Consider the following 102,552-nt stretch of genomic DNA (forward strand, 5'->3'; position numbering starts at 1 on the left):
TTGTAATTTTTTACAGAATCAAACTCAAAGTAATGTGAGTACTTCCAAGCTTTAAACGCTGCACGGTCGTACTCTCTCCTGCACTCCATATTATCCATTGTTGATCTGCACACGTCTGTTGCTGCCACAGACGTCACACGCTCGTACGTCATTGTCATGAGACACTCACAAACAAAATCACGGTTTAGTAATGCAGCGTGCTTATGGGAAAGTAACAGTAATCTAATTACTTTTTTGCAATAGACATTACTCCTTACTTGAAAAAAGTAATGGGATCACAGCCCATCTCTGCTAATGAGTAATAACAAGTAGCTTTCAATAGTCTGTTGAGGAGGTGATTGTAAGATGCTTTGTGGGAATATTCAATTCAAGCACGACACTGCTCAAAACTTCCATTAGTAGCTCTTTATCTTCCATTTAGAGCTGAATTTGTTCATTTGCCATAGTAAAGTGTAAAATCATCTCAACACCCAAAAGCTGTGCTGTGCTAGAAAAGCTGGCATTGCAACAGCTGACCTTAAAAACAAGTTCATGTTTTTGAAGTTGTAGATTTTTCTGTGATTTTTTTTCCTGCACAGTTCACAGAAAACTTACCTAACATACCATACAGCCACACGCAAACAATGCAGTCTGCTAAGCCTTTAAGCAAATTTTCTAGTTATAGAAGTTAATAAATCCTCATATTTAACATTTTTCTCACTAGTTGACACCTCAAACCTCCAGTTAAAAGTTTATGCAGCACACAGTCATTCAGCATGGGCATCTAGATAAGAGAAATGATGAGAAATTGTCATTTTGACGTGGATATCACAGAATGTGTGGTGTTGGAAACTCTAAATGGTCCATATTCCCTGTGATTTGAAGATCAAACCTTTTATAGTTTGTCCGTTTTGGCTTGGTGCTATTTATAGTAGAGTGACAATAAAAGTGTACTTACTGGCTTCTTGCTAGTTGGTCAGGATACTACACGTTACCACAATAGTTAGCACAGTTCCTCAATTAAGACGTACCATGTCATGAGACAAAGTTCAAGTGGCATTAACAGAAGTGGAAACAAATATTTAAGGGATACACATAAAATCTGAAGGAAAGGGAGGAATAGTCAAACTCCTTTCACAGATGTAAACACAATAACTATACTTAGGTTTCAGTTCCTCAACTCCTCTTTTGTGCCTGCTGTATGTTCACAGAATTAGATGGAAGTCATATTATTATCAAAATTGGAATTTGAACAAGGCTGTGCTGTGTGAGACACTTGGACAGTGTTGTTGAGCTCTTAGTGACAGAGCCTCGGTGTTACTCTAACCAAGGCTGTTTGGCCAGCTGCCTTTTGAAAGCATCACACTATTGAGGCAATGTTTAGCTGAGGAATGTTTTGTGCCAATTATTCACGGAGTTAAGACCTTTTCTGTTGCTCGGATTGAAATCCTTCTTGACATCATCCTCTTGCCAATTGTAAAGCCCCCTCCCCACTTTCTTCCCCTTTTGCCATTTCCAGAAAATAAACAGCATGCAGATTTTATCTGGGATTTTCATGGTTACCATTTTGTTAATGGCAGCCTGGCCTCTCGATGAGAGGAGGAACATTTTTGTGGGGCACGGTTTGGTTGTTGTAGCAACATTGTTGAGGGCTGAATGAAGCAGATGTCAGAGTGATCTATCAGCCAGCAGCTCCACACTCCCACTGCTCACTGAGGAACAACGATGCTGTGACACCCTCTGCACGGCACCATGGCTGTCAGTAACACCCACTATCCTCACAGTAACCGCAAAGCTTGAAATATGTGCATTAAACATAAAATGACTTCCTGCTGTTAATTCTGAGACATTAGTTTACCCAAATAAACCATGACAAGAGTTGAGAAGCACGGTTTTACATGAAGTAAGTCACCCATGAACTCTGATACAGATCATTTTAATAACATGCGATTTTTGTACCTGAATCAAATCTTATGTGATGAAACTTGAACAAATCTAATTACACAATTTCCAGAAGCCAAATTTTATTTTAAATTGTTTTGCAAGTGAAATGTAGTTTCTCCTAAAAAGATGGGAGTATGACATATTGAGCTCAAGAGTGATTTTCCTCAAGTAAAAATTTATTATGGTTGCGTGTTGTAATTATGTTGTTACCATCCAAAGTAAACTTAATACAAGCTGTGACATTGTGAAAGAATCGTATATGCAGAAGCCTTGTTTTAACGAAGACTTGTTTTATTGGTGATGCTTTGGAAAAGAACCATTTTATCTATAATCGTATATTCTAAACTCAATGTCTCTGATTGGTGGAGTCACTATTACCATAGATGTTTAAACTTGTCGCAATCAGGTTAGTGCAAAACTTCAGAAACCGTGTACAGTCATGAATGTAGCACTGCACTATACCAGTACATAGGCTGCACTTCACTCTACACACATCACAAACTATAAATATTTAAAATTTATTAGTATAAAATATTGTTATGCAACACTATAGTAACTAAAAAAATTTAATTCAAGAAGGCTGATTTAGGAAGGCTGGAAGCTGTGGAATTTGGGACTGGCAGTAGTTGTAATTTCTTTACTTTGAAAAAGTTTTGTACCTTTGACCTTTTTGTTTTTGTTTTTCTTTTTGATGCAGATCAAAATTCTTTTTATGGTCATGATTCACCTGATAGTTGCCTGGGTACGTTCAAAACGGATTTTATACGGAGTTTCTGAAACAAAATGAATAGGAATTTATAATATAACTTATAATGAAGCTGAATGATAACACAAAACTAGAATCTGTGCCACAGGCATTTCATAGTTGATTGTTGTTGCATGCTAACAAAATCTGTGTTTGATTTATTTAGCTAACGGGTTAGCTAAACAAGCTACCTAGCTAGGTAACTAAGGCCTCAGTCACACAGGTCTTGGGGCCAGTAACCCCCTGACAACCTCTAGCTGCAAGCGGAAAAAGTCTATTACCCAACTGAGTGGTGAATGGTTGCCCGAGGTTGCTTGCTATCACCATGTGAAATCAGTTGCAAAGAAAGTGCTGCACCAAAAACTTCCTTGTGATTGCTTTGGTCACTAGTAGACTGCCATGGTCTCCCATAGTTTGCATGATTTGTCTGCAAGCACTTACAAAACTTTAAACAATTGAGAAAGTATAGCTAAAACTACAAGTGGAAAAGGTTATGCTAATACAAAAACTTCGAAAGCTTTTACTTTTAAGGTGAATAGTCTCCATTGGAGGTCTGTGTCACACTTTTTCTAGAGTAAATGATGAGTGTTTGAAGACAAGTCAGTCTTCCATGTGACTACTAGTGACCATAGCAACCTGCTAGCGACCAAAGCAATGGTGAGGAGGCTTTCAGTGCAACACTGTATACGTCTTTTTGATCACGTTCACCTTAGTGACTGCCAGCAACCTCTAGCACCCATTCACAACTGGTTGCAGTGTACGCATTTTTCCCTAACGACCAGCCAGGGAATCAGCGACCCTTATCTAGGCCTGCTTAATTAAGGAATAAAGAAGCTTGTAAAGTTCAGATAAGATGAAACTGTAATGGTATTTTTTTAATGATACATACAAAAGAAACATTCATGGAACACCTATCCTGAAGGTAATATTAGCATTTTCCTGAACACACATTTCAGTGTAAAAGAACTATATTGTGCTAACAAGGATAAAGGCACATTTTTAAAACAGTGTTTCAGTGAGTGATTTCATAGTTCAAAAAACCTCTGTACATTTGAATGGTTAACAGGTGCATCGAGGGAAAAATGCCACAACAATTTAAAGATAACTCATTCAACAACGATTAGCAATTGTACCATTTCCATCTGTGCGGATGTTTCTGTAGAGGAGAGTAGTTGTATATGTGTTATGATTAGCTTTAAAAAATGTCAGACTAATGGTTTTTTATCTGAATAATGGCATATACACATGGGAAGTGTCATCCATTAAGTTATTATTATATGCAGTGGGGTGAAAAAAGTATTTGCCTCTTTCTTGACTTCTTAGTTTTCTGCATATTTGTCACATTTAAATGTTTCATATATTAAACAATATTAGACAAAGATGACTCAAGGAAATAAATAAAAACAGTTTTTAAGTTATGTTTTAATTTATTGAGGGAAAGAAAAGGTTATCTAAACCTACCTTGCCTTGTGTGACAAGGTAATTGCCCCCTAAACCTAACAACTGGTTGTGCCACCCTTGGCTGTAAGAACTGCAATCAAGCGTTTGCAATAACCGCCAATGAGTCTTTCGCATTACTGGGGAGGAATTTTGGCCCACTCTTTGTCATTGTCCTGCTTCATAACTCAAATGTGCTGGCACTTCAGGGCATGAACTGATGGCTGGACATTATCCTTCAGGATTTTCTGGTAGAGAGCAGAATTCACAGTTCCAGACCATCACACTACCACCACCCTGTCTGTCTGCTGGGATGATGCTACATTTTTTTTTTTACACAAAATGTAACAGAGCTCAAACAGAGTAATATTCCACAGGATATTTTCCCTACCCTAACCCAAGTCTTGGAGATCATCAGGGCATTTTTGGCAAATCTGAGACGTGCCTTGCCCAGTCTCTTTCTTATTGTTAAATCATTAACACTGACTTTTCACACAGAGTCAGATTTTTTTTACCCATAATAAATCAAATCATAATTTTTCTTTGTCTAAGATTACAATTTGTTAGCTGACCCGAAACAAAATCTGAAAGTGGACAAATACTTTTTCACAGCAGTGTGTGTGTGTGTACCTGTTTAGATGTCTTTGTGGGGACCAAAAATTGGAAGTTTACTATACTTGTGGGGACCAACAGCCCTTATGGGGACCAAAATGCCCGTCCCCAGAGGTTTGAAGGCATTTTTGAGACTCAAAATGTGGTTTTAGTGTCAGGGTTACAGTGAGGTTATGGTTAGGTTTAGGGTAAAGGTTAGGGTTAGGCATTCATTTTTGATGGTTAGGGTAAGCGGCTAGGGAAAGCATAATGTCAATGAGGTGTCCCCACAAGGATATGAACACGAGTGTGTGTGTGTGTGTGTGTGTGTGTGTGTGTGTGTGTGTGTGTGTGTGTGTGTGTGTGTGTGAATATACAGACATATAATGTACCTCTTGAAGGTCAGTCGGACCAAAATGTTGTGACTTAATAAACGTGTTAGCAAGTGTGCAGGACTTATATTTAAATTGTAGTGGGTCATTTCCTGAAATCAGTAACACACACAATTACTAACGTAAAGGGAAAACACATCTTAAACAAAGATGGGAAATAAATAAAGAAATATTTATATAAAAATAAACTCTTACAAAATATTTTCTATTAACCAGCAACATGGGGGATTTAGATCTGGAAGCTTGCATTTGCTCCTGGGGTTAACTAAAAATGTGGCTGCTCGACCACACCTTTCCAGACAACTAGCAGCAAAGTGAAGAGGAAATGGGACAGAAAACAAGTAGAAAACAATACTATCATACTTGACCCATAATCAGTAGTTTAATGTTCTGCTGTAGTGTCCCAAATATTCACTATTGGTTAGTTCAGACTGTTTGAGTTTTTAAATCCAGTGTTTAAGTCTTCAAAAAAAAGTAACAAAGAAAAACCTTAAGTGCCCGTTTCTTTTTTCTTTTCTAAAACCGGAATCTACACCACCAAACCTTTACTAGATTTAGTTGCAGTGAATCTTCAAAATGATCAGTAGTTTTCTCATCAAATAAATTATTAGTCGATTAACAAAAGAAAAATAAAATAAAATAAAAACCTGTTAGGCCTACTGTTTAAGGTGAGTCATGCCAGTAGACCAGTACGGCCTGTGAAAACGTTAAGCATGCAGCACAAAATGTCAATCAATTTAAAACACAAAAAGAACACTTGTGAAGCTGATAGCTCAAGTCCAGTGTCGTGGCAGATGTCCATTGGCATCATTATAATCGACAAAGTTGAATGAAAAAGCTGTGATTGCTGTAACACAAGGGCAGCAAGGCAGTCTCTCCACAGATACTGAAACCCACGAACAACACACGCTAAAGGAATGTCCAGTAAATATATCTATTTACAGGTATACACTTCTGTCCTCTCACTGCACGTGTTGCACTTGACATAGCAGCACCACAGGAACTTGCAGTTGCACTGCCAAACACGCGAGTACTGATGTGTGTTGTATCCCCGACCACAGCACATCAGGTCACAGCTGTTGGGCTGCTGAGCTGTTTTGTTACACAGACGGCCCTGCGTCCCCATGCTTCCGGTCAGAGGGTCAGCCTCGCAGTAGTTGGGAGACCTCTCGATGTAGACTAGCTCCATGTCCTTGGGCTTGCGGTAGGAGTGTGGTTTCTTGATCTTCAGGAAGGCGGGACGCTTGTTCCGCCTGGCGCGCACAGGCTCCACGTGAACAGCGTGGTTGTACTTGTCTTTGAGCATGTATCCCAGCTGACGGAATTTGGGGAGTGTCGTCCAACATGTCTTCGTGGTGCAGGATCCAGAAACCCCATGACACTTGCACTCTAGGTGCATGCTCTTCTCCAGGACCTATAGAGGAAAAGCTCAGATGAAGCAATCTTTTCAAACTTAAGCCATTGAAAAATTGTTATTTTATAACTAATGCATGCCTCCTGATAAAAGAAGTGTGCATAATTACAATTTTTGTCATCTTATACAATTTCGGTAGACTGTTTGTTGCTGTATTTCCATAATGAGTCGGTGGGGGGGGGAGTCTAACGCTTCAACAGGTTGAGACAAACATTTTCTAGCATTCCAAATGAATACAAGCATTCCAGGGATCTCAGAGCTGCTACAGTATGTCAGTCTATAGCTACCAGCGATACATGTGCCATTTTTACGAGTCAGGATGAGCTTCAAAAGACAATCTTGAGTATCCATAGTCGTTGAAATGAATTGAATTACAGTTTAGGAGTGGAACCTTTCAGTGTACTACAACCAGGGGACTCTGTCTGTGCTTCTGGCTGAATGACATCAACTTACCCTTCTTCCTCCTCACTGAGTGGGAACCCTTGCTGGCATTAGAGAAGCCTCACCCTGCTTTTTAATTATTCTACTCTGATGTGGCCTCAGACTTTCTGGAGTCTCGTGGGGTAATTGTCAAAAGCCTTGGATGCATACAGCTTAGTGTGGTCATGCCCCCGAGACCCAGCAAACATTTAATTCATGGAGTTCAGTGAAGTGAAATCCCAGTGAAGATGCCATTGTTTGTCTAACAGAAGCCCCGTAAGCCTCCTGTGGCACCTTTTACACTCTTGTTTATTCTTCTCAAGAAATTGGAAGGTTGGCACTCAAGTCACACAGACTGACATTATCTCCAATTAAACATGAAAGCTTTCCTACAATAATTACAGAGGTATCAGTTTAGTAAGTGTATATTAAGAGATTCACGCACTGTATCACATTGTGACTGATGTCAGGCCTAAAATATGAAGCCTCATCCCGAGAGACTTCGCACAGCCTTCTGCAAACAACATTTTAGATGCATTCCTCTAAAGTAAAGCTGTGCACACAGAGAAATTTTGACAAAGATTTGCTTAGATTTTTCATTTGATGCATGTAAGGTAAGGGTCTGCAGGAACTGCTATTTCTGTCTTTAATACATAGAAATTAGGTTTTCATCAACTCTATACACATCCTAAAATAATCTCATCTCATGGTCAGTTACATGATCTGATGCATGTCATTGAACAGAAACTAATATTTGATTCAGTTGAACTGCATAAAAGACTGAGCAGGATTTCCTTTTTACTTTTGTTTGACTACAATTAACTTTCTTCACATCTCTTCATCTATTAGCTTTTAATACTATTCTAGTACCAAAATGCCATTAAACTGCAAGAAAAAAAAAGTTTGAAGCTAAATAGGTCCTGATACATTTTTAATTTGCCCGTGTGTCCAACCACAGGTCTAAAATCAACTACACTAGAGAAATCTCAAGAGCATCCTCCATAATGATGCATTTGCACAATGTTGTGGTCATTATAAAACTTTAGCTTGTTGAAAATGCAAATATTTCCTAAACATCTGGGAGTTCATATTACCAGTTTCAGAAAAGTTAGAGATTAAATAAAGGAGCATATATTTTATCTTGACAAAATTTCAATGACCATCCATGTGTGGACATAGTCAGGGCATAACAAAATTCAGTAGGATTTATTCTGGCTGAACCATCAGTATTTATATAAAAAACTAGAAAGTGCATTTTCTGAAGAAACTGCAGTGTGAATGCTTGAATCTGAATGTATGCACTGAAATGAATTAATTGCTGAATTTTAAGTTAAAAATTTTGAATGAGATGAAAAATACAGAAATTTTAACCTGAAAACAAAAGTGCTGAACTGCTAAAAGCTGACAATCACACAGAAGAAGATGGAAAATAGCTGAAAAGTTTTTAAATAAAAATTAGAAAAACCTAAGAAATGAGAAAAGAAAATTTAGAGAAATAATTTAGAATAATTACATCCCCCAAACCATCAACCTGCCTATTAGATCCCATTACTACTGTTCAAAGAAGCTCTACCATTTATTAATGCTTCAGTCTTTATCTGTCTTAATGGACTATGTAGTGCAGGCTTTAATTAAACCACTACGTAAAAAGCCATCTGTCTTAGCTAATAGTATACTAATATCCAGTCTTTTATTGAGTTCAAAAATTCTTGAAAGAGTAGCTAACAAATCATCTGCCGAGGAATGGCTTATTTGAAAAATTTCAGTCAGGTTTCAGAATTTGTCACAGTACAGAAACAGTGGACTCATTTCTATGTTTGACGTGTCAGCCTTCAATAACACTGACCACAATATTGTATTAGAGAGATTAGAGCATAAACATAGGTATCAAAGTACTGTGATGCAGTGGTTTGAATAATGTCTATCTAATAGACTACAATTTCTTCATATAAATGGGGAGTCTTCTTCATACATTAACTTAATTATGGAGTTCCACAGGGTTCTGTGCTAGGACTCATTCAGTTTACATTATGCATGCTTCCCTTAGGCAGTGTTATTAGAACAGCATAGCTACTTTTTCATTGTTATGCAGATGATGCCCAGCTTTATCTGCCCATCTAGTTAAACTACAGACATGTCTTAAAAACATAAAGACCTGGATGACCTCTAATTTCTTGCATCTAAATATAAATGGAAGTTATTGTGCTTGGCATAAAAAATCTCAGAAACATATTGTCTAAACAGATACATATTCTGATGGCATTACCCTGGGCTCCAGTGACACTGTGAGGAATCTCTGAGTCATTTTTGACCAGACTATGTCCTCCATTGTGCAACAAACAAATATTTAGGACTGCTTACAGCATGCTGCAGTGAGAATACTGACACTGATATTTCTCCAATATTAGGATCTGTTCACTAGCAAAACTGAATTTAAAATCCCCTTCCTCAAAAGAAAGGTCTTGAATAATCTGGCATCATTCCATCTTAAAGCCCTCATAGTACCTATTGTATCAATAGAGTTCCTTGCTTCAGATCGCTGGTTTAATTGTGGTTTCTAGAGTTTTCCTAAATAGAGTGGGAGGCAGAGCCTTCAGCTTTCAGGCCCCACTTCTGTGAAACCAGCTCCCAATTTGCATTTTGGAGACAGGCACCCCCTCTACTTTTAAGATTAGGCTAAAACTTTCCTTTTGAATAAAGCTTATAGTTAGGGCTAGACCCTGAACCACCCCTTAGTTGCTGTTGCTTAGCTGTATAAACACTCTCAATGTGCTTCTACGCAACTATTGTGTTTAATCATTAGTTATCTGGCTCTCTTCCACAGTGTGTCTTTTGTCCTATCTTTCTCCCCCAACACACCAGAAGGCTCCCCTCCCTTAGCCTAGTTCTACAGGAGGTTTCTTTGTGTTAAAAGGGGTTTTTCGTTCCTGCTGTCTCCAAGTGCAGTGTCATAGGGGGTCATTTGAATATGTAATCAATACAGTAAAATTGAATTAAATTGAAATAAGCATACTCACAGCCTTAAACAAAAACATTTATCTTACTCTATAACTATTATTTACTAATTTACTTCATAAGCACTGTACTGGAGACAATTTTAAGTATAAGTTTAATTTAAACAGGCACTCAGCAGGTGGGAACCTCATGAATGGGTGTAGTTGTTCTGTGAGTTTCAGAGGTGGGAAGTATGACGTACACATTACCAATTATAAGTAGAATTTTCAGCTGGCCTTTATTTATCTGACAATTTTTCGCTTTTATTCCCCACATTGTAACAAAAATATTTGTACCTTGTTACTTTCTCAAAACAGGCTTATTACTTTAGACTTAATACATTTGAGGGAAGTGTTTATTTCATACCAATTTGAGCCTAACTGGGGGAACAATAACACATAAAAGAACACATACCAACAGAGAAAAGAGCCAAAAACATTTAATTTATTCATCATTTATGGTGCTATAGAACAGTGCTTTTGATGCAGATGAACACAATTCATGGTATAGCATCTAGCAAGTGCTACTGAATAGGTGTGAGCATAAAGGGAGAAACATTAACATCAAATACAATGTTTCCATCACCTCAACGAACACACAAAATGTTGTGTCCAGGTTGTCCCACAGTGCATCTGCTAGCTAAAAGTATGGCTGCTTTATTTCCAAGGAAAAGAATACAGTGCAAGATAACTTCACTCAGAGACGGAGGAAGAAACTAAGGTTATGTTAAAAGGTAAGGATTGCTCAGTGGCATTTGATAAAAATTGAAATATTAAGCTTACAAGTAAAGTCCTCTTTTTTAAAATCAGATTTCAGGTCTGACATGATGTAATGGTTTTCTATATTTGTCTGGCCCAACAAGAAATAATCAAAGACCCTGATTTATAAAGTGCTCAACAAAGCCCAGCAGGATTCTCCCATTTCAGTGCAGCTAGCCAACAGTGAAGAAGCGCTTACTTACTTACTTGTTTTCCAATTAATAATTGTTTCTGTCACTAGTTACCTAACATAAACTGGTGTAGCAGTATTAGTAGTAACCAACCAACCTACTGACATCAATTTCTTGTTTTCTAGATACTTGTTATTAATCTCTGTCTCTCTTCCACAGCATTTCTTTATCCTGTCTTCCTTCTCTCTCCCCAACCGGTCACAGCAGATGGCCCCGCCCCTCCCTGAGCCTGATTCTGCTGGAGGTTTCTTCCTGTTAAAAGGGAGTTTTTCCTTCCCACTGTCGCCAAAGTGCTTGTTCATAGGGGGTCATATGATTGTTGGGTTTTCTCTGTATGTATTATTGTAGGGTCTGCCTTACAATATAAAGCACCTTGAAGTGACTGTTGTTGTTATTTGGCACTGTATAAATATTGAAAATTGAATTGAATTGTCCATATTTGACAAGATGGCACTACACATGCTCTAAACACCATAAAAATTTTTAAATCTAGCTTCATGGACAGTGTTAAATCTGTGACATTGTTTTTAGAGTTGGACTCGGTGGTGTAAATTAAGGTTAAAGCATGCAGACATTCATGTCCACTTTAATAGTAGGAGCAGGATGCGCCTTCGATGCCTTCCAGTGCTTTTTCAATGGACTGTTTTCTTGTGGTTCAGTTTTGAGGACAGTCTTTTCTATTGATCAGTCGGTCGTCTGGCTCCTTACTGCTGTCTGCTGCTAACGATATCAGCGTCAGGGTAATGCTCTTCCATATCAAAAGAGCAGTTCGAATCATCCACAATGCAGGTTATAGGGAACATACAAACTCACTATTTTTGCAGTCTGAAATATTGAAAATTGCCGAACTAGTAAAATTTCAAACAGCACAAACTCTATTCAAAGCAAAAAATAAAGAACTGCCAGGTAATATTCAGAGTATGGGTTTTTTTTTGAAAGAAGGAAGTTATAATTTAAGGGGTTTGTACATACTACAAGAAAAAGCTTTTGTGTTTCTGTGCATGGAGTGAAACTGTGGAACAGTTTGAATACGGAATTAAAGCAACGTCCAAACATAAAACAGTTCAAAAAGAGTTATAAAAATATGATCTTCTCGAACTATAAAGAAAGGGAAAATGTTGAAATTAAGTGAATGTCTCTATTAAAAAAATTTCATGATGTGATTTTATAGTATATAGTATATATTATATCAGAAATCTGTTCACTATTTTTATTACAGATTATATCAGTAATGAAGCTGATTAAATATTAACTGATAACTTATGGCAGAGGGGTGGGATTAAATAAGTGTGTACTTCTTCCCACTCCCTTTCAACATGTAAATGAATCAGAACAGTAGCAATATTGAAATGCATTGACTTTTGTATAGTATTTTTTTCTCTCTCTTATTTTCTTTACTAAATGTACCTGTATATTGTTTACATGTTTGAAATAAATTAACAATAATAATAATAATAATAATATGGTCGTCTTGGGTTTACCCTAATTTGTTTCTTTGAAAACACTATTACTTCATGAGTTAGTGTTCTCGAAATGATTTTTGCACTAGTTTTGCAATGACCACACGATGCCCTCAGGGGCTCCTGATAATGAAATTTCTATGTAAAAAAACAACTGTTTTTTACCTTCGTGTTGATGTGAGTCATTAAGATTTTAACAAAGACTAGAGTAGTGACTGAACAGTAGGAACCAGTACCAGATTTTACTACCCAATTTTTTCTGATACAACCTGTATAAACTACCTGCAGGTATTTTTTTTGTCAGTGTATCTATATACATTTATGTGGCTGTGGGGCAGGTTGTCCATTCATTGGAATGTTGTGTTATTATCCTCCACTTTGCATGTTAAAGTGTCCAAGATAGAAATTACCCTCGATGCAGATGTGTGTGACAGATAAATTTGTGTATGCATGGAAGGAAAGTACTGTATGAATATATGGGTAAATAAGGGGATGAGGTTCACCATTTTTAATGCCAAACCGTTAATTCTATTTCTAAGATGAATGTGTTTGTAGAGCTCACTGAAGCTTATGACAGAAAACCAATAAAGATTAAAGAAATAATAATTAAAACCCTTGTTTCCATGAGAACATTCTGGTGTTTTGGACACAGTGTTAAAAACACAATAGATAACAACAGATTTCAGTTTTAAGCAGATGTCAAACTGCTTTCACAGTTTTTGGGAGACCTCTGTGTGCCGCTTCCAGGTAACACAAATGAAGGTAATAGAAATCAAAATGTGGGCAAAACAGCATTTTCTCCATAGACATTATATTGGAAAAGACACATGAAGAATGTAGAACATGCAAAAAGAAGACAGGTATGTGCCTTGTTGAGCAATCATTATTAAACTGAGTGGGTGCTATCTTTGACTCAAGTATACTCAAACAACTAAAACTTGCTGCTCTCGCTGCTGTGGGTATAACAAATTCTAACATTTACCTCATCCACCACTCTGTGTGCTATTTTAACTGTTGTTTGAGTTTCATCACTTTCAGATAAGTGGACCACTCTGATTTTTTTCTCCAGTTTAATCAGAGAAAAAAGTCAAAAAAGTCTAATTTACGGTTTCCCTAACTAAAGCCCACATTGTTGTTTCTTCTTGCTATTCTTCTTGTTTAATTGGCAAAGTTACGTTTTCCCTGTACACACTACAACACCATGTTAGCATTTTCAGATTTTTATCTTTTTAACAAAGAACTACAAACTCTGAACTGCCTGTAGGTGCGGATATGGAAGTGTTTGCCTAATTACATGTGTTGGTTATAAAGAGTGCTGGATCTGATATCAGTTATAGTGTGAGCAATCCACATTACAACTGTTAGTAGTTACATTACAATCAAGGCATGCTGCTGAATCAGGTTTCAGTGCTGCAGTCAACACTGATCTCAGGTTGCTTCGCTTAAAAGCTGAACCCCAATGAGATCCATGCAGGGAGTGACACAAACTTTAAACTTAACATCAGTTGGCCTGAGGTATTAGGGGAGCAAATGTGGGCTGTTTGAAATCGGATTGCCTGCAGACTGCTGTCATGTCCAGGCTGTACCCCGTTAACAGCATGTGAGACAGTGTGTATGTAATTTCTGATTTGCCTACATTGTCTTGCATATTGTGATATACCGTTTGCATGGCTTTATTACAACCGTGCATGAAGCTCTGTCAGAATGCTTGCCGTCAGGTGATGACGATGTATAAACCTACCTTGCGTCCCACTTCATTGTTGTGTAAATTCATGAGTGTCCTGGCGCTCTGCTTGATCTCCCGCGCATCCACAAACACCTTGGAGAAACTCAGTCCATAGTGGATGTCCGCAGAACAGCCACCCCACTTCCAGCCCTCCTGCTGGTTGTAGAAACCCTGTTTCTCCTTGTCACAACCGCAGCCACTCAGGCTCCCCTGGGTGCAGGCCGCTGTGACTGCATGGGCGACCCCTGCGGCTATGATAGCGTAGGTGAAAGCAGCCTCCTTACTGCCTGCGATAAAGAGGAAAGACATTTCTAATCACTATCACAGACAACAGGATTCACTATTTCAGGCACTGTCAAGCCTCCTTACATACCTTTCATAGTTGCCTCAAACCAAATCATGAAATACACAAGCCGAGCCAAGTCCCCTTCATTAATCAAGCTCTCTTTAAGCAGATAAACTTCAGCAGGAAGAGTACCTCTAACAGCTCTAATATTGAACACCTTTAATAAAGGAAGGTATTTTTAAGCAACTTGTACTGAACGTGTAATGAAGTATGGTCAGGTGGGATACTACTGTAAGTGCAGGAGAGTAATTACACTATTTCACTGATCAGATGAACATAATGAAACAGTAGAGGCAGATCAGAGATTAAAAGCTCGGGCATCAGCTTTGGCCCTTGTCCCAGCCGCCATCTCTCCAGGATCCACCCTGCGGAGGGGAATCTGAGAGGCATGCACAACCTCCCTACGTGGATGGATTTCCACTCCATAAATCCAAGTTCTTCAGCTGTAGTTTTTTAATTAAAGGCGGAGATCATTTCTGAGGGGAAAGCATCCAGAAATGGCCAATAAAGTCATCATATTCAACTACTAACTTCTTAACCTCTGCCAGGTGACCCGTCCCAGGTTAGGGGTATTATTTAGAGACATTTTGACCTATATGGGACAAGCAGATGGGATACCTTTAAAAGAAAATCACTATATGCATCTGAATGTATGAGACTTTATTTGAAAGGTAACATTTTGTGGTTGAAGAACAACCCAACTCTCATCAGGAGCTGGGTTTTGCTTCTGTCATATTGTAACACTTATCTAACTGTAACCACTTTTCCTTCTGCTTTACCTTTCTGCAATTCTAATGCTTAATTCTAGCTCTAGCAAGTCAGTTTCAGTGCCTCACTCTAACATGTAGTTTAACTTAAAGCTGATCCTCGTCGCCCTAACCTTTGTCACTTGTGTTATGTAAATAAAAATGAGGCCGGAGTAGATCTTGTCTGCCTCGTTCTGATGTTCATTTGAGGGTTCCTGTTTTGTTTTCTTTCCACTGAAAGCCCTGAGTGACATTTGCCAGCACATTCATTGTCATTGACTCTACTCCAGGTTTAACTTGGTTGATTTTCCTAACCACATACTTGTCCCCCTGGACCTGTCCCAACTGAGCTAGTGGATGTTAAGAGATTGAACTTCCACAGAGACTTTTACGACATTGCACAGCTTGTCTTTATATGCACACACACACACTTCTGTGCAGCTGTTGAACCTTGCTGGAGCACATGCACACCGAGTCCTGATTCTCACTATCAGTCTAGGACCATCTCAAAGTAGATGGGACATCACACAAAGCAACATCCTGGCTTTACATTTGTGATCTAGAGATATTTTCTTCTGTCCAATCGCTTGCCCGTGCAGCCAAGAAAGGAGAAGCCCGTACTCACTCTCTACATCAAGCAGCCAACTTGGTGGGTGGGGAGGAGGCTTGAATCTAATGCCAAACTACTGTACCCTCCTGCATTGCTGCCAACAATGATCCCAAATTGGTGTATTCTGTCAGTTATCAGCATTCCAGCTCACTGAAACAAAACAATAGATTCACATAGACAAGGTGTTGGGCAGCCGGACCCAAGCAGCCTTTTGCAGTTGTGCTTTTCTAAAAAGATCTGCACTCATCTTTACTCGCTGTCTTTAATCTGATGATAAAGAGTGCTGCTCTGCCCTGAAGCACTGAACTAAAAATCATTCTACATACAGCGTCTTTTGCCAAAGCTGCAGAACCGGGAGGTAAATTTGTAAACCTAGAAGTAAGTACTTGTCTGAACTTGAAGCTTTGGGAGGTGTGGGTGGGGGAGAGGGGTGTATTTTATGAACATACATGAAGGCAGTCGCACTGACAGTGGATAAAAAAAGAAGGAGAGAGCATGTAGGTATGTGTATCTTGCAGCTGTCAAATGCATCACATTAAATAAGTGGTAAAAGAAAATGGGTTGGTGCACTCATTCAAACTAGTATGTCATGCACAACGCAGCAATCAAAGCTCAGCGTGAGCTATAATACACACAACATGAAAAACAACACCCTCAGCTCTCCGTCTGAGATGACAGGCTGAACTTAAATGACTGGACATCAGAATACCGGCCTGTTAAAAACTCATTTATCCACAGTGCTGTCTCTGGAGCGAGCATCGCCTCCAGCTTTGTTCCACACACAGGATCAAATCAGGGGCTTATTTTCCCACTGAGAGCAGATGCAGTGCGCCTGGGCTTCAAACTTACAGACATCTGTCCAAGTGTCAGAGTTCGAGTACCTCAGAGGAATGTCTCCTCCAAATGTTTTTGGAGAATTAAAAGCAATTTTGAACAATCAGTGTCCAGCTTATTTCCCCTGTATCTGCTAGAATGATACTGGAAATGTACTAAAGATAACACACAAGCTAAAGAAAATATTGTGTAATAATTATTTTATTAGTTGACATATATTCACATATCCGTTTTAAAGGGTTCTCACTATGTAAATGGACTGGTTCTTATATTTTGCCTTTCTACTTGAGCACTCTATATATGACATTCGCACTCAGATGGAGACATCAGGAGCAACTTGTGGATACTTTAACACATAGACAGGAGGAGCCAGGGATCGAACCACCAACCTTCTGAACAGCAGCCAACCTGCTCTACCTCCTGCGCTAAAGCTGACCACGAAAGTCTCCAGGCACTTTAAATTTTCAGGTAAGTCTCAACAATACTAGAGAGAGAACCCCAACATTCAAGCAATTCCCTGTGAGGAAGAACTCCAGTAGAACCAGGCTCACAGAGGGGGAGCCTGGTTCCTCCCAGTGCTGGAGCCATCTGCCACCAGCATTGGGGGGGTGAGGGGGAATGAATAGAAAGAGAGAAAACCCCAACTTGATCGCCCTGTGAGAAGCACTTGGTGACAGTAGGGAGGAAGAACTCCCTTTTGACAGAAAGACACTTCCAAGTGGCTGAGCGAGAGGCAGCCACCTGTCTTGATCGACAGAGGGGAAAGAGAAGACAAAAGTGGAGCTCAGAGACACAAACATTTATTTCAATATCTGCAGAAAATCTTAACATTAATGTGATGATTTTGTTTTTGTTGACAAACTATTTCTACTAAAAGTCCACCTGAACCAGGTGACAAGAGAGATGGAACCCTTTAAAGCAGGCAAAGATGAATTATTTTTACAGAAGTGCTTTAGGAAATTAGAATATGAGCATTATTCAGATATAGATACAACATTCAGTAGTGTTATAATGGCATTATAATTATATTTAGGAGTATTAGTCTACTTATATGCCACTGAAAGATAAAAGCCAACAGCCCCCCTGAATCAGCCTCTACTCCCAAACTAAGCGAGTCACTGAGGTACAGCGTGTACAACTACATACCCACTCTGAGTTCTTTCCCGAACACGGTCCTCTCTCCCAGGGCTGAGCAGTTCCAGCGGCCGTGCCTGAACTGAAACTGACACTCATTGATTCCCATCTGAACTCCTTCCCCGATCACTATGATCGCGTCGGGTCGGCTCTGACAGATAGTCCTCTGACGCGGGGCCAAGCCGGGGATCTTGTTACAGATGATGCTCGCTCCCAGCGCCACCACCGACGACAGCCCCCTGCGATGAAGGTGACAGGTTAGAAATGTGGCGTTTCCCTTCTGCGGCTCTTTCTGAGAACACCACGTGTGAGTGGATGCAGGGGGGCCAGGTACGTGGGATTCTGTAACAACACATGTACAAACTGAAACCATAAAAGACCCCAGCACCCAGCAGACCCCGATGTGCGTGTGTGTGTGCGTGCGTGTGTCTGGAGAATCTCCCATTTGATCTGAGACATCAACAACAGAACAAATACACCTGAGCACTCACCCGATTTTCAGATACACTATCCCGAGGCACAGGAAAAAATGGAAAATCCAGCGCCGCGTATTCCTGTTCATGGTACTCAGCCCTGCCGGTGGATGAACGCTCCGCTGTTGCAACAACACCCAGCTTTACTCCTCCTGCCGAGTCCCGCAGGCTCTCCAGGTGTTCCGAGCCCCGTGCGTAAATATACGATAAGTCCAGAGTGTGTGGAAGTAAACGCGCCCTGCTCTCATCTGGTGACAGTCCGCTGGAGGTGGCAGCCTGCAGGGGAGCATTGGGGCTGTTGTGTACAGGTAAGGCAGCTCGGCTCCTCGGTGATCAGGCTCAGTGTGAGTGTGTGTGTGTGTGTTTGTGTGTGTCTCTCTCTCGCCGTGAGTGTGTGTGTCTACCTTTTCTACTAGGGCGTGTTCTGTGGAAGATCTGCCTCCGAGCCGCTCACACACGCTCTCACACAGTCTGCAGGTACACGCTGCGGCTCCCGCGTGCGTCTGCAGACCCGTGTGGTAAACACGCGGAGCCGTCACGTCCTTACACTTACACGCGGCGGCTCATCCTAAACCACAGGTCACCCGCGACACCGCAGACTGGCAGCCGGCCGGGCACCGTTACTTTTTATTTAGCAGTAAAATAAAAGCCCCTCCCACCGACACACACACACACACACACACACACACACACACACACACACACACACACACACACACACACACAGCCCAAATGGACGGGTTACGGGGCTCACTCTGTCAGACTCTGCTTGTTATATATTGTATTTATATTCATTTGTCATCTTTAGCTGTGCGTGATATGTGTGCGTGTCTTTGCGGTCATTTTGTGTGTTTGTAGTTGATTGTGTGTCTTTGTAGTCATTTTTTCAGCACCTGCAGTTATTTAGTTTCACTGTGGACATTTTGAGTCTCTTTAAAGGTTTTTGTCTCCTGGCAGTTGTGTTTTATTATTATTATTATTATTATTATTATTATTATTATTATTATTAATCATCATCATCATCATCATCATTATTATTAATAATAATAATAATAATAATCATCATCATCATCATTATTATTATTATTATTATTATTATTATTATTATTAATCATCATCATCATCATCATCATTATTAATAATAATAATAATAATAATCATCATCATCATTATTATTATTATGGGATTTTTTGTTTGTTTGTTTGTCTTGTTTTGGAGCTATTTGTAGTCATGTTGTGTGTTTTTCAAGATGCTGTATCTAGTTGTAGTTGTTTTGTGTACAGTCATTTTGCACTTGTGATGTCATTTGTGTCTTTGTGCTCATTCTGTGTCATTTTGTAGTTTTTTTTGTTGCGTCTTTATGTTTGCATTTATCTGAAGTCAAACGGTATCATCTTACAAACATAATATGAATATGAATGCTTGAAAACGATATGAAATTATGTTGTATTTTGTAGCCGTTTTGCATGTTTGAATTTGTTTTCATCTGTTGTGTTTTCGTTGTGTCTTTTTTGCAGTTTCTCACTTTGTTCTTTGTCGTTGGTCACATTTTATTGAGCTAGTTTTGCGTTGTTTAGACCCCAATTCTCAGTCAGTCAGCTGTCAGTGTCTTTATTACATTCTGAACAATTTTAAGGCAAATGTATTTACATGAGTATTTCAGGTCCTTATGCAACTTTTAATTCATTAAAGCTGAAAGGTAAATATTTTGACTGAACATTATTTTAACATTGTTCATTATTAGAGATTGCTAAAGAGCAATTTCAGTTCCTTTCGGTTCCCCTTGAGTCAGTGCTACACAGCCAAGGACCCCCGAATGAATTTCACTACTTTAATTATTTACTTGAATTAAGTGCTTGGGCTCAACCAGTATAACAGTGGTTTTAGGATGTTATTTTTTCCCAGTTTTAAAATTTGATGTACTACAAGTGGATTACTTTGGGGAAAAAATTCCATACAAAGCTTTTCATTGCACAAGTGGATAAGTAGTGGATACAAGGTAAATATGAGTCTGAGGTGTTAAAGTGAGAGTGTTAAACTGTGAGCATGTAACGTTCTGCACATTAAGGTTCAAACATCAAGAACACTTTTCTGAGTACCGAGGAACTTTATATTTGAACGTTTGTCATTTTGGATGCTTGTAACAGCGCATTTATATTATGTGTTTTCGAGGCTGCTTTTACTTAGTAAATAAGCAGAGAATTTTACCCACCAGAGAATAATAGAGCATTTGAGTTGAAGTCTGATCGTCAAACTAAATATTTTTGAAACCGTTAAAAAGCAAATTCAGTTGGAAATTCAAACTTCATAACTGGAAAAAAAAAGATTTAAATAAGTCTTTGGCTTGTCGTGCACAGTTTCTGTGTCATGGGGGGAAAAACAAGCCTAGAAACGTAGCTTAAGCCATAAAATGCTTTATTTGTTTTAAAACTGTCATTACAAGCACATCTGGTCCAACAGTAATTGGTTTATTATGCAAAAGCTGCAGAAACATTAGTAAAGACCAGATCAGACTTTTTCCTCATGTCCAGTAAATGATCCACAGTGATCGTTGTGTGGAGATGTCAAAGCGCTCTATCGCCATCTGCTGGCACACCTGTGAACCGACCATTGAACAAAAAGCTGTTTTCGCACTTCTGCCTCCAAGTTAACATCAGCACACACAATGGTGGGAAATGCTGCCTTCATTATTAGTGTGTAGAGATTTCCTAAGTACAAACATGTAACAAAGGAAAAACCCAAAACACTACCCTACACCCTCAAGAAACTTGAAGAGATAACTTTGAGTAAAATTCAACTGAAATGTGCAAAATTATAAAATCAAATATTTATTTATTCAGATAATTAATCATTAAAGAAATGTGTTTGATATAAACTGAATGTTTCTTGACTGTACAGTAAACAGAACCAGTGGCTGTGTTATGCTGTATGTGTGTGTATATGTTTATAGGGCAGTAGAGCTCACTAAATGGTTTGAACAGTACAAAAATCATTCTAATCAGATTGTTTGGGCTTCCAAGTCACCAGATCTTAACCCAGCTGAAGAATTATGGACATTTTGCACAGAATTCTCCATCATCACAACTCCAAATAGCAGAAAAAGTTTGGAATAATGATGCCAAGATGCACCCTACCCCCAAATCTAAAAGGGATCCTTGGATTTCCATTAAAAGAAGCTGGAGTCAGCACATCACTGCAAAACTGGAGAAAAGATAGGACGGGGGAAACGCTTCAGCAGAAATTTGCACAAAGTGTAAAAGAAGGGTAGGTTAACTGGCGAATCTAAATTGCTCTTAGGTGTCAATGTGAGTGTGAATGGTTGTCTGTCTGTGTTAGCCCTGCGACAGACTGGCGACCTGTCCAAGGTGTAGGGCAGGGGTGGGCAATCTCAGTCCACGAGGGCCGGTGTCTCTGCAGGTTTTAGATCTCACCTTGGGTCAACACACCTGAATCACATGATTAGTTCGTTACCAGGCCTCTGGAGAACTTCAGAACTTGTTGAGGAGCTAATTTAGCCATTTAAATCAGCTGTGTTGGTTCGAGGACACATCTAAAACCTGCAGGGACACCGGCCCTCGTGGACTGAGATTGCCCACCCCTGGTGTAGGGCCTCTAACCCTGTGGTAGGTGGGATAGGCTCTAGGCCCTCTCTGTCACTGAAACTGCAGGTGAAGTGTTTTTTCCCCCCTTTGTCTTTTAAATATTACCTTAAGGACCTTTAGATTAGTTCCTTCATGTACATTCATAGCACAGCAGTCCACTTCTGTTTTAATTACTGGGTCAGATTTTATTGGGAAGCTCAAGAAACACAAGCAAAACACAAAGTTACTAATTTATACATCAATCCACAGTCCAGTGTCCAACATATCAGAGTGTATTAAAAAGAAGCAACAGAAAAAAAAACGTATTCAGTAAACAGATCCTTTTATAGGTGTGGAAATACAGTCCAAGTTCATCATTCTGCTGCTCAGGTCACAAACAATACAGATACACAACACTGTTCAACATTATAATTATTATTATTTTTTAAAGTCAGTTTTGTCAGCTCTGCAATACATTAAGGACATACACAGGACAGAACCCAAACTGCAGTCGGCAACAAGAAATGAATCAAGAATAAAAACAGAGTTATAAGAATATAAGGAATATGAGGTGTTAACATATAAATGAGTATATATGTTAACACCTCATGAATACGATAACACCAAAACTCTTACATTATGAAAATTATTCCACAGATGAAGGAGAGCTTGAGAGATTCCACTCTTCAGGGAAGGCAATAGATTGTATAGTTATCTCCTACAGAGGGCAAAATCACTACCCTAAAACTATACAATCTACTACCTCACACTGGACGAGCAGCAGAATACAGAGCAACATCTGAATCCACGAACACACCGCTGAGGGAGAAGACCTCCGGAATCCACTCAGGGACCATTGAGACGTCTGTTGGGCACTTTGGGAAAGACAGTAGGTTGAATAGTTATCTCCCAGTGTGGGTATGACCCTAAAACTATACAACCTACTACCTCATCCCACTGTGCACATGCTGTTGGCTTTAACAAGGACCCGACTGATCCCAGAGATGTGATGCAGCGAAGCCTGTGGAGACAGAGAGGATGGTGAGGAGACAAACACCTGAGGCTGCAGTGAAAGAAAGCCGAGTATACCAGCTTCCCACTGTTCAGTTTGTAGAGCAGCTGAACAGATGCCTTAAATCCCAAGTGTCCTGTGCAGCTGGACAGTGGATCTACATCTGCCTACCTGTTCATGGTGCCACATGTGACCACATCACAACGTTCAGATTGGATTCAAATGCACAGCTTAGTAACCTTTAACAGAAGGTAATGTTTCAGTACCTTCCCTCGAGCTGAGTGCTGAATTGGCATCAGTGCAGGACATACACCTGCAGGCCAAGTCCACTGAGCCAACAAACAGACTCCAAAATGCAGAGTTTTGTGAACAATGACAGTCACCAACAGACGGATAAAGATAACAAAACACACAGAGTGAACCATTCCATCATTATACTGGACCAAAAACTTTGGTCACACTGTAGCCTATCCAGAACACTTCATGTAGATCAGGGGTGGGCAACTGCAGGCCTCAAGGGCCGGTGTCCTGCAGGTTTTAGATCTCACCCTGGGTCAGCACACCTGAATCACGTGATTAGTTCATTAACAGGCCTCTGGAGAACTTCAAGAGATGTGGAGGAGGTCATTTAGCCATTTAAATCAGCTGTGTCGGATCAAGGACATCTAAAACCTGCAGGACACCGGCCCTTGAGGCCTGCAGTTGCCCACCCCTGATGTAGATGGAGACTGCAAACTAACATGGTGGAGGTCAAGCTGTGCCAACACACCATTTGGTTCATTTCAGACCCTGCTTGTTTATAATAACAATCAACTGTTCATTATGGGATGTTGCCACAACATTCCAGGGGGAGCCTGTACTCTGTGAGTAAACGGACAAGAGTTCTGAACTTGCTCTCACTGTACATTTCAACTGACCAGCCACCACACAGAGCTCACACTGAATGCAGGGCTGAGGATACACGAGTTAAAAATTTGAAAGAGACAAAAAGCTGATGAGGTATCTGCGCTGACAGGCTGATCTGCTTAATTCATTTCTGTTTTTCTTCAGCAGCAGCAGATCAGTTGTTAGTGGAAGAGCTAACACAGAAAGCTAACAGCAAACGTTCATGTTACAAACCTGTGACAATAACCTTTCTGTGGACCTCTGCAAATAAGATTCTGAGTATCTGCTGCAGAGCGAGGACTGCAGCTTCACCAACACTGGTACTGGGTTAGAACTGGGTAATCAGTAGATACAAATGCCAGTGTGTTATCCCTATGCAAGGCCTCAGTCAGCTTCTTTGATGACAATTCCAATAAAGTTAAACAGCGAGGTGAGTGTTGACAAAAAAGGAGACGAGCAGTTTTACTCTGAGGAAATTTTTAATGCTGAAAATGCACTGCTGTCTTTAACTGTTTTTCCTAGTTTATTAAACTAAAATCCCAGAAGTGTATACTGCCTCACAGTGAAACACTACTGGTATTATACATTATTGCAGGTTCAGATTAACTAACAACTGTAAGAAAAATTAGTCACAATCTAATTACATTTTTCAAAGAGAGATTACAAATGTTCTTTACCACGCTTTGTTTTCTCTGACATCCTAAAGACACCCTGAACCACATGTCCTGTGCCAGCCTATCAAACTGTGTGTGCACAGCTGATTAAAGTGAAGGTTGTGGATATTATGACAGTGTTTTGGGGCCATTGTATCTTAAACTGCAAAAACAACAAAACTTCAGCATTCTTTAGGGTCGAGTCTAACACGCGCATGATAAAATACTTAGAAACTGCTTGGGATTACAAACATCTTTACCAATGACTTGCATTGCTTTACTGTGCGTGTTGATCAACCTCATCACAAACAGGCAGCGCCTGTAAGGTGGAAGGTATTTTACAGCCCAAAGACACGTTGACAGTACACGAAAGTTGGATACCGGTACCATGACATCACCCAAGGAGAACGGGAGGGGACAGGATGAAGGATATGACTAAGAAACTGAGGGACACTGTATGTTCCTACAGTACAACGGCTCTAACAGCAGAGTTCCCCAGAGGTTACAGTTTCTGTGTTCACAACTATCTGAGGGACATGCATGACGCACTGCATTTCAACACACTGACTAATCATGTGTCCTTTAGGCCACTCCAAACAGACTTGAACAAAGAGAAATGGGAAGGACTAATTCCAGGTATGCACAACTGAATGCATGCGTCTTAGCAAGCCATTATAGCTCCAGCCTTATAGTTTCCACGTCGACAAGTAGGCGAGAGTTTGCTCACAATTCTTTAGCCAATGAATAAGCAGAGTCTGAGTTTCTCAATTTTCTCAACCTTACAGTAGGACAAGATCGACACCTATCAGCAAAGTCAATGTCCTCTTTATGCCGGAGGTTTCTTCCTGTTGAAAGGGAGTTTTTCCTTCCCACTGTCACCAAGTGCTTGCTCTTATAGGGGTCTTGTGATTGTCGGGATTTCTTTCTGATATTGTTACTTTCCAATATAAAGAATGTTGAGGTGACTGTTGTTATGAACTGATGCTATATAATTAAAACTGGACTGAAGTGAATGTTTGCAACCAAACAAGTCAGGACTCCTGTTGGTCATGTAAGACATTCCAGGTTTAAGGCACCTCCGTATAGGTTTTGCTTTTCAGAGCAGGAATTTGTGTCTGTTTTATGACAAATTCTGACAGTTCTGTTAATATTGCTGAATCCAACAGCAGAGTAGTTGTAATGTGACCAACTCATCCACTGTCATTCATGGTATGCTGAAGTCAATCCAATCATATAATGTAAAGTAATGCAAACCCAAAACAATAGATTTACCACTTTTTAAACTCCGGAAGCTAAATCAAGTTTGTCTTAGAATGATATCAGTTAATAATCAGTTTCAATTCAAACTATTTAAATCCTGACAGACAGTTAGCATTTTAATAGGTGATTAGCAGCTATAAAGAGAAATCTCATCTTTCCCCAAACCTCACAACCAGTCAGAGCAGAGGGCTTCCCCTCCCTGAGTCTGGTTCTGTCAGGTCTCTTCCTGTTCAAAGGGCGTTTTTCTTTCTTCTGTCATCAAGTTCTTGTTCATAGGGGATCTCCCGATCGATGGGGCTCTATCCCATATTGTAGGCTAGATCTTAAAATATAAAGCAATTTGAGATGGCTATTGTGAACGCGTGCTCCATAAATATGATAAATGAGGTTCTGGCCTTCAGAAATGAATACTTAGAATTGTTTCATCATCACAGACTCATTGCATTAACCACATTTAGGCCAACCCTGCTTACATCTGCCTCCCAAAGACTTGAGCCAGGGGAAAAAAAAATAAAAAAAATTAGAAGTCAGATAAACAGCACATATAATTTTCCAGACAGCTGTGTCTGTCCCACACACTGCTCAGGCCTTGGTGCAGCACCTCACCTCATCTGCAGCAGGTGGGTGGGGCAAACACGTGCCTGAGATGACCATATTAGAGATCTCCAAGCTCAACGACATCATAAAGATCCAACGAGAAAACTGTGAACCTGAGCAGTTAGATCAGTCCAAAGCCCTAGCTTTTGTTTAGAGGGCTTACTTGCACATATTACACTATGATGTAAACTGAAATACCCATATTAAATATGATTAAAGACAGCTAGGAAAACGCAATAAGGGTCTTTTTTAAACTCTTGTTTGCTTGAAGAATGAATAGCCTCATAAATGAGGGCATTGACTACTACAGTTAAATGATTTTACACGCAAAGACCCTTTAACCCTGAAGAGCTTAACGTGTCCATTAGAAAGGAAGTACCTCTTCCCAACATGAAACTGCTCCCTGCCCAGTGTTTGCTCTTAAAATACAGTCAAAGCTGCCCAGTGTAGAGGCTTAATGTTTAGCAGAAACAGAACCGGCCGTTCTGTCTGATGCTTAAGGTGGTACCTCAGCTTCTACTGACAGTGGAAGTCAGTAGACGACCCGGTCTTACAACCCAACGTGACTCGGCACTGAAGAAGCACAAGATCCCATATGCCCATTTCCCCCGCTGGTAAAGTCCCGCTCAGTGCTTAATAAGAAGAGACACGTAAAGTGCTCCAGTCGCCCCCGCACTCTTCATTCTGCGCCCGATAATAACCACTCCTTACTAATGGCTAGCTAACCCTGTCGGGCTAGCAGCTAGCAGCACGTTCCAGCATGGAAGTCCCAAAAGGCAAACGTCAGGCTAAAGTGCGGCAGCGGCCTCTGCAGCACTACAACACTACCGAGTCTTTACATGTTGGCTTGAAAGAATACTACCCCAACCACTAAGAAATGTGTATCCAAAATGTATAATTAACAAAGTATACCCACCTACCTGCCATGTCGAAAGAATCCTCCACCCTCTGACTGCTTCTTCTTCGTGGTTCGTGAAGCTGCTACTTCTTCTTCGAGGGTTTAACAGTAGTATCCTTAATGTTACATTACTGCCATCTTTAGGAGTTACTTAACTCCTACAACGTCTCGCCCTCCCAGATGCTCCGACACTTGCTTTAAATCAAGGCTGACTAATCTTCTGCTTGCCACTAACAAATTTAATTTTGAGGGTTTTTTCTGATTTATAGTATAATTTTTTAAAATTTTATACATGTTTAACCTCAACATTAAACGATTTATTGGTGTAGCGAATAACAGTGCAACTTCTTGCTGGAAAACCAAGCTCACTTGCCATTGTAAAAGTACTCCCCACAGGCAGCAGCCTCTTCCAGTTAGTCAAAAACCAGCCCAGGAGCAATTTGGGGAACGCAACACCCACCCCCAGTAAAAAACAAACAAACACTCAAACAAGACTCAGTCAGTTATGTTTATTTCTCTAAGTAACCCGTTGGAACAATGAAAAAATAGTGCTTGTTGAAAATCCTCCACAGTCCAACGTGTCGTGTTCTTCGTATTACTACAGTACCATTAGTGTATCACACTCAGCTTGCATCTACACTGAATTTTGTCCATATATAAGCGATGAGGTGAGGTGGAAGATTTTTGTCAATAGCCACACACACACACACACACACACACACACACACACACACACACACACACACACACAGGCGAGTCAAAATTACACAAAATGAGTCCAAACAGAGGCCATGTGAGTCGAGGCAGAGTGCTAAATGCAGGAGTTGAGGCAGATTGATGTTTTACAAATGAATGAATGACACAATACACGGAGGATTTTTTTGGTAAACAGTATTAAGTACATAAAATTGATTGAAGAAGAAAACGCACTGTGGCCTGGTGAGTTTGCACTGCTGTAACAGCCACAGTTTAACACTAAGAGAACGCCTTACATTCTACAGCAACAAAGCAACTTATCAGGTTATAGCAATTCTATCGACTTGTGCATTTCAAAAAAGAACATCTGAATAAATAAGACACATTGCAGCATGTGCACAGTGTAAAACATATTTTGGTTTAAATAACCCCTCCCCACCAAGAACCCAGAGAGCTGAGTCACACATTTAAATAACATTACATTCACGTAATGAAATGTTTCTTCATCATGTCCCTAACAGCTATGAGTTAGATAATAAAGCAAGATCTAGTCTCAGACAAAGAACAGGTAACCAACAAAAAGTTCAGAGTGAGCACAGTGGCACATTAACACAGAGTAGCAGTACTCAGAGTCAATTACAAGCTTCAAAGGAAACAGAATGAAAAAACACTTAGCTTTAAACACTACAGGACTGGCAGATCTCAGCAGCGTCGGGTGCAAGAGGTGGCTTCTAATGCAGTAATGCCCACAAATAAAAGTGGAACCTCGTTTGGGAGTCTTCTTCTCGGCAGGCTGATTGGGGCAATGCCAATCAGGAGGCTTCATTCTCCTGAACAGCTTTGTCATGCAGCTCGTGAAGAATGGGAGTCAGGATTGCTTTCAGTGTTGCATACAGAGACTCGTTCTCCTCTGAGGCAGGGTCCATCTGCAAAGCAAACTGCACTGCATCATGCCCAGTAAGAACTTAAGTAAACATGTTCAGTACATGCTGTTTGTTAAAGCTCACCTTAGTAAACACTTTAATGGTTTGGTTAAGAAAACTGGTCTCCAATTCTTTAGGCACTGGCAGGAGATGAGCAGCACAGTCGAGGATGCACAGCAAAGTGAGCCGGTGACCCTATCAAAAGGAAGGAGACCATACTGTATGTCACACTACAGGATCACATAGTGCTGGGTGAGACACTGGATGTGTCAGGATAGCAGTTAAATTGTCGCTAATCTGCTAGGGATGAATCTGAATCTTAGCAAGATTGGTTAGCAAGCTACATCCAAAAACCAAGTGCAATGTACAGACACACATATCTGCTAATACCTAATTATTCCCTGCAATGACCTTACCAGTCTGTTTATTCCATTAGAGACTATAATATAGTGGAGCGGCCCTGTTCAGTAACTGAACTAGCTGAGATGAAGCATCTATGAATGGTGAGTTATAAAAAACCCACCATCTTGTTACTAAGGTGGAAACTATCCATAGATGTCAACACTGTTTTTTAAAACGGCTTCTAAATTTGATATTTAATGGCATTTTAACATCCTTTTTATTTGGCCTCTTTCTGGCTTTATTAGACAGATAAAGTGAAGACTGACAGGAAAGAGATAGGGGAAGACTCAATAGGGCCACGGGTCAGACTCAAACCCAGATCGGCCGCTCTCATCCATGCGTCATATGGTCGCCTGCTCATCCAACTGAGCTAAACCGGCGCCAGTCTACATGTATTTTGTGGACTTCAAGGTGTTCAACTATGTCCCTCAGAGTATTCTGTGGAGTATTCTTCTTCAGGAGTATGGGGTGTCTGGCCCATTGTTACAAGCCTTCGATCCTTAAACAACCATGGCAAGACCTTGGTTCACACAGCCGGTGTTCTGGGAATCCATCAACCTGGCAAACCATCCTACCCGTTGTTTCTGCGCATGCGCACAACACGAAATTAAGTGGCAAACCGTCCTACCTTTGTGAATATCAGCTAGAAAAATACTCTGACGGGTAAAATTAACTGCCAAACCATCCTACCTTTGTGAATGTCACCTACAAGCATACTTAAACAGCTAAAATTAAGTGGCAAATCGTCCTACTTTTGTTAATCTGAGCTAGAAGCATACTTTAACAGCTAAAATTCAGTGGCAAATCATCCTACCTTTGTGAATATGAGCTAGAAACATACTCTGACAGGTAAAATTAGTGCCAAACCATGCTACCTTTGTGAATGTTACCTACAAGCATACTTTAACGGGTAAAATGAAGTGGCAAACCATCCTGGCTGTATGAAAATGAGCTACAAGCATACTCTGATGAGCAAAGTTAAGTGGTAAACCGTCATACCTACTTAAATTGGTGCTGGAATTACTCTGTGACAGCAGAAATGTGCATAAACTACTTACGGTAGGACGTTTTGCCAAAGTAGGATGGTTTGTCAGAACACCGGTAATAAGTCGGACTGGCTGGGGGTTGGACTCTGCCAGGGCTGCCCTTTGTCACCGATTCTGTTACTAATTTTTATGGACAGAATTTCTATGCATAGCCTCGTGGCAGAATGTTTCCACTTGGGTGGTCTCAGAAATTTGTCTCTGCTTTTCGCAGACGATGTGGTTCTGGAGGTGATGACCTCCAACTCACACTGGAGCGGTTCACAGCCGGGTGTGAAGTGGCAGGAATGAGAATCAGCACCTCCAAGCTTGAGGCAATGGTCCTCAGACGGAAAAGTGTGGAGTGCTCACTCCGGGTCAGGGACAAGTTAATGCCCCAAGTCGAGGAGTTTAAGTTCCTCAGGGTCTTGTTCACGAGTGAGAGGGAAGGGAAGAGGAGATTGATAGAAGAACTGGTGCTGCGGCTGCAGTGGTGCGGACGCTGTACCGGTCTGTCGTGGTGAAAAGAGAGTCTAAAAGCAAAGCTCTCGATTTACTTGATGATCTACGCCCCAACCCTCACCTATGGTCACGACTCGGGGAAGTGACCGAAAGTTCAAGACTCGGCAAACAGGGAGACACTGAACTTTGTTTGTGTTGTTGGTGCCTCATGGAGCACGTCCAATGCAGTTATCTGAAAAATACTATGATCAGATTAGTTGTACAGACCTTTGTCACCACAAGTCTATGCTTCACTTTTGTGAGTGAAATTCTAGTAGTTTCAACCGTGTTTGTAGTTAAGTAGTTTTATGAATGCAAGTTAAGATGAACTAACAGGGCACTCTTCTTGTAGGTGTCGCCATTTGAGAGCAACAACTTAACGATTGCTTGCATGTGATGGGTTTAGGGGACATCTGTAAATTGTAGCTATAACAAAATAACTTGGGTTACACTTGTTCCAACCAGCTTCACAATTTAAACAAGTTAGATAAACAATACATTTGCATTGTCCTCCTCGCTTACTGACTTATTGACATAGACCACCCAGTGGAGGTCAAATACTACTCCTGAGCCTTACTGCAGACATTTTTGAATATCTAGTATTGATGTTAAGCAAAATTACATTATCAGCTTAATTAAAGGCATCATGGGACTAATTCTTCAAGCCCATTACTGAGTCAAAGGGCCTTGAACAGAAGGACAATAGTTCCATTAACAGACTGGGCCATTTTTTTACAAACTTTTTTAAAACTAATTCAGAACTTTCTTTGTTGGGATTTCAAGACATTAAAAAGAACTAATTAAGCCAATTTCATGCTCTATGTTTTCTTTTGTACATTTCACTAGAGTAGCTTTGATTTTTCAAAGTTAAAAGAAATATTTTCTTTTAATATACGGTGCAACCTTTCACTTCATTCAGCTGTTTAACAAAGTCTGCTATCCCTGTTTGGTTTAGACAGCAATGGAAGATATTTGACACAGTCTACCTTTTCCAGTGAATCGAGGGCTTTCTGTGGGTTTACATTCCTTTCAGTGAGGGCTTTTATATCCTCACTGCTGATGACTGGATCCTTAAGCTGCTCCACCCACGACCACATCAGACTAGATAGGACCAGAGGGTCTCTCTCCTTGCACAGCCTCTCCCATGTTCCCTCTCTGGAGTTCAGCTCCATCTGCACAACACAAAACAGACTGACAATGAAATGACTGAAATGAAGTGAGAGTAACAGTGACAGTAAGAACACAGTTCCAGGTTCAAGTCAAACTATGTACAACACAGTTTTTTTGTAAAAAAGTGAGAACTGACTGTACTGTACTCATTCACAGATTAACTCAACACGCATCTCCTATGGTAACGACAGTGTGATTCTAAATACACTGCAAGACAATCTATGATACATGAGACCCAGAGCTGTCTTTTTTTTGGCAAATGTAAGCTAAAACTGGTAGGTCTGCTAACACATTAAAACTACAAGTGGAGCAAATACCACTGTGACCGGACAAAGTCTGCTACTTCACCTAAACAGCCGGGCCTGATCTTAATCTGATTATTTAACTGAGCTGCCCATTTTTAATTTAGTTTATTAGCTAGATTCTGGGAGCACAACTAAGCTATACCTAGCTAGCTACCTTTATCTTGCTTGCTAACATTATTGCTGACAAAAAAAATCACATGAATGGAAGTTCCTGTTTGCTAGCATGACAAAATTAGAGCAGCACAGTAGTGCAATGGTTAGCACTGGTGCCTCGAGGTCCTGGAATCTAGTCGGTCACATGTATGTATTATCACTGTTTTGGCTAATCCTAGCATGGCCTCTGTTCAAACAAAAAGCAACCAGCTGTGGATGTCATTAAAAACAATTATGGTTTGAGGTCACACAGCAGACCTAGCAGTCAACACAAAGATTGGTAAACCCAAAGCTGTAAAGACAGAGCACTCTTTTCAAAACCCTATTGGTCAAAGGTACTCTCTTCCTCCCGCTGCTAAAAATAACAGGCTAATCCTGGAAGGTTGCTAATCTATCATCCTTCCCTTATGAAGAGTCATAGATAACTTTTCTGGCAATTGCATGAAAAGTAAGAATTTAGCCGGAGAGCGTATCGACTATGAGACAGTCCAAAGTTGCACTTAAGGTGGTGCAATTTACAATTTGAGATTGTAATGTTTAGAAAATCTGGTTAAGCGGGTTGGAAATCTGGCTGGAAAGTAAGTGTAATAATTTAAACAGGTTTTGTATGGCTTCATTTCTCCCTGCACAAGTTAGGTGGGGCTCACCTGCCACACTGACACCTTGGAGGTGAGATCCTTGTCTGTCAGTTCCAGGGCCAGAGCTTTTGCCACCATGAGGCACCTGCTCTCTGGTGAGAACTCAGACTGGAGGGTGATAAAAGGAACCTCTGAGAAGTCACCTGCACTTCCACCCATTGACACATTCTCCTTACCAGCTACCAGTTTGCTCTTGACTGCTAAGGCAGGCAGTGTGGCATTACAGTGGGATCTTCTACTGTCCTCAGAGAAATCTAAAGGCAAACTCTGATGGCCTTCACGGAGCGGTCTTTTTAAAATGGGAGATCCAAGGTCTTCCTTTGTTTCTGTACTGGAGTTCTGATTGTTCTTAAAAATGTTCTGAGTAGAGAGGTTGCAAAATCTGGAAGGGTTACAGGCAGTAAGGCTGCTGTGAGACAAGGAATGTTTCATCAGGCAGTTGATTGGTTGGTTGTTCTTCAGATTTCCTAAATGATGCTGGCGTTGCCCCAGCTTGTGAAGAACAGAATCACTGTAGCTCCTGTTTTCGCACAGAGAAGATCTCTGGGGGCTCTCTCCATTCTGCTGCCTCCAAAAGGGGTCAAGCTCATTGTCACTAATTAGAGGCTGATCATTAGCAAGTCTAGGCTGTATCAGTGCTGGACTAAGAGGATGGGATGAACTACATAGAAGGGGAATCCCTTTCCCTTTCATTTCCTTCCCAAGCTGTTGAAGGGCCTGCTGGGACACCGTCTTCTCTACCTCAGCCGTGAGGTCGGGAATCTCCAACCATTCCTCCTCAATCACCACCTGTCTGTTGGCTGCGATGTCAATTAGCAGCCTGCACACCAGCTGGACAATCTTTGGCACGTTCTTCATCTGCCGAGCCTCGTAGCCATGTAGCAGGTGTCGTTGACGGGTGAGATACTGGGACAAAGTAACGGCACCTGCTTTGGGTTCAGCGCAGGAGAAGACACTTCGAAGAGGAACCAGGAACTGGGCAAACTCCCTGACACAGAGAAGCTGGCCTCTGGTTTGGATGGAGTTGGGTCTTTTGGCTCGCACAAACAGGATGGCTTGGTCAGCGTTCATACGAGTTGTAAAGACCAAATAACAAGCCAACAACACACCTGAATGATGCAAAATACAAATTAAAAAACTGATATATTTATAAAGTACAAATGCAGATTTGAGCGATTCCAAACTGCTCGTGTTGCAAACCTGTTCTTCCAAGGCCAGCATGGCAGTGGACAGCCATCTTCCCTTCTTGGACAGCAAATGACATGACTTTTACCATGTCAAGGATTGTAGTCAGAGATGCCACACCATAATCTTTCCATCCAAAATTGTAATAATATACTGAAAGATAAAAAGCCAGAGAATAGAATCAAAAGGAGTTTTTAATTGTTTGTGCAGTACATGGTCACAAACATCCATCCATCATCTTCTGCTTATTCGGGGCCGGGTCACGGGGGCACCAGCCTAAGCAGAGAAGCCCAGACCTCCCTCTCCCCACTCACCTCCTCCAGCTTGTCCGGAGGAACACCAAGGTGTTCCCAGGCCAGCCGAGAGATGCAAACATTGCACCCTAAATCAGTTGAGATAATCTAATAAACAAGAGCAGCAATGACAAGTTGGTGGCAGTTTTACTTGTTTTTTCCTTCCCTCTAAAACTAGCTTGCTAATTAAAGAAGGTCTCAGTCCCACAGGCCTAGAGATTAGCCAGCAATCCCCTGGCAATTTCTGGTCTCCAGGAAGAAATGTGAATTCTCTGACTGGTTCTTAAGTGGTTGCTGGAGGTTTCCTGCACTTCCTAGTAGGTACTGCACCAAAAACCTTGTGATTGCTTTGGTTGCTAGCAGACTACTGTCGTCACCATGAGTCGCAACAAAGCCACTGACTCATCTGCAAACGCAATTTGCTCTCCAAGCAGTAGTGAAACAGTATGACAAACCAAAAACAGAGAATGTTCACCTTCAAAGTAAAGTATTGTACCACTGCAACCAATACATTTTAAAAGGTGCATATTTTACTTTGAAGTTGAATGGTCACCATTTCCAGTTTGTGCTACACTCAGAGTTTCACTACCACTTGGTGAATAGTTTGTGAGTGTTTGCAAGCTAGTAGGCATCTTTCATTCAAATTATCGGAACACAAGATCCAGCACTGTAAACTTCTTCCAGCAACCTCCAGACACCATTCACAGAATACACACCCTAGCGACTGTTGGTTATCAGAGGGGTCACAGCCTGGTCTTTAGGTTTGTGTGAATGGGACTTCAACAATCCATTTCCCAGCAACTGCCAGCAACTGTCAACTGCTCGAGAAACAGATTTTTTTCTCTTACAACTAGTGGTTCCCAAGTATTTACCAACTGGTCTCCAGTCTAGTGTGACTGGCGCAGTCAGCCAGGTTCAATAATAGGGTTGTAAAACATACAACCTTGAAGTAACTTGGAATAAATCAATCTTGTGCATGAATAAGATTGTAAGTGTTATAAACAGCACTGTATTATAGAAATTATTTTTTAGATGAATAAATTATTTTGCTATTTATGTTTAGGATGAATATAATTAGTTTTGAATAACTTCCTCAGTCACTGTTGCATTTTCTGCACCAAAGTAGAGCGTGATTTTTCCCTAACATTCCTCCAGAGCTGCCTGGGTTGAAGTGTAAACTCTAAAAGCGGAATGCAGTAATAGTTTTAACACCTTTTTCAGGAAATGTCTTGAGTGGACATGTTTGACCATAAACATGTTTGGCACAAACTTCAATCACTTGAGCTGATTTTGCAACCACAAGACATCTTGAAGGCATTGAACCAATTATGAACTGCTCTGTATATCAGCATTTTAGACTGTGTCCCAAGAATTCAAGTGTCGCAATGGCCCAGTCAAAGTCCACACCAGAACCCAACTGAGATGCTGCAATAAGACATGAAGAAAGCCACATATAAAGCAATGCCTGCAAACCAGAATGAACTGAAGCAATGTTGTAAAGAAAAGTGAGCTAAAAAAAGACACGAAAGACTAATGAAGCCCTACACGAAACTATTAATGTTGGTAAAGGTGTTTCTAAGCTACTGATTCATGGGTGTACTCAAGTTTGTCAACCACTGCTTCAGCTTTTGTGCTTGGGTTTTGTTAAATAAATATTGACAGTGTAATACAGTTTTCCATTTGAAATTTAATTTAAACATTTTAAATCTGAAAAAGAGCACAAAAAAATTATCATTATTTATATAACAAACAAAAAGTACTTTCTTTTTACAATGTCTCTACAAATACATCCTGTTCTGTAAATATTTTGCAGGAAAAAAATGCCAAGTTAGCATTTAATAAGATTAATGTGTTTCACAGGTGTAGGATACGTACATTAAGCACATTTTATTACCTCAAGATAAAACTATGTTTCCTCGAAAATATACTTACTGCTACCATTTAAATTCAGCTCCTAGAATAATGTGTTGTTAGAGGATCAATCCATTCTATGGAATGGCTCTCCTTCCATTATTATTTGGTTAAATATAAACCACTGATTAAAGCTTGGTGGATTTTTAATAACTTGTTGAACTTGAACTAGTTGTTGCTGAAAAGCGATTCAAAACACATAAAGGAGCCTTGGTCTTACACTGAATGACGCATCTTTTCTATACAAAATACAGGAACTATCAATCATTTTAGAAACACACCTCAAAGACTTGTTTACAACCGTCACTTCCAACATCCCTGTAAAGATCTTTGACTTTGACACAAAGGGAAAATGTTAACATGATACGTGATCAGGTGATTAACACACTCATAAGATTGCTGCTTTGGTACTTTTCATAAGATTTGCTTCTCAAGGAGTGAAAAACGTTGCACGACAAAGACCAATATTAAGATTAAGGCCAAGTGTTTAGACTTGAGACTTTTTACAGACTGTCAAATAAAACATTGGAGTACGCAAAATGCACGTTTTGATGAGGTGACATTGTCAGAATCCCAGGAGAGCCTATTAGGAAGAAGAAGGAATGAAATAAATCCCCTTGCAATTACTTGGTTACTAGGGACTGGATTACATCCTGCATGTAGGCAAAACACAACACAGATGGTACTGAGGGAAATGTTAAATCTACCTTAGCCTGTCACCTGCTCCACTAACTGCATACCTTGTACCATAACTCAGGCTCAAGAAAACTAAATGTATACTTTTTCTATTATTACTATCTGGTCACATGGTCTTCTATGTTAAGAATGGTCTCCCCTCTTAAGAATCTACAAATCTACCTAATCAGGGCCGAACCATTGATTCATTAAGAAAAACCCCACATCTGTCACTTTTCATTCTACATCCTCACAACGTTTTCAATAGCTGTTGGTGCCAAGTACATCTGCTGTTAGGGCCACTTCCAGAAGGATCCAATCAAAAAGCTACTGATACACAAGTCAGTGGTGTATGAGAAACAGCTCTTTGAAAGACGGACGGTTTAAACAGAACCAGGAGTATATTAAACTGTCAGTGACACAATAACAGTGTAATGTTGCAATAGTCTATCTGAACACTGTAGCTCAGGAGGCAGAACAGGTCACCTACTAATCAGAAGGTTGGCGGTTCAATTCCTTTCTGCTCCAGTCTGCATGCCAAATATCCTTGGGCTAGACACTAACGCCAAGCTGCTCTTCGATGCATCCGTTGGAGTGTGAATGTTAGACTGAAAGCACTTATACAGAAAAAAGTGCAAATGGGCGATAAAAGCTCTAATTAAGAACCAGTCCATTTACCACGTCTTGAGCCACCCCTTGAAGGTGCAGCAACTTATTAAAATGAGAACAAACAAGTATTAGTATCATATTGAAATACAGTATATATTTATTTATTAGGGCTGCAGCTAACAATAATTTTAGTTATTAAGTAATCTATCAATTAATCAGAAAAGAAATACTTTTGTCTTATTAATAAAAAGGTCTTTCAGAATGAACTTCTCTTTGGTTTCCATTCTAGAAATTACAATGTTTGACTGCGTACAACATCATAAAAAAAACAAACCGTCTCAGTAACCGCTCCGCCTCTTCGCTCTTCAAGGTGTGTAAACTGTGCCAGCGTCATCGTCACTGCTGCCATTGTGTCTCTTTTTTCAAACTGGGCCCTGAGTGGGCTTAACGTAGGGCTGGGCGATATGGCCTGAAATCCATATCGCAGTATAATCTGAAGCATGTGCGGTAACAATATATATCTCAATATATTCTTTTCTTCTGTATACCATATTTTCCGCACTATAAGGTGCACTTAAAATCCTTTAATTTTCTCAAAAATCGACAGTGCGCCTTATTTATGAATTCTGGTTGTGCTTACTGACCTTCAAACCCATTTTATGTGGTACACGGCGCTCAAAAATCTGTCAAAAAGGTTTAATACGATTTTGGTAAGCTACGAAGCCGCACCGCTTGATGGATTGTCGGAGCATTACGGCTACCATAGTCAGGAGCCTTGCGGAGGAATCTGGGTCCAAAACTCCGTACACTTCAGGTCCCAAAGTCAAACGAACACTGTGGCATCACTGAGATTTAAAAACTGTCTAAATTCACTAGCTACACAGCTATGTTAGCATAACATAACCACAGTGAAGCTGGAGGGTGAACACTAACTTTTTTCCACTCGATAAAAGTTAACGTGAGGGTAGTTAGTCCAGTTAGTTAGTCATCAATATACTGCAACAACGTGGGAATAGAGAAGCTGCGAGAGAATTCAACATTAATGAATCAATGGTATGGAAGTGGAGGAAGTGCAGTTTTTGGCTTTTCTCATATTCCAAAACGTGTTTCGTCTCTTCGCTATTACTGTCGCCCGGCATTATTTGCACATGATATTGCTTGCAGCTGCTGCGATGCTTTCGACCGAAACAGGCGCAGCTTGATGTCACCATCAACATGCACTATCACGGTAGTGTCAAAATCTCTACCATTGGCCAAATTCATATCGTTTCTACCGTATACCGTTTATACCGCCCACCCCTAACTTCATGTCAGACTTCTTGTCCACACGCTGCTCCTAAATACGTTTGTATTGCAGGTCTGTTTTTAGCTAATAAAACACTGGCGTTTACATCATCTAACACATCAACGCGCTACAGAGCTGTGCACTAAACAACACATGGAAGCAAAGACCTTGTGTCGAGGTTTTTTTATAATGGAATCATTCAAATTACTCGAAGAATCGTTGCAGCCCAAAGGCAAAAACAAAGTCTGAACAATTCTGAGCTTGAAAGGCCTTTAACACATCGGACCAATCCACGACTGATAGTGATCCGCTGTGTGTTTTTCTATCCAGTTACGCTTTTACTGCATTGGCAGGTATTGGGAATCACTGTCATGTTGAAAAATAAAGCTGTTGCCAATCAGACACTTTTGCATGGTGGATCAAAATATGACTGTAGTCTTCTACATTCATTTTTGATCCCCAACACCACAGGCTAAATTGCAGCCCCAAAACCCATGACTGAGCCTCCACCGTGCTTTAGATGGCTGTAGATAGATCATTGTTATACCTTCGTCCTGACCTCCTCTGTCTGTTGACAATCATTTCAAACAAAAATTTCCATTTTTGGTTCATGTATACTTTTCTTGTAATTTGGCATGCTTTAACCTCAACTTGTGCCATTCCATAAAATGACTTCTTGAAAAAAAACATGGCTACCCTTCCACTGAGACCAGTTCTTTTGGGACTTCTGCAAACAGACCAATCTCTCAGGTTTCTAGATTTTTTCCTATTGTTTAAAGGCATGACTCTCAGACACTGTTCATCTGCTGTATACATATTTTTTTAGGCCTGACACGTTCTCCTTTGTCCTCCACTTATCCAGTTTCTTAAAAAAAATGTAAGGACACACTGCACACTATGCTGAGATATGCCAAGTTTTCAGCCAGTCGCTCTTTGGGAAGCAATTTGTTGGTTGTAAAATATTATCTGATGACTGTCAAACATAATACCTTTGAAATTTTTCAGACTAGTAACAACATACCTAAACATTAAAGTTTAAAAAAGATTACTTCTTTGCTAAGTTGTCTATTATGTGTAGACACAACATGCATCCCTTGAGTTTGGTGGCTTTTTATGCTTGAAAAATTGATTCAACTCAATTCAATTCAATTTTATTTATATAATGTAGCACCAAATCACAACAACAGTTGCCTTAAGGTGCTTTATACTGTAAGGTAAAGCCCATACAATAATACAAAGTTAACATTCAGAAGTCAGTGTTGAGTGGCTTAACAAATAAATGATGAGGTACAAGCACTGGACGGAAAATTGAAAAGTCTTTAAAGGACCTTCAGTAGGTCTGGTCGACTACTGAATTGAATTGAACTGAACTGAAAGCCTTCATTGTCATTATACACAGTATAACAAGATTACAACAGCTCTATAAAAGGTGCACATGTGCTTAGCACATTGTAAAATACTATACAATAATTGCTCAAGACTGCTTAAAAAAACTCCACAAAGAATGTCTGGTTACGTGGAAGCAGAGCACAGAGGAATGAGGGGTGGCGTAAGAATTTTTCACAGTGTTGTATGATAACAGTGAATAACTGTGTAATTCTTCTTTTTTTGTGCTTTTGTACAGTTTTTTTGCACATGTTTTAACTGAACTATACATTATCTGCTGAAGGAATGGAATTTATATTTGCAACTTGTTTAGCCAAACCTTGCTAACCTCATGAATGAAGCCCAGCTGCAAAGTTAAGTGTGGTGGACATTAAGAGTTTTAGAAATGTGGCCATCAAACAAGCTATTCCACCATGATTATAAAAGGGTATTACCTAGTCACACAACTACTCGTGCACACCGTTTTTGGCCATGTTTGGGGCAGTTCAGTGTATAAGCAGTAAGTAGATATGAGAACTTACTGCCTGCCTCCATGAAAGTTTCAGGTCGGTAAGTGAAGCCGCTCTCTTGCTCCAGTGGGTTTCCACAGCTGGCATGTTCCCCAGGTCGCTGCAGGTTAATAACGGTTTTCAAACCACACCTGAGCACAGCAGTCCACAAAACAAGTCAACACAGACACTCAGAGCTGTTCTATGTCTCACAGTTCTACTGTTTATAACGATGTTCATTTTAAATGAGATGTGAAAGAAATAGAATGGACCTTTGAAATTGTTCAATTATGTTATATTTCTCTATGATCTCAGTGGAAGGCCTTGCCATAGCTAGCAAGTTGTCAGTAATCCTGTAATAAGAGAAGATAAAAGGTTGAACAAGTAAAAACAGCAAGATGGTCAATATCAATACTAAAAACTATTCAGTATCTAATACTGAATGTTTGGTGTAGTCCCTCACTTTACTCTATGCCTGACACAGTTGTTTTAGCTTCTTCTCCCTTTAACTCTACTTTCTTTTGATTGGTTGCCCTGCTCAGAGTCAGAGCTGTGTGGCTGAGATGACAACCCTCACAGGGTTTACTTAAACATACACTGCCCTCATTATTTGAAATTGTGGCCATGTTAATGGCCATTTAATATGGCTATTAAATGTGGCTATTTAATATTCCACTAGAGGAACAGTACATCTGTACATCTGCCCACTTTAAACTACATGGACACTCTAAGATATCAACATACCAGGATGAGTAGAGTCCCTTGATGGCTTGCTCCTCATCACTCCAGCGAGAGGGGTTCTCATATTTGCAGGCTTTCCCTCCACAGGCCATGGAGCACTGCATGTGACCGGGGATGACATGCCTCAGGGTCTCACCCATCTTGGTGTACTTTGCAGTAGGGACCCTTGTATTGGCTAATGGTACAAAAAGAAACATAAGGAAATTCTTCATTTGCAGAAGAAGATATCATAGAAATTGCTACATTTCTCATTTTCTTCAGTGTGGTTACATCTGCTGGTCTTGCACTGGGTGACGGACTGAGGCTGGTTCATGCTGACAGCCACCATGACCGTGTGGGAGGAGGAGGAGGAGGGGAACTCCAGGGCAGATCTGCACTGCCGCTGCAGAACCCTCAGCAGGATGTCCGAGGCAGAGCGCCTGCGGTCACGCCACTTCACTCTGGCCAACATCTCCCCGGCGAAGGAGCGGCGTCCTTGATGCTGCTGCGTCCTATAGTGCTGCTGCCTGCACACCACAGCCAGCACCTCTGTGCTAACAAAGGCTCCTGGCTCAGCACTTCTGTGCCCATGATGAATCATGGCTCAACAATCACCCATTGCTGATCAGTTCATCAGTAGCATTTGAAGTGTCACCATGACAACCATCTCCAAAGTCGTCAATGGGAGGTGGGACAGGGGCTTATGTTGTTCTCACACAGTGCGCACACACACCATGTCACAGATCTGAGGCAGGCAGGCTGCTTGTAAAATGTCACACTTGTTTGGTTTTTAAAGCTGTATATCTACAGTAGCCACGAACACACGGCACTGGTCAGCAGGTACAATGGCACACCTTTTTCTGCTTTTGACTGGATCATTATTAACCAAGTGCACTGGATATAAATATATTCAGCAGAAAACTGTACTGGAGAGCCAGGTGAGTTCCTATTCATATTAACTAATGTAACCGTCAATTATACACAGGATAGCTTAAATGAAATCCTTGTTATTGGCCCAAATCATATTTCCCACATTCTATTAATCTAAAGCAATGCAAGAGACATATACATGTATGTCTCTTGTATATATAACACACATGTAACACACATACAAGAGCAATTATGTCTTTGCATCAACAAATCAAACACAAACTCAACTGCTGTAACAACGTGAATGCGCTGGTTAAAATGAAGACAACAAGCTGTGGTTGAAGGCTGCGCTACAGTTCATCAGCTAGTCTACCACTAAACTGCATCCAAAAGGTGAAGTGATACTGTGGGCTCTGTGAGTGTATGGGAGCAGCAGGACGGCTGGCTGACAAAAAAGTGAGAGCTGCTTTCACTAGCTGCAAGGGACAGAGCCACAACAACACCAGCTGAAAATCTGCCATCTTCATACTTCCTACTGTAATATTTCACAGATCAGTCTGTCTTACAGTCTTTCAGTCAGTGCAACCAGGCAGACATCTGACAGTACTAATAAACTATCACAGAAAGCCAAAAACATTCAGACAAACATTCATATTATTCAATATATAAATTGCATTTATATTTCTTGGTACTATCACATGGATACTGGAGAATTAGACATTTTAGACAAACTTTGTTTAACTTGAGCCACGGTTAGTGATTCACTATTAGGAACCTCTGTTTTTTCAGCCTGAGCATCACTTTTTAGATATTTATTAAATGGTTGTCACAGCAGTGGAATCGCCTTGGAAAGCTGTCTGTCTTGTGCCTTCTCACTTGGACACTATATAACTTTCTTCTTCTTCTTTCTTGGCTCAGTGAAAACGTACCTCTCCAGGTAACACGTGTTATAAATCTGACGATGATTTGGGGTCTGCACATCTGCACAGTACAGTAGTATAAAAAGGATGTCACAGTTGGAACAAGTCAGTCTGTGAAATGTCTTCTCTTCTAGGTATTCCAAGTGGTTTTATTGCAGAATTTAATTGTTTAGGACCCACAGCTGCTCAACTTTGCAGTGAAAAATCACGTAAAGTTTAAAGAGTAGTCTCACCAAGTGCTGAGGTGCATAGTGCATGAAAGTTGCCAACACTCTGCTGACTCGGTAAATGCAAAGTTCCAAACCTCCTCTGGCATTAACATCAGCATGTTGGGAGCTTCATGGTGTGGGTTTCCACGGCAGAGCAGCTCCTGTAGATGTAACCTGTTGCTTGTCCAGTACTTTACTTCACATAGTGTATATTGGAAAAAAGATTGCTGGTACACACGGTGAAAATCCCCAGGCTTGTAAACTCACAATATGACACACAATGAGACAGGAACATAACTTCACTTCCCAATATATTTGCCTCTACATACTCCCAACCCATTATCAACAGTGACAGTATTAAAAAGATGGAACCAGCCACCATTACATCAGCCTCTGATTTTGGACTCAAACATAGGTTTTCGACCACCATATTTGTTTTTTGAAACTCAAAGTGACCTTTGAATCGACAATTATGAATTGAGTGGCTCTCTAATCATTCAACAAGTTTTGGAATCGCCAGACAACACACTCTCATTTCATCCACCTGTTACATACAGTACACCACACACATTTTCATTCATCTGTTTTGCGTATAAGAGCTGAGAATAAAATAAGGATTATCTTGATGCTCCCTAAACCTACATTAAAGAAAACCCAACCAGACGTGAAATTCATTCCTAACTCAGTCCTGTGCCATCTCCTTGCCAAATAAAAAGCAGGTGTTGTTCCTGTGTTGTTTGTGTGGTGCAGAGCTCTCCTACCTGCTTCCATCTCTGTGCTGGTCTCTCCACTGCAGGCTCCACCGATGGAGTTAGGCAGGTCACTCAGTATGCTGACACCTGCTGCCATGGCACGGGCTGAAAGGTGGGAATAAACATTGTGTCAAACGCAGGTGGGAGGAGAAAAAAAAATAGCAGGAGCTTTTCTCGTGCCGATAACACAAACAGTGACAAGGTGTGCACACGGATGAGATATAAGAGCGTTGCCTGGCAGGAGAGCCCAGGGGAGAGAGGGAAATGTGCAAACTGAGCCACCGTGTCAGCAGATTGTGTGTCGGTCTGACCACTGCACCTCTGGGAGCAGGTGCATACAGCCTGGGGACAACAGCAGCAGCTGCTGCATTACAAAGTATGGAAATCACAAAGACTACAAGATGAGCACGCAGTAAAATCGCTGCATGATAATTTGTTCCAAATCCACTTCAATAAGTTCCGATTTCTCCTGTTTTACAAGACTGATGACACATTTATCAATTATTCAGGTGACCACATCCTCTTTCAGAGCACCAATACCTTACTTGAACATGTAGCCTGATATCACAGTTGTGCCACACCAATCTCCCAGAGTGTCGATTTAACTTTGGGAACCAACCATCTCTCACGTTACACCCAGAGCTCTAATAGGCCTTCAACATCGTGTGCTAACTACTGCTGCAGGAGTGAAACTCTGCACCTTCAAAGCTGTCTGCCTCAGTGAGACCCATCAAAAATTGAGCAGGGTCACTGTATCGCACATGCTGACTTTTTGATGGGCAAACGATTCCCTGACCTTTGACTTTTCCTTCCTCCCTGAAGTTAATGCAGAGAGCTTAATCAAAGAGCAACGAGGCTGCAGGCCAGATTTACTAATGGCCTTAATGGCCTACTTTTTTGCCACACAAACACACACACACGCACCTATATATCTATCTATCTATATAAAAGAAGAGTGAATAGCTCAACAAGTGTGTACTAATGATGGCTGCACGATAACAACCAAGTCTGTGCTAAGCTGTAAAACACAAGTTCAGCTTTGAACACATAATAAAAAATAGCAAGCAATCTCGTGAACATAATGTGCACCAACAAAATGTTCAAATCATTCTAACCTGTCTGAGTTTTTTCAGAAATAGCTGAAAATTTTGCTTTTATTTTTCCAGCAAAATAAATCACAAGGTACTGAGGAGTGATCTAACCAGTCTTACAGTTCTATCAGTCACTGAGCGCGAGACTCATGCATCCACCAATTTTTTGTGAACACGTGGACTCATGTCTGGTACCAAATACACATGCACCCTACAGGCAAACTGAAAGTGTAAAAACTCTGGTGCATCCAGCAGTCTGTGTTTGTGAGGCCTAAAAATAAGTATTTGACTAGTACTGCAAACAGGAAGAGTAAACATTCAGGCAGCCGCTTCTGTCATTTAAGAGATTTCAATCCCTTCAGGGTTTTTTTTTAACACATTTGAAAGCATTCCACGTTTAGGACACTATTGTTCAGAGTAACACTCCTAACGTCTCTGAATAATTGACAGTGTAAAGTTATAGCCTGTCTTTTTAGTATGACACAGGCTGAAGTGCTTCCAACTTCAGCCTGTGTTTTGGATAGGTAAGAAGCCTATCCAATCAGTTCAAGACTCTGCTGGGCTGGAGCCTGACACCGCTTGGCTTTGTTTATAGGAAGCTCTCGATAGCAAGCTGGTGAGTGAGAAGCTGTTCTTCATGACCAACGTGACGCATGTGTATCAAATATTAACAGTTATGTGAAACTGATCTAACGAAGCAACTGTGAATAAATCTCTTCACTCAACAGAGTATTAGACACAAATCAGCCAAAACGCCTCACGCATTTGTGCCGTATCCATAAGCTCCTCTGGGAAGCTGGTGTGTTGGTGGACATGACCCAGTGTGTGAAAGCTGAGCGTTATCAGCTAATGAGTGTGGGATGTGACAGTCGCTTCCACTGAGTGCTAATAAAGAAATATGGCCCACTAAATGGTTTTCCTCACACCATGTTTCAGTTATGGTAATGTGACTAAACCGGAAACAAGCCAGCCAGCAGAGTAAACAGCCTCCATAAGAATATAGCACAACTCTGTGTCTCAGTTCATATATTCGTCTTTTTTAGTGCACTGGCTAACAACTGGTGATTAACAAATCCGGTTTCATAGCCTGGCCCCCTCTCTCTCGTCGCTGTGCTGAGATCCTAGTTTAAATGTGAAGTTTGAGTGTGCTCTCCATGCATGTTGGGTTGTCTCCTGCTTCCTCTCACAGTCCAAGGACAAGCATGCTACACTATATTGTGAAATGTATTCACTCAACCTAAATCATTAAATTTAGGTGTTCCAATCACTTCCATGTCCACAGGCGCATAAAATCAAGCACCTATGCATGCAGGCTGCTTCTACAAACATTTGTGAAAGAATAGGTCACTCTCATGAGCTCAGTGAACTTCAGCATGGTACTGTGACAGGATGAACCAGCTTTGAAATTTCCTCACTACTAAATAGTCTACAGTCAGCTGTTATTGGCATTATGGAAGTGACTGGGAATGACAACAACTCAGCCACAAAGTAGTAGGTCATGTAAAATTACAGAGTGGGGTCAGCAGATGCTGAGTCACATAGTGTGCACAGGTCCACAGCCTTCTGCTGAGTCAATAGCTAAGACCTCCAAACTTTATGTGGCCTTCAGATTAGCTCGAGAACAGTGCTTAGAGGGCTTCATGGAATAGGCTTCCATGGCTGAGCAGCTGCATCCATGCTTTACATCACCAACCACGATGCAAAGCGTCAGATGCTGTGGTGTACACCAAGCCGCCACTGGACTCTAGAAGAGTGGAGATGTTTTCTCTGGAGTAACAAATTCAATGGATGAATCTGGATTTGATGGTTGCCAGGAGAACAGTACTTGTCTGACAGCATTGTGCCAAGTGTTAAGTTTGGAAGGGGGATTACGGTGTGGGGGTGTTTTTCAGAAGTTGGGCTCAGCTTAGTTCTAGTGAAAATAATCTATTAATGCTATAGCAAGACATTTTGGATGATATTTGTGAGAACAGTTTGGGAATGGCTCCTTCTTGTTCCAACATTACTGTGCACCAGTGAACAAAACAAGGGCCATAAAGACATGATAAGTTAGTTTGGTGTGGAACAACTGAACTGGCCTGCACAGAGCCCTACCTCAACCTGACAGGACACCTTTGGCATGAACTACAGAGGAGACTTTCTCATCCAAAATCACTGTCAGACCTCACAAATGTGCTTCAGGAAGAATGGTCAAAAATTCCCATAAACGCACACGTAAACACAGCTTCAACTCTTCTGGTAAGGAATGCCTTACCAGCTGTTATAGCTGCAATGGGTGGACCAACATCATATTAAACCCTATGAATTAAGAGTGGGATGGCAGTCAAGCTCATATCTGTGTGAAGGCAGACAAGTGAATACTTTTGGCATTATAATGTAGGCTAACTGGTGATTTGAAACTGTCTGTAGGTGTGAGTGTGAATGTGAATGGCTGTCCATCTGTTAGCCACGCAACTGACTGGCAAAGGTGTAACCTGCATTTTACCCTATGTCAGCTGTGATAGGATGGAGCATATCATGCATGAAATTACAGCTCAGCACCACGCTGCTGAAATACAATGTGCTTGTTATAAAGTTGTTCACAGAAATTAACCATTATGTGGCGCAGATTTAGAAAAAGATCTTCAATAAAGTATATGAGCAGAGTAAATTGATGGTTTGCTATTATCCAGTTTGCAATTTTTGTAGCCTCAACTTAAGTGCTGCTGTATTATCTGTTTTAAGGATTATTATGAATTATTATTATCATTTATTAATTTTAGTCACAGACGTTACTTTAGAGCACAGGCCAACTCTAGAGTAGGCAGACATTGTTCCGGATCCAGATCTGGACCAGATGTCACTCTTTAGCGACCCAGACCTATCGCTAGATTTTGAATGACCATTTATATTTTAACATGTGAAACTTTTCCTTTTCCTCCAGCTGAGATGGTTTATATGTAAAATGTAGGTAAGGTAAAAGAAGAAACCGGGAAACTTTTTCAAAAGCTCTGTTTTTTTTATTTATGAATGCAAACACTCCTAAAGTAACAGTTAACTTAAAAGAACTTAAGTGCTTTCTAGCTAACATTCACATACATTCATACTCCGATAGATGCATCACAGAGCAACTTGGGGTTAGTATCTTGCCCAAGGATATTTGGCATGCAGACTGGGGGAGCCAAGGACCGAACCACCACCTACTCCACCTCCTGAGCTACAGCCACCCAATTATTAGAGTTCCTCCAGTTCATTTAAAAAAATAATTATAAGCATTGTTGAAATACTGTTAAATTGTACTTTCTGTTATTTGACAGCCATTATTTACAGACACTAATACAACTGTTGGGCTACTTCAAAATCCATTTCACTGAATTAAAATGCATGAGGAACGATGATATTTCAGACCTTTGTTTAATGAAATCATCTCTCATCTCTCTCCAACAGGAAGAGAACATATGACTAAACAGAGTGCACAACTAACCTCAGGATGACATCTCAATTCACTTTGTATACATTCCTTTAAGAAAATACAACCTGATAAGTGAGATTTTTCATTTAAATAGCCTGCATGAAAAACACACTAAGAACATAGCATGACACTTAAGTACCTAAGATAAGCTTTTCGTAATCCACCTTCAGGACATTAGTTTCAACAGAGCAGATCTATGTCAACAACATCCACTGTCACATTATTAGGTAGACTAGTGTGCGTGAGTCATACTCTTTTCCTTCACCTCATAAAATTTTCCATCAAAGTCAAGAAAAGTGATTAGGGAAAAACAAGAGACCAATTTTTTTGGACTGTCTGATCACAAACCTGGATGATGTGACAAAGAGCACAATGCTCAATTTACTGTCAGGCTAAGAGCTGGTGTTCATCCTTTTTCACCTGTCACTCATTAACGAGCTAAACCAGAGAGCAACAGAACCCCAGTGGGACATTTTACTAATCACTTCACACACCCAGTCACTTCTGTCTGGTAGAATCACACAACACAGGGAAAAGTCTGACAGGAGAATTATGAATGACCCCTAACCACCGACAACCTTTATGAGTGAGAGTCATAAATAACACAATTAGAGCCATGGAATGATCTTTCTTGAGGGCAAGTCTGTGAAACAGCGAGGTCTTAAATGTTCTGAGCAACAATTAGTAAGGCAATATACTAGCATTTCCACTGCTGATTATTCTGCTTGTTTTTTTGTTTGTTTGTTTGTTTTTTAAATCAACAAACGTCACATAATGGGAAAACAATGATCATCAGAGCCCAAAAACGCCACCTTTGAAGGTGCTGCTTGGTCAGATTAAGCACTGAGCCTCATAACATTCACGTATTTGATGTGCACAATAGGAAGTAACTATTTCTTGCTTAAAAACCAGAATCAGGCAAAACAATTCAGTAGTATCAATATCATTAACTCCCACATTTGCCTCAGTAAGGTGCACATAATATCTGTCTTCAAATTATATTGTTTGGAAGAATAAGTGGGCAATGTCACATAGTCTGTAGAGTAATTTTTCTTCAGGAAGCTTTGGCTGTCATATCATCAAACTGCATTTTGAGTAAGCTTTCAAATCGTCATGTGCGATAAGTGGCCGGTCAATTTTTTACAGTATTACATATATTATAATAATAACATACATTCCACTCTTTTAACACTGAAGAAATACCGGCTATTAGATGAGCCTGGCATTAAAATGAAGATGAAGAAAGATTTACCGGAGTGAGCACATTTAAACAGAGAACTACATTCTGTCATTAAATAATAACCGTCTGAGCAAACATAGCAGCACACTGACAAGTTTCTTTTTTTCACACCAACGTGAACATGCTGCCTTCCTAAGCTTTCAGGAGAATCTTTACGCTGACCTGCTGAGTTCATCATCTACCTCCTGCCCTCATTGCTGTTAGCACCCTGATATAGAACGCAGATTTGTTCCTGTACAAACAGCGTGCTGTCAGCGGTTGCTGAGGTTATAGCTCTGATTTCCTCGGTCCCGCTATCAGCGTTAACAATTAACGCTTGGCTAAAAGTCTTAATGGTTACATTAATATTATAGTTATGAACGATGCGATTGGCTTAAACATCACAAGCACTATCTTACATGTATCAGAATTTGTGTGAGACACACTGTTGTTTTGGCCAGGACGGACTCCGGAGCGTTGGGTAACGCTGGCCCGGTGGTGCTGATGATGCAAGATGAGGACTTACCGCTAGCTGATTAGCTTACTCTGCTGTATTAGCTGAAGCCAGCACAGTGACTAGAAAAGGCCCAGCTTACCGTTGTTTGCCTGTCGTCCGAGTACGTAGCTGTCTTTACAATTTTTGACATAGTCGATTCATCTCCTCCAGCTAACAGTCTTATCGCTGGCACGTCGCAAAGTGGCATCTTCTTCTTCGAGCCACATCATTTGGTCAGCTAAGTGCAGCTAGCGTACTAGCTAACTTAGCAACCTGACACGTTGTCGTGGGGAACGGTCCAGTTGCGTCACGTGACCACGAGCACCCCTCAGTTTGCATTTTGTAGTCTGGTAGTTTGTTTGTCCAGAAGCTACAGAGCCACTGTCCCCAAAGTGAAAACAAAGGCATTTGGGCTCTATTGCGATAGAATTTAAAAAACAAAACAAAACAATGGAACTGTACAACCGATGTAAAGCTGTAAAGAATTTCACCTGTGTCGTAATTTCACAATTATTCATCTAAATTTAAGATATCATTTTCAGTATATAAAGAACTTAGCAACTAATGGTGCTTAAAATGTAGGCAAAAGAGAAGAAGAAAAAAAACAAACACAAAACAATATTTAGCTATAGTGCTAAACTGCTTTTGTCTATTTTTTACTCCCCTGTTCCACTATACCTACAATGTAAGCACCACTGGGTACCAGCAATTATTTTTAGCTGTTGAAATGACCCCCTGAATTCAGAAAAATGATATGGTAAAGGTTAGGAGAGCAGAAGTCAGATTTCTTTTCTTTGTACAGAGCTCATTCGACAGGCCACACTGCTGCTTCAGCGGGATAACAGAAAGATGATCCTTGAGAAACCGAGCTCTTTCCTGTAGTCCTCTGGTGCATCCTAGTGGCTGTTTATTATAGTGATGCAGGTAGGCTGCATGGTAAAGGAAGGTAAGAACAGCAAATACAAACATACAAACCAGCAAAAAGTTATCATGAGTGATATTTGATAGTGACTATGAGCTACCACACACATCAATCTGAACATTTCTGCAGCTGAACTCACTTATACCCTGTAAGACGTTGAGTTTTGTATCAGTGTCAGCAAATGAAAAATTTGAAAAAGATGATGATGCTCTTTCTATATTTGAAAAATAAATTGACATTGTTTTGGTACAATACATAGGATAAGGTGTGTATACTGAATAGCGACTGTATTCTGATGTTCTTTTAAGTTTTGTGTATAGAAAATCAAAGTCAGTGTGATCAACTGTGAAGAAACTGATCTGCTTCATTGTCTGAAATGAGTGAGCCATTATTAAATGTTTTTGTCTCAAAAAATGTTAATGTTTCTTCTCATTTAGTGGTAGCATATTGTTTGTTGGAACTCGCCTTGTTTTTCCTAAATACAATTTATTAGTTTGACTATGTAAAGATTCAAGAAACACTCATATCTTCACATTGTAAATAATGAACCAGACCAATATGGTTTAGATTACTTTGTGCACTGTAACTATAATATTGTTCAGAAAACATAATCTGTATTTAGTTTTTCCTTTAATTAATGACCATTGAGTGTGTCGTTCTCTGAAAATGAAAAACAGTGAAAACTTTCCATCAGAAAAGAACAAAATCTCCAAAAGTTGATTCTGTTCATCTGGACGTAGCGTTTTGTGGGAGAAACGTTTCGTCACTCATCCAAGTGACTTCTTCAGTCTCAGCTGACTGCAGGTTTCAATCTTATAAACAGTACATTTGCATAATGACTGAAACCAGCCCACTGAAGGAACAATGGGCTGTGAGGTCGGTTCCTTAATCATAATTATGCAAATTCTCATGACCATTGATCAACAACCACTGACCAAAACCCACTGATCAAAGACCACTGATCAATGGCCATGAGTACCATTCACAGAGAGTTGGGGAATGGCTGCAATCACAGCATTGTAAGATAGCTGTGATTGCAGTCATCTTACAAAAAAAGAACAAAATATTCACATTCGGGTTTTTTTTTTGTTTTGTTTTGTTTTGTTTTGTTATTTTTGGTGAGAAATATGTATGTTAAGAAAACATACAAGGTGAGGAAAGCAAAACCTGTGTACGTGACTATGGAGAGCAGCAGTAGAAGCATCTAAAGGCATGTATATGTATTTTTTCTTGATTTTTACTGCAGAAACGTTATCAAGGAGCATAATCTGCAATCTCCGAAATGACCACCAGGGGGAGGTTGTTACCCAACAACCTGCAGCGTGCAGAGCTGAATCATTATCATACTTTACCTTTGAAATAGCATCAGCTCTCATCAGTACGCTGCCACACAGAGTCTATTTGACAGGTACAAGGATCTGTGAGAACACAGAGCACTATTCTTCTGACCCGGTGCCTTCTTGCACATCGAGCAGAGCACTCAGGAATTATCATTCACAGCCATGTGGCTGCACAAAGTGCTTAATGCAATTGACTGTGGATTTAAGAACGCGAACTGAAACCAACAAGTGGTTAAAATCTTTTTCAGATTATTGGATATTCAATATACCCTTATTGTTACTTCCTGATCATTTCTTTTGTTGTGGTGGATGTTTAGATTATCTGTTTAGAGCTGCTTAAGTTTTTTTTTAAAGAGAGAGAGAGAAATAAAATCTGTAAAAATAATTATCATAGCCGTTTCACTTAAAAACTTTCCAGATATAAAAATCATCCTTTTGTTCTCCTCATCTTTAGGCATCAGAGTAAATAGAATTATATAATGTTAAAATATATAATAAATATAAATGAATTATTATTAATATTAATAATAATAATAATAATAATAAAAACACATTTTTACGTTTTGGAAAACTCCCCTTCCTATGCCTCACAGTGGTATGATCCATTAGCTACTATCCCCTGCTCTTTAACTTAAAACAAATGTTGTGTGAAACACTGTCCTTTACTTCTACCGCTCTATAGATTAAAACACAGTGCGACCAAGCGCCTTTAAAAGCCGCTGAAGCTGTCCTGTGGGAGGGTTTTCACAATTTCAGAGAAAAAATAGTGAAAAATGAAGATGCCGGAGATGTTTCACCTAAAGCAGGGAACTACCTCAGCGGTGAGACAGCAATGATTTTGAATCATATCTGCGGTAATAATTTTTCTTTTTTTTTACATTCATTGCACCATATTAAAGACACAGCAGTAGAGAAAAGGAGATGGGTTTCATTTATTGATTATTTATTGGCAACAGCGTTACAGGCGAAAATTAATGCATTTTAATGCAATGGCCTAATATGGGTAATAACCAACAACAGATTCCTTATGAATAAAAAAGTATCTCACATTCTGAAAAAGCATCACATATCAAACATCTGAGAGTTCCCTGTGTTCCACACTAACTGCTCCAAGTCTCCAGGCTCGTGACTTTAATAACATATAAAAGTCACTTGCAGGCCAGTCCTCGCAGGTCCTTATTTTCTTCCCTTTTGCATAAATCCATGCAGGACAAGTGTGGCTTTGCATGTAACTTTGGGTCAGCGAAGGCAGACAGCACACAAACCCCGAGAAGAGGTGGAGCTATGACGAGACTCTTAAAACCCGAAGCTTATTCCTCAACTCACTGCCAAGGTGACGAGCTCCGCTCCTGACAAATAGCTCCGAGCTCCACGCTTGACACGCAGGGACCGGGCATGAACGCGGCAGGATTTGGGAGTTTTGGGTCAAAAGTTTGCTTTCGGTTCCAGATTTCTGCTCCACATGGGATCAAATCTGGACAGAAGTAGAGCGTAAGAAAAAACAAACAAACAAACACAAAGAAAGAAAAGAGGAAAAAAGAAACCAGGAGCCGCAGGCGCACAGAAAAAGTCGGCAACCTGTACTCAATACTTGCCTTGATCCTAAATCTGAGGATAACTTTGCCCATAGCGTTGATCTTCGGACTACAGCAGCGCAACAGAGGGAATATGAGTTCCGGCTTGGGCCACTGAAAGGGAGTGATAATCGGTAAACGCGCTCCGGTGACCGACAGCCAGATTATGCAGCATCCTTTGGACATGGGGGCGCATTACTATCCTCCGGATGTTCATGCAGACCACAGAACTCATCGCTACAGGAGTTTCATGATAGAGGAGATCCTCACAGATCACCCGGAGCACAAAGCTTCGGCTCCGGCCGGGGAGCTGCTTAAGTTCGGAGTACAAGCTCTACTCTCCGCGCGGCCTTTCCATAACCAACTGGGTAAGGCAAAAGATGAATGAGTCTTTCATAGCGGTGTGGAAAAAACACGCCGGGATAATACACGCATTAATATTTAATACAATAGCGAAATATTCAAAGGGGATTTAACATTTAATTACAAATGTAGGCATGGGGGAAATGTTTCCTTTCCTATCGCTGCTTTTAAGTAACACTGTAAACAAGAAAAAGGCAGGCGCATTATGAAAATGAATTACTGTAACGTTTTTAAATAATGGATTTTATCTGATTAAGAAACAGAATATAACATAAGAAACAAAAACATATTAGAAGCTTAAATGAGTTAAAGTGTGGATTATCCGATGAGATTCATGTTAATCTTAGCTCTTCTTTTGATGAGCGCTCGGTGACGGTATCTAAATATGATGGATCAATATCTAGAAATAATAATAATAATAATAATAAGAAGAAGAAGAAGAAGAACTGCTTTTGCCTTTTTTCCGATTCGAGTCACAGAACGAGAATGACTAATTCCTTTCCCGATTATTAATAATAATTTCAGGCCTCTTTAATAATCACAGCTACTCCAATTTTTAAAGCTTGAAGCTGTGCTTTGTTTCGTTTAATGTTCACATCATGTGACCTTTAACCTTTGAAAAATAATATAGTTTTAAGGGGGCCGGCCAAACATGTCTGACGACAATAACACAATAATACTGACGCCTTATTCTAACCTTCCACGTTTATAATGTTTGGCATCAGAAATAAGTAGAACTTAATCGTATCTACGTCATTCATGCTTTTCTGTCCGTGTGGCAGCAGCGCTTTGAAATCTGCTCCAGCGTGTACGTGCTGTCACATGCGTCCTCTGCAGAAAACACACAATATTAAAACGACTTTTATTTTGCGGGGAGCTCGTTTAGCCTCCGAGAGCTGCCTACCTTAAACGATCAGGGAATCGATTTTAAAGGTCGATTTGTAGTTTACGTCGTTGTTCCCCTTGGGTCCCCACTCCTCGAAAACATCGAGTAAATAAAACCAACTCGTTTTGAAATCTGCTCCTCATTGCCGTGGGTAATATGTTGTTTCCTTTCCCCGGCATGTTCACAGTGCTTAAAGCCGACCAGACGAGCCTCCTAAAGTTCCCCATGTCCCCGCTGTCCTGCTCGCTGGGCTCCCCGCTCCTGTCCGCGGCCCCGGGCCTGCAGATAGGCGCGGCGTCCCACCACCTGCCGCTGGACCTCCACCTCCGCGGGAAGCTGGAGCACGGAGCCGACGCAGGCAGCAAGACCAAGAAGGGCCGCCGCAGCCGCACCGTGTTCACCGAGCTGCAGCTGATGGGCCTGGAGAAACGATTCGAGAAGCAGAAGTACCTTTCTACACCCGACAGGTGCGCAGGAAACCGCCGAGGATAGTGGCGATAAAGACAGCTGCTTTCCCAGGACTTACTGTAGGATTTATTCCAGCCTGTAACCTACAGACTGCTTCACAGCACTGCAAAGCTTCTCTCAAATCACTAAAATGATGCTACATTCATGTCTTTATTATCTGTTTACTATTTGCATTGAAACACTGAGTGTGTGTTTAAACGAACGAACCTCGTCCAGTTTTTAATCTAAAACTGCTGCGTTAACCTGGCTGCTCAAACCACACCTGAGCGCTTTCACGGTGGCCGGTAGTGATGAGAGCTTCCATTTGATCTGGGTCGTTCCACCTTTAGAAAGCTAAAGCGAAATGAGGCTATTACAAGCTGCAACAGGTAGCAATAAAACCTCATTATTATCCTTCTGTGGTGACTTGATGAGGTCTTTGGAAGTGTGGTCCACACTGCTTTTTTTCTTCTTCTAATGATATGTTTGATTTTGTGTCTTACAGAATAGATCTCGCAGAGTCTCTCGGTCTGAGTCAGCTCCAAGTGAAAACATGGTACCAGAACAGGAGGATGAAATGGAAGAAAATTGTAAGTTGGCTGGCGAGACTACAGTATGTCTAACATGCAAGCTCAACGCAGAAGTAAAGAGATACTTCTGCTTTCCATTCTTTCAACTTACCCTCATGGGAAATGCAGTTCAGCGGAATAAATTCAGCAGTATTTTTTTTGGGGGGGGGGTGTCGTATTGAATATGTTGGTGTGCAGCTTTGTTAAGGACGCCAAATCACATGTATGAGTCACCGTCTGTACTCTGAGGCTAAAACCGAGTTTCTCCCGCAGGTGCTGCAGGGCGGCGGCCTGGAGTCCCCGACCAAGCCCAAAGGTCGCCCTAAGAAGAACTCCATCCCCAGCAGCGAGCAGCTCTCTGAGCAGGAGCGATCCACCGCAGAGGCTGACCGGCCCGATGGCTCCAGCTCCCACTTAGAGAACGCTCAGGAGGAATGACCGGCCTCTTTATCTATGAACCTGTGGGACGCTCAGAGTGCCTGAAAAAAGGGGGATTTTTTGCTGGACCGTACGGCCACCTGGTGCAAAAAAAAGAAAAGAAAAAAAAGAAAAAGAAAAAAAAAAGCCCTACAGAAACCTAACGTGCACGAGGCGACATCCTCCAGCAGCCCGGCGTTTTTGTGGCATTCCCTCGTGATGCTGCTGTTGAGGAGGGGACTCAAATATTTGCAGTAGGTCTAACTCTTTATATTCTAAGGATCAGCTCTCACTTATCTGTCCTGCATTCCCTTTGTGTAACTTTGCATTTGATTAATTATTAAATATATTTTCACTAAGGCTCTTCTCCGTTTATTGCAAAGGGGGCATGGTTACAGATAAGCCTTTACTACAGCGTGTCGTCACCGGCCCCGCGCGGCCCTGTTCACACGCGCCTAACATGGATACATATCTGCACATTAAGACAAGTTCGCAGCGATTCCTCACATAGCTCCAGATAACAGAGACACAGGAGCGTAAAGGCGCTCAGGTTTAGGAAAAGTTGCTCTTGACCTGTGTGTCCTGCTGTGGTAATGTCATGATTCCATGTAGCAGCATTGGGGCTTCTCTTTCTTGATCGAAATAAAAAATATGGATTTATTTAATGAGGAGTTTTTTGGGGGTGAGAATACAAAATAGGTCTCCTTTCACATGAAGTGTATCAGGTCCATTTAGGTGAATGCGAATGCAGGCGAGAATATGTTACAGTATCGTTAGCTTGAATTTATCGTGAACATGTTAATCAGAGTATATAAAAGGTAATAACTTGACAGATCTGGACTGCACAGGAAGAACCACTGCGAAATAATAATAATAACAATAATAATAATAATAATAATAATAATAATAATAATAATAATAATAATAATGAAAACCTGAGGTGAGAAGAGTATTTCTTTAGCTTGTTATTAAAGACAGTTTTCCCCTTAACGCCTCTGTCAGTGGCAATAAAACGAAATTCTGATCTCAGCAAACCAAAGCTGAACGATAACACTGAAGAGATAAAGGTTTACTACAAGTAAAAAGTAAATACATCAAATAAAAATGCCGGAATATGTCTTCTGTTACTCTCTTTACTCGCAAGCCTCAATTTACTCGCAAGCCTCAGATAGATAGATAGATAGATAGATAGATAGATAGATAGATAGATAGATGAGGATCGCTTTCATTAAAAAGCTATCCTGCTGAACACATTATTACTTTAACGCGTAGCTGATCGGCGAACTATTTCGAATACGTTTTCTTCTTTTCTTCTTTGTTGTGTTGCTGTCACGTCGCTTTCGGGGGCCTAATCCCGTATTTTCTAAATGGGCTCCCTGTTCATTAAAGCCATACAATTCCATGCATTTCTAGCTTTTTCAGCTGATCAACTTGAGAAAAACAAACGCTGAATTGCGTATTTAATAAAAATAAATGGTGAGTTGGAATTGAGAATTCCGCCGGAAATTCGTCGGGCTCCTCGCATTAAACACTCTCAGGCATCGGTGCATCATCACAAACGCGGGCTCTCTCATCACTCTCATCATTAGAACTGTGGAGTCTGCGCGCTCAAAGCTTCACTGCCTCTAAATACAAATGCTACATGAGTATAAAAAACAGTCTTTTCATATTATTATTAATAATAAATCAGGTTCAATTTTTTTGACTCAAAGTTTTAGTTCAAAGGTTTCCCAAATAGAAAAAAGACTAATTTAAAATGCAAAGCGAATGTGGAAAACAGCACAACAGGCACATTTAAGTAAAACTATTAGCTGAGTGGTTAGCTAAAAGTAATCAGTGTAAAATAACAGATAAAAAGTTGAACTAACCAAAGCAGTGAAGGGTGAGATAGGGAAATAGGTTATTGATGAAATATGCAGTTCACATAGGTCTAAAATAACTAAAAGTAGCCAAAAGACAAAAAATATTTTTAAAAAAGCATATCCTGTAACAAACTACAATAAGTGGATAAAAAGCTAAAATCAATGCAAAAGCAGCTAAGCAACATTTAATAGTTAAGCAACCAGTCAAATAGCACAAAAATGGCTAACTGTAATAGATCAAATAACATTTAAATACTGTAGGAAACAGGAAATGTAGTAGATGAACAGGTAAAAGTAATGGATAAAGAAACAAAGAAGAGTGGTAGAAATGTGGCCTAGCTGAAATAGCTAAGCAAATAGAAATAACAAACATTACTGGTTTAGGAGTTAAATATATAAATCCTACTGAATAAATCCTACAGTAAGCTTATATTGTTGTATCTATATCCATATCTGTATATCTGCATAAATAATTGTAACTTCTTTTGCACCATAAACAGTGGATATTAAATAGTCTACTTTGGAATGGAAAAAATACACAACACTGTTTGCTCTGATGTTATTAAATGGATTTTAAAAAATCCTATTCAGATTTGCCTGATAGCATGGATGAAAGGGTACTTTATTTGATCTTTTTTTGTGTGTGTTATGATAACGCTGTTAGGGTATATCATATTTTTATTTTCTGGAAATATTCTAATAGTATCTCACAGGGAAGCTCACATTTATCCTTGGAAAATCCAGCACTGTCTAGACTCACACTCATAATTCCATTAGTATGCAGCAGGAATACTACAGGCCTAGTTATTTAAACAATACCATTAAACAGGATAAAATGTGTGGTTTCCTCAGAGACCATTGCAGCTACAATATCTTTTTTTAATACACCTCATTTTAATTTGCTTAACAACTTCCCATGTAATTATCACAAAACAGTAGTTAATGACTTAAATAGAAGAATACACTTTTACTACTTTATATAAACATACATTACAGACATGAAACACACACACACTCTTGAATGGTTTTACACTGAAAATGCTGGAAAATGACTTTTATAACTTCTAGTATTTTACATATTCTGGGTCTCACATCTTTTGCCAGAGGGACAGATCTGAGACCACAGATAGTGAAAGTGTACGTTTATAAGGAGTCTGTTTTTCAATTCAAAACTTTAAAACCAAGAAGTAGAAGAAATATTTGTCGATGCTTATCATTGGAGCATAGATGGTAGCATTTATTTTTATGGTAAAAGCAAATAATACCGTGCGCACTAAAAGAGGTCTAAAATGACATTAAAAATAATAGATGGCATGAATTCGATGGGACAACAGCTCACACTTTAGCTGAATTTATTACGCTTATATTCATGCTTTTCATTAGGCTATAAAACGGCCAATTGAGTGTGTAAATGAACAAAGTAGATACAGCTGCAGGTTTTACTGGTGCCTAACTAGTCACTCCACAGCACAATAATATTTTATGCTGGATAAGTGTTTTATTTCATTAGATTTCATTCGATTAGATGCACATCTGTTTGTTCTCCAGTCTTGAGTTTAAGACATTTGTCAAGAATCAAATGCAGTGAGATAAATTACTGTCATGATGAAGCAGTGTCAGTGCGCCTGGAAGTGCAACACTTTTCCTTCTTTTGAAACTCATTAAACAAAGACAACACACAATGTACTGTAGCAACATATATATGCTTATATTTTTAAAAAAATATATAACAGGTATATTAGAGAGACACTGACACCATTTGAAAAAAATAATGTTTTTTTCAATACAAATACAGATCAAAATCAGCCAATCACAACTCCTCATCCCCCACTTGGACAGTTTAAACCACTGTCTAAAAGTATGGCTTGCATCAGAAAGCATACGCAAAACTGCAACTTGATCAAACAGTTTGTTAAAAAACAAAACGCAACAACAACAAAAGCAGTTCAAACAACCGGAATAAAAGGTTAATTTATAAACATTTATAAAAATATTTATAAAAATGTATAAAAATAGGTCAAGTTTGCAATTTGACCTATTTTTATATACCTGGTCCTGTTTCTAAGCCAACTTCCACAAAAAGTCTCTGGGCCTGATGACCTTGAAATGTTGCCCTTGGAAGAGCGTGGGATCAATAAGCAGCTGGATCATAATGTTGCAAACACCAGTGCTCGTGTGTGTGTGTGTGTGTGTGTGTGTGTGTGTGTGTGTGTGTGTGTGTGTGTGTGTGTGTGTGTGTGTGTGTGTGTGTGTGTAGAAATTGCTGTAAACAGAAGAACAAAGCCCAAAAGTCGAGCTCGTTTACTTCAAAGGAAATGTGTCTTACATCCTGTCGTCAATGTGAAAATTAAAGGTCTGAATCTCCCAGTTAAGATAAAAAACACGAACATGTTTAGCAGTTCCAGAATCCCCAGAGCTCATATCAACACACATTACACTTAACGCTTTCCTCCGCAGTGGCCACCCCTCCGAGCCTGCCTTTGTTTCTGTAAGTTTACGGAGCGTGGCGCAGACGCTACGTGCAGCCGTCGGTGTGCTGCATCACACTTGCTGGAGTTACAGTGGAGAATTTTTAGAAGGGTGCCACTGTTTACAGACACATTTATTTACTCTATAACTCACCGATTTGACAACGTAGAGCAAGAAAGTCAAACTTTTCAAATCTCCGCTGGCCTGGTGACGGGGAGGAGGAAGACTTATTGTGAGGGCTTTTACTCACAGAGTGCAGACTTGTTCGCTGTGGAGCTCTTACTCTCACGGTGAGGAATTTTTTGAATCCTCCCTTCAATATAAACTTGCCATTGCTTTACATTTCAAAGGCCTTGTGTTATTAATGAGAGGATATATTAATCAGTAACCCGAGCGCCATTATTATGTAGGCAAGCCCATTTCTTCATGGATATTGATATACATTACAGTATGGGATTCTCATTACGTCGAAAAAGACCCACATACTGAATTTATGGATGGATGAAATAACTGTGCAAGTGTAACCTATGAAAGCTCGTTCTTAATATTATTAGTTAGTGTATTAGTTTCACTCAGTTGATGCCTCTAAGGCTTAATAAACTCTCTTTATTCATTTTTCTTTGAAAGAGATGGAATCCAGATTCTCGGGAGTCCTGCTAATCATCTGGGATGTTTTTTTTCCAAAGGGCACCTTTCCTTTCCTTTACATTGTAGTCTCAGTTTTCAGTTTCACCCAAAGATCCACAGCTGACATGGACATCTGCAATCCCCCCTCCGCCATCGCACAGACACACACACACACACACACACACCGCCACCACAGTCATCATCATCACCAAAGCAAATGGCTAATCAGTCCTTACCCGGGATGTCAAATTTATGTCAGGGCCTAATCATATGCAGATTAATGACAGGTTAACCTAAACAGCAGAGCTGAGGTTGGCAAAAAGGTCCCAGAAAAAAAGGAAAGAAAAACACAAGCACATTTTAGAAATGCATTTGTTAATTTGTACATGCTGCAAGGTGAATGTGTGAGGTCGCCTCAGCTCCACGGTGCAGATTAGACTCAGAGCGGGCTGGACCACGCAGGCCTCGTCCACGTGCACGTTCCTCTCTCCTGGGCTTTGAGAGGGGGCCGAGTGTTGGACAGCAATGACTTCCGACATAAATTACAATCAGGAGGAAGAGTCGGCTGCCAAGAATCTGCAAATTCGGAACATCCATACAATTTAATCATTAAAGGGACCCTTTGTGGTGGCACGATAACGCTCCGATGCGAGCAATGAGAGGTTGACCCCAATTTTTATCGAGCGGGTGTTTATGGAGTCAAAAGGTCCGTGCTTAGACGCAGCACAGGCTTGGGGGTCTTGGACCGAGGGGGTAGGGGGAAGTAGCCGCCCCGACCACGCACAGGAGAAATTCTCCACGATTAAAGAGCCCCTGATTAATCTTACGTATGTGCCAAAACTGCACATGCGGCGTATGATCCCAATTAGCCTGAAACCCAACTCTGTGCAGGCCCAGCTCCACATTAGCTCTGCCATTCTTCTCTTTGTTTTCACTGGACGCTCCCTGACAACATGCCTGTTCCACATTACATCTGCTGAGATAATTCTAACTGAAGGATGTTGATATTGATGGCAAGATATGTTGTTGTATTAGTCAATATATGGACTGATAGAAATGCGAGCGGGGCCGCTTGGATGGTAAACAGTGAAGAAGCCAACATGACTCCACTCTGTGATAGGACTGCCATTTTTTACAGATACTCTCATAGTCATTAGGCATAATGTTCTAAATATGAAATGAAGTAATTACAACATGCTGCTGTCGGTCGCCAGAGGATCTGACAGTTAACGAGCCAGCATTCAAATTACACTTGGAAATGATTAGTAAATAAAAAAAGGCAAATTGAAAAAGTTTGTAAGATAACACCACGACCACAGTGGAAGCAAATGAAATTGGTTTTTTCCTCTCAGTTTTCTGTGTTGAGAATCTAGACGTGCACTGCAGAAGTACAGCATCAGTTGATACAGAGGTTTTTACCTCTTAACCCCTTGGTTAGATAGTGGTAAAGTCAAAATAAACAACCTTCTGGGAAGAATTTGGTGTCCTCACCAGCAGGCCCAAGCGTGATTTAACAACAGTAAATGATAAGCTTTAATAGCTCTTCTCTGTCTAACAGTGACATGATAAGTCATGATAATTGACCAAGTGGTTAATTATTATTTTCAAACCATCTGCGAAGATTATCTGGAAAGCAGAAATCGTGATTAGAAAGCTTTCGAAGGTTTTGGTTAATAAATAATGTGTAGCATAGATGTAGGTTCATTTGAGCATGTGCGGGGGTCCGTCCCTGCAAAGGAATGTCTTCATTCTGGCGTTCTGTAATGCTTTGAAATAACTGTTCTCACTCTTAATCTTCTCCCTGCTATGTCACTATGAGTCTCCTTCCCTTTTTTCCGCTTCCCTGATTCCAGACATGAGTTGAAGGCTATGTCTGCTATCAGGATACACACCGCTACCTTACCTTTGAGTCGTAGCTAAGTTTCCTTCCAGCAAGAAGAACCTTTTTCTTCCGTCCACATTGTATGTTGGTGCTTGGTGGTGGTGCTAACTCTCCTGTCATCTGCCATAAAATCACAGAAGAAGAAGAGGTTGTGTAAGTGATGTAAGTGAAATGAACAATGTAAAAGAATGTAGAATAACTGGAAACATAATGTTTCTATTTCTGTTTTTTTCATGTCTTAGTTTGAGGACGGCTGTTGTTGTCATCACTGCACACACATCTGATGTTTTGGTCCACTGCTATTTTTCATTTTCACTAGACCCTGAAGTCCCATTCTTAAGGTGTATTGTTATTTAGTCTGTTTCCCTCGCCCGTTTTTATCGACAGGCCAACTTTTCCACCTCGACCCGTTACTTCACTGCTTTGGATCAGTCTCACCTCTCTCATCAGCCTCATTTACTGCAGCACAAGGCAGCTGTTTTTGGTGGAAAAGCTCTAAAACGTGACTGTCCAACTGCAAATGACAGCCAAAGTTTTCCTCTAATCCCAGTGGGTGGAGGCAGGTGGCACCCCACCCCAAGCCTGCTTCTGTCCAGAGAGTTATTCGTTCCTTGTGATGACTTATGGGAGAATTGTTGGTTTGCTTGACCCTATAAAACACAAGCATTTAGCAGGAGCTCAAAACTGAGCTAAAAGGATGGTCAGAAGACTCCAAATGATGTTATCTTAGTTTCTGATGGTTAAGTTTCCCACCTTATATAGTGATATTTGGTCGGTGCTGTGATGAACCTTGTATCCTGTGATCATGGCTGTTTTACCCAAATATCCTTTTAACTTGTAAAAATCCTGCTTCAGAAACAGTATTCCCATGTAGCTGGATTACCCTTTTGTAAATACTGTTTATGTTAAATTCACTTAAGAGAAATCAGAGCTAATACCACTAGAAATAGGTGAGAAGTCACATCGCTTTATAATTTCCTCTCCATTAACCTCTGAACCAATGTCACTGGCAACCCAAACAGGGTTGCAATGTTCCCCCCACTTTTATAGAATTTAAATCGATTTAACAGAAAAACTGTGATGACAAAATTCATGTCCAAAACTTTATTTTTAAAGTTTAAGCCTAATGCTAGACAGGCTGCTGGTAACTAGTTGGATGTTGAGAGGTGAAGAAACTGTAAGTATTACAGAAGATGGTTTAGCTTTCCAGCAATTAGATTCCTCATATGTCACAGAAAGGTATTATTTACCTGCATTTCTCTTAGTAACATGACTGATCCAGCCGTCACAGTGTAAACATATACTGTAAATTTAAAAAAAAACCAAAAAAACTAATTTGATGATTTATTTCCTACGCCGTTCTCTAATCACTTATCCTGGCAACGAGCTGCAGTCACATTAACACATGGTGCGTTCACAGACTCTCAGCTGTACAAAATAGCTCAGAGACCTCCATTCATTATGAAGCTGAACTGTCAACACTCTGAGGCGGGAACATGAAGAGAACTGTGGGGCAACATTTGCAGTTTAAAGTGACGGGGGAATAAAGTCGTCAGTGTTCCGCCCTCCAGTATTCGACTCGTGCCAGTGAATAGGCACTCACTCAGGGCTGCAGGCAAAAATAAATGCTATTTTCTGTGCGCACCCAGACTTCAGAGTCACGTTCCCATAATTCAGAATGACCACTCGGAACATTCTGGCTTCCACATCCATCTGAGGGGAAATTATTTTTCTGGCAATATCATTTATTTTACTTCCAGTCAATCAGAAAATGCGGGTGAGAAGTAATAATATAAGTAATAAGCAAGTAAGCAACAGTGCGGAATATTTTATAGAGCTCTTACTGGCCGGTATGAGTTAATCGTGGCTGTGTTAGTATCACCATATGCTCGTCTATGGTGTTGCGTGTGTGACTGAATTTATTGGAATAATTGGTTCAGTTCAATTTCAGATCCAAGAAAACTCATTTAAACAAGTCAAAGCGTTTACACCCCGACTGCAGCTGATAGACAAAACGATCAGTCCAAAGATCATTTAATCACATTTTGACTTGTCGGTCCTACCATAAATAATAACTCACATTTTCTCCTGTCATCATTACCACTAGGTTAGTAATAATTACAAAAGGAGCAAAGGACTAATTGGCAAAATTCTATAAATAGATTCTGACTGTTATTTAATGCATGACTTTAAATATGTGCTCTTCTTGGCAAAAAAACAAAAACAAAACAACAACAACAACAACAACAACAAAAAACTACGCTATGTTGATAAATGGCCGTTCAGATTGGAAGATATGCTTAAAAAGAGTCAAGTGTAATATCATCACCACCACCCACAGTATATTTCAGAACTAATGGCGATGTGCTAAAGTATAGCTTCCTCCTGCAGGTGTCAGGTGATTTCCTGTGGCTCAGCTCGCAGCTCTCAGCCACGCAGCTAAGGCGAGGAGGCATTATAGGACATAAACAAGACCACATCAGCGCACCGTCTCACCCGCCATGACGATGCTCCGTTCTCAGCCCACGCTGCCCCTCCTGCTCTCAGCTCTGCGAGCACAGTTTGTAGGAAACGTCAGCCGGCGTGATTGATTTGAGATGGGCGATTCCCTGACTTCATGCTTGTATAAAGCAAGGCAGCTGTTGGGAGAAATCAAATTCCTGCAGGAGCTGGAGGAATTTTCCATCTGTTTAATGGAGTCAATGCCTTTTGCGAGATGAGTAAATAAAAAAACATGTCCGAGTTGTGGCAGAAGGTCAGTGAAACCCTCATTATATAGCAATTACAGCACAAAACCCCCTTTCCTTTTAAAATCCAGCTTGAAAGTCAATCCCACTTTCCAAAAGTAAGACATGACAGGGCAGCAATTTGACTTTGGTACAGCTTCAAGACTTACAGAAACCATGGTGCAAAGTAAGGGGCTGAGCCTCCTAATAAGTTTGTCCTTCACAATCACCAGATCTTTTATCTTTTTCCTCAAATACCTGCACTCATTAAATGATAAATAGTTAAATGTTTAATGGTTTCAAATGTTGGACTGTTTTCCTTTTGAGGCCCTCTCCCCCATAAAGTATACAAATTACAAATGCCCTGGAAGTTTGTCATTTCTTTCCAAGAGCTGTTTGGACAGATTCTTCACTACAAGCATATTATCACAGCATGGCTGTGTGGAAACAGCTTCACTTCTCATTAAAGCTTTCTATAATTCATTATATGTCGTATGTTCATATGGTGAGCTTCATTTAGATGAAGCTGATAGTCTTAAGAATTTCTTCTCAGGCTAAGAGCAGCGGCCGTGCAAAAGCCCTCTGTGACTTAAGTAATACAGATTATGAAAACAGATGAAACCCAAGAAGCGGAAACTTAGTTTGAATAGCAAAGAAACACTGTGAGAAAACATTAGAGCCTTTAGCGCTACTGCGCTTTTGACTTTTGATTCTTATCATTCAGTAGAACTCTAGTGGTGGCAAAGCTAAGCACAATGTGTTTAGCTGAGAAAGTATTATCTTGAGTTATATTGTTATCTTAAGTAGTTTAGTCGAGGTTTGTGTACTCAGTGCAAACAGGTGGGTCTGAAGAAGAAGCTCCTCTGAACACTTCATTCTCTGATGGGTTGTTTTCTTGTGGAGTAATAACCATCCAACTGTGTGCGTCCAACACCGTCTCCAAAACTGTCAGTATATTGGATTCTCAACTTTACATTTACAGGAAACATATTTTGTCTAAAATAACAACAGAAAAAGCAAAGTTCAACAGACTTTGTAAAGTCATCACAGCTGTTTTAAATATATAGTCGCCTTTATGCAGTTATTATATGTATTCAAAACACATTGGTTTATAAGTAACGTTCCAGACCTGCTTCACTTACAGACCACACAAATGATTCAAATTCACCTGCTTAACACCTGCATTAAATATGATTGGAGCAAAGTAGGAAGTGAGGGGTCTGCATGGACTAATGGGAATAGTAAGCCTTTGCCCAGCATGATAAGAAGTAAAAAAAAAAGTGATAGTTATTAAATATCTATCTATCTATCTATCTATCTATCTATCTATCTATCTATCTATCTATCTATCTATCTATCTATCTATCCATATCCATATATAACGGAGGGCGGAAAATTCATATTCAGGAATACAAAATGCCATTTGACTGACAGAACACTGAAACAAAACATCACAGTTGGTTTCATTTTATGCTAAGTGTTATAACAATGACCATACTACATTCCAAGAACCAAACTGTATTTGGCATATTGGTTTACTACATTTAACAGCAACCACGTGTATTTAACATTTCCATTTTTATAATAATAGGGATATTTATTTATTTGTTTGTTTACATTGAATAAAGAGGAAAAATGACATAAAACAGAAATCTAAGAGCTGTTGACAACTCATGAGGTGATTTTGTTTCTTTGGGAAGTTTAAAAGCTGTTTTTCATGATTTTGCTGATATAATTTCCTCACAACATAAACGCAACAACAACAAGAATGTGTACAACAATTATATTAAAATTGAAGTTGCTTATCCGACCAACATTAACTTAAGTAGTAATAAAGAATTCATGTTTTTTTCTTATTGTTTTTAGTCATTTGCAGTAAATCAAATCCTACATTAGGATCAGAAACTCCTTATTGTGCCTTCTGTCGCAAAAATTTCTTTGCTGCCAAGAGTTTTAAATAACTGCAATGAAATATTATACAGTATATTAATGTGTGCCTTTGGAAAAACATTGTTTTGACTTTAAAAGCAGAAATGCTGGTCCTGAGTCTGAAACCCACAGTGACAAAATAAAATCTGATAAACCACTTGGAGAACCACTGGCTACTGCTCCTTAAGCTTTTTGTTTTGAATGCATGCTAATAATAACTAAAGGCAACACTAATAACAACACAGATTAAAGCTGATATACGACTTTTGTCAACTCGGGTTACATCTTATTTGGACCAAAATGACTCAACATTCAGAGAAAAGTCCTCTGAAAGACTTTAACAGTAAAATCAACATGAAACATGTTTTTCCTTTCTGACAGGGGAAGACAGTGATGATTTATACATGGGTGCAAACATGTCTGTGAATGAACAAATTACTCCCTTTACACCTATTATAAGTGCAAGAAATGTTTTCATAATTTATAATATTGTGACAGCTTGACTGCAGCTGCATCATATTATTGCAATTATGAGTAATTCTGTAAACTAATGTCAAAGATATAAGGAAGAAAATGCAGATCTGGCATTGGTCACAATCAAGATTTATTTTTAAGGCTTTCAGGCTGCAGCATTACAACATGTCACAACAACTGGTTTCTGAACATTAAATGGATTCCACAGCTCTACAAGAACTTGAAAAAAACATGCACAAAACAATCTTATTCTCCAATATCCGGCAATTGTTTTTAATTTTACAGCCTTCTGTTCTGTGTCCAATTCTCTTTTATTTGGTTTGATTGCAGCCTGTTGGAATATTCAGTACAGATTAAAATAGCAGAGGGGCTTGGGTGGTTGTCGACTGGAAGACACAACTGTAGTAATCTTCCAGATGTGCCTCACATGGCTCTCGAATCAGTCGGGAAGTTTCCTTGCAGGCCTTTTTTGGATTTCAGAGAAAACAATCAGAAACTCCTGGCACAGGAACTGTAAGTAATTCAATGATGGCCTTGGAGACAGTAACGAGAGGTGACAGTTATAATCAGCATTGTATAGCCGTGACTAGTGGCGAGATACGTGAAAGAGATTCCTTAACATAGATGTAAAAGAGCTGTATGGAAAACATGTTAGATATGACTTGAACATAAGTGATGGATCTAATCTCCAGTCATGGCTTTATGATCTGTTCATCAGTGCTTCTAATTTGAGACGACTACCCTCCAAAATGACATCTGTTTATGTTCATATTAAAAAGCCCTTTAATGACCTCAGTAATTACAAGCCTTGTCTTTTTGTTGAAAGGATAAAGGAAAATAGTGTGATGTAGCACAACAACAAAGGGGGAGGTTGGGGTAGATGGAGGGTCAGTAAAACGTTGCACTATAATACCTGTTTGTTTTTCCTTCAGTCTGTGCTGGTTTATTGTATTTATTGCAGTCTAGTTATTCCCTGTTCTAACTCTGTGGTAACCAGTGAAACCATCATGACCAAGTATTTTGTGGTGCAGTCTAACCAGCTGTACATATTGTAGATATGTTTGCAATGGTCATGTTTTTTTTTTGTAAATGAATTTAGCTCAATAACCATGTTATACAAGAAATAATGATAGTGATAGTAACAGGTGAGACAGTTGGTAACATGTTGGTTTGGAGTCATGGTTGCACTGACTCGCTTCTCTAGTTTTCTAATCATTAGAAGGCTGAAGCTTGTTAATTTTCCTACTAATGGGATATGCTCATGTAAATTATATACAGTAGATACATTACAGGCTAGTAGACCTATTTGGACCCACAACTCCTTTCCGAGCAGGAACTTCCAAGCAAACCTGCAGTTGTTCTAATGCCCCAAAAGAATATTTACAGATAAATACAAAAAAGGTTTTTTTTCTTTATGGATGGTTATCCCCTTCACTGGCTCTTCATTGTAGCTCATGTCACATAATTGGGAGCCCCCCGCCCCTCCCACCCCCCCATAATCAATGTGACAGCTTGCTAAACAAGCGTGCTAGTATTTGTAGATAACTTAGCATTCCAACCTCTTGTTCAAATATGCAACTCTCAAAAAAATTACACTGCAAGACTGGGAAGACTAATGTTGAATTTTCAGATGACCACAATAACCATAATAGTAGTATTATAATATAATATTTGACCTGTAAGCGACTTGTAGTTCAGCGCAATTAACTACCACAAAATTTCGGTAAACTGAAATAAAACATTTGGGTAACAAACGGCACTTTTTCAGGAGTAATACATGTAGCAAGTTTAGCTTGAATCAATATTCTGGTCACAACATAAGCCTTTTATTTGTAGTTTGTGCCTGCCAATTCTTATTGTTAATATTAATATCCAAAACATACATCACAGTTTACTGTTATCACAGATGTTACGGCTGTTCAGTTTTCATGTGAAATTATGAGACTAGCAATATTTTTTCTTCTTCAAACTTCATTTTGAAAACGGGCTGAACTGATGTCTCACTGCTCGTGTTGATTTTTTGTGAACACATTTACAGGTCCTAACCATTGAATAACCAATTGAAATTATAAACACAAGATATAATAAATTGGAATTATCATTTAATTCACTGTGCTCAAGCAGTTTATGGTGGCAATAAAACCTTTTTATTGGTTTAGATCTATATATAAACCTTTTTAAATATTTTAAATAGAAACCAGCCATGAATAGTTAGAGTAGTTCTAGCTCCAGGGTGACTCCTGAAGAAACGTCCTGCTTCTGGTTGACTGAGGATGAAAATTTTGGGGTCAAAGCATGTTTGAATAGCTTTAAGGCAGCCTGCGACACAGGTTAACATTGAGACTATTTTATTGTTGCAGTCAAACCAGCATGGATTTTTAGTCAAGTCTTTGTCCCTGCTGCCTTACCACCTTCACCTTTAAGTCTTACACAGACATGTCTGTAAAGGAAAGAAAATAGATTAAAAAGATACGGTGCTTAAACTTGCAAAAGATTCATGACCTGTTAACACAGTGGGGGGCAAAGTCCGATATGCCAGCGCATCCTATTAAACCCAGGCAGGGTGTGCATTAAGGAGCTGGTTCTCTTAAACATACTGATCAAAATATTAATGGTCCCTTATAAACACTGTGCCTTTATCTGACGGGGATTTACTTTATAAAGACCTTAATCCAAGAGCACAGAGCAGCTCTGCTCATTAGTAGTGGCCTTTAACTCACACTCCAGCATGACATACACACAGGTGGACGCTGAGCCCAGAGTGACTATTGTGTTTATGTTATCTTTTCATAAGCTCTGTTTGAAATTTGTCAGACTGCATCACTGTTTAACCATATGCCAGTCAAACCTCACATCCCCAGATGGGTGCCTTTCTGCTAACCCTGCCCAAGGCTGTTCAGCCACACAACTTTTCTCCTGCATCCAGAGCACAAACACACTATGCTGACTCAAATTTCCTTTTAAATGGAAGCGTATGCTGCCTACATGCTAAGGTTTAGGTCCCCCCATGATAGCTGCAGAGAAGCTGACAAGACAACACTGTAAACGTCTGGTTACAGGAAATGTGTATCAAGCGTGCAAGCATGTTGTCCTGCTATAAACCTACACAATCAAGTGTAGGTGAAGAGTGAACAGTGAGGTGAATTCTCAAATGTATTTCAAATGTTGCATTGGCAACTGACAGTCCAGAGGCGTAATTTCCAGGGGGGTTATGACCCCCCCCCAATAATCAGACCCCCCCCCCCAATAAAATTATTAATTATCTTGCAACATAGGCTGTTGATTTTCTTTACTCATTTCAGGTATTACCAGCAAAATAGTTCCATGTTTAATCATCTGGGAATTTACCCAGATTTATTTATTTATTTAGACAGAGATCTTGACGCCCCCAATGTTACGCTGATGTGACAGTCATATAAACAGACTAGTTGGCTGTGAATCACTGTGAAAAAAACAAGTACACCATTACTGCTTTCATATTAATTAACAGAACTAGTAGCAGCCAGGTGCTGCGAATCAAATGTACTTAATTAACTGATTTCCAGCAAGTTTGACCATGAAAGCTGAAGTTTTGGCAGCTTGTTGGTCTGGAGCATTCAGGTGTGTGTTAACACAATGCCACAGTCTTTCCAGTAGTGGATTTACAAGCAAAGTCTCCCCAAGGTCACATCATGCAAAGTATTACTTGCATGATTACTTCCTGTTCTCTTCTCTCTAAACAGAACAATGCAGCACAGGTTAAATTTGCAGACTGTCATCTGTCCTTTGGACAGATAAAAAACCATTATGGACAATGTGATGTTTGGCAAAAACAAACAGAGCAAGTCCACCACATAATCACTCTAAAGCACAGAGATGGAGGGGTTATGAGCTGGGCTTGTTTCAACCTTGAGCATTCTGTATACCAAAGTATTCTAGAGTCAGACATGAGACCACCTGTTTGGCAGCTAAAACACTCCAAAAAACTGTGTTGTTCAATGGTATAATGATCCAAAGCACCCCAGAAAACCAACAGCAGAATGGCTTAAAAAAAAACCAAAGAGTCGAGGTGTTGCAGTGGTATAGACCAGCGGTCCCCAACCCCCGGGCCACGGACCGGTACTGGTCCTTGGGTCATTTGGTACTGGGCTGCGAGCGTTGAGGCTCGGGTGTGAAATTTATGGTTTTCAGGGGTTTTTTATCATTGTTTTTTTTTTTAAAATCATGTTTATCATTAACTCGGTTTCCCTGGGTCTTTTCCAGTGTGTTATGAATAAATCTTCTGTTTTTTTGGTACCGGTACTGGTTTTATTTTGTTGTATTTACCCATGACACCTTAAAGGTCAGTCCATGAAAATATTGTCGGACATAAACCGGTCCATGGGACTGCTGCTATAGACCTGTGTCCAGAACTCAACCTGAATGAAATCAGTTAAGTTATTCCTACTATGGTGGTGTCATCGGGTGTACTTAGTTATTCAGAGGACTCTTTAAAAACTTTATTTCTCGCATAATCACATTGTGATATATATGCATTTTGTTCTACTTGCTCTTCTCTACTCAATTCAAATGCTCAAATGACTTTCTTCTACAAATCCTCATTCACTTGTTTATACGTGTGCTTTTTTCCTCTGCTAATACTCAGTGTTAGGCTAACAATACTGAACTCAGAGTTCAATATCATCCCCAAAGGATATTTTGACATGTAGGTTGAGAGAACCAGGGACTGAACCACTGACCCTTTGCTTAGTAGACAATCGTCTCTTGTTCTTGAGCCACAGCAGCCCACAATTTAAAAAGAGGTCTCCCTCTCAATTGCCAAGGCATACTTAAAAGGCCATAATCACTGGGATTCGCTCTTTAATATTATAAGGTTTACCGTACGACTATAGTGCCTTGAGGCAAGTGTTAGACCACAGCCTAGCTTTTGATATCCTTGACCACAATATTTTACTTTAGCGATTAGAAAACACCAGTGCTATTAAAGGAACTGTGTTGCAGTGGTTTGAATCATATCTACATTAATGGAAAAATTATTCAAACCCCTGTTGATTTTGTAAGTTTGCCCACTAACAAAGAAATAATCAGTCTATAATTTCAATGGTAGGTATTTTTAGCAGTGAGAGACAAAACAACAGACAGAACAAAAAATCCAGAAAAATGTATTGCAAAAAAGTGATGGTGACTATGGTCCCAGCTGCCTTGAGATCATTGACAAGTTCCTCCTGAGAAGTTCTGGGCTGGTTCCACACCGTTCTCATTGTCATTGAAACTCGAGGTTAGATCTAGCGTGGATCTCCAGACCAAGGGAGTTATTTTATGGTTCTTCTATGTTGTCACTGTTGTCACCGTCTCACCTGATGGCTTGCAGATGGTCTTGTAGACCAGTCCAGCCTTTTGTAGGTCCACAATCTTCTCCCTGACATCCCTGGAAAGCTCTTTGGTCTGGGCCGTGGTGCAGAGTTTGGAATCTGGATAGATTGATTGTTTTGATGGACAGCTGTCTTTTATAATGTCAGGTCGTTACCTGTATAAATACACCTGGGAGCCAGAAATCTTGCTGATTGATCAAATACTTATTTCCTTCATGAAAATGTGAATTAATTTAATTAATTAACTTTTTTGAAATGCATCTTTCTGGATTTTTTTGTTATTGTTCTGTCTCTCACTGCTCAAATAAACCTACCATTGAAATTACAGACTGATCATTTCTCTGTTTGTGGTCAAACTTACAAAATCAGCTGGGGTTCAAATATTTTTTCCCTGACTGTATCTGACAGATTCCAATTTGTGAGTCTTCTTCACACACAGAAGTTATTCATGGAGTTCCACTGGGGTTCGGTGCTGGGACCAGTACTTTTTACTTTATGCATGCTTCCCTTAGGCAATATTACTAGATAACACTGCATACATTTTCATTGCTATGCAGATGCTACCCAACTTTGAAGCCAGTTTATGCAAATCAACTGGTTAACCTACATGCATGTCTTAAAGACATAAAGGCCACCTGGGGAACACAGCTGAACAGAATCTAACTAATTAGACAGACAGGGAAAGTAAAGCTGGACAAGCGACTATCAAAATAAAGCCGAAATTAGCAGGAAAAAAAAGCAGGAAATCACTAACACTGAGACCAGGACTAATACATATGAACTTGAGACAAAGACAGAAAATAAATACAAAGACTAGACTGGAAAAACAGAACAGGATTAATAAACCTGTCAACTAAGCAATAGGGATACTAACAGCACAGACAACAGGATCATCATAAGCCCAGGAACATAAATAAAACACTATAACCAGAATACTAAATAATACAGAATACAAACCCAAAACACATGATTATCAAAAATACAAAATCAGAAAACCCCAGATATCCAAGACCAAGCGATCATGACACTTACAGACATTATTCTCCTAACAAACATTTCACTATCAGACTGCTGGCTTACCTGTGGTTACTACAGTTTTCAAACGTAGAATGGGAGGCAGAGGCTTCGGCTTTCAGGTCCCTCTAATATGGATCTAGCTCCCAGCTTGGATTTGGGAGACAGACATTACCGGCATTTAAGATTAAGCTAAAAACTTTATTTTTGACAAAGCTTATAGCTGCCCTCCCTGAAACTGGTTTAGTTAGAGGCTATTCTTCACTGTCACAAAGTGCGGCTCACAGGGGGATTCTGCCGAACAGGCAACTGTTGCTGTGAAAATGGTACTTTACAAAAAAACTGAACTGAAGTGAATACAACTAGGGGGTCCTTAAAAAAAACAAACATATGAAATAAAATAAAAATGTGCAGACAATTAACTCAATAAAACAATTTATCGCATAACCACAAGAAAAGATCTGATACTATTAGGATATTTTAATAATAATAATAGTAAGACATTGAAATGCAGATTAATAATCAGTCTTCAAACGTTCTTAGTCCTGGGAGGATTTGCCGACAAAAGGAAAATAAGTAAATATAAGTAATAAGTATAATTTAACCAGTCTTAATTGTTTGTTTTGCTAGTTTTTCAATAGCTCTAAAAGTCTTTAGGTGAATTTCTATACAGCATTAATGGCAACCTCAGAAAACATCTAATCTCACATAGTCAGCAAATATGTGAAGTCTGTACTGTTTGGTTAAACTCTCGACCTTTCAGTACTAAAATTATTTGTAATAATTGGACGCTTTTTCAGTGCAGGCCAAAATGATGGTGAACGTTGCCTAAAAATGTCCTGCCCCTGCATTTATCTAAAGCTCTATAATTATGCTCATCATTAGGATCACTCATCAGACAATTTTGGAGGTCCTACAGTGAAATTAAGATGTTAACAGGTCAATTGTTTTAGGAAATGCAAAGAAGGAAAAATCATCCTTAGAAACCTCAGTCACTTGATGTTTTTACTTTGCATGCGGCATTTAGGAGTCGACTTTCCCCAGAAGACTGTCAGAAACAAGCTCATAAAGGCTCACTAAACTCTGTATTTTCCTTCGGAGGACACGCTTGTTGTGTTGTTGCACTAAAAAAGGACCACAAATCAAGGCAAGAAAACGCTAACTGAAGCTAGCTGTTGTCCACAGCCGTGCACCGTGCCATTTTAGACAACCGTGAGTGCAGCTGTTTGAACAGATGTAAGGCAGAGTGACTCAGGAATCTGTTTTGAACAATCATCCAAAGATTAAGGACGTTAAAAGCAATTGCGAGCCTTTGTTTTGACAAGCTGAAATATTCCTCAAACATAATATTTACAGCAGACAAGCATCTTCACACTAGACACTAGACTGCATGGATGAGCTCCGTAAGTGCCTTGCATCAATTTAGCCTTGTAATGTCCAAGTTGGATCTTGAGCTGTACTCTTGTCATCAAAGGCCATAAATAAGGTGAAACCTAATGTGTTTCTCTGTTGCCTTCTTCTCTGTTATTGTAAGCGTTACTGGATCTAATGATAGAGAGGCCTGGCTGGCGGTATCAGCCTCGGCTCCCAATCTAAACACTCTGACAAAGTGCAGGTGTCCGCAGCCTCCTCTGGCAACTCGGTGGAAAACATTAGATTGGGGCAGGGCTTCCTTTATAGTTCTTAAATGGAGGTGCAGGTCAAGGGCTCCCATCCGTGGCTCTGATCAATACTGTGACCCCAGCAGTCTGCCTGGAACAGAGAGAGAGGGAGAGAGGTGTAAACCAGATGCTGACCGATGACCCTCCTGCCAGACGTGCTGCACCTACAAAGGAAGCCTCTGATGGATGGCAGTTCGAGATTACTCTTTTTGCATGTTTGTATATAAGAATAGTCATTTCCCAGCACTTCTTGTCTCCTCAGTATACAGCAACTTCCTTCTTAGGGTTTTAAGGGCATCCATTTTTCAACCACTGAAGTTAAAAGAACGTTGAATACGCGTGCTTTTACTGCTTTTACGATTTTTTTTTTTTTACACAGTTAGCGTAAAGTACATTTCAAATGAGTTGGCTTTTTTTTAAAAAAAAAAAAGATTTGAACTCTTTTCTCTTGTAGATTTTATTATGGCAGTCAATGCATTACTGCTGATAGAGCTATACCAACATGGTGGTAACGCACTAGCCTACTTAATGTTATGGGACTGAATATACACTCAGCGACAAGTTTGTTAAGTACACCAGGCTGGATGTCCTTTTGCTTTCAGAACTGCCTGATTTGTTTTTATTTAACAAGGTGCTGGAAACATTCCTCAGGGATTTTTCTTTCACGTTGGCATGATGACGTCACACAGTGGCTGCACATCCATGATGTGAATCTATCATTCCACCACATCCGAGGTACTCTACTGGATTGAGATCAGGGGACTATGGAGACCATTTGAGTGCAGTGAGCTCATTTTTGAGTTTTGAAGTATGGCATGTTATCCTCCTTGAGGTAGCCATCAGAAGATGGGCACACTGGACAAAAGGGGATGGGCATGGTCAGCAGCAGTCTTCAGCTAGTACTAACAGGCCCACACACAAGCCTTAATCATTACAAGGCAGCTTGGATCCATGCATGAATTTGTTTACCCCAAATGCATTTCAGCAGAAATCAAGACTTTTCTGATCGGGCAACTTTTTTCTAATCTTCTGTTCTCCAGTGTTTGTGAGCCTGTGTGAGCAGCAGGCTCAGTTTGCTGTTGTTAGCTGACAGAAGAAGCACCCAGTGTGGTTTTCTGGTTCCTGTTGTGCATTCAGACATGCTCTTCTGAATACCTTGATTGTAACGAGTAGTTTTGTAAATTACTACCCCCTCCTTATCAGCTCAAACAGTCTGTCCATTCTTCTTTGACCTTTGACATAAAGAAAGCATTTTCATCTGAAGAACTGCTGCTCGCTGAATATTTTCTTTTTCAGACCATTCTCTGAGGATTTCAGGAGGGCAGCTTTCTTCCACTTTATGATGCAAGGTTTGAACTTCTTGATCGTATCTATGTCTAAATGCGCATGCATAAGATATTTGTTAGGTACACCAGTTCAACTGCATGTTAACACAAAGTGTCTGGTGAGTGTAAAAAGCATATGTTGGGCACGCTATATCAAAGTTTTAAATTTCCTGTTCCTTTAGCAACATAAAGTGATACATGGAAAAATAAAGAAATAAAAAATGTGTTATTAATTAGTAGATATTAATTACTGCATTTAAGATAAGATAAGATAACCTTTATTAGTCCCACACATGGGAAATTTGTTTTGTCACAGCAGGAAGTGGACAGTGCAAAAGTTATGAAGCAAAAATTAGAATAAAATAAAATAAGAATAAATACAGTATACAACTGTACAGAATAGAACAAAATAAAATACTATATACAGTAGAATAAAATAGAATAAAATATGCAATAAGATAAAAATAGAATACAAGTGCTATATACAACTCAGTAAAAATACAACGATGCCAGAAAAGATTATTGCACATTAGTGTTATTGCACATGTGTGAATGTGTGTGTTGATCAGTTGGAGTCTTTGTTGTGCAGTCTGACAGCAGTGGGGAGGAAAGACCTGCGAAATCTCTCCGTCCCACACCGTGGGTGCCGCAGTCTCCCACTGAAGGAGCTGCTCAGTGCTGTCACAGTCTCATGCATGGGGTGGGAGATGTTGTCCAACAGGGATGACAGCTTAGCCACCATTCTCCTGTCACTCACCACCTCCACTGGGTCCAGAGGGCATCCTAGAACAGAGCTGGCCCTTCGGATCAGCCTGTTCAGTCTCTTCCTGTCCCCAGAAGAGATGCTGCCGCCCCAGCAGACCACACCATAAAAGATGGCTGAGGCCACCACAGAGTCATAGAAGGTCTTCAGGAGTGGGCCCTCCACTCCAAACGACCTGATTTAGTAACAAAGCTTGCTGTTACATGTGCAATCTTATACTTGTGGTTGGTCTGTTTCACATACACTAGCCCAGGTGGAAGTCCTTTAAAAAGTTCTTTAAACAAGGACCTGAGATTATCGCAGGCTCCTATGCTATAAAGTCAAGCCCTGTTTTTAGCCTGGTGCAAAAACATTTTTTTCTCCTTCATAACAACCGAGCAGGAAGTGGCTTTACAAATCTGTTTTTAATTACATTACTACAGTGTCGTGTGATAGTTACACCTCCTCGTGAATTTTCCTTACGGTTTCACACAGATGTAAATATAAGACACATAACACAGTATTGTATTAAGCATCTTTCATTAGTTAGCATAACTTAGCATCAGTTCACCTGCGCGTTTCACTAATGTTAGCTTACAGCTGATGGACGCAACATGCTGTGACATCTCTGAAAAAAGGAAAATTTTTCACAATGTTTTTAGGTTGTAAAACAACAACAATAAGAAAGACAAAACTCATTTGTGATAAAAACTTTGGCCATTTTTTCCCCATATCAAAGTAAAGAAGAGCAAAACAGTTAAGTGCGCCGCCAGAGTTTGACCCAAGTGAGTGCAATCCCAGTGCTTTACACTAACAGCCACATTGCCCACGCTTTGTTCTCTACAGTTTAAGAACTTTATCTACCTCACATCCATGGATGTAGGAGGAAGCCTATGTAAGCACAGCCAGCGTTTCAACCAGCAACCTTCTTAATTTTTCAAACAAGCAATTTTTAAAAACATCGCTCGTACTAAACTGAGAGGAGTGGACCACTGTTGAATGTTTCAGCCACAATAATGCCAGTTAGCCATTATTAAAGCTTGCTACATGCACTGTAGCAAGCTATTATGATATATTCATCATGACCAGCTACTTATTTTCATTGTACTTTAGCTAGCAAAAGAACATTTACCTGGTTGTAGACCGAAGCACATACTGTTACACTTACTGAATAATAACTTTGAATTTGTAGACTATATCTCTGATATTGCATTTGCTCTCCACACCTTTGAAGAGTAGCAGTGACAGTTAGCTATCAATGTAATCTCACACGTTTGGACAGCTCTGAAAACATTCCACACCTCCCGTCATGCTGGAATTAATAACTGCTGATTCGTATTTAATGCTCGATTGCTTCTCAGTCACTGCAGACAGAGCAGTTCTGTTTTGTGTTGACAAGAAACAGCCTGCTGATACAGTCAGTCAATTTTTGTGCTTCATTCATCTGTGACACATTTCATCCTATTCAGGAGAATCACTAAAGACACCAGAAGACATCTTTGTGCCTGTAATATACCCACTGCAGGAAGACGGCAGCGTTCACGTCATTGTTAAAAGTTGTTAATGTTTCTTCAAGATGCCAAAGCAGCAACTCCATGGGATGAATAAATCCAGTCAGCCTTGGATCTGAGTCATGAGGTTTCAGGTTTGAGTGGATCGTGCCATAATTCATCATGAATTCATACCTTTCAATAAGACATTTGTCACCATCTGTCAAAGTCATACACTGAGACATTTTCCATGTCTTCAGCCTGACCACCTCACAGATGAACATTAACGCTAGTTTGCTCGAATAAAGCAGGCCATTTAAACAAATGTAATCTACTGCAGTACAAAACCCCCCATTTTTGAGGAATTCTGCTTACTTAATTACAGAGCTTACAACTTACAACCGCTACTGTTAACTTTTGTATTGGAGATTAAGACTTTGCAAAGTCTATGGCTATTTTATAGAACATTAATCGCTGAAAAAATATGCACCTGTAGAGGCAGGGGGTTTAGGCTAGCACAGGAACTCCACTGTATGGGATTGCCACACCAGTCCAATACCATTGCCAAACTATTGTTAATCTTATGTTAATCAAAGTCACTAAATTCTCATTTAGTGACTTGTGACTGCAGTGGGTAGCACCATTGGCTCACAACAAGAGGACCCTGGCTTTGAACCTACCAGGCTGGCTGAGGCCTCTCTGTGTGGAGGCCGAATGCGTTGGGTCTCACTTTGCACTCTGGCTTCCAAAGACAATCCAGAACTGCTGATTTTAAATTGGCCACACTATCCATCACACTACGACTGCTGGCAAAGGGTCCTGCTTACAGATAAGTGGAAGAAAACTGATAGATTGAAGGAAGGATGCCCACTATATCATACAAAGCACTCCACACTATTTATCTTCATTAACAACATCTCCAGCTGCAAAATCAATCAATAATTATGATCCAATAATTATGCATGATCTTTGACAAGATGATGGAATTATGAAGTTCCATCTGGAAGGTGTCTGATTGAGAACAACTGTATTTTTCAGCATGACAATGATCCCAAAGTCACTGCAAATGTAGTACCAGCAAATCTGAATAGAATCCATCCATCCATTCTCTGCCGCTTATCCTTTTCAGTCTGTCGCAGGGCTAACACTTAGACACAGACAACCATTTGCACTCACATTCACACCCATGGACAATTTATAGTTACCAATTAACCTATCCCCGCTAACTGCATGTCTTTGGACCATGGGAGGAAGCCGGTATACCTGGAGAGAATCCACGCAGAACATGCAAACTCCACACAGAAAAACCCGGGCCGGTGGTGGAATTGAACTCAGGACCTTCTGAGTGCTAACTGCCCCCTCCTCCCACACCACTTCAATATACTGAAGTGGTGTGGGATCTTGACTGAGAACAGAACAAAAGGCAGCCGAGAGCTTTTTGAAATGTCCTTTGCAAAGCCTGGAGAAGTATTTCTGAAGACTACCTAAAGAAATGACAGGAACACTTCAGGCTTATGGTGAAGTCTGGACTCTGAAAGAACATTTATTATAATGCCCATTTGATTCAAGACAATGTTCATGCGTGGGTAGTTTTTTTCAGCATGCCTCATTGTTAATCACACTGGCATTTAGTAATAAAATAAATAGTTTTTTAAACAAACAATGAGACCACACACAGATATGATACTCACCCAGTGCCTGGGACAATATGTTTTGTCTTCCATACTAATCACTATGATCCCATTGTAGTTGTAATTCTGTGCTTTGCAGTCATCGGGAACCAAATGTATTATTTCACCATGCTGTTATGATAGCCTAATTCCCTGGGTCTGCCCCTCAGCATGTGAAACACAGCATAAACTGACATACAAACGCAAACAGCCGAGCAAGCCGCAGGTGTTAAAACACTCCATTGAGCAGCGGGTAATTTTGACATGTTTTTGTTTCATTAACGCTGTATTAATTCATCTGAGCGTCCAGTACACCTGCACTGTGAACAGAGAGATTTCCCTCAATACTACGGCATTCTTCAGTGACAGCTTGACATGTCACGGCACTCTTTCTCCATGTCCCCACCTGTGGTAGTCACAACAATGTACCCCTCAGACACACACACGTTTCTCCATCCCAACACCCATCTCCTAGAGATGTTGTTTTGACAGACTGTGTTTAAAAGACAGCTGCTGGAAGCATAGCTCAAAGTGTCAAGCATCATGTAAGAGGTCGCCTGAATGTTGGCTGACACAATCAAATTGCAATCCATTAAGAGCTCGGGGATGATAGCAGCAGCAGTTTGTAACTCATCAGCTTTGTTAATGGCCTGTCTTAATGTTCACTGTTAGCTGATGTCATGGCACGCCAGTCGAGTTTGAATACATAAGTCGGAATGTGTTCTGTCGTGACACGCTACACTTACAGCAAACAGGATCGTTTTATGATCATGTCTCAGTGACTCACTCGAAGGTGCCTCGTAAGCTTTGAGGTGTGAAGTGACAATCTGGATAAACAGGAGGTGTTTCTAGTGTAGGCACTCTAAGATATTTAATTACTCTACTAACTAAAAAGAAAATATGAAATATGCACAGAAAAAAAAATGCAATTGAAAAAGCAGAAGGTTGTCTCTGATTCAGATTTGTGGCCAGGTGATTGAGGATGAGGAAAAGGAATATGAAACCACAAGGGGTTTTGCTGAATTTTATAAAATTGTTTTGAAATGTATCTCATTATTCATTCTTTGACATAGCAAAACAGAAAATATCGACAAGTCCTAAACGTTTCCAGTTATAAGTCTAGCTTGCTAAGCTACAGGTTACATGCAATCCAGTAATACTAGAAGTTTTCTAAACCACCACATGGCCTCACTATATCAGTGAATCATGCAGTGTATGTTTTAAAGTATCCACAACTTAGTTACTTAACTATTACCGATCACTTCTGCGTCCTTTGAAGTAAGTTTGCTAATCTTTGTGTTAGCAGTAGGTAGGCTATCTATAACTTACCTTTTGTCACTTTCTCATGCATGACATGAACCCAGTTTGTTTCTATGCAGCCCTGTGACAAATGATACCCTTACTGCTTCCATAGAAATTAAGAGGAAAAGCAAGGTGCTGCTAATCAAACAGATTTGATTAACTGTTCATCAGCAAGTGTGAGCACACCTAATAAAACACAAGTGGCAGTTTCCTGATCTGGAGGATTCAGGTGTGTGTTTACATAGTGCTACAATCTTTTCAGGATGTCACAGCAAATTCATTCCAAGGTCAAACAAAAGCTACATCAGACTCTACAGGTCTTAATCTGCTAAATGTTAAAGTTCATGACAATACAAGAAAAAAGTGAAACGTGTTGTTTGGAAGGGTTGCAAGAAGAAAGCCTCTTGTCTCGTCTGTCTCTGCCGTATATATCACATATCAGCACAAACACCATATACTGACTGTGAAGTAAGGTGGTGGAGGGCTGCTGATTTGCATTGCTTTGCAGCCACAGGACCTGAGCGTTTGAAGTCACAGCTCCTCCTTATAGAGGCAAATCTGAGGCCATCTGTCCAACAGACAGATCAACAACAACAGGAAAACGTCTGCAAGCTTACCAACAAATCTACAACAGAAAGGCTGGAAAAAGAAAAGAATCAAAGTGTTGCAGGGCCACAGCCCAGTCCAGACCTCAGCCTGATTCAAACGCTGTGGCGGGACCTTAGGAGAGCTGTGCATAAACAAATATCTGCAAACCTCAATGAACTGAAGCAGTGTTGTAAATCATTACACATCTTCATAGAATCATTAATTTGTCTGTTACAATACTACAAACATTAGCATAACAATAAAGAATGCTTGATATTAATATACTTATATTTATATCAATGTATTAACCAATTTAGCATCTTTAAGTAAAACTACAGGTGCAGCAGTATATCTTCCTCTTGTCCATAAAACGTAGTCAGTCAGCTGCTGTATTCCCTGTTCTTCTACACAGTTCAGTTGTTTCTGCCTTGCTGTGACAACAGAAACATCCTAGCTAACTATAACTATAATCCATTGTTTGCCAAACCTGCAAGTCTAAGGTCAATGGGAACTGTTTGTTTAAGGCAGCTGAAGAAATATATTAAACATCTGCCTTCTTGTTACTGCAACGTTGTGGCCATAGTCAGCTGTGGTTATTTCAATCTCATAGCAAAGTAGTGCTCTCTGTCTGTGAGGGTGTTTCTGTCTCCTGTTAAGAGGCCAGCAGCTTTGATCTGTTGGTTTGTGCATGTTGCTTGTGGATGAATGTCTGGTCTTTGACGGTAAACTGAGGGGAGACCAGAGTGAGAGGCAAGCTGGTCTGCTTTCACTGCTCGCAGATCATTTACAATCTATACTTTGTATGGAAACACATCTAGCATTAGCGAGAAGACAAGCTTTAGTGATTCAGCATCGTGATAGAAGTTTCATTGTGTTATCCACCTTAACCAACATGTGTGATACAGAAAAGATGAAACTGGAAAAATGTGTTAATTAATCCTTTAATATATTAGCAAGAAAAGCTGTGACGATGATGGAGAGTGGAAAGCAACGCTGACAGCACAGTCAGTATGAAGGCAAATCGTCTCTGCTGGCCTTTCCCATCACTGTTAAGCACTAAATGAACAATGCTATATGATGGTTCAAATTAGCCATGTATACCTGTGGGCAACAGTAATCCAGTAATTTTATGCTTCTCTGATAATTGAAGTGCTGAGTATGAACTTGAAAGTATTTTTCTATTGTGGCATATCTTCATTAATGCTGACTACGGCACCTCTGCTCTAATTACATGCTTAGCAGGAGTTATATATATATATATAAGAATGAGTGACATCACTGACCATGTTGAAGTAATAAGGGTGAACACAGTTTAATTTGTTGCTTCCACTGATGTGTACTTGTTTGAGAAGCGCTCATCATGCTTGTCCTCCCATGTGGTTTTTTTTTTTTTTCCAGTATCGTAGCAATGAGGCTGTATTTGGCTTTGGGTGGTTCAGTCATGGTGGCTGAGTGACGTGAACCTTTGCTGGCCCCTCTTAAAGAGGACATGCTGATTAGGTAATCACCTGTGTACACACAGCCCGCGTACTCCTTTCCCTCCATATCCTCTTTGACAGGCATGAAGGGACGACACAGTTCTGCTTTCACACCCCTTTTCATCACAGCACAGATAACAGCTTTGCTGCAGCCTGCTAGATGGTAAAACATATTTACTGTCTGAACAGAGACCCACCAGGTGAGGTCTGGCCTGGCCTATTGTCCGTGCGTGGGGAATAAAGGAAATGATGAAAAGTTAATCTTTTAATGTAGGCCACATAGAAGCTAATTATTGGCTTACCTCTGTTGCTACAAAGCAGGTTATTATATTTTATGAAGATGTTTTCTGGTTAGTCCTTTCATAATGCAGCCTTCAACTTATATGGTAACGTTTCCCAATATTAACCATGTAATTTTTGAGTATTTTGGGTGTATTTTCCAGTATTTAGTGAAGAAATACATAGTGAAATTGAAGATTTTAAAAGAAAGTAGACACAAATAACAAGTGAACCAAGCCAAAAAGACAGGTAATGAGAACCTTTAGGGTATATTAAAGAAATGCCAAGACATGACTACACAAACATTTTCAGGTCTTAAACAAATGTGTGTTTTGTTTTGTGTCCTGTGAACTAAAGGCCACACCAAAGCTCTGTAAAATATATAACAGCCACCAGTTAAAAATAATGTGTAATTACAATGTAAGGAGCAGAGATGGGCAGCAACGTGCTGTAATCTGATTACTTTTTCAAATAACGAGTAAAGTAAGGGATTACTATTGCAAAAAAGTAATGACATTACTGTTACTTTCCCGTAAGCACGCTGCATTACTGCGTTACTAAACCGTGATTTTGTTTGTGAGCGTGTCTCATGACAATGACGTACGAGCGTGTGACGTCCGTGGCAGCAACAGACATGTGCAGATCAACAATGGATAATATGGAGTGCAGGAGAGAGTATGACCATGCAGCATTTAAAGCGTGCAAGTACTGACATTACTTTGAGTTTGATTCTGTAAACAATTACAAAAAGATTAGTGTCCGCTGTACACTCTGTGTGGGAAGAAAACGTCTTTCTACAGCAAAAAGTTAAACTTAAAATCTGAGCAAGCAGCGAGCACGCTGGCACGGGAATGTGACATTCACAGAGAAACCCCCGGATCCTCCCACTGACATGACCACTGTGGCACCAGGCAAACTTCCACCCGCCCCACTCCTGCTAAACAGGTGAAAATAGATTTAAGAGCGACAGGACTTATTGCTGCTGAATCTTTGATTTTATTTATTTTTTGCTGTGTTTTACTTGCATCTATTTGAAAGAGTGAGTGTAAACACAAAACTTTATTTTATTTTATAAGCTGGAATATGCAGAAAATAAGTTTAAATGTTAACCCTTTAAGACCTACCATAGAACCAAGTGTGCCAGAGCTTATCTTTATATTTTTACATGCTGTAGTGCCATTTTTGGGAGTATTTCAAGTTGCTATACATCAATACAACCATTATAGCCCAAATTTTTATAATATGTATGCATTAAGTCCATAGTAACCACACAAATTGTAAAAAAGTGCAATAAACTACAAAAAAATGTAAAATAATTTTGGGGTTTTTTTTACATATATTTCTAGTTAGAGAAACTTAAGAGGTTGATCCCTCAAAACTGTAAATACAAAAAAGTTGCACAAAATAGTTTCCAACCACAGGAAATTTATTTTGAGTGTCTTCATAGTTTTATCTTTGAGATACACCAATTTTTATATTCCGCAGGAAAAACGAAAATAAATATTATAATGCAAATTTGCAAAAAAACAGCATGTGCATCAAAATAAACTATTTCCAGCAGTGCAACTTGAGTTCTAAGCATTCCAGAAACGATACAGAAAAGCATGAAGTCAAACATGACTTTTAAAAACAACAGTGTAGGCTTATAAGGCCCTGAAGGTAAAACAAACTACATTTTCCGTGAAAATTACATCACTTCCTGTTTCGGGCAGGTAATGGTGGACATGCGATAGTTCGCGCTGACATCTATTGCAATGTAGGAAGTGTTACGGACAGCTGATCGGATCGGCAAAGCATGTTTCTGGAATATTATGTTTTGTTGCTGCAAGTGCTTTTATGTAATTTTTGCAAAGCTATATGTGGAAGGAAACGGTGACCTAAGATGTAAGTACAACTCCTCCGGTTTCATATGCAAAAAAAATTATTGTGCTAGCTTACGTGGTTGCAGTTCTACAGGGATTTAAAAATAGTTACGCAAAACGGAGCGTGCCCGCTCCGACCGGTCTTAAAGGGTTAAACACATTTCTTCTTGCATATAATATAATTTTTAGTTGATGCAATGTGCATAAAGTTAAAAGATTAAAACTAATAAAACAAGTTTTTAAAAGAGACTTTTTCATTTGATCGAATTTTATATGATGGATTATGCAGAAAAAATAGAATTGGGCTGAAAGGTCTGTTGCTTTACAATGTATTCAGGTTGTGTATCATGTTTTTAAAAAGTAACTAAGTAATAAAGTACCGTATTTTCACGACCATAAGGCGCACTTAAAAGTCTTAGATTTTCTTCAAAAAGTACGGCGCGCCCTATAGTGCAGTGCGCCCTGTGTGTTGTAATGAGGACGTAGTAGAGAACACCATGAGAACGCTAAAGGGTGAAGTGTGGGTGTTGACTGTAGCGGTATATACGATCGCACATACCTGTATAAAAGAACAGGTATGTGCGTTATGCAGGACATCGTTGTTTTAACAACCCTGAAAATGGCAAAGAGACACGCTTACGAAGCACAGTTTAAACTGAAGGCCATCATCTACGCGGAGGAACATGGAAATCGAGCAGCAGCGAGAGAATTTAAGATTAACAAATCGATGGTTCGCAAGTGGAGGAAGCTAGAAAACAAGCTCCGGCAGGTCAAGAAAACGCAGCTGAGTTTCCGCGGACATAAGGCGAGGTGGCCCGAGTTGGAGGAAAGACTCGAGCGGTGGATCATCGAGCAAAGAACGAGCGGGAGAAGCGTTTCGACGGTCACCATTCGGCTAAAAGCAGTTTCACTAGCTGAAGAGATGAACATTGAACATTTCCAAGGAGGCCCGTCTTGGTGCTTTCGTTTTATGAAACGGTGCCATTTTTCCATCCGGACCAGGACTACGGTAGCGCAGCAACTTCCAGTGGATTATAAGGAAAAGCTGGCCATCTTCCGCTCCTACTGCAGCAAACACATCGGCGACAAAAACATCCAGCCCAGCCACATCACAAACATGGACGAGGTCCCGCTCACTTTTGACATCCCGGTGAGTCACACTGTGGAGAAGAAGGGGACCAGCACGGTAGCGATACACACAACGGGGTATGAAAAGTCTTCTTTTACTGTTGTGCTTGGCTGCCATGCTAATGGACAGAAACTGCCGCCTATGGTGATTTTTAAGCGAAAGACTTTGCCTAAAGAGAAGTTTCCAGCAGGAATCATCATTAAGGCAAATGAAAAGGGCTGGATGGATGAGGAAATGATGAAAGAGTGGCTGAGGGAGGTGTATGTAAGGAGGTTTTTTCCACGCATCACCATCGCTCTTGATCTGTGACTCTATGCGTGCCCATCTCACAGCCGATGTGAATAAACTAGTGAAACAAATGAACTGTGAGCTTGCTGTCATTCCGGGAGGCCTGACAAAGGAACTCCAACTGCTGGACATCGGTGTGAACCGCCCGTTCAAAGTAAGGCTGCGAGCGGCGTGGGAGCGATGGATGACCGATGGAGACCACAGTTTCACCAAGAGTGGAAGGCAGCGCCGGGCGAGTTACGCCACAATTTGTCAATGGATTGTAGATGCTTGGGCTAACATGTCTGCTGGCACTGTTGTTCGAGCTTTCGCAAAAGCCGGCATCATTTCCGAGGAGCCGCACGGCACGGAAAGTGACTCTGACAGTGAAGAAAGTGAACCTGGAATGTTTGATGGAGATTTAGTGCAGCTGTTCAATTCAGACACAGAGGATGAGGACTTTGATGGGTTTGATTGATGATAAAAATGTGAGTACCAAACTCAGTTTTGCTCCTGCTTTATTTTTAAATACGCACACTTGTATGCTTGTGTGTTGTTGATGATGACGATTACTGGTAATAAAAATGTGAGTACCAAACTCAGTTTTGCTCCCGCTTTATTTTTAAATATGCACACTTGTATGCTTGTGTGTTGTTGATGATGACAATTACCGGTAATAGAAATGTGAGTACCAAACTCAGGTTTGCTCCCGCTTTATTTTTAAATACGCATACGGTACTTGTATGCGCCCTATAATCCAGTGCGCCTTATGTGTGTGTTAAATACAGTAATGGCACACATAACTGAGACTGCGCCTTTTAGTACGGTGCGTCTTATGGTCGTGAAAATACGGTAAGTAATTACTTTTGAAAATAAGTAATCAGTAAAGTAACTGGATTACTTTCTTGGAGAAGTAATCAGTAATTAGTAACTAATTACTATTTTCAAGTAACTTGACCAACACTGGTAAGGAGTGGAAGTTATAATACTCTGTGATATCGACTGTACCACTAATAGCATTGTGTTATGACAATGTATTTAGCAAACTTGTGACGTATTCATGGCATAAAGATAACCCGCATTCTTTTAGCATACTCTGAAAGTAGTCATTCCTATCAGAAAGAATCAGTAGGTCATGTGTCAGTGCAGCAAACTGCTGTACACAAATGTGATCTCAGCCACACGCACTGCCTGGATTGCCATTCATGATACGCTAATTAGCTTAGCACCACCAGCAGACGAACTGGCCTGGTAAGAGGAGAAGGCCCCGGACGGACCGGCTGCCCTCAGAGACGTGATGTGGCTCAAACCTGCACTGCTCAGCAAATTGATTCAGTGGCACGCTCCGCGCTGAATAAAAAGAGCAGTGAGTGGGGGCAGTGAGAGACCAGCAGTCCATTCATTAATCACTGAGGTAAACAGGCCATCCAGTGACACCTGGTCGGGTTAATGCCCAGGACCCTAAAGTAATTACCACTCCCCTCCCCACCCGGCCCCGGCCAGCCACTCACATGAAAGCTTGTGATTATAAAGGAAATGGGAATTAGCAGAAACATTTCAGAAAGGCGGTCTCCAGTTCGCTGGTAGTGGAGAGGGCTCGCAAAAAAAGCAGGGAGGGAAGGGGAAAAAAAGTCGGTAGAGATGTGGACTGATTGGAGTTTTCCCCAAGGGGCGTGAGGAAGGGGGGGGGGAGGGAGGACGATGGCGGGGTGGGGGCGGTGGTGGCAGGGGTCAGGCCCACACCAAATTAGTAGTGTCTGTTATTTGAAACCAAAATAAAGCAGGAGCAGCAGTAAATGATTTCCCCAATGCTGGAGTGCCTTTCTGGGTTCTCTGTTGAAATTACCGAGAGGCCACTTCGCAATTAGTGGTTTGTTTCTTTTAGACTGAAATATGGCCATAATTCATAGCTTTCAAGCCATTTCATTGGGAAGATGTATTGGCTGGCCAAAGTGAAGAGGTAATTGTAACACATGATATGGCAATTTGTTACCCAGGCAGCAAGTACACAAGGTATTTGCATGGAGATGTATAATGGCGAAGTGGTATTTCAAGGAATAAAAGCCATTTGTTTCCAATCGGATGTAACTCAAAACTCAGCGTTGGAGTTATTGTGCGTCTATTCATTAGAGAGGTTTGAGGCGTAACACTCCAGTATGTTGCTCAGCTTGTAATGGTTCCAGTTAGTGTCTTTAATGTCAAAATGAGCTAGGACGTAACATAGCTTACATTTCATCTAAAGCGAATGCTCTCAAGAGCTTTGGCGCAGTCAGGGCGAAGGCCTTCATCTCCACAACGCTTTGTGCTCTCTAAAGAAAACAGGTATCGGTTACTGTGTGTTTACAAAAGCAAGAAAGAAACATTATTTGATAATTCTGGATGTTGTTCTGCACGCTAGGTGCCCTCCAGGCCCTTTGTTTCCTGGAGATTAACAAGCTAATCTTCTCGCAATGACTCATTACGCTCTGTATGTAATAATTACTGTGTGAAGTAATGATCTAAATACAACTGTTTCCACTCATAATGACTCTTTCATTTTCCAGAACGTTGACCTGGCTCGGCAGCAGTCGAGCTTTTTTTTGCCAAAGTGGATGCAGAACATTAAACTCCTTTTCCCTTCCCCTCCCCCCGCTCGTCACAACATTTACAGTAAAACTTCATACTTCCCAAGTGACTGCATCAAGGTCAGATTTTCTCTTGGTGGAAGTGAGCATGCAGCTTTAATGCATTTATATAGAGATAATATGCTGTAGTAATCTGCAGGTTAAACTTTGGCAGAGTTTGCCTGCAGCAGACTGAGCTCCGTCTCTCTCCAGCCCTCCGCCTGTACCGCAGGGGCTATTACACAAGTCCCTTAATGACACTTAATGATTTAATTGTGCAGAAATCATGGAAACAAAGTGATACATGACTTACTTGTGTTGACATATAGCAGACGCAAATCCATGTGTTCTCTCTCCCTGAAAGGAGGGACTATGTGCTTCTCTCGCCTCGCCCTGTCCCTCTCACCTATCTGCTAGCACTTCATTACGGCTAACCACAGGTATTTAAATCAAACGTAACCTACAATGCTAATTCTTGGGAAAACAGTCGGCGATGTTGATCGTCACAACACTGGAAACCTGTGGTTATATGCCCTCAAAGTGAAAGCCAAAGCCGTGTGATGATATTTTAGGAATAATGTGGTCTTTATCACATTTTTAGGTTGTCGCTGAGCTTAGCCTTCTCCTGCATGCTCCACTTGTTTCCGGAGGTTTACGTAAAATACTCAAAATCCGGAACCATCCCAAGGCAGAATCATTGAAAATGGTAAGCAGATTAGCAATTAACCGCATCGCTGAAATTCTCAGGGATGGGAGCGCTCTCTCGTACATCTGCTTGACTGCTCCCCAGCTGGTGATAAATGGAAAACTACACTTAACATCCTCGTCTTTTTCTTTTTTAAAATTTGGAAATGGGAATGTTTACAATTACTCTGCAATAAATGTGGCTTCAAGTGCACTTAAAGTGACAGCAAGAGTGGGTGTAGAAGTCCACTTTCGGACTGAGTACCTGAGGATCTACACCCAGCAGCTTTAGCCTTAAACTGGATCAGAATCAGCAGCCCGCTATCAACTGTTAAATTCATTTTAAATGGCTGAAAACCTGACATGAAAATATGTTGTCCAGGTAAAGTTCAAAAGGAAAGGTGACTCGAGCATCACGAAGCGACATGTTCCAGTTGCTACTTTTTTCAATAATGACATTCCTGCCCGTTGCTGTCTTTATAATGGGGATCATTTCAGCCTGACACAGTGAATGTCACAACTGCACCACTCTCCCCATGTTATCACCCGGGGCAAAACCAAGCGAGCTGTGGTCAAACGTACCAAATCACACTTACTGATTTTCATATATGGACACATTTTAACAGCAACAGAAACTGTGTGAATTTTTATCGTTCCAGTTCCATTAGGATTAGAGGATCTGTCAGTACTGGGTACAAATCCAGTACCAACTTTAAATATTGTGTAACTACTTTTGGATCATAAATTGCAAATAAATACATTCAAAAATATGAATATTGAACTTATATATTGACTTATTTTAATTAATAAATAGAAACCAAGAAAAATGCAATGAAAATTTAAATAATTAAGTATTTATGTTATTTACCTGACTTATTTGCACCATTTCCATAGCTCTATTTAAAGACTAGTACATGCACTCATAGCCTGAATGGTTCATTGTTGCATGGATGTACAGATATTAGATTCAATGATCCAATCCATTTACAAATTGCAGGTTTTTTTATTAGATTTTTGCTTACATAGATTGTGTGTAGAAAATGAGCAGCATGCAGGAAGTGAGTTTACTTCAGATGTTTGTGTCTGAACCATGAACTGTAACTGAAAACCTAAAAAGCTAGAAGAGCTAGTATCTGGGTCTGAAAAATAAAGCCAACATGAAAGTGCCTTCAACTTGCATTCTTCATCATGACCACCAGGGGGCGACTCTTGTCGCTATGTGTAAAAAAATACTACTCACCTTCCTTGATCTAGCCTCCGTAAGCAACTATCTGATGACTTTATGATGTCTTTTATCGGTTTCTAGTTAAAAATATTGTTACATTTTTATGAATTATGGAACCTATCAGCAAAAAAAAAAAAGGATGATTAATAATGGTATGATTTAGGGTGGAGTCAACCTCCACTGTCAGATCTTCCTCATACTAGCGGGGCATAGTTTTAAAAATCTAAGAATAACTTCAACTCAAAACTCAAAAACTCCAGCTTTCCAAACCAATGAGCCGTGTCATGTGGCGAAATCCATCTTTTATATACAGTCTTTTCCCCCCAAACACAGCCAGAATAGGGTGTGGCCAGGGAAAGTTTGGAAGCAGGCTCAATATCAACTGGTATTTATGTTTATGGTATGCTATGTTTCCATCATTTGACTCCATTCATTACAGCTGACAGAAAGCACAGTTAGACCAACCAGCTCACTGTAACCTTCATTAAAACAGCAGGATTTCTGTGTTTAGATTCTCACAATAATCAGAATTCTTGCAAACAACATTTGTAAAAGCGTAATACAGCAGTTAAATGAGTTATTAATACAACTTGAAATGTGCCCGGTGTGAGACTGCGCTGGGGAAAAATTCACTCCAAAATCCTGGCTACGTCCCACATCAGAGATGTGCCTCGTCAAACCTCTGATTATTTTGGTTTTTGTAGTAACCCATGTTTAACCTACTGATACCCACGGAAAAAAACAAAACAATTTTCACCATAGGCCTTACGACACTGTGTGCCCTCCCAGGGTTTCTCTAGCAGCCGAGTTACTTTTGGCTAACGCAGCCAGCAAAATGAACTTGAAGGAATTCCCCCTGGTAAACTGAGCTGCTACGAGTTGAGACACAGCAGTAGGAGGGCAAAGGCCTCTCTGGCTGGCACACAATGGTCAAAAGCAGCAGAGTCTTAGAGTTAGGGATGAAGCTTTGTGTGACCTGCTCTGCATGCATGGTTTTAGAACTGATGATTCGGCTGTTTTTAATTGTTTTAACATGCAGAGTCATTCTGTCAGACTTCCATGACTACACAGCAAAAACAGGTAACTTTACTCCCTCCTGTCCTGCTGATTTTTTGCTCTTTGGTGCCTCCTCCTAGTTGAATTTGAACTCAAGTCATTCATGACTTCACTGAAGGCGCTTCATTGTGTCTGCATTGTTTCCTGTGCAGCATGACAGCTCTGCATTAGGAGCAAAACGAGACTGAGGGGCAGTTATTTTCAGCTGACAAAAGTTAAGCACGAAAGCGCAATGTCCTTGCAGTTAAAATGTTTTGAAGTCATCACACTTGGCTGTTTTTAAAGATGGATGGGATGGCTTTTAAAGAGCTGACGTGAAGGAGTGCAGATACCATGATTAAATATGTCTTGTATACAAAAGAGATTTTATTGCTCCATGGTTTCGGACAAAGCCATCAGCACAGTGCACTTTTCCACTGGGTGCTTAATGTAAATTCCTGCACAGTGTTTATAATTTCCACAGCAGGTGATTCACTCAATCAAAGAGGGAGCTCCACTTTCCACAGAGCCTGGACTAAACCTGAAATTGCATGCAACATCAGAGGAGTACAAGGTAACCCTGCTTCCCAGGATCCACATTTATTCGCATCCAAAAATAAACCTGATTTGAGCAGCTCACAGATGAGGTTAAAATAGTTATCCAGCTGCAGAACGTACGCTGAATTAACAGAGGTTTCTGCATCGATAATCGTCAATCTTCCATGTCAGAGAGGGTCTTCGGTGCAGGTCAGAGGCTGCCACATGTAATCAGGGAAGATCACAAACTGTCCTGGAGAACCAGAGAGACTCTTACCAAACCCAGATGGGATCGCTGTGGCACGTGGACGTCATACATTACCTCAGTCGCTTGTAGGAACAAGCGAAAATAAATAAAAAATACTCCTATACATCTGATCTGTGGGTCCTGAATTTCACTTGTAATTCTATTTTTTAAACAGATACGCGCACGCACACACACACATAGTTATGCTGCATTAGGGCTGAGCTTTCAGGGTGCTTCCAATGATGTACTTAGTGTGTCTTATTCATCCACCTCTTTTCACTCACATGTGTTTATACACCTCTCTGCATTTAATCATTAGTTATTATTAATCTCTGTCTCTCTTCCACAGCATGCCTTTGCCCCTTGCAACTGCTCACGACAGATGGCTGAGCCTGGTTCTGCCTCAAGTATCTTCCTGTTAGGGAAGGGAAGTTTTCATACATATATATATATATATATATATATATATATATATAGTCTTTGGTTTTAAATAATAATTTTACTGCTGACTATTTCTCACTAAAGCTTATATGAGACCCAATTACTGCAATTTTTTTAATTATTAAAAAAGCTATAAGTTTGATTTACCTCCATGGTTAACACAGGGTTGTGTCAGGAAGGGCGTAAAACCTGTCACACTGTGGCAACCCTTGAGAAACAAGGAAACAGCTGAAAGTTTGTTATAAAAGCATTTAATTTCCCAAAGAGTAATTAAAGAAAAATGACATTTAGAACATAAACAAATAATAAAAGTGTCTGTATCCCCTCCGGTCTCTCCTGTCTATAGTCTGGTATCAGACACAGACATGCATACAATGTTCAATATCAGTATATCCAAATACAGTCAAAGGGAAAGGAAAAGTAAATCATGAACCAGAATTTGACAACAAGCATCAAAGACAAACTGGATTAGAGTTAGTGCATTTTAATATCTCCAGATTTCTTCAAGGAACCGTGCAGCCATGCATTATAATAGCACTGTAAATATCAAAAAATAATATAGTGTAAATATACACTTTGCATTTCTTTCTTTTTCTCCTTTTTCTTGTTCATGTATTTAGTTTAATTGCAATCGTCTCATTTTTTGCTCTTTCTGTCTGGTCTCTTTCTCTTCATTCACAAAGCTCAAGCTTTCCTTCTTTTTCTAAAACAAAGATAGTTGTGATGTAGTAATAAATATATAAAACTGTTCTGAATGAAAGAAAATGTAATATTTTTACAAACCACAGAAAATCTCTTAATGCTGCAGTTGTTTATCCCGTATCCCCATTAGGCTGGAAGACAGGACTACTCTTTGCACTTTACAGTATGGAAGCTCACGCTGCTTTGACTCCATGTGCTTTTATTTAAGAAATACCTTGAAGGCCTTGCCAGTTTTCCTTAAATTCATCAAAATCAATACACTCAAGTTACCTGTCTCCCAAGTGTAAAGATTTGTGACATGTTTTGTTATATTGTGTCTTAAATGGTTTCAGCGCATGTAAAACACTGAACATTCACTTACAGCAGTGACTTATTACCATGCAGCCATTAATTCTGCTCACTTGCCCTCAAAAATTAAAACAAATGTCCTCGTGCCAACTGCACTCTGAAATATGAGGTTTCCACACAGGGCCCTTGTGAAGTGGATGTAAACTCTTAAAACCACGGCAGCGCTGTGTTGAACTTGAGCTGTTTGATGTAGGCATGCCTCTCAGTTATCTCAACAAGCACCGTTTTTAAGATTTTCTTCACTCGTATCTGATCCGGTATGAGTGCACGAGGGCTCTAAGATTTTGCATTTATTTATCTTTTTTATTTGGAACTGAAACGTAATGAAAAGTGATTTCTCAGACATACACAGGCTAATTCATCTGTGGAATTAAATGAGCTTTATCCACACTGCACACCCACATGATACACCACAGTGATTAAGCCATTCCAAACAACAAAAGCATAACAGTGCAAAGATGTAAAAATGTATATATAAAGATCTATCTATCAGTGCACCCTCTTTCAATTATAAGACCTTATCAATCAGGACATAATGAAAATAATAATAATCTGCTTCTTCTATGTCATTTTGCAATACAAAGTCAGTACAACGTGTCTGTTGTAGGTAGCCAGGTGTTGCTAATCACAGGCACTTCATTAACTGATCATCAGCAGATGAACCTCTTTAAAAGCAGCGGGTTTGGCAGTTTGTTGGTCTGCAATGGCACGGGGGAATGACAAAAGCAATGATTGTAACATTAGGGGAACATTAGGCACAAGTGATAAAACTTTAAAGACAGCTGACAACTTTCTCAGGCGTGAAACTCACCCCAACCTTCATTTATTTACACGCTGTTTTCACATATTTTACCAAACACAGCATTATAACAAGAGAACGCCTGCGTTGTCATTATATATATGACTTTTTGGTTTCATTTTTATATCTTGTTTAATCATCCAGGTAAGAAAATCCCAGAAAGTTCTGTTTCATCACTCATCCATGTGACTTCTGCAGGAATATTTTTTGCAGTATTCATTTTCACATCATAAAATCTGAGTAACACTGCTAACCGTTATCAGTGTTATCACAAAGTATTTTTTGTTATTCATGTCAGCCTTGAATATTCATAAATGTCAGCGCTATTCATTCAGAATCCCAACATTCACATATCATAAACGTATTAGCACGCAAACGTACAAACAGCGGTTCCGATGGTTAAACGAAAGATTTAATACGTAAACATAACGCCGCTTGTCCACATCATCATATTACGATATACAGTTTATTATATTTTAGTCTGGTTTTGAGAAAACACATCATAAATTTATGAAAAATTTCTGTTTATAGTGAGTCATTCAGACAGCAATACCCCGACATGTGATTGCAGTCATGGTTTGTGTTTGTGCAAAATAAACAGGTCTGTGTTTGTTTCATTGTTTTTAGTGCTGCACACTTTGCTGACATCCATCAGCCCTGACCTCCTCATTAAGATGCTTTGCAGTGTTAGAACAACATCACACTCGGCCAGCTTTTGTTTCATCGATCATAAATCACACGGCCGTTACGTGTTCTTTCTTGTCAGGTAAATAAAGGCAGGGATCTTTCCAGGATTGTTTAAATGGGGTATCACAGGAAGCCCCAAGAACAGGGCAGGGTGATAAAAAAAAATGGCATGGACATGAATTTTAGGATCATTTGCGGCCCTGTGGACTCACACACATGCATGAGCTGAAAAGTGGCTGCACATGAAACAGAAGTTTGTATTGAAAGTAAAAGTCATAATCCTATGTTACAACTAATGTACTAAATGTACCTTTACTGAATTATAATTATTAATTATGTTGCAGCTGAAGATTATTTTATTTACTTCTGTGTTACTGAGCACTTTATGTATAATAATACTGCATTATGTACTGAATATAATAAGTTACTAAAGTTTTAAAAGCTTCAACATGAAGAAAGTGCAAATACTTTTCATGCTTGCACAATATTTTCAGTTCCTATTGTGACTTATTAACCATACATTTAGTACATAAATCGGGTTTGAGTAAAGACAATAAGTCTTGAGTGGTGCTTCAGTTGTGATTTGAATTCCAAATTAAAATCAAACTCTTGGAGAGTAAGCGGGTAAAAAACAATGTTCAGCTTCAGCTGATTTAGCTTGTTTTACTTTTCTCACTTTCATCTCACAGTCGCAACTTTAATTCTGCCGCTGATGCCTGATGGATAAGTGCAACAGGCCTGATTATAGAGCTGACAGTCAGAAGAAGACATAATGAAGGCACATCTCATAAGGCAAAAGGCTGTGCTCGCAGAGGCAACTAATTAACTGTCCATCTCTCACAGTATTACAGTAACAGTGATAAGGTGGAACATGTTCACAGCTGCACCCAGTGCAATGCTCAGATTGCTCAAAGCTGCAGAGCATTTCTTATTGTCCTGCATGCAAACATTTTGTGATGACTGCACAAATACACTACATAGGTGTCCAGGTCAGTCTGAAAACCTGATCAACTTCGTAGCAATGATGAAGATTTTCCTGCATAAACAAGACAGAAATCCCACAAAGGCTCATAACTGCATCTTGTTAATCCGAGCGTGGAAAACAAACACCGCATTAGCTACAGAAACTGCAGTCATGCTAAATTAGCCGGCCTGACAATCACACGGCTGCATGGCAGACTGGGAAGATCCACGTGATTCTCCAGTTGACTTTGAGTCAAACGTTTAAAAGGGCAGAAAGATTTATTTTGATAAGTCGGCACATGTCAGATGGCAACAGCTTGCCTGAAACTGCACATTCAATACTGTCTAATAATGCGTGCAGGGGTTTGGTGAGCGAGACTGGGTGGAGTTTGAGAAGGGGCATTCCAAGTTTTCAAGGCCTGATGAGACATTGTTAGCCTCAACATAGCTTCAAAGTGATATCACTTCTGAAAAGGTTTAAAAAGTTAAAAGCATAAATGATGATCTCAAATGAAATCATCACAAAACCTGCTTGCAAAGCTGTTGCATTTATCCCCACAAGAAACTGCTGGAGACAAGGAACAGATGCTTTTTCGCTGAGGATACTTATGAGTGTAAATCATAACATATACACTGGCTTAATTCAATAATTTGATTTTTATATGGTTTACTCACTGTCGTGGCTAAGCTGGACACCTGAAGAGAAGAGAGGCATTTACACATTTTTAATGTCTGTTTTGTCAGTGGAGCTAAACTGATGACAGAATTTGATGATTCTGCATTAGTGTAGCTTTGTGTATACCCAGCATCTATGTGAAACAAAAATTTAAGGGATGCAAATCTCATGCTCTTTTCCTGGATAATTGATCATTTCTGACAACTAGTTTTTGTGTAATGGACCATTCTACTACCTGCAGCTAGAGGCAAGGACATAAAGTGTAGCTATATAAGCCCCGGGGTGTGAAAGTATATCCTGCCAGGGCTTCAGGACACTGACTCTGCCTTAACAAAGCGAACAATGCACTTTCTGGAACCATTCCTCCTCTCTTACCGTACCACTGTATAACCTCCAAGATATTATGTGGTCCAATGACTTTTTTGTTCAATCGTAATATCACATCACTAAAATAACATCACCACACACGCCTCATTCATTCACCAAATCCTTACATACATGCTAAGTGATGCAATAAATAAACTGTCTATTAGCGGTTTACACGCTACTTTAGCTAACAACCTCGTGTCGCTAACATGGCATCTATTAGAATGAAAAAGGTGGCTCAAAGTGCAGCTTAGCATTTGCTACTATCTCTGTTTTATCTTTAGTAACTACATCACTGTCTTCATGTGTTTTAAAGATTTCATATCAGTTAAGACTTGTCCTGATATGGCAAATTCAGTCATTCCATTTCAGTCTTTTCTCCCTGATATTGGTATAGCTCTATCACTACGGCCATTTTTCCTCTGCATGTCCACAACTACTATGTCCAGTTGGTTAGAACTCAACAAGTTGTCTGTCTGTATTGGAAGTCCCACAGGATCTTAGCTTGACCATTCTCATCCATCATAGAGTGCGTATCCCATCTTGACCTCCTCTCTCCCCAACTGGTCACAGCAGATGGCCCCGCCCCTCCCTGAGCCTGGTTCTGCTGGAGGTTTCTTCCTGTTAAAAGGGAGTTTTTCCTTCCCACTGTTGCCAAAGTGCTTGCTCATAGGGGGTCATATGATTGTTGGGTTTTTCTCTGTATGTATTATTGTAGGGTCTACCTTACAATATAAAGCGCCTTGAGGCAACTGTTGTTGTGATTTGGCGCTGTGCAGTTACATTGAATTCAATTGAACTTCCAGGCTATACTCTATATGGTTAGGCTATATGGTTTGGGAGATTCAGGCCTATGCAGAACAGCAGTGGATACAGAGCATCTCCTTGTGCAGTTGGCTTGAAGTTGGCCTTTAGTAGGCTCTTAGGATCCTGTTGATCTTGTATAGTTCTAGGCATTCCAGGATCCATTTGTGAGGCATTAAGTCATAGGCCTTCTTGTAGTCAATCCAGGTGGTGCACATGTTGGCCAGTCTGGTCTCAAGTGACTGCTCTATCTACCAGGCGCTGGCATTTTGCCCCTCTGGTGTTTGTGTCAATTCTTTTCTGGGCCATGTGTCTTGAGCCATGTGCCTGTTCGTCTTAGCTGGTATGATACCTGCCAGGAGCTTCCATGTGGTGCTGAGGCAGGCTATTGGGTGGTAGTTGGAGGGGATGAGTCACTTTTAGGGATCCTTGGGGGTCCTGACTGTCCGGCCTTCAGTTAGCCATTTCCGATGTGCCTCATCTATTAGCAGCTGGTTCATTTGTGGTGTCAGGTGCTCATTTAATGTGGTTAGCTTCTTTAGCAAGTAGGTGTGAATCATGTCAGGGCCTGGTGCTGTCCAACTCTTCTTTCCTGAAACTCTTTCTTGGATGTCTGCCACTGCAATGTTTACTGAATCCTGTTCAGGAAGATTACTGTGGTGCGCTCTTAGGTCCACTAGCCACTGAGCACTGTTGCTATGTGTTTATACAGCAGGTAAAACAAGTACTGATCATGTCACCAATTTCATACCCCACCAGCTGCATGTCTTTGGACTGTGGGAGGAAGCCGGAGTACCCGGAGAGAACCCACGCAAACACAGAGAGAACATGCAAACTCCACACAGAAAGGTCTGGGCCTGGTGGTGGAATCGAACTCTGGACCTTCTTGCTGGTTCTGATCACTGTGCCACCATGCTGCCTATCACCAACTACCCAGTTCCATACTTTATGATTCTCATGGGGGTTATTGCAGAATGAATTTGGGGCCAAAGGGTCATCTGTTTGATAGTGTTATTTGTATAAAAGTGCCTACAAATGTTTACACCATCTTTACCAAAATATGCAATCAGTAGAGTGAAATCTAGACATATTGATGGACACAGCATTCAAATACAAGATGTGATCAAACAGTTCTTCAAATAGGTCCATAACAATCAAAAACCTTCAGTTATTTCAATTTGTCTGTTCTCTCTTTCAAGATCAGGATCCATTAGAGTTTCTATTTTTAGCTCACTCTACGGATGTTCCTTCCTGACCAAACTGTGCACCCTTTTTTCACCACAGACCTCAAACATCCAACTTTTCTTTCTAACTGGACTGAATTTATAACAATAATCATT

At 40.2% G+C, this 102,552-nt stretch overlaps 3 protein-coding genes across 4 annotated transcripts; 1 reads left to right on the forward strand and 2 right to left on the reverse strand.

The window, feature by feature from the left end:
* Positions 1–6,022: 6,022 nt before the first annotated feature.
* wnt7aa (wingless-type MMTV integration site family, member 7Aa) lies at positions 6,023–18,316 on the reverse strand. The gene is made up of 4 exons (XM_063473231.1): positions 18,213–18,316; positions 17,734–17,960; positions 14,067–14,338; positions 6,023–6,502 (listed from the first exon to the last, which is right to left on the reverse strand). Exons 1-4 carry the CDS (start codon positions 18,281–18,283, stop codon positions 6,023–6,025), a joined length of 1,050 nt encoding a protein of 349 aa, XP_063329301.1. The 5' UTR covers positions 18,284–18,316.
* A 9,264-nt stretch (positions 18,317–27,580) lies between these two features.
* ptpdc1a (protein tyrosine phosphatase domain containing 1a) lies at positions 27,581–50,752 on the reverse strand. Of its 2 annotated transcripts, XM_063474857.1 has the most exons (10): positions 50,551–50,752; positions 44,203–44,298; positions 41,467–41,638; positions 40,995–41,075; positions 40,756–40,874; positions 34,091–34,228; positions 32,900–33,999; positions 31,611–31,796; positions 28,784–28,894; positions 27,581–28,702 (listed from the first exon to the last, which is right to left on the reverse strand). In XM_063474857.1, exons 2-10 carry the CDS (start codon positions 44,288–44,290, stop codon positions 28,589–28,591), a joined length of 2,109 nt encoding a protein of 702 aa, XP_063330927.1. In that variant the 5' UTR covers positions 44,291–44,298; positions 50,551–50,752; the 3' UTR covers positions 27,581–28,588. The 2 variants fall into 2 exon arrangements, with proteins under 2 accessions (XP_063330927.1, XP_063330928.1); XM_063474858.1 differs by lacking the exon at positions 40,995–41,075.
* A 3,700-nt stretch (positions 50,753–54,452) lies between these two features.
* On the forward strand, positions 54,453–56,989 carry barx1 (BARX homeobox 1). The gene is made up of 4 exons (XM_063473232.1): positions 54,453–54,654; positions 55,723–56,002; positions 56,488–56,572; positions 56,825–56,989. Exons 1-4 carry the CDS (start codon positions 54,453–54,455, stop codon positions 56,987–56,989), a joined length of 732 nt encoding a protein of 243 aa, XP_063329302.1.
* The last annotated feature ends 45,563 nt before the right edge of the window (positions 56,990–102,552 follow it).

This window comes from Pelmatolapia mariae, linkage group LG5, assembly GCF_036321145.2.
Source record: "Pelmatolapia mariae isolate MD_Pm_ZW linkage group LG5, Pm_UMD_F_2, whole genome shotgun sequence".
In the NCBI taxonomy this organism is placed as follows: domain Eukaryota; kingdom Metazoa; phylum Chordata; class Actinopteri; order Cichliformes; family Cichlidae; genus Pelmatolapia; species Pelmatolapia mariae.

Bases quoted from the DNA above. Each gene is read 5' to 3' on its own strand.
- wnt7aa (XM_063473231.1), bottom strand. From the start codon at position 18,283: ATGAACAGGAATACGCGGCGCTGGATTTTCCATTTTTTCCTGTGCCTC. The intron at 14,339-17,733 runs GTATGTAGTTGT...TCTTTATCGCAG, and splicing joins CGGGAAAGAACTCAGAGTGG to GCAGTAAGGAGGCTGCTTTC. The intron at 6,503-14,066 runs GTAGGTTTATAC...TTTCCTCTATAG, and splicing joins ACAATGAAGTGGGACGCAAG to GTCCTGGAGAAGAGCATGCA.
- ptpdc1a (XM_063474857.1), bottom strand. From the start codon at position 44,290: ATGGCAGCAGGTGTCAGCATACTGAGTGACCTGCCTAACTCCATCGGT. The intron at 40,875-40,994 runs GTCCATTCTATT...TGCTGTGCTCAG, and splicing joins ATAATTGAACAATTTCAAAG to GTGTGGTTTGAAAACCGTTA. The intron at 31,797-32,899 runs GTGAGCCCCACC...TGTGTTGTGCAG, and splicing joins CCAAGGTGTCAGTGTGGCAG to ATGGAGCTGAACTCCAGAGA.
- barx1 (XM_063473232.1), top strand. From the start codon at position 54,453: ATGCAGCATCCTTTGGACATGGGGGCGCATTACTATCCTCCGGATGTT. The intron at 56,003-56,487 runs GTGCGCAGGAAA...TGTGTCTTACAG, and splicing joins TACCTTTCTACACCCGACAG to AATAGATCTCGCAGAGTCTC. The intron at 56,573-56,824 runs GTAAGTTGGCTG...TTTCTCCCGCAG, and splicing joins GGATGAAATGGAAGAAAATT to GTGCTGCAGGGCGGCGGCCT.